Genomic DNA, 121896 nt, shown 5'->3' on the forward strand with positions numbered 1-121896 from the left:
ATCCTGTGCAGGGAGGAACACCAGGATCCTGTGCAGGGAGGAACACCAGGATCCTGTGCAGGGGGGAAAACCAGGATCCTGTGCAGGGAGGAACACCAGGATCCTGCGCAGGGAGGAACACCAGGATCCTGTGCAGGGGGCTGAGGGCCAAGGGAGTCACGGAAGGGAATGAAATGAAGGATTTAACCATGCATGGGATGAGCTGCATCCATCTCCACACCACAGCCCAGGGAGGTTTTCTGCCCAGCTCTTAGCAAAGAGGAGCTGTAGGAATTGGGGTCAGGAGAGGAGAAAGGGCACCAGGATTCTGTGCAGGGAGCTGTGGGCAAGGGAATCAGGAAAGGGAGGGAAATGGAGAATTTAACCATGCATGGAACAAGTGGTTTGCTTTTGGAAGGTTTCCTGCCCAGCTCTAGGGATTGGGGGCCAGGTCTGCAGGATGGGGTACAGGATCCTGTGCAGGAGGGGGACACCAGGATCCTGCACAGGGGCAAAGGGACTCAGGGAAGGCAGTGAAATGAGGAATATTCCTGCTCTTGCTCACAGAAACAACACATGAAAGGGCAGGGCAGCGAGAACAGGGAGGGGGACAGAGCGGGGAAGGGATTTGGAGAGGGGAGAGCTGCCAGCCTGTCCCTGGGGAAGAGAGGACTCTACTTGCTTGTGAACATGGCGTGGAAGTAGGGGCTGCAGGACGCCAGCACCACCTTGTGGGCCTTGATCTCCTTGGTGGCCACGTGCAGGACGATGTCGCAGAGCAGCCCCCGCTGCCGCATGCGGTTCATGCACACGAAGGCGTCGTGGTAGTGGCGCTTGGAGTTGTGCGAGATGCTGTGCCCGTCGCGGTTCAGGAGCTGCACTCCCCCCTCCATGGCTGCGGCGGGCAGGGCAGGGGGGAGTCCCCTCCCACCGCCTCTGCCGGGGGAAACAAAGGGTTAACCTGGTGCCTCAAGAGGTGACCTGGAACACAGGCTGGGCAGGGTTACAGGAATAACGTGGGGGTTTATTCAAAGGCCTTCCAAGGAGTCACCTGGGGCAGTGCAAGAGCCTGGCTGAGGCTGCACCCAAGGTGGACACAAGATGGACCCAGGATAGATCCAAGACGGATCCAAGATGGATCCAAGACAGATCCAAGATGGATCCAATATGGATCCAAGATGAATCCAAGACAGATCCAACATGGACCCAAGATGGACACAAGATGGACCCAAGATGGATCCAAGATGGATCCAAGACAGATCCAAGATGGATCCAAGACAGATCCAAGACAGATCCAAGATGGACCCAAAATGGACCCAAGATGGATCCAAGATGGACCCAAGATGGACACAAGATGGACCCAAGATGGACACAAGATGGACCCAAGATGGATCCAAGAGGGACAGACCCAAGATGGATCCAAGATGGATTCAAGATGGACTCACGATGGATCCAAGATTGATCTAAGATGGACCCAAGATGGACCCAAGATGGATCCAAGACGGACCCAAGATGGACAGTAGGTCATGAGTTTTCACACTTTTACAAGTTTTGGTCCATTTCCATATTGGGGTTCATTGTCCAATTCCAGCTCCAGGTTGTGCAGTCCCATCCTCCCACTTTACTCTCCTGTTGTTTGCACTTTTTGGGGCTGAAGCTGCAGCGGTGTCCTTGGTTCTGGGGCTGGAAAAGGATTGTTTTGTGTGACTGAGCTGTGAGGAGAACTGCTGACACTTTAGATGGAGTTCAGAGTTACAAACCAATGCGGTACAGAATGTGGAAAATGTAAAAGCTAAAACTTAGGGCATCAATCCAGGCTTTAGCCCTGGGTGATCCCTGTGGGAGCCACCACAGCTCAAACACCCTGTGCTGACAGCGACCCTGACAGCTCTGACCAGGCCCTGCCAGGAAAATGTCATTTGGTTCAAACAAAGAGGGGAAATTCAGGTTCAATATGGGGAAGGAATTCTTCCCTGTGAGGGTGGGGAGGCCCTGGAATGGATTTCCCAGAGAAGCTGTGGCTGCCCCTGGATCCCAGGCCAGGCTGGATGGATCTCAGAGCACCCTGGGATAGTGAAAGGTGTCCCTGTCCACGGAACCAGATGATTTTTACACTCCCTTCCAACCCAAACCATTCTGTGCTTCTAGGAAAACAAAACCTGCCTGATCAAGGAACATTTATTCATGCAGAGACTTCCTCCCCCAGTGCTGTTTGCATCCAGGCTGCTCCAAAAGACCTTTGGCTGCCTCTGTGCCAGCAGCACCCCAGAGCTGGGGGGGCGAGGAGGGGATGAGTGAGCAGCCGGAGGTAGGACGGGGAGGCAGCAACAGGGAAAAAACAGCTTGAACCAAACCCGAGCCTGCGAGCTGCCCCCGCGTCCCTGCGGCGAGAGAATCCCCTCAGCCTCCGCTGCTCGCACACCTCCACATCAGCCCTGCTGAGCCTAAAAATAGCAACCCAGCATCCTGTGCCTGCTCAGCCACGGATGCAGCCCGCTCTTGCCTTTTTAAAGAGCAGTTGTAGCACGTACGAGAGTCTGGGGGAGGACAAAAAGATGAATAAACACATTTCCTGAGCGGGGAGAAGCCTGCAATGCCCTTTTCTATTGGCATCACGCGGGGTGCTACGAGATCCCTGCTCTCCCAGGCAGAGGCAGGGCCTGCTGGTGCCTTCCAGCAGGGACAGCAGGATGTCACCGTGCCCTCGGCAGCAGGGAAGAGCCCAGGAGTGTGGTCTTGTCCTCCCACATCCCATTTGGGAAGCTGCAGCATCCCTGGGACACCCCATCTCCTAATTCCCATCTGCTGGCTGAGATGCCCACAGAAAGGAGGTTTTTTGTTATCAACATCCCTACCTGGGCTCCAGAGGGGCAGGGTTAAGCTCCAGAGGTGCTTTCCCAGAGCTGCTTTAGGGCAGGGAGCAGACAGAGTTTCCCCACCTCTACCCCATCCCCAGCTGCAAGCCCAAGGGTTTTCCTGCTCTGCCTGGGCTGCTTTCTCTGTGTCATCCCTGCTGAGCACAGTTGTCCCCATCAGTATTTCAGTCATGTCCCTGCTCCTCGTCCCTCCAGGGGGCTGGCATGGGGGACGGAGCTTCTGGATTTGCAGCAGTGGCAGGGCTCAGAGGGGACAGGCAGGACACAGCTGGGAGAAGGTGGCATTGCTGCTCCTGGAGATTTGTGAGGAAGGGTTTGGCACCCTGGGGCAGCACCCAGAGGGCACAGCAGGCTGGGAGTGCTGCTGGAGGCTTTGTGGGGGGACTTCCAAAGAGTTGGAAGCGCTGGGCTCACTTCCAGCCCTGCCACGAGTCCTGTGTGGCCCTGGGCGAGTGACAAGGGTGACACTGGCCTGCGGGCACAGTGACCCCCACGGCCAGGAGGCAGAGCTCAGCGCCCTCTCCCTGCAGTCCCCAGGGCTGGCACAGGGCTGTGCCAGCCACCCTGAGCTGTGACACCACCACGGTGTCACCCAGCCTGTGACACGCCCCAGCAGGACAAGAGGGAGGTGCCACCCGAGCCACTGCACTGCCACTGGGCTCCACGGGTGTCCCCAAACCAGGGCACAGTCCTGGCATCCTGAGCCAGCTGTGCTTGGGGACTTTTTGGCTCCAGGCTCCCTGAGGAGCTGCTCACCCTCCCACCAGCCCCATGGGACAGTGTCACCCTCCTGGCATGGGGCTGGTTGGAGCCCTGCAGTGGGCACAGTCCCCACTGTCCCCTCCACCCCACAAGGATTTGTTCCCATCGAAGCTCTTCTGCTTTAACGGGTCAGAACAAAACCAGCGTGGGAGAAGGGGTGGAACAGCCCAGTGCTGCTCCCTGTGCCGAGCTCCCCACCTCGCTGGCAGCACTAAATATTCCTCATTTCCTTGGTAAAACTTCATTCCCAGGAAATGAGGGTCTGTGGGATGTAATTAATGGGGAACACTGCCTGCACCACAGGAGACAGTGCAGCAGTGTCCAGAGCTGCAGAGGGGGAAGAAAGCACAAGCCCACGTTTGTGGGCAGCAGCAGAACCGCACGTGTCCCCACGGGCTGGGACGGATGTGCTGCCTCCCTTGGAATAACTCTGAGGTTGTGGCACAAAAAAAAAAAAAAACCAACCAACCAAAAACAACAAAAAAAGGAGGCGTTTGTTTGGCTTCTCTGCGCCAGAGTGTGGCCATGCATAACAGCTCTGTTAATTAATGCAAATGATCCCTGCCCAAAGGGAGGCCTGTTCTCTCCGCACAAAAAACCATATTTTGCTGGGAGTGAAAAGAAGTGTGCTGAGCAATAAACAGGGAACAGAGGATCCTCCAGGGAGAAGTTCCGAGCCTGCCCTTTCCCCAGGAAGGCCCTGGAGAATAGCTTTTTGTTGACAGCCTGGATGGGGATTTTGTGTCTGGCAGGAGGGCTGGGAGGCAGCAGGGCCACATCCTGTGCAGCTGCTCAGATGGTGGGGACAGGGGATCAGGGGACAGCCCCCAGGCCCTCAGGCCTGACACGCAGTCAAGCTTCAATCCATCCCCTCCATGTGTCCCCATCCCTTTGTGCCACATCCCTGCGTGCCTCTCTGCTGGAAAATCAGCTGTTTGTGCACAGCTCTGCGGCTCGCACACGAGTGCTGCCTCTGGAGAAGGCACAAAGCCCTCACTGGCACTCAGCTCGAGCCCAGGGTGTCACAGCAGCACAAACCAGGTCTGCAAGGTGGCACCGTGGGGCCAGACCCCCTTCCAGGGCTGGAGCCAGGGCAATGCCCTCCAAAATGGCACAGCCGAATTCCTGGATCTCTGGGAAGGGAGAGGATCACAGTGGAGCAGCATTTTTTCATCAATAATCAAATGCCAGGGCTGTTTTCACAGCTACAGCTGATCTGCACTGCCCTTACCCCTCAAACTCAGATATCCCAAATTATTCCCACTTCCAGAGGGCTGATTACAAAATAAATTGCATTCCCACCTTTCCTGCTCCCTTCCCCACAATAAACACAAGCAGAGAGGATGGGAACCGTTCAGCTGTGCCTGTCCAGGAGCCAGATGCAAAGCAGGCACTAAATCCAGGCAGCTGTCCCCACCAGGATGTCACAGCAGTGCCACTGACACAGAAAATGAAACGCTCTGGGGTTCAGTCCTTTCTCAGCCTGCAGCCAGGGAGCTCCCACAGGCACTGACAGCGTGCAGCAGCTCCAGCTCACATCAGCTTCATTGTGAGCTCGGCCTGGGAGAGCTCAGCCTGGGAGAGCCAGCGCTGGCAAGGAGCAGAGGGAGGGAGCTGCTCCGGCAGCAGGGGGATGCTCTGAGCTGCAGGTCCTCAGCGCTCCCCACGGTGGAGTTTTGCACCTGTGCAGGGGTCAGGGCTGAGATTTTGGGTGGAAGTGCGGCAGCAAAGGAGCTGTCCCTCCTGGAACCAGCCCTGCCTTCGGGAGGGAGCAGGACTTGGGGAGCTGGCAGCGCCAGGGAAGCTGGAACCCCTCAGTGGGGACAGGAGAACACACAAATGGGGTGAGCAGCAGGGATCAGGAGCACGGCCCGGCCCTAAAAACCCCTCCAAACCTCCTCTCCTCCATTCCCTCTGCTGCTGCTGCTGCTCCTGCAGCTCCCTGGAATGGATCTGCTTGGAGGGAGCCTCAAGGCAGGGCAGGGCAGCGCAGGCAGCGCTGAGTCTGCAGGACTGAGAATCCCCAGCTCCCAGGAGGGCTGGGGCTTTTTTTATTTTTTATTTTTTTTAATGAATTAGGCATAACTGACACGCACTGAATCCTCCTGTCTAGACATCTGCAGAGAAGTGACAAGCTGCCAGGGAGGATGTGGAGCCTCGGCAAGGGGGTGGGGAGGACAGGGAAAAGCTGCACTCAGTTGCCAGCTCCAGGCACAGAGACAGTGCTGGCTCGGGGGCAAGAAGGGCACCCAGCACACTGACCTCGGCAGAGCCTCTCAGCCCCTCCCTGGGCTGTCATCAGTAGGCCCTGGTGCACACACCAGTCTCTCCTAATTAAAGCCTAGCTCCTCATTATTCCCTGGGGAGTTCTGTTTGGAAGCTCCAAGCCACTCTCAGTCACCCCAAAAAGTGAGAGGAGGGAGCACGAGGCACAGGCTCAATGCCCTGAGGCATTCTCATATCTCAGAGGGATGAAGGGCATCCTCATCATCCTCATCTCAGTGCCCAGAACCTCGTCCTCACCTCCCACAGGCAGCAGCTCTTCCTTCAGACACCTCCAAACTCAGCTTTTGTCTCCTGTGTTTTGCTGCTCCAAGCAGGACTCCATGCTTGAGGGATTCTGAGGCATCTGTGCCAATATTTGGGTCATTTTCAAGTAATTGGTCGTGAGGGTCAGGACTGGAGGAGGTTTGGGACTGCTGAACTCCCGGATTAGGGAGGAACAAGGAATGGAAATGGATTCTTGCCTTTGCATTCAGCAAAATGTGCAGGTCCCCAGCTGCGCTGGGGTTAGACTGCAGCTCCCGCAGTCCAGCACAAAGCACACCAAAAGCTGAAAAAAGGAGCCCTCTGGCTCTGAGAGGAGCTGGAAATGTGGGTCATGTCCTGATTCCCCTTCCCAGTGTCCCCAGCAGCCACGGCAGAGGAGCCTCTGTCGCATCCCGTGCTGCTTTATGGCACAGGCAGTGCCAACCCCGGCACGCACAGCAAGAGCCCTGCCCAGGCAGCAGTGCCAGGCCCAGCTCGGGTGCACCGCCCATCCTGTGACAGAATCTCTGTCCCCAGCTCGTTTTTCAGACAGATAAACACAAGGGGAGAGTGCTCAGGCAGCCTGAACTGGGCACAGCCACCCTCCTGGCTCCCAGACCTGCTCCCTCTCTGCAGCATCCTTGGTCCCGGGAGGGACTGTGTCCTTCACCTCCCTGCTGTGCCAGCTGCTCGGGGCTCCAGGGGACAGTGGGCCAGCTCAGAGCGGGTCATCACTGCCCAGCAGTGCCCTGGTGTCACAAGATAGGGATGAATTTGGGGAGACTCTGCAGGAGACACCACTTGGCTTCTAAAGGGAAGGATAACTCCATGACATGAGGCAGCAGCAGCAGGGGAAGCAGGAAAAAGCACTCTGATCTGCTGGCTGCAAACAGCCAGGGAGATCTTTTACAGATGGACAGGACACGAAATAATTCTGCTGCCTCTCCAAAGCAGGAGGTCACCAGTGGGCATTGCCTGGCTCAGCCCTCTCACACCACGTTCAGGGATGGTTCCCAAAGCCTCCTCTAGCCCCTCTCTGCCAACACAGACCAGCCCAGCTCTGCACCTCCTGCTCTCAACAAGCTCTGAGCTTCTGTGGAGCAGTGGGAAAGTCTTTCCAAGCCAGGAAACAAAGGATTCCCTCACATCTTCTGGCAAGGAGCAGCACAGGCCACAGCCCCAAACACTGAGCTATGAGGAGCATGTGACACCCTGGCCTTGAGATCACTGGCACAACGGGGGCCTGCCAAGGCCAGCAGGTCCCAGACCCTGGGAATTGCAGCTGGAGGAGCTCAAATTCCGGTCCCTGAGGAGCCACATCCTTTAGGGATGGTTTGCAGCAGGGCCAGGCAGAGCAGATGGAGCCTCTCAGGCCTCCCAAGCCCAGCCTGCCCCGGGCTCTGGAGGCAGGGCTCCAGCTCCTGAGGAGCTCCAGGAGGCACCACTGGGACTTGAGCAGGGCTGCTCGAGTTCTGGAGCTGCTGAGCCTGAAATGCAGCAAAGCAAGGACTCAGAGCAGGCTCCCCAGCAGACCTCCAGCCTTCAGAGGACGCCTGCTTTGATTTGCACTCCGTCTCCAGAGAGCCAGGCTGGCGCGAGGGAGCGGGGGCAGATGGCCGCAGTCTGTGCTGGCAGAACAAAGCCGTGCCATTGCCACCCCCACCGAGCTGCCCTCGGCTGGCAGGAGGCACAGGGACCATCCCAGCTCCCCGAGATGCTCAGGAGCAGCTCCGTTTGGATGCTGGGCTCCCAAGCCAAGGGAGCAGGTGCCTGTTCCGCCTGCCAGCTCCTGGTGTGCTCGGAATTAGCTGCTCTTTGCTGTGATTCATTAATCACTCAGTGCTCAGGAAGGAAACTCAGATCTCTACACCCAACATCTCCCCGAGTCTTACTCACTGCTGTGCTGAATAAAGGATTTCCAGCAGATGTTCACGGGTCAGGAGAGAAACTCGGGGTGCAGAGGGAAGGGATTGCAGAGTGGGGTTTGTTTTGGCTGCAGGGATGAAAACCAGAAGGCCACTGGACACTGAAGGGTCAGTGAGCCCCAAAACACCAGACCTGTAACAAACCAGCACCTCTTGGTGCTAAAGGCACCCAGAAACATCCACGTGTTGCTGAATCACTCCAGAATCACCTCCAGCAATGCAGAGCACCCCGGAATAACACTGTGGGACAGCAGGAAGTCACAGGAGAGCTGGCATCCTGCTCAGAGAGCCACCAAAGCAAGGCCACTGCTCCTGCGGGCTGGCACAGAAGGGACAGTGCAGGGACAGCCACCTTCTCCTTCCTTGCCGAGGTGCAGGGCTCTGTTCCCCGGAGAGGGAGGCGTTTGCTCAGCCAGCAGAACCAGCCCAGCTGCCAGCCTGGCCTGAGCTGCCGGGACCAGCTCCAGCTCCAGCAGCAGCAGCGATGCTGTGGCTCAAGGAGAGCCCTCTGTCCTGACAGCCACTGCAGAGGCCACAGAAAAGCTGCGTCCCACGGTCCCCACAAGTTTCCGGGAAAACGCTTCTCCCCGCGCCCTTCGGCTCGCCCGGCGCCGCCAGCACCGAGCCCCCGAGTGCGGCACCGAGGGCAGGGGACACGGCCGGGCCAGCCCCGCTCTGCGGCGGCTCCCGGGGCCCCGGGGCTGCGGATCTCCCCTTTTCCAACGGGATCCAGCCAGGACTTGGCAGAGGGCAGGGAAGGAGGGCACAGGGATGCTGCCGGCCCGGGGGTGATGCCGCGGTGCAGAGAGCGCGGCCACAGAGGCTGGGAAGGGCATCGGCTGTTCCAAACCTCCGCAAATATTTGGAAACGACACCAGTTGTGCCAAAACCTTTGGAAGCGGCGCCGGTGGTACCCCCGGACGTGCGGCGTGGTACCCCAAAAGCAAACTTGCTCTCCGAGGAGGGATGCGCAGGGACAGCGCCGGGAGTGATGGAGCGGCAGCTCCTCCGGGGGTCCCCCCATCATCCCCCGGTGACCCCTCCGCTGTGCCCCCATCCCCGGTGACCCCTCCGCTGTGCCCCCATCCCGTTACCCCTCCGCTCCCCCTTCTCCCGCGGGTCTGAGCGCCCCGGCCCTGCCGGGAAGAGGGACAGCGGGAGAGAGAGGAGGAAGAAGAGGAAGAGGCAGACGGAGAGGAAGAGAAGAGGAGGTGCGGGCGGCAGGGCCGTGCCCCGGCGGTACTCACGGCTCCGGGGCGGCCACGGCCCAAGCCGGGGGATGCTGCGGGTCGCCGCTACACCCGCACCGCTACGGCCGGCCCCGCGCCGGGGATTCGGGGCGGGCCGGGGGCGGGCAGGTGCGCGGCGGCGGCGGCGGCGGCTCCTGCTGGAGCCGGGGCGGCCCCGCGGCTGCGGCTTCCTCCGTCACCCGGAATAACCCCGAGGCGCGGCACGGGAGGCGCGGCCCGGCCCCGCACGTGTGTCCGTGTGCGGGCCCGGCGCACCGAACCGAGCGGCACCGGCCCCGCTGCGGGCCCGGCACCGGCACCGGCACCGGGGGCGGGGCCAGCGGGCGGGGGCGGGGCTAAACGGGAGAATGAGGCGGGGCTATGAGGACAGGCCCCGCCCCCGATGCCGCGCGCCGCACAAAGGGCGAGAGGGGCGGGGTTAATGGAGGGGCGTGGTCAGTGCCGGGTGGGCGTGGCCTGAAGGGGTGTCCCAAAATAATTTAGGCAGGGAAGAGGTTTGGGGTCATGGAAGCCAAGCTGGGGCCGATCAGCACCTTGTCACCACCCAAAGTGGCACTGAGTGCCACCTCCAGGAGCCCCTTGGGCACCTCCAGGGATGGGCGCTCCAACGCCTCGCTGTGCAGCCCCTGCCAAGGCCTAGCCACCCTTTCCACGGGGAAATTCCTCCTGATGTCCATCCTCAAACCATGCCTGGTGCACCTTAAAACTCCGTCCTCGTGTCCTGTCACTTGGGGCATGGACAAAGAGAGTGACCACCATCGTGTTACATGGACAAAGAGAGTGACCACTACCTGGCTACAGCCTCCTGTCAGGTTGGTGTGGAGGGTGAGAGGGTCCCCCCGAGCCTCCTTTTCTTCAGGCTCAGCTCCTTCAGCTGCTGCTCATAGGAGGTGTGGTGCAGAGCCTTCCCCAGCTCCATTCCCCTTCCTCGGACACACTGCAGCACCCCAGTGTCCTTCCAATGGACACACTGCACCCCAATGCCCTTCCAATGGACACACTGCACCCCAATACCCTTCCAGTGAACACACTGCAGCCCCTCAATGTCCTTCCAATGGACACACTGCACCCCAATACCCTTCCAGTGGACACACTGCAGCACCCCAGTGTCCTTCCAATGGACACACTGCACCCCAATACCCTTCCAGTGGACACACTGCAGCACCCCCAGTGTCCTTCCCGAACTGAGCGGCCCCGAAGCGGACAGGGCACTCGGGGCAGGGGCCCTGCAGGGCGGAGAACGAGGCAGTCCCTTCCCTGGGCGCGCTGGCCGCGCCAGCCCCGGCTCTGCCCGGGAATGGCCGGGACGGACGGATCGGCGCCCGGGGCGGGGCCAACGCGGCGGGGCGGAGCCAGTGCCGTTTGTGGGGCGTGGCTAAACATGAAAACAACTCAATTTACATAATTATGGGCGTTGTCTTGTCGCCCCGCCCCACCCGCGCTACACGCCGGGACCGGAAGCGGCGGCCGCGTGGCGGAGGCAACATGGCGGCCCCCGGGAGGAGGTGAGCGCCGCACCGGAGGAGATCCGGGAGGATCGCGGACACGCCGGGATGAGCCTTCCCCTCACACGCTCCTTTTCCCCCCTCAGGTGTTCCTTTTCCCCTCACACGCTCCTTTCCCCCCCTCAGGTGTTCCTTTTCCTCTCACACGTTCCTTTCCCCCCTCCCCACCTTTCTCCCCCTCACACGCTCCTTTCCCCCCCCTCTCCCCACGCTCCTTTCTCCCCTCCCACACGCTCCGTTCTCCCCTCAGGTGCTCCTGTTCCCCTCACACGCTCCTTTCTCCCCTCACACGCTCCTTTCTCCCCGCAGGAAGCTGGCGGAGCTGAGCGTGGACGAGTTCCTGGCTGCCGGCTCGGACTTGGAGCATGACGGCGGCTGGGAGGAGGAAGAGGAGGAGAAGGAGGAAGGCGGCCGGGCCCTTAACGGCGCTGCGAGGCGGAGGCGGCCGAGCGGGAAGGCGGCCCGGGGGCTGCAGGCACGGCTGGGCAGGTGAGGGGCGGCTCAGCATGGAGAAAATGAGCTTTTTTTTTGTTTCCACAACTCCCTGACGGGAGGGGACAGCCCCAGGTGGGGCTCTGCTCCTGGGGAGTGGCCTCAGTGTTACCAGGCTGTACATCAGGAGGAATTTCTCCATGGAAAGGGTGGTCAGGCGTGTCCCAGGGAGATGGTGCAGTCCCTGGAGCAGTTCTGAGGAACTGAGAAACAGATCTGTGATGGTTTTTCTAGGTGTTTTCATCTATCCCAGTGCAATCTGGCATCTTGCTATCAAGATTTCTTAATCCTTAACGAAGTGGTTTTGTCACAGCCTCAGCAGAACTTTGAGCAGTGAGTGAACAATGAATTCTCTCCCAGTAGGAAGAAGGGAAAGGCATCTGAGCACAAGGATCAGCTCTCCAGGCTGAAGGACAGAGACCCCGAGTTTTATAAGTTTCTGGAGGAGAACGATCGCAAGCTGCTGGACTTTGATGCCTCAGACAGCTCTGAGGAGGAGGAGGCTCTGCACAGACCCCCTGATACCCTCGAGGTACCTGGCTGGGATCAGTGAACTCAGTTCCACGGGCAGTGTTTGTGTTCCAGTGCCAGCCCTGAATCGTGGCATGATTTGGCTTGGAAAGGGCCTTAAAACTCACCCAGTTCCAACCCCAGGCTGCTCCAAGCCCTGTCCAGCCTGACCTTGGACACTGCCAGGGGTGGAGCAGCCCCAGCTCCCCGGTGCCACCCTCAGGGAGGAGTTTATTCCCAGTATCCCACCCTGCTTTGCACAGGGTGCTGGGAGCAGCATTAATGAATCAGCCCTGCCTGCCTCCCTCCTCATCTGTGCTCAGTAAAAGAGCTGGGGCCAGGCAGGGGTTGCAGAAACCTTTCCTCAGTCCCTCCTGCTGGTCTCTCTAGGAAGCCAGCGATGAGGATGAAGATGATGAAGACGAAGAACAAGAAAAAGTCAAAAGGAAGAAAGTTTCCTTCATCCACGTGAGCTTGAAGATGGTGGAGGAGTGGAAGAAAGCTGCCCAGGTGAGCAGGGGGTCGGAACACGCAGCACTGGAGAGTTCTCCTCCCTGCCCATAAAAGGGCCAACTTGGGATTTGTTCACCTGGCACAAGATTCATTTACTTATTTGTTCATCTGGCACAAAATTTATGTCCCAAGCCCCCAGAGCTCTTGTGCCTTCAGCATGACTTTGGGCTGCAAGATTCGAGTACTTCCATTCCATATGAGGGAGAAGCTGCAGAAATGTGGCTCAGAAGAGGCCAGAATTATCAAATTTGGATTTTTTTTACCCTCTGGCAGCTCCAGGAGCTTTCTTAGTCACATATTTAGTAGTGATGTGATAGCTGAGGGGGATGAAGCTCAAACTGGGAGTTGCTTGCAGCTGATTAATTCCTTCTCAAGCCTCAGCAATTAAAAGCCAGTTTTAGGGGAGGTGAAGGCCACTGAGTTTGTTAACCCTGCCCTGATGCTTGAGGCTGGAGCTCCTTTTGCCATCAAATTCCCAGTGAATTCCAGTACCCCTGTCCCAGCCAGGAGCTCCAGAGTTCCAGGAGATCCCTTGCTTCTCCTCCTCAGCAACCCCTTTTCTTCTTTCCCCAGAGGAATCTCACCCCAAAACTCTTCCATGAGATCACCCAAGCCTACAAGGCAGCTGTGGCCACCACCAGAGGTGACAGTGGTGGTGACCCCAGCAAGTTCCAGGTGACTGACACCGCAGGTGAGGGAAGGGAAATCATCTGGAGGGAGTTGAGCTGTGGGAGAGAGGGGAGATGAGCCCTGGGAGGAGTTAATTCACCCTTTCACTTCGTCAGGGAGCTTGTCTTGCTGTGCTGCTCTGGGATCTTTTCTTTCAAGGGTTCTTGGTGCTGTTTCCTTGGGGAGGTGGCCCCTGTGCCTTCCAGTCTTCAATAAAAAATTGAATATAAGGCAGACTTGGGGTGTCTAGAAGGAAATGCAGGAGCTGTGCCATGGAAATCACTGGCTCCAGTTCCTCAGGGACCTCTTTTCCCATTAGGAGAACCAGGAATACATGGAAAATCACTGACAAATGCTTTCCTGGCTTGTTTCACCCAGTGTTCAACGCCCTGGTGTCCTTCTGTATCCGGGACCTGTTCCACCACCTGCACAAGCTGCTGCTCCCCAAAGCCCCCAAGAACAAGCTCAAGTAAGTCTTGGGGGGGTTGGTTTGAGACCTTCAGGAAAGCTGCTGGGGATTTCCAGGGCTGCCTTTGGGCCTGGGAAAGGGGTGCCAGCTCTTCCCAAACACTGGGTGCCGGGTGATGCTCACAGGCTTCGTCTTTTCTTCCCCCTACTTCTGTCCCCTGCAGTATCAAACTCCAGGTGTTTGCAGAGGATGTGTGGCTTCAGGGAGGTCTGGAATTTCCTGTGCTTGCACTCAGGGGGCAGTTCAGGCACTGGGAATTCATTTTCAGAGGAAGGGACCAACCTTTCTGCAGTGTGTGACCCCAGCTCATGCTTTGCAGGCAGTTGTTGGTGCGGGGAATTGATCTCACTGCTCGTTTTGCTGCTGAAATCTGATTTATTTGGGTTTTTTTTTTTAAGCTAAACCCAACTCTTGCTCCTTTCCAGAGTGGTTCTCCCTTCCACCAGCCCCCTCTGGGGAAAGCTACGACTGGACATCAAAGTTTATCTTGGCTGTACCATACAAGTAAGAAACACCATCATTTTCTGTTTGTGGGGTCAGTCTGTGCCTTGCTGGGCTGTTCAGGATATTTTGGGGTGAGGCAGATGGGGTTTGCCCCTCTGAGATTTGTGTTCATTGTTTCCCTGTGTTGTTTTGGAATTATTTGGTCCAATTAACAATTTGGAGGTTCAGAGGATGCTTGGGTCAGAATAGGTAAGGCAGTAAAGAAGGGTTGAATTAACATTCTGGCAGCTCTCTCTGTTTTAATTTGTCTGGCAGATTAATATTTAATAGGCTTTAAAGGAGTTTGCAGTCTGTGTTCCTGCATTCTGCATCATTAATTCATTTTTTGGTGCTGTGATCTCTCCACTTGAGGCAAACACTGAGATGTTCTGTTGGTGACTTCACATGAGGCATCTCTGACTGATAAAGTTCCATCCCCTCCATGCAGAATTTCTGCTTTTTCAGAGATGATTTATGGATTATTTCTGAAGGAAACTCCTACCCCCACTTAATTTTGAGATTGCTTCGTTAGCATCCCCAGATTGGAATATTAAAACCAAACCAAAATCAATTCTGAATTCACTGATTCTTCCCTTGAGGGAAGGGGTACCAGGAGTGACAGCCCAGGAGCTGCTGTGCCTCAGCTGGGAGCTGGCACAATGACTTAGCAGAAAGAGCAATTTGATCAGGAGAGCTTTTTTTTTTTTCTCCCCTCAAGCTGTGCTGCCTGTCTCCAGCAGCAGAGCAGTGCAGACAAGGAAAAGCTGGGAATGCAGTCGCTGGGAGCAATCCCTGCTCCTGGGCTGGCTCCTGAGAGCCCTCAGTCCCAGCATTCACCACAGTGGGTTTTCTGGCACCATTTCTGAACAAAATCTTCTCCTTTTGGTGTCTGAGGGACTTGGCCAAGTCTGCTCAGTCCAGAATCCTTGCAGAACAAGGAGGACAGTGAGGAGGCAAATTAAATGTGGACAAAATGCCAGTGCTGCTTCCAGCAGCTGGGACTGCATCAGGCAGAGCCTCTCAGAGTTACCTGGAGCTCACCTTGCCTTCAGGTTGGAAACTGGGTTTGTCTGCAGTGAGCTGAGCCGGACAAGCTGCAGACTCAGAGATTTGGTTCTTCACATTTTGTCAGAGCCTTTCCTTGAGGGAGAGTTAACCCAAATACCCAAAGAATTCCAGCCTCCCACTCAGAAATCCTGGAGAGATCCAGTGTGCTGTCAGGCAGCTCAGGTGATGTTTCCTTGTGCAGGCTGAGGGTGAGTTTGACCATTTTGTTGTCCTGCACCGCAGACAAACGGAGATTTCGCAGCGTCCACGAGGGAGGTGCTGTGTGATGAGCTCGGGGCCATCAGCCATGCAGGGGCAGCAGCCTGAGTTCCCATTTCCAGGCTGAGGGACCTGCAGGGCAGCTCTTTAGCCTGCCTTGTGCCTGCTCCTCCCCTGATCAAGCTGTTGGGCTTTGTGTGAGCTCCTTCCTGACCGAGCAGGGTTTGGAAGCAGTGAAATGCAGCTGGCACAGGGAGGGTGATGAGCCCTGCCTACAAACTGGGGGTGTTTTGCTCTCCTCCACAGCTGCTGTCGTGCCTGACAGAGGCCTCAGTGGGAGCAGCAGTCCTGCAGCACGTGAACTGCACAGTCCCATATTACCTGTCCTTCCCAAAGCAGTGCCGGGCCCTGCTCAAGGTAAGGGTGTGTGCTGGGATGTGCCATTGGCATCTGAGATGCTTTTTCCCCTCCTTTCAGCTGGGCATTTATGGTGTTTGGGCTGGATCCCCTGGCAGTCATTCCCTTGTAGTGTTCCCTTGCTTTGCTGCTGTTCCTGGAGAGCATTCCTGCCTCTCTCCAGGTGCCACGAGGTGATGCCAGGCTGAGGTGAGTGTGTGGCTGGCTCTGTTTGTAGCTGCTGCTCCCCAGGGAGGTGTTTTGGGAAGCTGCTTCCTCCTCCCAGATGGAGGAATTGCTGCCAGGCCCTGGGAATGTCTGTGCTGCCTCTCCACTCGGGGAGCTGGGGGTGGAATATTTCTGTGGCAGCTCAGTCACAACTGCTGAGCGTGAGCAACAACACAGGAGGGGAGGGGAGACACTCAGGGCAGCAGGGTGGCATCTGAGTGGAAGCTGCAGCTCTGGAAGGAGGCAGGGAAGCCTTTGGTGGTGGAGATGACTGGAGTCATGCAGGGCTGGAGGCTGGCACACCTCACAGCTGCTGCAGGCATTTCTGAGAGGGCTTTTCCAGCCCTGCAGTGAGCCCTCTCTGTGCTGTGCATTTCACTGGTGCAGCTGAGCTGACTGGTTGTGGGGGGCACCAGGTGCTTCCTGCCAGGGCCAGGTGGACCTGGGGGAGCTGGAGTCACGCAGGAGAGTTCAAATGAGTGTTTAACCACACAAATAAAAGTTGTGTATTTTTTAGAGGTGCTGGTTGTGGACAGGTTCCTTTATTGATCATGGAAACATCAGCCTGAGCTGTTGTGAGGCTGTGAGGACAGAAGGGCTGCCAGTGACTGACTGACAGCACATTGTGTCACCTCTGTGTCACCTCTGTGTCACCTCTGTGTCACCTGCCTCCTTGGTGCCCTCTTGCTGGGAAGGAGGGAGGTTCAGGCCTGTCTGTGGCCAGCAAGGAGCTCCTTGTGCCTTTACTCACCTGTCTCTGTGGTTTATCCCAGCAAACCATCACTCTGTGGAGCACAGGGGAGGAGACAGTCAGGGTCCTGGCCTTCCTGGTGCTGAACAAGATCTGCAGGTACAAGAAGGAGGTTTACCTCAGCCCCCTGCTCAAGGTAAGCCTGGCTCTTGCTGAGACCTGCACCTTTTCTTCCTCGTGTTGTGTGCAAATACCTCAGAGCCTTGAGCTGCAGGGGAGCAGGTGCTGGAGGTGATGCTGGCAGCCTCCAGAAAACCAAACAGGGCAAAAATTCTGTCAGGTCAGGGTGATTCCTGCTTCCCACTGCTGCCCTTCCTGCTGGGGCCACAGAGACTGAGCAGGAGAGCTCTCTGGTGCCTGATGAATCTTCATCCCCCAGTTTCCTGAGTGCTGACATCCTCCTGAGCTGCTCTGACCTTTCAGCTGAGTCCCCAGGTGTATTTTCCTGCCACAGTGGCACCTGAGCAGGAGAGCTGTGCCCAGCCATCCCCACGTGTGGCTCAGCCCCTCCTGCAGCCTTGTCCTCTTGCTGCCAAGCAGTGGTGGGCACATCTCCAAGCTAAACACGCTCCAGTCTCCCCTGGAGAAGGAGCAGCCTGGGTTATTCTTTTCTGTGATCAAAGCAACACTTCAGCCCTGGTTTGGTGTTAAATATAAGTAAAACCTTACAGAAGAAAGGCCTTGTAAAACATAGTTTGGGCCTTAACATCTCTAGCTAAGAGAGTGAGTATTCTGATGGGAACTAAGCTAGCCTGATAAGTTTCCATAAGAATAAAATCCTATAACAGTGAAAATCTGCTTATTCTCCTGAGAAGGCATTCTAAGGCTGTAACTGTTAACAGCATTTGTAAAAACTATCCTGAATCATTAAAAGAAAAAATGCAAACAATATCTAAAAAGAGATACAAGCATGTGACCACCTCTAGTGAAGTAACCAAACAAGGTAACAACTAGTTGCCAACCAATTAGAATTAGGCACAATGCTTTCAGAAAACCCTATAAATCCAGGCTATAATCAATTCACTGCTTTATATTTATTATTTAAATTAAATAATAATATTTATATTCATATGCTAATTATTTGTAATTAATTCACTTCTTTCACTGCTTAAAGAAGAGTGTGCCTCATCAGTCTCTAAGGTGAGGTCACAGGGACAGTCTGGTCACACTGGGAGGGGCAGAGGAGTCCGAGAATGCTTTTTGCTCCGTTTTACATTGCTGCTTTCTCATCCTCTTCCCCTGGCAGCAAATGTACATTGCCTTTGTGAAGAACTCCAGGTTCACCTCTCCCAACGTGCTGCCCATGATCAACTTCATGCAGCGCACGCTGACGGAGATGCTGGCCCTGGACAGCCCCACCTCCTACCAGCACAGCTTCATCTACATCCGCCAGCTGGCCATCCACCTGCGCAGCGCCATGACCCTCAGGAAGAAGGTGGGCACCCTCCTCCTCCTCCTCAGGGGGCTCGTGGAACAGGGCTGGGTTGCAGGAGTGAAGTGGGGATCCGTTTATTTTGGACTGCTCCTTTTATAAGCTCTGATCCAGGTGCACTTGATTGGTTATTTAGTTAAAACATTTCACCTGGCTAATTAACCAGACGCCCTTCTTAAAAACAATCTTTGAGAGAAACAAGAAAGCAGAGAGCGGGAAGAACAACCCCTGCAGGGGCTGTAATAAGCTATCATTGTTTGTGGGAAGCCAGGACGTCCCTCTGGCTGCCCTGGCTGGCTCCAGACCCTGGCACCAAGTCAAAAACACCTGTGGCTTCCATTTTAGCCCGTGGAAAAAACTGCCAACTTTTTATGAGGAATTACAAGCCACAAGGGTTTGAGTAGTGTGGTAGTTGAATTAACACAGGGTGGAAAAGTGGAATTTTGGGCTTCAAGGAGACAAGATGGAGGGATTTGGGCGTGTCCTGACCTTCTTCTCCTTGCCCTCCATGTCTTGCTGTGATGGTGACACTTTTCTGTTGGTTTAAGGTAGAGACAATTGTTTATCCTCAAGTCCCTAGTCTCCCAGGCTGATTCTGGGAAAACTTACCTAGTTTTCTCACTCTCTGACCAGGCTGTCACATCCACAAGGCTCCACCCAAGATGGACTCCACGAGTTTTCACACTTTTATAAGTTTTGGTCCATTTCCATATGGGGGTTCATTGTCCAATTCCAGCTCCAGGTTGTGCAGTCCCATCCTCCCACTTTACTCTCCTGTTGTTTGCACTTTTTGGGGCTGAAGCTGCAGCGGTGTCCTTGGTTCTGGGGCTGGAAAAGGATTGTTTTGTGTGACTGAGCTGTGAGGAGAACTGCTGACACTTTAGATGGAGTTCAGGGTTACAAACCAATGCAGTACAGAATGTGGAAAATGTGAAAGCTGAATTTAAAGCATCACTCCTTAGTGGGGAAGGAGTTTTCTCCCTCCTAGGAGGAAGTGTGTGGAGAGGAGGAATTGCAGTGAGCACTTCACGCTTTGGTGGTGTCTGACCCATTCTTGGGGCTCCAGGGAGCACCTGAGATTTGTCTGTGCTGAAATTTCATCCAGGAAGGAAAAAAAAAAAAGGGAAGCTTTTGGGGTGAGCTCGTTGTGGCCTCAGAGGACCTGGAAGGAGCCTCTGAGAAAGGCTCTGTCCAGCTATTTCCAAGGGCCTGCAGTGGCAGGATGAGGGGGAATGGATTCTCACTGACTCGAGGGTTAGATTGGATACCAGGAGAAAATACTTCCTTCTCTGAGAGTGGGGAGGCCCTGGAATGGATTTCCCAGAGCAGCTGTGGCTGCCCCTGGATCCCTGGAAGTGTCCAAGGGCAGGCTGGATGGAGCTCAGAGCCTGGGATGGTGGAAGCTGTCCCTGCCTGTGGATGATCTTTGAGGTCCCTTTGAACCCAAACCCTCCTGCAGGCTGCGAGTTGCTTTTCTCTCCACACTTGCAAGAGTTTGTGCTGCACTTTCCATCTTGGACACCCTTTTCCCCTCTGAGGCTGCTGTTTGCAGCCTCTGTTACAAAACCTGCAGGTAAAGCAGCTTAGGAGCCACCCTGGGGTGTTGCAGCTCCCCAGCAGAGCCCGTGCTGTTTAAAGGACTTAACAAAGCAGCTCAGACCTCTGGGTAGCAGCCCTGCTTTCAGCCACCTCCAGTCTGACCTGGGAAATCTGAGTCAGATTGCTAATCCTGGATTTAGTACTGTTTAGCAAAACAGACCCCACAGATTAATTGTTGAGCTGCCCCCAAACAGGGCAGGGTTGGTGCCCAGCTAAATCTCCTGGCTGGTCAGACATGGGGATAAATAAGCAGAGATAAATGAAGTCTGGGCTGCAGATCCCCTAATTGGATTGCACTGGCTCCTTACACCCTCGGTGTGGCCCAGACAAGGAGTAAATCCACTTGATTTCACAGCTGGGGAGGCTCGTGGCACTTGAGATGGGCATGGCACCACCAAAATGTCCCAATGCAAGCACTAAGCCTGTCTGAATGGAGCAGTGGATGGTGGTGAGGGCGATTACCAGAGCAGATTGCTCGTCTGTTCTGTGCAGGAGAAGCTGAGAAAAGCTTCCTGGTACATCTCAGTGACCCGGGGAGGGCTGGCACAGCCCTGCCATGTCCAGCTGTGCCTTGGCTTAAGGCCCTGCTGCAAGGTTTTGGCCCAGTGGCTGCAGTTCAGGGATTCTGTGCCTGTCTCAGGACTTGTGCATCCTGCTTTTCCATGCAGGAGAGATGAGCTGGGCCTTGGAAGTCTGGAAAAAACCACAAGTGGGGGCTGAGGCACCTTGTGAGTGCAGTCTGCTGTGGTTTTGGGCAACACCTGCAGAGCTACAGAATTTTAGGGAAGGGTTTCCTTCAGGAACTCCTGCTCCAGCTGGTCTTTTATTCACTGTGGCACGAAGAGTTGGTGCAGCACCTGCCCAGAGTATTGAAAACCATGTCCTGGTCTGGTGCAAGCCTTGGGCCACTCCTGGCCATGCTGCTGAGCCAGGCTGGGTCACTGTCACTGCTGTCACCATGTCCTGCTGGCCTGCTGCAGTGGTTCTGCTGCTAAGCAGAGCTGCAGCTTTGCTCTCTGCTCTGCTGCCTGGCACTTCTGCCCTGCAGTTACAAAAAATGAAGCTGTCCTGGGTGGTGTCTTCCCCAAAAGTGCTGGGCTGATCGTTTGCCCCCGTGGTCAGCTGAGGATTCCCTGTCCCTGGCCACATCCCAGTGCCCGCTGTGAGGCTGGGAGCTCATCCTTCTCAGAGCAGCCACACTTGAGCCCAGCAGCCTGGTTTTATTCACTTTATTTCCTGCAGGCACTGACTGGTACCAGAGAACTTGCTGCCCTGGGAATGGCAGCTCCAGTGTTGTTATTCCTCCCTGGGCATTGCAGTGTCCTGGATGAAATGAGCCTGGGCAGGAAGCGGTGAGCACCTATCAAATGCCACATTTTCACTTTTCTGCCTTTATTTTTTTAACCCTTTCCTGCAGGAGAACTTCCAGTCAGTCTATAACTGGCAGTACATCCACTGCCTGTACTTCTGGTGTCGAGTTCTAAGCACCATCCACCCCAGTGAGGTCATGGAGCCCCTCATCTACCCCTTGACACAGGTCATTATTGGCTGTATCAAGTGAGTGGAATTCCTAATTCTTTTTATTTTGCAGTTCTGTGATTTGGATTTAACCATGAATGGTCTCAAAGCTGCTTTTAATTGAAATTTTCCAGCCCAAGATGTGTGTGAGCAGCTGTTTAGGGGGGTGGCAGAGTTGTGGTGTGGGTTATTCTTTCCACTTTGTACAAGAAAAGTCTCAGTCTGAATAACCTGGGCAGATTATCCTTGTAACTGCAAGGAAAATGATCTGCCTTGCTTCAGAAAATCCTCATCTGCAGCTCTGTAAATGCACTTAGAAGCTGCATTTTTGGTGCCTGTTTGTTGGGATTGGAAGAAGTGGGACACAGTTGTTACTTTCAGGATGTCTGCTGAGAATTCCCTCCTCACATCAGTTTATATGGATGAAATGTTTGCGCTCTGGGATGAAATGTTTGCGCTCTGAGGTGCCTGTTAACAAGGAGCATTGAGGGAATTTTGGGATCTCTGCTGATCTCCCAAATCCTGTTAGCTCTGTTAACCAGAATCTCAGCTTTAAAGCCCGGGTCTGGAAGAAGTCCCCAGCGGTGAGGGAGATAAGCAGATTTAAACGATCAGATAAGAGGATGCAAACATCCCTCCTGCCATCCCCCACTGCTCTGGGGATGGATCCAGACACCTTCCTACCTGTCCAGCAGACAAATCAGGGTGTGGGGCCAAGGAGAGGGGAATGGGGTGAGGCCCAGCAGGTTTTTTAGCAGCTGGGCATGAGCTGCAGGTCCTGCCTGGCGAGGCTTTGGAGATTTGGGACCCCCCCAGGTGGGTTTGGGATGACCTCACTGTGGCCTTCCAGGAGCTGAACGAGCTGCAAGAAAGATGGAGAGAGGATTTCCAAAGGATGGAGGGTCAGGACAGAGGGTGTGGCTTCAAACTGAGAGAGGGTGGCTTCAGATGAGATAGCAGGAGAAAATTCCTCCTCCTAAGGGTAGGGAGGCCCTGGAATAGATTTCCCAGAGCAGCTGTGGCTGCCCCTGGATCCCTGGAAGTGTCCAAGGCCAGGCTGGTCAGGACTTGGAGCAGCCTGGCACAGTGGAGGGTGTCCCTGCCCATGGCACTGGATGAGCTTTAAGTCCCTTCCAACACAAAGCATTCCATGATTCTGTGATTCCAGCGTTGGGAAAGTACAATCAGATCCCACCTGGATCCCCCCGAGCCAGGCTGGTGGCTGGGGTGGCAAGGAGGCAGATGGCAGGTGTGGGGATGCTGTGGCTCCGTGGGACAGGGCACTGTGTGACCTCTGCAATCCCTTCTTTGTGCTGCTGTGGGATTTCTCCCGAGGGATGGATGGGAGGAGAATCCCATTCCCTGCTGTCCCCGTGCCGGGAGGTGGCGCCTGGCTCCAGCACAAGGACAGTGTCCCCACGTCCCTGGGACCTGCTCCCTCCTCCCTGAGCTGCTTTAACCCCTGTGCCGGCCCCTGTCCACGATGATGCTTGAACAGCAGAAGCTCCTCTTCTGGTTTCCCTTTTTCCCATCAACTTTTCCTGGCCTTGTCTGCTGGGATCTGTGCCCTGCTCCCAGTCTGAGCAGCAAACATGAAGCCGTTCCCTGGTGTGTGTGGTTAAATGGGGATTTTTGGTGCCTGTGGCATTCCAGCCTCTCGGCAGGAGCAGGGAAGACAGCAGGGCCAGCCTGGGTGACCTGGAGCTGAGGAGATGGCTCTGTCCCCTCTGTCACCAGGGCTGTGATAGGATGGGCTGTGCCAAATCAAACCAAGCCTTGGGGCTGTTCCCGACCCTGGAACAGGACAGGAGCCATCCCAAGTGATGGCAAGGCACTGGGGACTCTGCTCTGAGGTGGAAAGAGTCACCTGGGAGGGAGCTGGAGCTGCCTGAGCAGAGCTGGTCCCAGCTGTGTTTGGCTTTCCTGGGGATCCAGCCCTGGGATGTGGAGCAGGCACAGCCACACGCTCTGAAATGAATGGGTTTGGCTTACAGTAAATCCATACACTTAACAGCTTTATTCCTCCATCAATTAATTCCTGACAATGGCTTTCGTCATCTCCAGAGGTGCCAGAGCAGGGGTGCAAAGTAGATTTATTTCTGTAATGGGTCCAGTGGTAATTATTTCACTATTTGGAAGGGGGATGCAGCTGATTTATGGTGCCTGGTCAAACATTTTTATTTTGTGGGCTCTCCTGGATTGCTCAGCAAGTCCTTTGGGGAGGGAGGGGTTCATTTATCAGCTTGGCTCTGTCATCTGTGAGCTGTGGTTTAAAAACATAAAATTTTTAATGCTGGAGGCTTCTGTGACTTCAGGTGCAGGTCATTGGGTGAGAGGCTTGAGAGTGGGACAGAAATGAGTTTTAGGGGTTCCTCTCCATTCTCTCCCTGCTCCTGGGGGAGCTGATTCTGATCAGTCCCAACCTGACATAGAGTGGGCTCAACTTTTGTCTTAATTACCTTAATTATTTGAAATATGGGTGCAAGTCAGTCAGGGCTCTTCTTCTCCTTTCTATGGGAATTTTATTTCCAGCTATGGGGTGGGTTCAGCAGCCCAGCCTGCTTTCCTGTGTCACTGAAGGCTGCAGGTGCAGTTCCTCTGTAAATTTGGCCTGATATTATTTGGTTTTATTTGGTTTTATTTATGTTTATTATTTTTTTTTCCTGCCCAGGCTGGTACCAACATCTCGGTTCTACCCCCTGCGCATGCACTGCATCCGTGCCCTCACCCTGCTGTCCCAGAGCACCAGGACCTTCATCCCTGTGCTGCCCTTCATCCTGGAGGTGGGTTGGTCCCTGCTGGCACCTTCTCCCGGCTAAACACACTCACTGCCCCCACCAGCAGCTCCTGGGGGTTCCCACTTTGCTCACTCCCTAAAATCCCTGGCAAACAGCACCAGGCTTGCTGAGAAAATGGGATTCAACTTCTATTATCTGTGAGCTGTACCTGAGACCAGCTGGGTGCAGAATGCATTGCCAGGGGCTTGGACTGATGCAGCTGGAGCAGGCAAAGGGCTTGCCAGGGGAATTCAGAGCTGCAGGAATTCCCCAAGCTCCATCCTGCTGCTGTGGTCATCTCTTGGTGAAGACAGAGTGGTTCCTGACTGCAGACAATGGGAAATGGAAGGAAAACAAAAACACTTCAAGAATTATAAAAACTTCTTTAGGAAGATATCTGTGAGGCCTTGAGTTTAGCATGAGGCTGGCCACTGAGGAGGAGAGACACGCTGCTGGGATAAGGGCCTGACTCAGCCAGGCTCACTCCTAATCAAGTTCTCTTGAAGCAAAGCCTTTTGTGGTTTGGGCTTGTTGTAAAGGTCCCTTGTAAACCACATCCTCAGCCTGTGGAATGTTCATAATCCTCCTGCTCCCTGGCCTGGGTGGCTTTGCCATTCCCCTGCTTCCTTCCTCTTGCTCCTGGGTGTCTGAAACCCTGCCAGCCAGATTCTGGGACAGAGGCATCTCCCCTCTGGGGTCATGGTGCCCGGGGGGAGGATTCCTTTTGCTTTTTAGTGCTGTAAGAGACAAAACTCAGAGCTTTCCCCACTCTTTGCATTCTGGCCCTGACACCTTGTCCCTAACCTGGGTGGCAGGCCCCAGCCAGGTGCTGCCATTCTGCACCCTGATCACCCTCAGGTGTTCCCACCCAGCCCCCTGATCACCCTCAGGTGTTCCCACTAAGGCACATGAGCACCCTCGGGTGTCCCCCTGATCACTCTCAGGTGTTCCCACTAAGGCACATCAACACCCTCAGGTGTCCCCCTGATCACCCTCAGGTGTTCCCACTAAAGCACATGAGCACCCTCAGGTGTCCCCCTGATCACCCTCAGGTGTTCCCACTAAGGCACATGAGCACCCTCTTTGTCCCCCTGATCACTCTCAGGTGTTCCCACTAAAGCACATGAGCACCCTCAGGTGTTCCCCTGATCACCCTCAGGTGTTCTCACTCAGCCACATGGTTGCCCTCAGGTGTTCTCACTCAGCCACATGGTTGCCCTCAGGTGTTCTCACTCAGCCACTTGGTTGCCCTCAGGTGTCCCCATCCCTGAGCTCCCTCAGCAGCTGTATTCCAGGTGTGGGAAGTGACCTGCCCTGGGTCCCCAGGTGGCTGTGGTGGTGCTGGGAGGAGGATCAGCATTCTGGTGCCCAGCCACAGTCCTTGCACGCTGAACCAACTCCCAAATTCAGCAGTGATTTCTCTGTAGACACTAATCCCATAATACACCTTGCCCGGGACCAAAATCCGTTTGGAGCCCCTTGCCCAAACCATCCCAGAGGGTGTCTGGGCAGGGTGTTGGTACGAGCAGGGCATGGTTTGGGGCTGGAGGGGGGGATGAAGGATCCCAGGACAGGGTGGGCTCCACTGCTCTGTTCCAGCTGACTCCGAGTGCAGGGAAGGAGCAGCTGTGGAGTTTGTGACCCTGTTCTGGGCAGGTTTTGGAGTGTGGGTTCCGTGGAGCTGCTGGGGGAAGGAGTGCCTGAAGCTCTGCATTTCCCTCCTGCACCAAGCAGGCTCAGCCCCGTAGCTGCTGCTCGTTCAGGAGACCCAGATGAGTGCATTCCCAGATCTGTGCATTCCCAGAGGCACAGAATTGCCCCCATGCAAGTGGAAGTGAGAGCTGCATGGGCTGAGGAGGGGTGCACAGCTGCTCTGCACTCTGGCAGTGGGAGCTGTGTGTCCCAGCTCCCTTCCTGCTCCCCACGTGGGAGCTGGGAGCTTGGGAGTGCCAAAAATCCCCAAATGCCTCTCCTTCCTGCCTGCACTGCCCTGTCCTTCCCTCTGTCTGCCCGTGGTTTTCCCCTCAGCCACACTGCTGCCTGGTGACGTTTTGTGGCCCCCTGGTCCCTCATTATCCCCTTCCCAGCCTGCCCCAAGGATTCCTAGACACCAGTGAGGCCGTGCCCCAGGCTGGCTGTCAGCCCTCGGCATGGGAACCACACTTCCTTCCTTCCCAGAGGCCCTGCCCAGCTCCCTGCCACCTCCTGGGCCCCTTCCAGAGCCTCTGGCTGCCCTTCCCTGCCTGCCTGGAGCCTGGGAGGATCCCAGGGAGCCCCGTGCCTTCAGTGTGTCTGACCTGGGGGATCAATAGCTCTGTTTGGGCCAAAGAAATAACTGTGCATAACGAGGTTTATGGCATCGATTCCCCAGGCAAGGGCTCTTTGTTTGCACAAGCCCCCACACTTGTCCCTCCGTTCCAAATAACCTGGATTGACAAATAAAATGTAAGAAATCAATAACAGCCTCCTGCTTCTGTGGCCTGGGGGCACTGCTGTGACCTGAGCAGCCTCTCCCTCCTGCTCCACTCAGCCTCCCCTGTGCTGCATCCCCACCATGGGGGCTGCTGATGGATGTGCTGCTGCTGCACGCAGGGAAGAGAAGTGATTTCCTGCTCTGGAGGGCAATCCCAAAGTGTTTGGGCACAGGGAGAGAGGAGCTGGGGCTGCTGCAGAGTGTGGGTGAGCAGGACGTGCTCCTCACCCCTCTGTGGGTGCCACCAGATGCGCAGATGTCATCAACTGGTGGCTTTTTTGTTGCTTAAATGAGATGGAAGCCTCCTTGATTGCCACATGGGATCTTCTCGTGGGATCTGCCTCAGACCCAGTGTTTTGAGCAGGTGTCCCTGGGACAGTTATTTCAGTGACAGTAGTGAATTTGGTGTGAACATCACTTAGTCTTGCTTTGAAACTCTTCTCACCTTCAGGGACAGCTCCAAAACCCGCTCCAGCTTTGGGGTACAACCTCTGACTGTGAGAAAGCTGGGGCTGAGGAGCAAACCTCAGCTTCTTATGCTCTTGCTTGTGTTGGTTTCCTCTTCTCACCACAGCACCTTGCACACCACAGTTTCAGGTGTGGTTGGAGTTTGCTCCCTCCCTGTCCCTGGCTGGGATATTTGGGAAAGCCATGGGGCAGTGATCAGGAATTAGGGTTTCTGGGTTGTCTTCTTGGCTCTGCCACCACCAGCATGCCCTTGGCTGAGTCGTGTGCTGGTTGCTGTGTGCTCTGATCACATTTACACGCATTTTGTTCTTCTCTTCCAGGTTTTCCAACAAGTGGATTTCAACAAGAAGCCAGGACGGATGAGTTCCAAGCCCATCAACTTCGCCGTGATCCTGAAGCTCTCCAATGCCAACCTGCAGGAAAAGGCCTTCAGGGTAAGTGGGACCCCAGCAGTGCCTGGGTTCCCTGTGACAAGGAATGTGCTCCATGTCCCTGTCCCCAAAGGCAGGACACGCCTTTCCCAGACTGGAAATCCACAGGGTTTAAGTGCTGTAGGAAATCTGTGGGGTTTAGGTCGTAGCCAGTCTCTTGATTTGTGTTTCTCCTGCTCAGGATGGGCTCATTGACCAGCTCTATGACCTGTTGCTGGAATATCTCCATGGCCAAGCCCACAGCATTGGCTTCCCGGAGCTGGTTCTCCCCACTGTCATCCAGGTAAGGGGGCAGGCACTTCTGGTGGTGCCATGAATGTGCACAGAGCAGGATGAAGTCATGTAAACTAGCAGTGACCTCAGGATGGCCCTCAAAATGAGGGGAGAGCCATTTACCTCTGCTTAATTTTAATTTTTATCTGTGTTTTGGGAGGAACAGAGGCATCACATCTAATTAGGCTGGAGGTAAGGGAAAGTGGCTCTGGAGTTTGCCATCTGTTGGGAGCCAAAGTGGAGCAGAGGCTGCAGAACTGCTCTGGGATGGGGTTGGAGTGGTGAACTCAGGTGAGTTCTTGGAGGATTCAGAGCTGCTGTGGGGTCTTGGACCAGAACCTGTGCTCTGAGCCCCAGCTTTTCCTTGTCCTCAGCCTCCCCGAGGCGCTCTCCACAAGATGGCAATCTTCCTTCCCAGTCTTTCCTCCCAGTCTTCCCTTCCCAATCCTCCCTTCCCCAATCTTTCTTCCCCAGTCTTCCCTCCCTTCTCAGGCTCCATCACCTGGAGCTGCAGACAGCACAACTCAGCGTGGAAGTGTTGGAAGTGTTCCCTCATTCCCAGCCCTCTGCTTTTAACTCAGGAGTGGCTGCTGTCACATCCTCTGTGGGGACACAAACTCTGCTTTGTCCTGGTGTGTGCCACGCGCCCCTGCACACCTTGGGCCGCTGAGGGGGCACTGGCTGTGCCCCCCAGGCTGTTTGGGATGTCTCTGGCTGCTGGGGCTGTGCCCCCTAGACTGTTTGGGATGTCTCTGGCTGCTGGGGCTGTGCCCCACAGGCTGTTTGGGAAGCAGAGCTCCATGTCCCTGCCAGGGGCTGGCATCTGCCAGGGGCTGGCATCTGCCAGGCACACGGCTCTTGGCTGTGTCCCCCGGGCTGGCACAGGGGCTGCCTTGGCTAACGGGAGCTGGCAGCCCCTGTGTGAGCAGGCAGAGCAGCTCCTGTGCCTGTGCCTGTCCCTGCTCCCCGCTGCTGGCAGCCAGCAGCTGAGGGAGCCGATGTTCGGCTGCACCGGGAGCTGCTGACGGCCCCGTGCCTTGCACAGGCAGGGACCAGGCTGGAGCTCTGCAGAGGATGGATGGATTCCTGCTTGGCTGCCTCTGCCCGCAGCCTCGTGGCGTCTGCCGGGCTGGGGGCTGGCCTTGGCTTCCCAAAATCTGCGTGGGGAGAGGCTTTTCTCCTGGAGAGCTTCCAGCCCACTGTGCAGATCCATCTGTGCCCAGCCTCCCTTCCCTCCCTGCTGGGCTCACGCCTCTCCCAGCGCCGGGGCAGGGCCGGCCCAGCTGCCAGGGGCTGTGTCCCTCCTCCTCCTCCTCCTCCTCCTCCTGCTTTGGTCAGCAGCTCTGGGGGAAGCTGGGCTGAGCTTCCCAGCCTCAGCTTCCCAAATTCTCTCTGCCTGGAAGGCAGGAAGCACCGGCAGATGAAAGGCAAGGAGAAGCAGTGGGGATGGGAGACACTTCAAAGCTGCTGCTGCTGCCCCAGGGCTGACCCGTGGGACTGCCCTCCATCAGGGGCTGGGAGGGTAGAGCCCCTTCCCTCCCCAGAGCCCAGGCAGGCAGCACAGAGCAGAAGTGGGAGGTTGGATGGGGAAAGCTGGCAATGAGGCAGGAGCTGGCAGGAGCCAGGCTGGGCTTGCAGCGAGCCAGAAGAGCAGGAGGTGCTGCCTTGCCTTGCCTTGCCCTGCCAGCAGCACTCCTGCTGCTGCTCCCCCTGTCCCCAGGGAATGTTCCTGGTGTGAGCAGGACTCTGGGCAGGGTTTGGCTTCCCTGCATCACTTCCAGTAAGAGGAGCTGGGGTTTTGCTCTGTGGGCTCTGCTGGGAGCAGCCTTTGGTGTTGCAGGCTGGCAGTGGGACAGAATCAACCCCAGTAATGACAGGGCTGGGATGTGAGGCCTCAATGCCATATCCACAGACACATGTTGCTGTTCTGATTGCTTTTACTCTGCTAAGATCCCATTGTTCCATTTGGCAGAGTAGGGAAAAGCACACACAGACCCTGTTTTTTTCCCCTCTCTGTCCTTTATCTTCTTTTACCTCCCTGGTTGTGTCCCTGCCTCTCCACACAGGGCTGAGCTCTCATTAGGTTTCATTAATATCTGTGGCAGCTAGGGCTGGGACTGTGAGGGGAGCAGGAATGGAGCAGGGCTGTGTGAGGGAGCACCCAGCTCCAAACTGCACTGACAGAGCCCAGGATTTTGCAGGATTTCTGGTGACACTTCTGCAAGGGAAGAAAAATGATAATGGATGTGGCAGCGGATGGAATGGATCTGGGGCTGCAGCTGTGGGGATCAAGTGAGATAAATCGAATGACAAATGCATCTCTCAGTGGAGATAAATATGCAGCACCTATAAAAAATAAATATTTTAGGAGGGGGGGGATGAGGGCAGGACAGGCTCCAGCAGCGGAAGAATTGTTGTGCTGATGGTTTCTTTGTGCTTTGGGGGAAGCAGGGAAGGTCTGGGTCTGAATTCCCATTTTTCTGAGCTGGTGCTGTGATGGCAGCTGGGATGTGCTGGAGGGAGAGGGACGAGGGAAGCCCCTGCTGCTCCTGAATGGGGAGCTCTGCAGCAAACACCCCTCAGAGAGCAGTGTCCAGCAGGGATGGGCTGGCTGGCACTGCCACCTCTGGATGGACAGTCACACCTCCCCATCTGGCGCTGACAGGAGGGACACATCTCCTTCCTTCCCCCAGCTCTGTCCCCCGAGGCAGAACCTTGGGAGCCATGGGTGGAGGAGGCACTTATGGATTTGCTGCCTGGAAACCTTTTGTCTCCCTCCTGATAGCATCTCCTGGTCCCACTGAGAGGAAGGTTCCATCGTGGTTAACCATTTCCTCCTGCCTCCTTGGGCCTCTTTCTCTAAATCGAATGTCTGTGCAGTGTTTGTGTGTTTATTTATGGCTCCAGCAAAGAGCTGGGCCTGCAGGATTCACACAGCACTGCTGGAGCTGGGGAGAGCTGTCAGCAGGCAGGGGAGCCACTGGAATTCCAGCCAGGAGCCTACCTGGACACCCCCATCTTCCTTCTGTCACCAAGAGCATCCAGGGCTGCCTCAGCTCTTGGTTTGGAGCTGTCACAGCAGGGTGCTGGTGGCTGGAGAACTCCCATTTTGTCATTTTTGGTTGGGGTTTGAGCCCTGGGAAGGTCGGGGTGCCAGCTGGAGCTGGGTTTGAGCCCTGGGAAGGTCGGGGTGCCAGCTGTTGGTCCCTGAGGGTGGGAGATGCCTTTTCACCAACGGGATGTTTATGGGAACCCTGACATGGCTTTCATTCTTCTTCTCTTCCTCCTGGCAGCTGAAATCCTTCCTGAAGGAGTGCAAGGTGGCCAACTACTGCAGGTCCATGCGGCAGCTGCTGGAGAAGCTGCAGGAGAACTCAGCCCACATCTGCAGCAGGAGGCAGCGAGTGGCCTTCGGCGTGGCCAGCACTGCAGCCGTGGTGAGCCCGGGGACATGGGACAGCCTGGGGACAGCCATGGGGACAGCCTGGGGACATGGGGCATGGGACAGCCTGGGGACAGCCATGGGGACAGCCTGGGGACATGGGGACAGCCATGGGGACATGGGACATGGGACAGCCATGGGGACAGCCTGGGGACATGGGGCATGGGACAGCCATGGGGACAGCCTGGGGACATGGGGACAGCCATGGGGACGTGGGACACAGGGACAGCCTGGGGACAGCCATGGGGACAGCCTGGGGACATGGGGCATGGGACAGCCATGGGGACAGCCTGGGGACATGGGGCATGGGACAGCCTGGGGACAGCCATGGGGACAGCCTGGGGACATGGGGACAGCCATGGGGACGTGGGACACAGGGACAGCCTGGGGACATGGGGCATGGGGACATGGGACATGGGACAGCCATGGGGACATGGGACATGGGACAGCCTGGGGACATGGGGCACCTTTGGCACCACAGGATTGCATTTTCCCGTTTCCACTTCAGCTTTTGGCTCCCTCTGTGTTCCCTGCAGTGCCCAGGCTCTGCTTGGCCTGGGGAGAATTCTCAGTCCCACCACTCCTGACTCAGCAGCTGCTTAAATAACTGAGGCTAAATTCATTTAGTCCTGCTTGCCTCTGAGCTGTGGCTGCCAATTTCTGCCCAGGAGCTGGGAAAATGTGGTTTGGGAAAGGGTCTTCACCTTGTGCCCTTGACTGCCTGTGTTTATTGGAAAAGTGCCTGGAAAACCTTGAAATTTGTACCCCTTTCTCCACAGGAGCAGTGGGAGAAGCAGGTGAAGGAGGAGGGGACACCCCTGAGCAAGTATTACACTCAGTGGAAGAAGCTGAGGGAGAAGGAGATCCAGCTGGAAATCAGTGGCAAGGAAAGGGTGAGAACCAAATCCTGAATGTGGGGACACCAGAGCCACGTCCTGGTGACAGCCAGGGTGGCGCTGGCACTTTGGCCATAAATGGGGACAGGGGCACAGCCAGGGAATGGGGACAGGGGCTGGGGGACAGGGGGACAGCCCAGAGTGGGGCCAAGCTCCTGCCCCAGACTGGCCCTGCTGCTGTGGTGAGACATTGCCCTGCTGCTGGAGCAGCTCTCTGCAGAGAGGGGCAGATTTGGGGTTTTTTCTGTACAGAGAGGCAGATTTGGGGTTTTCTCTCAGCAGAGAGAGGCAGATTTGGGGTTTGTTCTGTTCAGAGAGAAGCAGATTTGGGATTTGCAATTCAGAGAGGCAGATTTGGGGTTTTCTCTCAGCAGAGAAAGGCAGATTTGGGGTTTGTTCTGTACAGAGAGAGGCACATTTGGGGTTTGCTCTGAGCACAGAGAGGCACATTTGGGGTTTGCTGTCCTAGAGGCTGCCTGGCAGCTCTGCTGGTGAATGGGGCTGTTGTGTGGCTCGGTGGGGACTGGTGGCTTAATGATGCAGCTTTGTGAGCCCCAGCAGGAGAGGGAACACCATGAGGCCCATTAGGGCTGGGAAAATCCATGTCCCATTAGCAGTCATTGGGGGGGAAAAAAGGTAATAACAGGGGAAAAAAAGAAAGCCAGCCTGGCTGGGAGCTGCAGCTTGCCTTAGACAACAGCTCTGACCCTTTCTGCCCATTCCATTTGCTTTTCCCAATGGTTTTTAATGGGATGGGGACTAATCAGCTTGCTGAGACTCTGCAGATAGGAGCCCTCTAGCTGGGGATTAAAAGGCTGGCCCCCAAATTAGCTAATTAGTGCTTGCGTGTGATGAACACAGGGGCTGTGGGCTGTGCCAGTGCAAATCTCAGTCCTTTGGGGTCACCCCACAGCAAGTTGGGGTTTATTTTGAGGTGGCCATCCTGAGGGTCCTGTGGGGTCTCAGAAGGGTGGGGGTGGCACAGCTCATCCAGCACCAGGTCCTGTTTGATGTGCTCAGCTTGTGCTGATGTCACCCAGAGCTGCCTTTGGAGATGGGGATTTTTCCTGGGCTCTGTGGGAATGTGGAACCCCTGGTGCCAGGACAGGAGCCTGCCTTGTCCCCCAAAAATGGTGGGAATTATGGAAAATGCTTCCACCCCTCTGATCACCCCGTGGTGGGGCTGGAGCATAACCAGGCTGTGGCTGCCCCATCCCTGGGAGTGCTGCAGGCTGGAAGAGGCTCTGAGCAGTGGAAGGGGTCCCTGCCATGGAACTGGAGGAGATTTGGGGTCCTTTCCTACCCAAACCATTCTGGGACCCTATAACCAGCCTGGGATAGGTGCCAGCCATGGGGCCAGCTGAGGGCAGCAGCTTGGCAGTGCCCCTGCTGCATTTTGCTTCCCAAATCTCTTCCCTGGCACCTCTGGGCTGTTCTCTAAAGCCAGCCCTGTGCTGCTCGCCAGCACAGACAGGGAGGAGCAGAGGCCTCTCCCTCCCTGTGGCAGAAAGAGCAGTGGGAAGGTGAGGATTTAAAATGAGGCCCCTGCAAATGGTGCTGGGTGATTTGTTCCCCTCTGCCCTTCCCTGCCCATCCCAGGTGACTGCTGGGAAGTGCTCAGCTCCAGGATCGATATGGCCCAGCTGGGGAACATAACCCTGGAACAGGCTGGGAGAAATTGCTGGAATTGGCTGCAGGAGCAAACCCACAGCTCCATCTCCTGCTCCTCAGCCCCATCCTGGCTCTGTGTCTGTGCTTTCCCACTCAGGCTGTTCCTGGCTGCTGGGAGGATGGCTGTGCTCAGACAGGAGAGCGTTTTGGGGTGGTCTGAGGGGTGGCAGGGAGAGCAGATGAGTGATGAGCCCGGGCTGAGTGTTTCCAAGCAAGCCCTAATGTGTGCTAATGCCTGAGTGCTTCCCAGGAGGGGTGTGCAGCCAGGCAGGGCAGGGGCAGCTGATCTCAGAGAGCACTTGGGATTTCATTTGCATTCTGATTATCTTTGCCCTGCTGGCCTGAGCCCTTGCAAGTAAATCCTCCCCCTAATCCCCCTCCGGAGAGGTGTAAAGAGCACTGGGGTGGTGTCAATTGAGAGGCCTTTAATGGCATTGATATTGGCTGCCTGCTCCAGGGGCTCTTGGCCCATTGATCTCCATCAGGGCAGGGGATGGATGCAGACCTTGAGCATCCTCAGCACCTGAAACCCTGAAATCTGCACCCAAAACCAGGGAACTGCTGCTCCAGAGATGCCCAGCCCACCTGCAGAGCTCCCACAGGCAGCCTCCCTTGGATATCCTGCATCTTTGTGTGCTCCATTAGCAAAAGCAGTTTATCAGGGGAAGATCAATGCAGCAGCAGAGCTCTGTGTGCCTCACTCACCCCTGGGACCCTCACAAATCTGTGGCTGGCAGCAGACAGCCCCAGCTGCTCTGGGCAGGCTGGGCAAAGCCAAGTTCCTGCCTTTAAACACAGCCTTTGACATTTAAAAGCACAAATGAGGGCTGCTCTTACCCTGGGGTTTGTTTTCTTTCCAGCTTGAAGACTTGAACTTCCCAGAAATCAAACGCAGGAAGCAGGATGAGAGGAAGGAGGAGGATAAGAAGGAATTCAAGGATCTCTTTGAGCTGGACAGTGATTCTGAGGAGGAGAATGGTGGATTCTCTGTGAAAGGTACAGGGCTGGGCCTGGGCTTGCCTTCTCCTTGTCCACAGTCCCATTCTCCTTGTCCACAGTCCCATTCTCCTTGTCCACAGTCACCTTTTCCCTGTCCAGAATTCCATGTTTTGGGGGTCAGTTTGGCCCTGCCCTAAGGGAGTTTCATGTTGGGTTCAGAAGACTCCCTGATAAGGGGGGAGGAGAGCACAGGATGAAGTGGCACTGAAGGTGTTTGGGACACTTTTATCTTTCTCTCCCCCCCCCAATCCAGCTCTTTTTAAAGCCTCAGCCCTGTGTTTCTTTTCCTGGGCATGCCCCACACTCTTGGCACCTTCCTTTTTGTCACCCACGTCGTCAGAGCCCAAAAACCAGGGGATGAACAGAGCCCTGTGCAGGTTCTGTCCATGGCAGGGGCTGTCACCAGCATGGGGACCTTTGATCCTGTCCTTGCTGCACTTCTGATTATTTTATTTTATTTTTTTTAAATTTATATTATTAATTTTATCCTGACTTGATGTTCCAAGTGTTCTCAAGAAGCCCAGAAATCCCGGAGAGCAGGGGGTGATGTCACCTGGGCTGTGACCACGAGAGGGCCACAGTAAATTGTGCAGCCTGCCTGGGAAGTTCTCCACAGAGTCTGGGGCTAAATCTGGGTGTTCCTGCTGGGATTTGGAATGTTTGGGATGTCCTGGCTGTGTGCAGCAGGGAGGGAGGGGAATCTGCAGCCCCTTCTTGGTGCTGTGGATCCAGGGGAGATTCCTGCTCCTGGTGCAGGAATTCCAGCAGGATCACACCCCCAGAATCCCCCAGGGCAGCAGGAAAGGTGCTGGATTGCAGGCAATTCCATCAGATCAGGAGGAGCTTTCCCCTGGAACGGGAAATGTTTGTCAGGCAGGAAAGAATCCCGGGCTGGGGTCTCTGCAAGGGCTGAAGAGGGGAGAGGATCCAGTCTGGGAATCTCTGAGCAGGAAAGAGCCTGGAGCTGGGGAGGTTCCTGCTCTCCTGTGTTTTCCAGCTGGATTTCTGGCAGAAAGGAAAAGCCGGGAATTAGGATTGCCTCAGGAAGAGGTGCTGGGCCTCTGGAGCAAAGGGAAATGGCTTTTGAGAGGATATCAGTGAGAAATGAGGAGAAATTTCCCCTTCACTCCTGAGCTCTCTGCCCCTCGCCTGGGCTGCTGTTCATGTTCCACTCACACCCTGAAAACCCCTCCAGGGAAAGGCAGAGCCAGGCAGGCCTCAGATGACAGCTCAGAAGCCAGCAGCAAGGAGTTTGGGGAGGAGGACGATGATGAAGAAGGAAATTACGAAGTGGAGGAGGACGAGGAAGAACCGGAAGAGGACAGCGAGTCAGAGGGTGAGTGGGGAATTCCTGACAGCACCGGGGCTTTTTTGTCTTGTCAGGGTGTCAGGAGGGGCTCCACAGACCCTGGAGGGAGAGCTGGCAGCCCTGAGCTGCAGAGAGCAAAGGGTTAAGGTGTTCCCAGGCTCTCACACCCCCCCAGCCCCTTTCATCTCTTCTCAGAGCTCTCCTGCAGCCAGGCTCAGCCTGCTCAGCCCAGTGGGTTCAGGAGCCCTGCCTGGAGCACACAGACCTGCAGGTGCCACTCCCAGGGTGCCCTCACCCTTCACCTGAGCCCTGCCTGGGGCACGGTGACCCTTTCCTTGCTGGAGAGCTGCCAAGCCCTGCATCTGGGGTCTCACATGTGCCCAGACCCTGCTGGAATGGAAGCACTGCCTGGCCCGTGCCCCCAAATTTCACTTGGTGTCCCAGCCTCAGTGGGGCAGTTTGGGCTCTGTCCCACCCTCAGAGGGGCAGTTTGGGCTCTGTCCCACCCTCAGAGGGGCAGTTTGGGCTCTGTCCCAGCCTCAGAGGGGCAGTTTGGGCTCTGTCCCAGCCTCAGAGGGGCAGTTTGGGCTCTGTCCCACCCTCAGTGGGGCAGTTTGGGCTCTGTCCCACCCTCAGAGGGGCAGTTTGGGCTCTGTCCCAGCCTCAGAGGGGCAGTTTGGGCTCCTGTGCCCCCCCAGGCACCGCTGTTGTGCCCAGCCCTGCAGGGCTGTCCGGGATGAATTAATGAGCGTCTGGATTAATTAGTCAGGAGCTGCCTGAGTCCCCTCGCAGGCAGGCAGGCAGGATCACTGACAGCTCTCCCTCTCCCCCTGCAGAGGAAGGAGCCCAGGATTCCCGGGATTCCCAGGAGAGGAGGAGCTGCCCCCGGGGGCTATCCCGCTCCGACCTGGAGCAGCTGGCACGGGGCGGGGATGACGTGGTGCAGGACCTGGAGTTTTCTGATGAGGACTGAGCACCTCCAGCCCCTCTCCAGCACCTGGAGCTGCAGTCAGAGCCAGGAACACAGGTGGGACCAGCCCCAGGTGCCACCCAGGACCCGCTCAGTGACACAACTTGGACTTCTCCAGCTTTTCCTCCCAGTTCTGGTTTTGGTACCAATAAAACCCGAGGCCAAAGTCAAGGCCAGTAAGAACTGCTCAGCAGAGGGAATAAAAGCCCCTCATTAAAATCTGCTGCTTTCAATAGCACAGGGTTCACTTCCAGCTCCTGCTAAGTGAGCAGAGCAAGGGCAGGGCGAGGTTTTTGTCCAAGCTTCCTCCTCTCTGCCCCAGCAGCCACCCCAGATTTAGCTCTGGGGCCCTCACCAAACCTTCCCTGGTGCCCAGAAGGCCTGAAGGACTGCAGAGACTCTGCCAGAGCTTTGTAGCCTCCCTGGAAGCCTTGATCAGTTCAAGCTGCTCTAAGTGTGCTGCAGAAGGAAACTTTTTAATTTAAAGTTTGTTGGGTTGGGGATGTGCAGGTAGGAAACAGTGCCCAGGTGAGAACTGCACCACTTTAACTGTAAAGAAAAAGATTTTCACTTTGGATAAGACTTTAACTTACCTGTTCTTCCCAAAGAGAAAGGAATTCCCTTTTTGTCCTGGCTCTAACTTAGCTGGGCAAAGTGCTGGCTGCCTTCTGCCAGCTGGGAGCCAAGCCTGGACTGGATTCCAGGCAGGAAGGTGGCAGCTCTGCTGCACCCGGGTGGGCACCAGGAAAGGAAGGACACAGACTGCTTGGGTAAAGCCAGGTACCATTTGTAAATTAAGTGTTTTTCTTTTTTATTTAAATTGATTGCTGGAAAGCATTTTTATCGTGATGTGATGGATAATGAATTTTTTTCCCTTTTTTTTTTTTTTACAATATAAAGAAGCTAAAGTACCACCAAAGCTATTCTGTAAGAAAAACGGCAGCACGTGCAACGTTTAAACAAAAAACAAACCCAAACATAAAAGGGGGATGGGGGGGTGGAGGGGAGAGAGAGAGAGAGAGAGAGAAAAGTACCACATGTGATTGTTGCTCACAACTGTACAAGTCACAGGAGGTCACCCCCAGGAGTTCCCAGCTCATTCACAGTAGTAAAAACTCTGCCCATTGTTTCAGCCTGGGCCCCCTGCCCTGCTGCCAGGGCTGGCCCAGGGCTGTCTGTGGGGCCCAGGATGTGCAGAACATCCACCTCTGGAACAAGGCTTCAAAAACCCCCCCAGCCCAGCTGCACGGCTGAGCCTGGGCCCCCTCCTCCCCCGGAGCAAACCAAACATCCCAGGGGAAAATCCACCTCTGCAGGGCTGGAGCACGGGCACAGTCCCCTCTCCTGGGCGCTGCCAGGCCCCTGTGCCAGGGCAGGGTGGCTCTGTACCATCTGCACCAAGTAAACATGGACGGGAACTTGCCTTTTTTTTTTTTTTTTTTTTTGTCTTTTTATCCTTTTTGTCTGTCTTTGGTATTGTTTTCAAAGTTGCTAGAGATGCATAGAACACCTGAATGAGGAACTGAGCCCAGTTTGCAGGGAGGAGGAGAGGTTGGCTGGGGTGGGTGTGGATGGGTTTTTTTTTTTGCTCGAAGTACCGTTGGGAGGAACAGAGCCCCTTCCCTTCCCTGTGGAGTCCCAGCCCGGAGTTCCTGAAGGCCAAGAGCAGCCTGTCCATTATTCCCTGTGCAGGGCTCTCCAGCTCCACTGAGGAGTGTGGAAGGGAACGGGAATGCTGCCTCCATCCTCCAGCATCCTTCTCTTCACTTGGCGTCATCCCACGACAACATCTTTGGATCATTTTCCTTCCTTCCCTTTCATTCTTTTTCTTTTTTTTTTTTTTTTTTTTTGACAGTTCAGAAATCTCCGTGGTTCTTTTTTTAGTTTCCCCAAACAAACAAAAGAAAAATAAAAAAAAGCAAATGCATCCAAAAAAAAAAAAAAAAAAAAAAAAGAAGAGAAAGCCCTCCCTTCCTCCCGTGCTGCTGGGGGAGGCTGCGCTGTGCCGGGTCCCCGCTCCCGGGTCAGCACGGGGCTTTGGTGCTGTCGCTGAGCAGGGCAGGGTTCCCGTTCTCCTGCTTCGGGGAGCCGCGGCTGGCCGGGACGGCGCTGCCGAAGGGCGAGGCCACGCTGCCGGTGGAGGCCGGGCGAAGCTCGCCCGGGGCCACCTCCCGCTCCGGGGGCCGCAGCCCCGGCGGCTGCAGCGGCAGCGCCACCGGGAAGCCGGCCATGTACAGCACCCGGCCCAGCCTCTTGGCCACCTGCGGGAAAAGGGGGGGAAAAAAAACCAGCTGAGGGATGGGTGAGGGCAGGAGAGGGGGGAATGTGAGAGGAGAAGCGCCCAGGGTTTGTGCAGAATGCCGGGTTTGTGCCTGGTCCTAAGGGCTGCTGGCACAAGAGGTTCTCCCAGCCCTGGGTGTGTTCAAAGCCAGCCTGGACACAGCTTGGAGCACCTGGGATAGTGGAAGGTGTCCCTGCCCATGGCACGGGGTGGCACTGGATGGGCTAAGGTCCCATCCACCCCTAAGTGTTCTATGGAACATCACTGGAACTAAACCAACCCCTTCCCATGCACCTGAAAAGCAGAGCAGGGACGTTCCCTCCTCTCGTTTCCTCAAGGATTTTGTCCTGCAGTCCTGCTCCTGTTCCTGGGCACGGCTGGAGCCCCAGGTCTGCCCTGGATCCCCCTGTCCCAGCTCCAGGTGTGCTGGGACACCCCAGCTGAGGTGGCTGGCTCATTCCTGCCCTTTCACCCATGGACACTTGAACAGGACTCTGCTCTCCCTCTGCTGAGGGCACAGCACTGCCTGCCCACTTTGGAACAGCAGGAACTGCTCTTCAAAAGGCCAAGGCAGGGAGGGAAAATAAAACTCCTGAACCTCTCCCTCCTGCAGCAGCTCCTGCCTCCCAGCACGGGCCAAAGGCCCCACAGCCTCCCAGCACCTCCACAGCTGCTTCCCATTTGAGCTTAAACAAAACCAGGGGCTGCTGCTGGACCCGGACAAGTGGGACATTATTCAGGGAGCAGCATCAGGGCTCTGCTCCCCCCCATCCAACCCCCAGCCCTGCCTTGTTATACAGCTTTAAACACTATTGATGGAATTGAAGGAATTTTTCAAGTTCATATCTCACATTCCCCCTGCCCCAAGCTCCATCTCTGAGCTGTTCAGGGCTCTCTTGTTTTTTAAGGAACATAAGAGTTTTATTTCCTCCTGAATTGACCCACGGGGAACAATTGCCCACAGACCCTTTTTATGAGCCCCCTCATAAACAGGGAGGGCTGCAGGGAAAGCAGTAAAGCCTCTTATTGTTCCAACACAGCACGAGCAGCGTGGGCTTGGGGACCTGTGCCAGAGCTGGCACTGTCCCTGGGCCCAGGGAGGTGCAGTGACAGCCACAGCCCCTCCAGGACACAACTGCCCAGGGCACTCAGCACAGCCTGGCCTCTCCACGCGTCAGGAGGGATTTTCCCAGCACTCAGTGGGCAAGAATCCAGCAGAAATGTTCTGGGATGAGTCCCACTGAGGGGAGGAGGAATGGGACTGCTGTGGCTGGAACCAGCCCATTTTAAGAGCTTCCCACTGCATCCCTGTTATTCCCTCCCACCACTCATCCTGGACTATTTATTTCTGCCCCTGGGCACTGAATTCTGTCAGTGGTTTCTCCCTGAAACAGCTGTGACAGCTTTCAGGTGAGGATTTCTCCCTGAAACAGCTGTGACAGCTTTCAGGTGAGGCTATGGCACATTTTCAAGGAGAAAAAAATGCGTTCTTGAAACAGAATTGCAACTAAATTATTGCTTAATAAGTGATATTCCATAAACCAGTGATATTCCATAAACCATGTTTCTGGACACCCCCAGGGACAGCTTTAGATGGTGTCACCTGTTCTGAGAGAGGAGATTGTCCTACCTGTGACCTGATCTTCAGGGCAGGTCCCAGCTTGAGCCCCATGTTGTTCAGTAAGTGCTCTTCTGTCAGGAGGGGCAGGGTCTCCCCGTCGATGGCCTGCTCTCGGAATACCTGAGGGGACACACACAGGGCCAGGCTCAGGGACACACCTGAGCCACCTGTGCTGCCCTGGCACCGTGGAAAAAGAGAACTCAAAAAACCTCAGCCTGTATTTACCCACCAGGCCTGTTTCCAGTGCTGTATCCACAGCCTGGAGCCATCCCTCTGGAGCCAAGTGCATTTTTATTGCAAAGAGCTGCTGCAAAGACCCAGCACAACTCACTGCACCCATTCCCTTCCCCGCCTCTGCAGGAGCCAAAACCCTCCCTAAAAACACTCCACAAGAAACCTGGGCTTGGGGAAAGCATCCCCTGGGGTGTCCCCCAGCTCTAGGGCAGAGACAAAGCTGAACCCTGGCCAGGCCGGGGCAACTCTGAGCTGTGCGGAAGGTCCCTGGTTTGCCTGAGCCGTGGTTCTGGATGCATTCCAGGGAATTCTGCAGGGCTTTCCTGGTTCTGGAACCACAGCATTCCAGGGAATTCTGCAGGAGTCTCCTGGTTCTGGAACCACAGCATTCCAGGGAATTCTGCAGGGCTTTCCTGGTTCTGGAACCACAGCATTCCAGGGAATTCTGCAGGAGTCTCCTGGTTCTGGAACCACAGCATTCCAGGGAATTCTGCAGGGCTTTCCTGGTTCTGGAACCACAGCATTCCAGGGAATTCTGCAGGGCTCTCCTGGATGTGGAATCACAGCATTCCAGGGAATTCTGCAGGGCTTTCCTGGTTCTGGAACCACAGCATTCCAGGGAATTCTGCAGGAGTCTCCTGGTTCTGGAATCACAGCATTCCAGGGAATTCTGCAGGGCTCTCCTGGATGTGGAATCACAGCATTCCAGGGAATTCTGCAGGATTCTCCTGGTTCTGGAATCACAGCATTCCAGGGAATTCTGCAGGGCTCTCCTGGATGTGGAATCACAGCATTCCAGCCAGGCTTGCAGGACTCTCCTGGTTCTGGATGTGGACCATTCCAGGGAAGCTTGCAGGGCCCATCCCACACCTTGGCTGGCAGCAAGTTCAGCAATCCACGAGGGAAAAAACCCAGGAGGGCCCTGCAGGGCTCTGAGATGCAGCTTCCAGGAGGGAATGGGGCTCCCAGGGAATGGGGATGCTCCTCCCAGGACCTTGTGGGGCTGCTGGGATTTACCTGAGTGTACTCAGTGCAGCCAGACAAGTTGGACACGAAGCTGCAGACGTCCTCCACTGTCCATTTGCTGATGTCTTCCAGCGCCGGGCTCTCCTCCCCATCCAGAAACAGACCTCCCATGGTGCCTGGATTGTTTGGAGCCAGGGGGGTGGGAAGGAGGGGAGGAGAAAGGAACATAAATCATTAAAATCCCACACGGACAACAACCAGCCTGCAATCTGAATATTTTTCTCTAGCCACACATTCATCTTTAATGACCTGTCAATTAAAGAGCTGGGCAGGGTCAATTCATAGGCCTCTTCCTCCTGGAGGTCCCCGGCTGGGGGAGGGCAGGAAAAATCCCAGCTAATGCATTTCATGTGTTTAATGCTCTTCAGCTGCGGGGGAAGCAGGGGGAGGGGAGGCTGCAGGACTTTCTGCACACACACCACGGAGCAGGGAGCTCTGCCTGCCCCGTGGGCTCCCCGGCCAGCCCCGCTCCTGGAACGTGCCGGGAATGACAACGGCGTGCCCGGGGAGCTGGGGAGCTCCTGCTGCTGCTTCCCGGGGCTCCCTTTCCAGCCGGAGCTGCTGGGAATTGTGTTGGGAGTGTTGTGTGCTTGGAGCAGCTGTGGCAGTGCCAGCTGGGCAGCGCCCAGGCAGAAAAGGACCTGGGGCACTGGTGGACAGCCGGCTGAACAGGAGCCAGCAGTGTGCCCTGGTGGCCAAGAGGGCCAGTGGCTCCTGGCCTGGCTCAGGAATGGTGTGGCCAGCAGGAGCAGGGATGAGGTGGGGCTGGATGGAGCTGTCAGCTCCCCGGAACGCAAGAGCGGCTCGGTGCCAGCCCTGCCGCTGTCACACGGGGGGTGACAGGCTCCCAGGGCTGGGGGAGCCCCCCCGGCTCCCAGAAATCCCAGGGAGAGGCACAGGGGATGGAAATGGGGAGAGGAACACCTCAGGTAACTCGGAGCTGCTGTGGGGAAAGAGCGAGGACACAGAACAAACCAAATCCCACAGAACACACCAAATCCCACAGAACACACCAAATCCCACAGAACACCTCTTTAGGGTGGGGGGAAGCCACTATTAACCCCTGGGACTGGTGCTTGGACCAGGAGAGCACAAGGACATCTACAGGGATGAGAACACCCAGGATTCTCAGGTGGGGAAAGAGTTTATGAGGGCTATGAGCTGCTCTGCTCAGGGCATGGAGAATGGAATTGCCAGGAGAAAAATATTGCTCCCAGGAGCCTGTCATGACAAAATCATCTGTCCTGTGGGGCTTGGGGCTTTTCCCTGGCGGATTTGATGGATATAACCCTTGCTCCTGCCCACAGCAGCTGGGACAGCACATGGACTGGCAAAGGAAAAATGGATAAAACAAAACCACGGTGGGGAGCACAGGCCGAGAGGCCAGGGAGCAGCCAATTCCCTGGGGAATAGCCCAGGGCTGAGGGAACAGGCAGGGAAAGGAGCAGAGCCACACAGCAGGGCCCCACACGCTCCCTACAAAGCCTCCAGCACATCCAGGGAGTCAGGAGAAGCTCGGGATCTGCACGGGAAGTTACCGTGCCAAGGAGATGCTTTAAAGCAGCAGAGCCTGCACAGGGAGCAGGCAGAGGCTCTGCCATCATTTCCACACATTTCCCTTCCCCATCTCCTGTTCCCCTGGCTGTCCCTGCAGCTGCACCCCTCAGTTTGGGCAGGGGGCAGCTCTGGCTGCTCAGCCACAGCCACAGCTGCAGAGCCCAGGGTGATCCCTGCCACAGCAAACGCAGGAGCGGCAGCCCCAGAGCCAGGAGGGCTTGGCTGCAGCTCTCCCAGGCTCCCCACAACCCAGAGGGGCCTCTCAGGAGATCCTGGAAGAGCGGCTGGACCAGAGGAGCTCCAGTGGTCCCTCCAACCCGACCCCTCCTGGGGCTCTGTGGCGGCTGCTGCCTCTGCCAGCTCTGCCCGTGCCTCTGGAGCAGGGACGGGGCTGCTCCTCTCTCCTCACACCTTTGGGGCCCTCCTTGCCAGCGCTTTATTCCCACCCAGACCCCTCAGGACACTCACCAGACCTTTCCCAGGTCCACCCTGGGTACCTTCAGCCAGGGTTGGTGTCCAGCTGTCCCCGCTGCCCCAGCCCAGCCCTGCCACCCCTCAGTGTGCCTGGAGCAGCCCCAGCACTGCCCACCCTGAGCTCCCTGGGGCAGAGGGGCTCCTACCCTCCCTCCCGAGCCCCCTTGGGAGGACAATGCTCAGTCTGGCGTCCCCCCCTGCTCTGGCAGCCGGGACAATGAGAACAAATAGGTGCCAGGCGGCTGCAGGGCCGCACCTTCCATCCCAATAATGACATGTCAGCTCTGCGAGGAGCCACAAAGGGCAGCAGCCATTCCCTGGCAGGCCTGCTCTGGCTGCCTGGCTGATAAATGATGGTCCAGCGGGCTGCTAATGGATTAGGGAGCCTTCCACCAGCTGGGGCCCGGCGCGCGGGGCTGGAAGGAATCCATCGTCCCAGGACAGGTGTCCCCAGCACAGCCCAGGCACCAGGCACAGCCCATTCATAATCCCCCCCTCCTCCGAGACCCAGCTGCTCCAGGAGGAGAAGCCAGAGGCTGGAGGGGCCATGGAGAGCAAAGCTCCCGGCGCTGCCAGGGCTGGGCTGCGGCAGGAGCGGCTCCGCGGCGCGGGCATGGCACAGCCCGAGCTCCTGGCACCACAGGGCACAGCTCGGGTGCCAGCTGGGCACGCAGTGCCACCCCTGGCAGCCAGCCCACCTCTGGGTCTGGGTCCCATCAGTTCTGTCCCCATTCCCATGTCCAGCCCCTTCCCCATTCCCCGAGCGCCCCTCCTGCCCCCCGGGCGAGGGCTGGGGTCAGGAGCAGCACAAGGCTGCGTTAATTGCTCTCCAGACTGCAATGAATAGGAGGATTTTAGCCTCCTGCACACTCCATCCTTCACCTTTTCCAAAGGACGGGGCTGCAGAGGGCGGTGGGAGGAGGAGGAGGAGGCTGAAACCTTGAGGAGATGAGGTCATCGAGCCACAGCCCCAGAAGGCAGCTCCGGGAATGGAGCCAGCTCCGGCAGGGACAGGGCAGGGACAGGGCAGGGATGGGACAGGGACAGGGCAGGGACAGGGCAGGGAGAGAGGAGGGACAGGGCAGGGACAGCAGCTCCTCCTCCTCCTCCAACTGCCCCAAACTCAGCGTCCTTCTCACCTGGATGCTTCTCCCCTCTGCTCTCCTCCCCATCACCTGCCTTGGCTGGGTGGTTATTCCAAAATTCCAGTCTCCAGGCCAGGGTCCAACCTCCCACCCCTCCTGAGGGAGCAGTCCCTGTGTAAAAAGGGGCTGCAGGAATTGTGTGGCACGGGGGGAGAGGTGGGTGCAGCCCTGCCTGCCTGCCCTCGGGCGCTTTGTGCTCCCCCAGAGCCACAGAACACATTTTTCACTCACCCCGGGATGGCTGCAGCCCTCGGATCGATACAACCCTCAATATTTCAGCTGCTGAACTCCCCCCACAACCCCTGGCGCTGCATCCTACATGCCTCCCTGTCCTGCCGAGGCTTTGCAGGTGGGAGGATTTGCTCTGGAGCAGCACAGTGGGACCCAAACCCACGGGGAGAGCTGTGTGAAACCAGCCAGAAGCCAAAGAGCCCTCGGGAAAAGACCTCCAGCCCTGGCACAGGCTGCACAACCCGGGAGAGGAGAGCGGGGAAACCCAGCCCGGAGCCGTGCCGGGGCCTCGAGATGTGCTGGGGATATAAATCCGAAGTGATAATAATAAATGGGCTATTACAGCAACTCGCACACTGCTGGGGCAGGGAGGGAGGGGAGCCAGCCCCAGCCCAGGCCTCCCCGCAGAGCCCTCACCAGCCACGAGCACCACGGAGCTCAGCCCGTCCCTCTTTAATGGCCGGGAGGAAAAGGCTCCTGCGAGGAAGGCTGGGCAGCCCAAGGCAGCAGGAACATTTATCATCCTGGCCACCTGCCTGTCGCTGAAAAATCGCTTCCTCCTTCCTGGCTGGGAGGCAGCTCTAATGAGGGATGGGCAGCCTGCTCACAGGCAGCTCCTCGCCTGGAGAGCAGCACAGCACAGCCCCCCCTGCTCCCTCCTGTGTGCCAGGAGTCCTGCCTCCTGCTAATTGCTCTGCCAGGTAATTAGCTGGGGCAGATTTGGGTTCTTGGCTGGGTTTGAGACCCCATTTGTGCCATCCCCTGCTCCTGCAGTGAGAACAGAGAGCTGGCCGTGACCTCCCTGCCTGCCCGTCCCATCCAGCCCAGCTCTCCCAGTGCCTGCGGCACAGAAACGCACCAGCAAGAGCCCAGCTGCCCCTGCCCTGGAGCAGGGCACCTGGGAATCGGGCTGGAAAAGCCCTCCAAGGCCACCAAGTCCAACCTTTGACCAACGCCCACCTCGTCCCCAGCCCAGAGCACTGAGTGCCACGTCCATCCTCCCTTGGACACCTCCCAGGACGGTGACACCACCACCTCCCTGGGCAGCCCTTCCGACGCCTGACCACCCCCTCCATGCAGAAATTCTTCCTTTCAAAACAAGAGAACCTGACAAAGCGACCACAGCCACGAGCAGGGGGGAGAGCCCCCACTGCAGCCGTGCCAAACCCGTCCCACACCCCACCACAGCCCCCGGCGCCTCACCTGCATGGAAGTAGGGGCTCATGGTGTAGGGGAAGCCGAAGGGCAGCGGCTGGGGCGCGGGCAGGGAGGCTGGAGGGAGGTATTTCACCTCGGCCTTGCCGATGCCGGGCCCGAGCAGGTGGCTGGGGGACTCCGCGCTCGAGGAGCTGCAGGGCACGCTGGGCGCCGCGGCCGCCTCGCTCAGCTCCTTGGCCGCCTCGCACGCCTTGCCCGCGCCGTCCTTGCACTCCTTGAGCTCCGCTCCCGAGCCGCCCTCGGCCTTCGGCCCCTCGGCCTTGTCCTCGCCGGCCTCGGCGTCGCTCTCCGAGTCCTTCATCTCCTCGTCGTTACAGTCCTGGGCCCCGTCCCGCGCGCGCGGCTCCGCCGGCTCCCGCGCCTCGCCGGGGCCCTGCGTCTCCGCGCGGGGCTGCGAGGACTTGCGGCCGCCGCCGGCCCGCCGGGGCTGCTCCTTGGGCGGGGTGGCGGCGCCGGGGCCGCCGGGGGTGAGGGACAGCAGCGGGGCGTTGTTGTGCCGCAGCACCAGCATGGCGTTGCGCCGGGACAGCTCGTCCCGCAGCGCGTGGCCCTCGGGGACGTCGTGCACGCTGCGCAGCGCGGGGTGGTCCGGGGGCAGCCCCGGGTGCAGGCTCAGGGGGTCTCCGGCCAGCAGCCTCTGCCGGTGCAGGTTCTCCAGCTCCTTCTGGCGGATGAGCTCGGCCGACATCTCCAGCCTGGGTGGGGACAGGGAATTTTGGTGGGGGGTTGGGGGATCGTGCTCCCCCCTGAGCCTTGCAGGAGCCAGGTGGCGGCTCCACACCTGCACAGCCTTCCCACGGGCCCCACTCGGACCCGGCTGTGCCATCTGTGCCCAGCCCGCCCCACACCAGGACAAACGCAGCCCTTTCCACTCCTACCTGGCCAGGTTTTGCTTCCGTAGCATCTCCTGCTGCCGTGCAAACATCTCCGCCTGTGCCGGCTGGAGGAACCCGTAACCTGGGCAGGGAGAACACTGCGGGTTACTCTGTCAGCACTGACCCTCGGCTGCCTCAGGGCCAGCTCCCCAGAGGGAAAGAGGACACCTGAGTGCTGCTTTTTATTCCAGAGCTCAGCCACCCCTCACTGCCATGGCAGCGTGGCCAGAACACAGGGCCAGAAGAGCAGCCGAGGAATCTGCTCCTCTCGCTGCAGAACCAGGGGGAGGTCGGCACAGCAGTCGTGGGGAGGCACAGAAAACGCGGGTGGGCTGCTTGGCTGCAGGGCAGATTGTCACAGGCTGCACCTCTGCCCTGCCCTGCCTGCCCACAAGCGTCACCCGAGCGCTCACCTGGCGTCTGGCACAGCGCCGAAGGCACCCCGAGGAAGGGAGGTCTCAAGTGGGGCCCCAGGGCGATGTGGGGAGCGTTCTGGGGCGACAGCAGAGGCGGTGGGTGGGAAATCTCCCTGCAGGAATCACAAAATAAAGCCGTGTTGAAAACCCGGAGGCTCCAAAGGGCCCTGGCTCGGGAAGAACATCTTGGATGCAGATGAGCTGCATCCTGCCCCAGAGGCTGCTCTCTGCCTCTTCACCCTCATGCAGAGCTTCTAAAATGGAGAGAAAAAAACAAAAGCAGCAGAACCAAAAAGGGAAGAAAGCAGCCAGGACTCCACAGGTCCCACGCATTTCCCACCTTTGCTCCTGTGGCCTTTCAGCTGGGCTGTCCAAAGGATTTTCCCTGCCCGTGGCAGCTTAAAGGGGAAGGCTGAGGATGCTCGATCTGCCCCTCCCTCATCACATTTGGGTTTCTGCCTCGACTACCTCACACCTGAGAAGGAATTCTGTGCTTGGAGAGTGGGTTTGGGAAGATTTGAAGGCATCACTGGCTTGCCTTGCAAAAAAACCCTGTCCTAGCTGGGCTAAGGGATGACCTTTAATCGTGGAGAGGAAAGCTGGGAGAGAGGCAGAGAAAAATACAGGCAGGAGAGGGATGTGAGCAGGAAGGGCAATGGGGTCAGTGGGAAGGAATCCTGCTGGACAAGGGTGGGTGAAGCCAGGCAGAATGGGCAGAGCAGATGCCAGGGGCTGGGGAAACTCAGAGAGGCAGGACTGTGTGGTGGGAAGGGGACAATCCTGGAGAAGAGGCAGGGAGCACTTGCAGCAGCAGGGAAGGCAGGGGAAAAAAAAGGCAGGAAGGGAATAAGAGCCAAGGTCTCTTCCATTAGTCAAATCTGCCCTGGGAGCCTGCAAGCAAATCTGCTTTCCGGCTGCACATCTCTTAATTCCTTTTGATGGCCACTTACAACATTATTACCTTCTGCAGGGCATCCAGAGGCAGAGCCAAGTGCGGGGCCGTTTGTTTTAATTTTACAGTATCTCCCTGGAAAAATCTGCTCCGGGAGAGGCTGGAGGCCAAGGGAGAGGGAGGCAGAAGGTGCCTGTGACTTTGCAACAAACACAGCATGTGCAGAGGCATTGCAGTGGGGGGATAACAACGGGAGCATCCTGGCCATCCATGGATCAGCTCGTGGGCATGGATCAGCCCGTGGGCATGGATCAGCCCGTGGGCATGGATCAGCTCATGGCCATGGATCAGCTCATAGCCATGGATCAGCTCGTGGCCATGGATCAGCCCATGGACATGGATCAGCTCGTGGCCATGGATCAGCCCGTGGGCATGGATCAGCTCGTGGATATGGATCAGCTCGTGGCCATGGATCAGCTCGTGGCCATGGATCAGCTCGTGGCCATGGATCAGCTCGTGGCCATGGATCAGCCCATGGGCATGGATCAGCTCATGGAAAGCTAGACAAGGACTCCTGGGCATGAAGAGAGCCCTTCCCAGCACAGCTTTATCCCTGTTCTCTGCACCCACTACACAACTCTGACCCGGCTGCGCTTCCCCTTCAAAATTCCTCCTTTCGCCCAGCCCGTGCCCATCTGCCCATCCCCGCCTCCACTTCCCCGTCCGCCTGCCGTCCCCGTGGCTGTCTGCCGGCTCTCCCTCCCCTCCTCCCCGGCTGCCCTGGCTCTCCTCTAAACTAATTGCGGAGCCGGCGGTGTCTGGAGGCGCGGCGCGGATCGATCGGGGGCTGTTGAAATGTTAATGCCGCCCGTGCGCCGCGCCGCGCTCCGCTGGCAGCTCCAATTAATCTCAGGTAACGCCGCGCTCGACCTTCGGCTCCGAGCCGGGGCAGCAGCCAAGCGATGCTTATGTAATTACACCGTGAAGTGTGTAATCACCTGCCCTAATCCCCGAGGCCTCGCAATTAGCCGGGGCCGCGGTCGCCGGGCTGCCAAGTGCTGCTGCCACCCGGGCCGGCCCCGCGGATGAATAACGGACAATTAAAGCGGCGTGACGGGGGCTCCGAGGTGTCCGCTCGATCGTAATTAGCTGTAATCATGGGGAGACGAGCCTGGCAGACGTGCTGGTCGTTTTATAAGAAGCAATTTAGGAAATCAAGTCGCTGTTAACCATCGCGTGGCCTGCCCTCCTCCCCGCCTCGGGGATGCGCGGGAAGGGATGCTGCGGGAGATCCAGGCTGCCCGCGGAGAGCCCAAAAACAAAGGAGCGCCTTGATTTATGCCAGTCTGTGCCCAGGAAGCAGAGGGTGGGATGGGATCAGGGCTGGGCGCTGGAAAAGGAAAGGTTCTCCCTTCGGTGGCAGCCTAATGCTTATCCCAGGTTGTTTTTATGCTTTAGTGCTGTGCTACCGGGCACGACTTTGATCCCTGAGGAATTCACATCTGCTCCAGACTCTGCAGCTCATTCCCTCAGAGCTTCCCTGCCTTCCTGGGTCTGCTTTGGGCCAGCCAGAGCCCTGGGGAGCCCCTCAGCTGCGTGGCCACGAGGGACAGACCCTCTGTGCCACCCCACAGAGCCACCCTGCCGGGCACAGAACCTGTTGGAGCCTGCCCTGCTCCCTGCCAGCCCCATCCTTGGCACGGGGAGCTGGCACAGGAGGGAGGCAGCAGCACCAGGTCGTGCCCTGGCACAGGGCTGGGCAGCCCTCCCAGACTTGCCAGCCAGCTGGGAAAAGAACTGGCAAGCCCAGAGCAAAAAGCCCCCGAGAGACCTTAACAAAGGCTGCTGTGCTTTCAGACAGGTGTGCAGCAAACACTGAGCCCTGCATCCTCTCCCAGGTACGTGTCAGCCTCGAATCCCCCATCAAATTCCTTCCTCCTCTTCCTCCACGGCTCAGAGTCAGAAATGCAGTGCCCTGCTCTGAGGAGGTGAATTTAGCCCCTGGCAATTACATCTGATAAGCCTTGCCCTTCCCTCGAAGAGAGCAACTCTGTCTTGCTGCACATTCCTCCCCCTGCCCCCTTTTCCCTTTCCCCCCCTAAAATGCCAGCTGGAGGCTTGTGAGCAGGGTATTAGGGGATTTGCACTGCACGCTGCTAAATTTGATATGTCCTTTAACAGGAGACAAATGGTTCACAAGGCTTAAAAAGTATCGACTTTTCTTTAACAATAAGCACTAATGGCCTTCAAATAATCAATATTTAAAGTCATTATGGGGTTACACATTATACTGTTAAAACCAAGGCTTTCACTTTAACCCCATCATATCCTCCCAAGCCTGGAGCAGAGCTCCCCCCTGGCTGAAGCCAAGCTCTGGGGGAAGGCTGGGAGCACAGGCTGTGACTGGAGATGTGAGAGGGTCAGGAAATGCAGATTGAAACCGGCAAGGCATGGAAATAAATTTAGAACGGATGGGAGAAGAGGGGAAGGGGGGGGGGGGGGGGAGAATGCATGAAAGCTCTGCTTTCTTCTGCTCTGCATTTGATAGGAAGAGACACTTTAAACCCAAGGTAACAGGCAGGAGGCACAGAGCTCCTCGCTGCTCTGCCATCCCCAGACACTGCCAGCAAGGGAGAATAAATAAAACCAAAGGCCTTGCTAAAAATGCTGTTTGGGATTTCCAGGCAGGAAAAGAACACGTGCTGGCACTGGCCTGGCCAGGGAGAGGGGCTGGCTAGTGCTGCCCCCTCAAAATCCAAACTGCTGCTGAAACCAATCTGCTTAAACCAGGGCAAGCTCTTTGGCCTTTGCTCTGCAGCACATTCAGCCAGACGGGAACCAGGGAGGAGAGAGAGATCCTGCCAGGGCACAAATCAGAACATCAGAGCCTTCAGAGAGGACAGGGGGACACAGGGCTGGGCTGGGTAAGAGCAGGAGAGAGGTGGTGCCCAGAGGGGGCAGGAGCTGTGCCCAAGGAGCCAGCAGGGAAAAGGAAAACCTCCCCAAAGCAGGGAAAAGGAAAACCTCCCCAAAGCAGGGGGAAGGAAGAACAAACCGTAGCAACAGCAGATGGGAGGAAGGGAATCCAAAAACCCAGGCTGGGTATTTTGGGTACATCTCTGCTCAGAGGAAGCCTCTGGCTGGTGCACGGTGTCTGTCAGCTCCTGCAGGGGAGGCACTGGGTGCCTCTCTCAGGCTCCCACCCCCAGCTCACTCCTGCCAAGGGGCTGGGCTTCCCAGGACCCTGGGATGGGGGTGCTGCTGGCACCTCAGGCTGGCAGCATTCCGTGTTCCTGGCACTGCTGCTGCCTCTCCAGGACCCCGGGGGATGAGCTGTGCTCCCCCTGCCTGTTCAGGCAGCACAGAGCCACAGTGCTTGTACCAACACCTGCCTCAGCACCTGCCTGGCTCTGCCTTCTCCCCTGAGAGGGGCAGGACCCCCAGACCCCACACCTCACACTGCAGGCACAAAAACCGACTGCCAGCAACTCCCAGCACAGAACTGATGCACCAAAGCCAGCCAAGGAGCTCCACCCCAGGGACCACAGAGCCCAGCAGTTCACCCAGCCCTGCCCCAGCTCCTGTCCAAGCCCTTCTGTGTGCAGGGCATGAGAGATCTGCCCTCAAGAGGAAAACTTCCCCAGGCTCCACACAGAGAGAAGCAGGGATGAGCACCTGGGGGAGGAACACGGCAGGCTGAAGGACCCCAGCAGAACACTGCCAACAAATCTTGGAGACAGCAGCCATGGAGCAGCATCCAAGCAGCTCTGCAGGGTACAGCCACCTGCCAGCTCTGCAGGAGAGGCAGCAGTGTGGAGATGGGAAGAGCTCCAGGCTGGAGTGGTTACAGTGGCACCTTTCAGTTGTACCCTCCGCTCTTCCAAGTCTTTTTATAACACTGAACTCAACCATCTTCCCAAACAGACCACCAGGCCCTGGCACGCCAGCATCCCAGCTGAATCCATCTCCAAAGGATCTAGGAAACCAAAACCACGAAACCAAATGAATTCTTCAGACTGTGGCTTGAGTCTGCTTTTGGCAAGATGTCTCAGCTTCCCTGACTCCAGGGAGCAAAGAGACGAAGGGATCATTCTGCCACTACCAGGACCTCGTCCCAAGAAAATCCATATCCGTGTGTTTGTGTGTCTCATCCCCACAAAGCCAACCTCCCAGCCTGTTTCTGAGCAGCGAAGTCACAATAATTACTTAATTAATGACACCCCTGGGTTTCTCTGGACCCCCCCATGCTCAGCCCGCCCCTCCTGCCAGCAGCACCTCCCCGTGAGCAGCCTCCACCCTTCCGTGGATGCTTTTCCAGGCAGCCCTGGGGCCGGCCTGGCTCCTCTCCAGCCCACACAGCGCTGGGGAAACGTTCCTGAGAGCGGCTGCAGGAGGCTCCTCCATCCCTGCATTCCTCCCAGGTCTGCTCAGGAGCTGGGATTTATGGGGTGGGTTAGCCAAAGTACACGCTGTGGGAGAGAGGCTTCCAGAGCTGCCCGGCCCCTCCACAGTGCAAAGGTGTTGCTGGGAGAGGAGGAAAACCAGACAGGATCTCCAAGGCTAATAAATGGGGGGCAAACTCTGGGCTCAGCACATCCATGCACACACCACAGAGCCGATAGTGCAGCCTGCTCTGCCTCCACCCCGACACAAAAGCCAAGAGAAGTGTAAATAGCAGAGCCTTTCACTGCTCATCCCGTGACATCCAAAGCCTTTGCAACCCCACATCCCCCTCCTGTCCCCTCCATCCCTGTCAGGAACGCACGCAGCTTTAATTTAATTTCCCTCTGAAGTTCTTGATTGCAGAGGGAATGGCTCGTGGCACAGAGCAAGATAAATGAGCTAGAATTTCCTGGGGGTGGGGGGATATCAGCTTTCCGGCACTCCTAGCAGGGGGAGAGGCAAGCTGAGGCTCTTTTCCTCAACAAAGAAAAAACTTCTCTTTCTGTTCCATCTCAGAGCATTTCTCCTCCCTCATTATCCGGGGATGCTGCAAAATGCAAACTTCAACACCTTAATTTGCCCTGTGCCTACAAACAGGTGAGAGTGGCACCTCCAACACAGGTTTGGGATCATTCCAGCCTGGCAGTTGCTCCCCTGGATGTGGATGCAGATCAGCACAGGCACAGATTCCCCCCCGTCCATACAGACACCCCAGAGTGGGGCAGGAGCATCCCCAGCACCTGCACAGCCCCCACAGGAGACGGTCACACCTTGCCCAGGCAAATCAGCTCTGCCCAGCGCCGGGCACTGCTGCCCTCTCCCACGGAATGACACAATCCCAAAGGTTGGAAAAGCCCTCTAAAATCACCGAGTCCAGCCATTACCCCGACACTGCCGTGCTCACCACCAAACCACGTCCCCAGTGCCACATCCACACGCTTTCTGAACCCTTCCAAGGGACGGCGACTCCCCAGCTGCCCATCCCATCCCATCCCATCCCATCCCATCCCATCCCATCCCATCCCATCCCATCCCATCCCATCCCATCCCATCCCATCCCATCCCATCCCATCCCACGCCTGACCCAGTCGCTCCCCCCTTCCCACACCCCACCCCACCCGTGCCATCCCTCCCGGCCGGTGCGAGCCCCCCGCCCCCGGGCAAACCCCGCCCCGGGGCCGTGCCCGGTACCTGTCGGGGAAGTGGCTGTCCCTGTGCTGGGGGAGGCCCTGCTTCCTGCGCTGGCTGGACGAGTTGCTGGCCGAGGGGATGTGCGCTTCCATCGCGCCCGGGGTCCGCGCCGCCGCCGCCGCCGCCACCTCCTGCCGCGCCCGGAGCAGATCTGGGGACAGCAGGGGAGCGATGAGGAGCTGGAGCTGGAGCTGCTGCCCGGCCCCGCTCCCCCAGCCCGGCCCCGCTCGGACACACGGACACACTCACGGACACACAGAGCCGGGGCTGCTCGCGGCTCCCCGCGGGCGACAGCGCTGCCCCGGGGCCGCTCCCGGCCGTGCCCGCAGCCCCCGGGCGACAGCGGCTCCGCTGTCCCCCCCTCCCCGCGGCCACCCCGCCGCTCGGGGCGGCTCTCGGGCGCCGGGGCGGCGGCGGAGCCCGGCGGGGAGCGGCGGCCCCGGCACTCACCCGGCCGAGCGGCTCCGGGCGCGATCCGCCCCCGCCGCCCAGGGAGTTTGGCAGCGGAGGAAATTGTGCAACTACGGCAGGGGGGTGGATTTGCTGTTTAATTGCCTTCCTGCCGGAGGGAGGGAGCGAGGCAAGGAGCGGAAAAAAAGGGAGGGAAGGATGGAAGGAGAGATGGATGGAAGCGAGGAGAGCAGGAGGAGAGGGAGGCATTCCCCTAACTCCCTCTCCCGGTGGGTCCCGAGCGGAGCCGCGCTGGCACCTGCCCCGCTGCCGCCGTGTCCCCTGCGGCCCCGCCGGGGTCACCGGGGCTCTCTGTGCCCGGGACCCCCGTGGGGGGCTCTGCAGGGCTGAACCTGCCCAGGACAGGGAAGGGCTGGGCCCCGGAGCAGCTGAGGATGGGGTACAGAAGGGGAACCCCCTCCCAGCCCGAGCACAGCGCTGCCTGGAGACAGCTGCAGGTGAGAAGGAAACGCAGCCCTCGTTCAGCCTGCACTGCCCTGGCACCGCGGCAGGACCTGTCCCGCCTGTGTCACCGTGCCTGTCACGCCTGTGCAGTGACACCTGCACAGCCCCTTCAGGGGTCAGGGCAGCCCACACAGTGCCCTGGGACGGACAGAGCAGGCAAGGCCAGATCCACACAAGCCCACGCCAAGGAGCCCCCGGGAGGGGCAGGTGATGCAGGTACAGCCCATGTGCCCTGGCCTGGCCTCGGGGAACAACAAGTGACACGGACACCTGTGCCAGGCACACCGAGGCTTTCTCAGGGGGCTGCTCTCTGCCAGTGGAGCATCAGGAGTCCTTCAGCCCCGGTATCTGTGTGAAATCCCCCTGCACACAGCTCACATCCCACCCCAGAGCCTCTGCTGCCGTTCACGTGGTGCACAGGAAACATCCCCGCAGAGGAAACCTCCCTCACACCATCGCCCTGCCAAAGGAGACCAAAACACAGCTGGGGAGAGGAGCAGAGGCAGATTCACCCCCCTGAGCACACCCTGGGCAGGATCACCTCGGACACTGACCCTGCAAAGCCCTCACACGCAGCAGCACACCCACCCCTTCCCACAGCTGCTTTGGAGAGCTCCTACGTTGCCGTAGGAGCATTGCACAACCCTGGCAATGCCACATTTTCCATCTCCGTGTCTCCCTTTTCCCCACCAGGCTCTGTTCCCTCGGTTCTGGAAATCCCAGCCACCCCTACTGGCACCAAGATGTGCCCAGCCCAGCCTGAGCTCCATCAATCACAGCATCAAACATTTTGCTGATGGCCAGGGCTGGAGCCCCGTGCTGGGGCGAGAACGTTCCCACAGCTGCTGTTTCTGCTGGCAGGAAGGGGGACAGCAGTGCCCAAATTTCTGGCCGCATTCCTGCCCCTGTCCCCACGCTCCCAGCCGAGGGGACAAACACCGAAACGACAATTCCGAACTGCGCAAGTACGCAAGGAACAGCCAAACGCCATCAGATCACAGAAAAAACCCAGAGAATTCACCGAGCCAGGGAGACCGTGCAACCTTGCAATGTTTATAAATTAATTATCTGAAAAACCCAGGTCACTCCTGATTGCCACGGCGGCTGTAATTTAGAAGGCTGGCGTGCAGCCAGCTCCAGGAGCCGCATTGATCCTGAGTGACCGCAACAACCCCCCGCTCACACCCCCTCTCCTCTCCCCTTCCCCCCTTCCCTGCTGCCCAGGCCCCCCCGAGGATCTGTTATTTACAATCCCGCACTCTGACAGTTGGGAAATCAGATTGATTGACAGTGGGACGCTGGCGGATGGAGGTTCCAGGCACGGAGACAGACTGAATTCAGAATGTGGGATGAATGCCACTGGGAGAACGGGGGCGGAGGAGGGGGGCTGAAAAGCAATTAAAAAAAAAAGATTTCTAAATTATTAACATTTTTTAAATTATTAATGTTATTGGTGCCTCCGTGTGAGCCCGCAGATAAACTGCGCTTTGTACTGGCACTAATAATTTATAGCCCAACCAGAGCCCTGTGGTGTGGAGACAATCCAAAAATACACCAAGTTTTGTCTTGTCAGTGTTCCCCGAGCGAGTCTGGCTGTGCAGGCTCCTTCTCCCCCCCTGCCCACCCCAAAACCCCAGCGTGACCCCCCAGCAAATGCTGATGAGGGAATTTAATCATCACCACAAAACCACGTCAGGCTCTCAAGGTAACGAGCTCCTCTCATTAATTTGGGGGCAGGGGACGATCCAGCTGTCTCCCAGCACACGGCGGTGGGATGGACACGTCCCTGTGGCCAGCAGCCACCCAGGGCCAGTGTCTGTCACAACCCTGGTCACACCCCACGCTCTGTGCCGTGTCCAAGCTCTGCCCGGCTCCAGTCATGGCTGAATATTCAGTGCCGCCCTTTTGTCACACCCTGTCCCTCCACGTGCCATCCCAGCCCTGTGGCACACGGCTCCCCAGACTGGAGCTGAGTTTGCAGGGGCTCTGCAGTGCCTGGCACAGCCCAGCACCAGCCCCAGCTGGTGCCACCTCCCCACGGGGCCGGGGCAGGTTTGTGCCCGGCCTTTGCTGATAAGCAAATCCTTCTTCCACAGCAATCCCTTCCTGCCCCCAGAGAAGCCAATCAAACCAAACAGAGTGGAAAAGAAGACAGCCTCTTCATTAACCTAACAAGGAGCCCTGGGGATTCACACTCCGGAGCAGAATCCTCCTGCAGCTCCTGCTGACGCTCTGCTGAGCACTGCTCGTGCCAGCCCTGCCCACCTCGGGCAGGGAGCAGCACAGGGCAGATCCTGGCACGGCTCTGCCCTGCACACATGCCCCAGCCCCTGAACAGCACCACCTCTGCCACGTCCCTGGCTCTGCCTGATGCAGCTGAGTTATCTCCCTCCCCTGTGGGACAGGGCACGGCTTTGCTGGGGCAAACTGGGCCAGTGCCAGCAGGCTCTGCTCAGCCGAGGGCAGGTGAGGAGCACGCACCTTGTGGAGGGATGCTCGTGATCCTGCAACCGCCTGGTGCCCCCTTTAGGCACAGCCCAGGACATGCTGGATGCAGCCAGCTCTCTCCAAAACCCTGGGAAAAGCTTCCAGCAGCCCCTCAGTCCCTGTGGGACTCATCCCGGGACTGCTGGACCTCCTGACACTGCTCCAGCCCCAGGAGGAGACAGCAACACCATCTCACCATTCCCATCCCGAAATGCCAGGGGTGGCTGGCACTGCCAACATCTCACCCCCTTTGCTCCACACCACAATCCAAATCTCTTACTCCAGAGATTCCCAATATTCAGATGGACACAAACTCCTGAAACAACAGAAGGACCCCCCTCACCTGCCCTGCAAAACACAGAGCACTGCAGCTGCTGGCCCTCTCCAGCCAGGAAAAGCACATCCCCACGGATGGCCACAGAAGGAGCCAGCATTTACAGCCAGCCACGGGCAGACTCCTCCACAAAGACGGAGAAAGGCTCTGCAGGACCCCCTTCAGCACCACCAGGGCATGACAAACACCCAGCACTGCAGCCCATCCACCCCTCAGTGCACACAGGGCTCAGTGACATCCCCCAGGCCCATCCCAAAGGAGTCCAGGGCTCGGGGACTTCTCCCAAATGAGACCAGGGCTCAGGGACCCATCCCAAAGGAGTCCAGGGCTCAGAACATCACCCAGACCCATCCCAAAGGAGTCCAGGGCTCAGGAACATCTCCTAGACCCATCCCAAATGAATCCAGCGCTCAGGAACATCTTCCAGACCCATCCCAAATGAGTCCAGGGCTCAGGGACATCTCACAAATGAGACCAGGACTCAAGGACCCATCCCAAACGAGTCCAGAGCTCAGTAACATCTCCCAAGTTTATCCCAAAGGAGTCCAGGGCTCAGAAGCATCTCCCAAACCCATCCAGGGCTCAGGAACATCTCCCACACCCATCCCAAAGGAATCCAGGGCTCAGGAACATCTCCCAGAGCCATCCAGGGCTCAGGAACATCTCCCACACCCATCCTACAGGAATCCAGAGTTCAGGAACATCTCCCACACCCGTCCCAAACAACTGCAGGGCTCGGGGCCATCCCCCAGCCCACCCCCCGTGGCAGCAGAGCCCGCCGCCCCCGTGGGCAGCCCTACCTCCATGGCTGGGCACTGCCATGCTGTTGGCCAGCTGGTAGAGGCGCTGCTGCTGCTGCTCCTCGAAGGTGCCGTGCTCGTTGAGGGCCGACATCATGCGCCTGTAGTGCTCCTCCGGGGTCATCTGCGCCACCTCCTCCAGCAGCGGCGTCTGCGACGTCTCTGGGGAGCACAGACACGTGCCTTGCTGCCATAAAGCAGGTGTGTGGATGTTCTCAGACCAGTCAGGGAGAAAAGGAGGAAGATTTCTGCCAGGCTAAGCCTGGGGAAAAGTCCGAGAGGAATGTAAACTATCGATTATCTCTCTCTCTGTTCATATTGTTCATGGATGTGCTCTGCCACCGTGTGCTAGTCACACTGCACCAATGGTGTGAGATGTTTTCACTTTGAGACCACTGGAATTAAGTCTTCACGATGTTCTCTATAAAAGAGCAGTGCATTTTGAATAAACGTTCACTCTCTGCCTTCTGAACTTGGGGTCTCGTTATTCCCGTCCCTGCCTCAACAGCAACACACGAGGGACTCGGGTTCTCCCTGCAGAAAAGCTGGGTCTTTATTCACACTTAGTTTGTGTTTATAGGGAATGTCAGAAGGGGCTGCGTTACGCTGCGCCAAGGGAAATGCAGATTGGATATTAGGGAGAAGTTTTTTATGGAAAGGGTTTTGATGAAGTTCTGGAATGTTCTGCCCAGGGAGGTGGTGGAGTCACCACCCCTGGTGTGTTTAACAAAGCCTGGATGTGGCACTGGGGGCCAGGGTTGAGTTGAGGTGCTGGGGCTGGGATGGACCCGATGGTCCTGAGGGTCTCTTCCAACCGAGGGATTCTGGGATGCTGTGCTAAACTGAACTGGTGAGCAACGCAGTGAAACCCAGCTCACTGGCTGCCAAGGGCAGTGGAGTATGTCTGTCACATCTTCTCTCTCGAGGTAAGTTCACGCATTTTCTCCACTGACTTTTATTGGACAGAATTCTTGTTTTTGCAGGTGTAGACTGCTTTTCTCTACAAGAAGAGTTTGTTGAATGTTTTTCATTCCACTAATTTTTCCTTGTAAGAACTTATAAAGCCTGTTGGGAATTCAGAATTCAGCAGAGCAAGGCCTGACAGTCCTGCCACAGCCCAGGGACAGTGCTGCCAACCATCCCGGGGACAGAGCTGCCACCCACACCGGGGACACTGCTGTAACACCCTATAGGGACACTGCTGTCACACCCTAAAGGGACAGAGCTGCCACCCACCCAGGGGACAGAGCTGCCACACCCTAAAGGGACAGTGCTGCCACACCCTAAAGGGACAGTGCTGCCACCCACCCCGGGGACAGAGCTGCCACCCACCCAGGGGACAGTGCTGTCACACCCTAAAGGGACAGAGCTGCCACCCATCCCAGGGACAGAGCTGTCACCCACCCAGGGGACACTGCTGTCACACCCCCAAGGGACAGTGCTGCCACACCCTAAAGGGACAGAGCTGTCACACCCCCAAGGGACAGTGCTGCCACACCCTAAAGGGACAGTGCTGCCACCCATCCCGGGGACAGAGCTGTCACACCCTAAAGGGACAGAGCTGCCACACCCTAAAGGGACAGAGCTTTCACACCCTAAAGGGACAGAGCTGTCACTCCCTAAAGGGAGAGAGCTGTCACACCCCCAAGGGACAGAGCTGTCACACCCTAAATGGACAGAGCTGTCACACCCTAAAGGGACAGTGCTGTCACACCCTAAATGGACAGAGCTGTCACACCCTAAATGGACAGAGCTGCCACACCCTAAAGGGACAGTGCTGCCACACCCTAAAGGGACAGAGCTGTCACACCCTAAAGGGACAGAGCTGTCACACCCTAAAGGGACAGTGCTGCCACACCCTAAATGGACAGAGCTGTCACACCCTAAAGGGACAGAGCTGTCACACCCTAAAGGGACAGTGCTGCCACACCCTAAATGGACAGAGCTGTCACACCCTAAAGGGACAGAGCTGTCACACCCTAAAGGGACAGTGCTGCCACACCCTAAATGGACAGAGCTGTCACACCCTAAATGGACAGAGCTGTCACACCCTATAGAGACAGAGCTGTCACACCCTAAAGGGACAGTGCTGTCACACCCTAAAGGGACAGTGCTGCCACACCCCCAAGGGACAGTGCTGTCACACCCTAAAGGGACAGTGCTGTCACACCCTAAAGGGACAGTGCTGTCACACCCTAAAGGGACAGTGCTGCCACACCCTAAATGGACAGAGCTGCCACACCCTAAAGGGACAGTGCTGCCACACCCTAAAGGGACAGTGCTGCCACCCACCCCAGGGACAGTGCTGTCACACCCTAAAGGGACAGTGCTGCCACACCCTAAATGGACAGAGCTGCCACACCCTAAAGGGACAGTGCTGCCACACCCTAAATGGACAGAGCTGCCACACCCTAAAGGGACAGTGCTGCCACACCCTAAAGGGACAGTGCTGCCACCCACCCCAGGGACAGTGCTGTCACACCCTAAAGGGACAGAGCTGTCACACCCTAAAGGGACAGTGCTGTCACACCCTAAATGGACAGTGCTGCCACACCCTAAATGGACAGAGCTGCCACACCCTAAAGGGACAGTGCTGTCACACCCTAAAGGGACAGTGCTGCCACACCCTAAAGGGACAGTGCTGCCACCCACCCCAGGGACAGTGCTGTCACACCCTAAAGGGACAGAGCTGTCACACCCTACATGGACAGAGCTGCCACACCCTAAAGGGACAGTGCTGCCACACCCTAAAGGGACAGAGGTGTCACACCCCCAAGGGACAGAGCTGCCACACCCTAAAGGGACAGTGCTGCCACACCCTAAAGGGACAGTGCTGCCACCCACCCCAGGGACAGAGCTGCCACCCACCTGCCCAGCCCTCAGAGGGACATCTCAGAGCAGGTCGTTTCCCCTCTGGGCCGTGCCCGAGCACCCTGGGGCCACCCAGACACCCCCCTCCCTCCCTCTGCACGCACCCCAAGGAGCGCAGGATCCCAGCCTGGCAGGGAGGGAGGGAGGGAAAGCCACAGGGGTTTGTGTTTACTGTAAGCACAGCTCTCAGTAATTACTGCTCTCCGCCTTGGCTGCTCCAACACTATTTTATCTCGGATCTTTCCCACAGGCAAAGCCTTTTCATTACTCAGAGAGGAACTCCCAGGCACAACGTGGGCAGGCACGGGGAAGGGGGGTGACAGGGCTGGCAGTCACAGGGGGTGACAGGGCCACCCTCCCGTGCGTGCCCCAATTCCTGCTGCTCCTTCAGCCTCCTCCTGTGCAGGGCAGCTGAGGCTGCTGCAGGACTGGCCCCAAAGCCACGGGGGTGGCACTTGTCACAGCACGGGCACTGAAATGCTGCTGGGGGGGCTGTGGGTGTCTGCCACAGGTGAGAGAAGGGCTCCCATCAGGAAAGGTGAGTGTGGGGCAGCCAGAAACAGCCCAGGAGACGCCAGGGCTGGGGAATGAGGCAGCTCAGGGACTGGTGCTGCCTTTGTGTGACACCCAACCCATGGGGCTCGGCCTTTGGGGGATGAAACTTTCCACTGGCTGTAGTGAAACCACCCCCTCCCCAAAATATGGGAGGGAAACATCATCACCATCATCATCTCATCATCATCCCAATAATAATAAAATATAACAATAATAAAACATAAAAATAAATAACAATGAATAATGAGTAATGATAATAACAATGATAGTAATTATACTGATTGCAACAACAATAATAGTAATAATAACGATAATGATAATGATAATAATAATAATAATAATAAAGTAAGAGAGTCTGAGCTGCACAACATTTCAACACCAAGGGCTGCATCCCTGGCTCCCCCAAGTGCAAAAGGGGAATTATTTCAGCTCAGCTCAGCCCTCCAGCACGGCGAGGGCTCTCCCTCAGCACAGCACTGAGCAGCCTCAGCTGGTGCCCCAGTGACACACATCTGCACCCTGCTGCCCCCCGGGCACATCCCAGCTTCAGAGGCTGCTCCCGGCCCCGCTGGGATGGGGGGCTGGGTTCCCGAACTGCCCTGGGTCCCCCAGCCCCAAAAACCAGACCCCAAAGGCCGGGGCTGCTCTGGGAACAGCCGTGCTCTGCCTGCACCCTCAATCCCACCCCAAACCTGCAGGGCACCCCTGGAAGCAGCAGGGGAGGGAGGAGAGGGCAGAATTCCCTTCCAGGTCTCCTTCCCACCAGGGAGGATTCCCTCCTGCTCCTCCTCCCCCAGGGATGCAGAAGCTCACTGTTTCAGTTCCCTCCTGATGCTCTTACCCAAAGGTCTCAGGAGCAAAGCCACAGACCTGATTTAGAAAAACACTGATTTTTCCCCCCCTCACAGCTGTGTCATTAGAGCAAAAAAAGGGAGGGGGGAGGGGATTTAATAACACTTAATTACCATAAACTCTATCGGATCAGCCGCAGAGCAGATTTCAGGTGCAAGGAGGGGAGGGAGAATGGGGGTGGTGAGGGGAGGCTAAGAGGAAGGAGGAATCCAGGGAAAGGCTGGATTTCCATGCTTAAAACTTGGAAGATTTCACATGACTCAGCCAGCAGTAATTCCAGCTTTGCTGGAGCTTTGCTGTCTGCTTTTGTCATTACCAGGGGTAATGCGGGAGACTGATCTCGCCAAATCTCCTGCAGCCGCCAGGTGTGAAATGGACTCTGGCACAGCCCTGGGAAGGCAGAGCCAAGCCAGGCATCTGCTGGGCCCTCTGCAGACCCAGCACATCCCCTTGAGCAGCCCAGCCCAGCCCTCCCATCTCCCACCCTCTGCCAGGGCCCTGCTGGCACAGCCACGGGAGCTCGGGCTCCTGGGCACTCAGGCTCTGCAGACCCAAGGACGTTTCACCGCTGCACGGCCTCTCCAGGACATTTTCTCAGGCTCGTCCTCCCCAGGCAATCCCAGACAAGACAGGAGCACCCAGCCTGTCCATCCTCTCCTCCTGCCCTACAACAAACCCATGACAGGCCAAGGCTCCCTTTATTCAAGCCCAATCCCAACTCAAGGACCTGCAGCAAAGCCATCTCACCCCAGACCCCAGGCCAGGGCTTGGCCAGCAGCTTCAGGGGCTTTTCTTGCCTGTGCCCACCCTTGTTCAGCAGCCTGGCTTTGGGGGACAGTGATGCTGTCAGCAAGAACGGGGCCAAAACCTCCTTTCTTCCCCTGGGATAACTGGACAGCTGCCAAAGCCACCAGCATGTGGATGTCCCCCCAAAGCAGAGGGACAGACGGACAGAGGCTGGATCTGAACTGCTCAGCTGCAGCTCAGCTCTGGTTCTGGGCTCCTCCGTTAACCAGAGCTCTTGTTTGGGTTTAAATGGTCCCCAAGAGCACGGCGAGGGGATGGCAGCAGCAGCGGCCTGTGAGCTCATCCCCACCCCAGGGGGCGAGCCCGAGAGCGTGTTTTCCAGCACTCCATCCAGCCTGCTCTCCACCCTCCCCGAGGCTCCTACCAGACGGATTTCTCAGCTGCTCCGAAGGGAACCGGAACGCTCTTCCCGATTTTCCCTCTCCCCATCCTCCAGCCGCGCTCCAGGCTCCAGGCGCTGGGGAAGGCAGGAGCTCTGCAGCCACGCAGGAGGAGGGTGTCACTGGGGAACCGTGTCCCCCGGAGTGCCCTGCCAGCACAGCCCTGGCTCCCGGGCGCTCCCGCTTCCACAGAACGTTCTGCTCCGCTTGACAGCGGCGGCGCGGGCCCGCTCCCCCGAGACAGGGCTCCCTTTTGATCTCCAGAGCGAGCTCTGCGGAGGGGGCTGGGCAGGGATGGAGGCTGCTTCCCTCTGGAAGGGTTTCCAGCCCTACAGGTGTTTTTTCGCTCAGCCAGGGAGCGGCAGTGATTTCCTTGGCCGCCTCTGCTCCCCTCGCCCCGCCAGGAGCGGCCACGGCAGCGCGAGCGGAGCCACGGGGTCACTGCTCCTCTTCCAAAGGCTTCTCTTCCAAAGGCTCCTCTTCCAAAGGCTCCTCTTCCAAAGGCTCCTCTTCCAGAGCCAGCCCAGCTGTGCTCGAGCCAGAGCTGCTCCCACGGTCAAGTCTGGGATGGAGAGGGGCAGATCCTGCCCTGGATCTTTGGGATGGAGAGGGGCAGATCCTGCCTGGAGCCCATCACCACCCCAGGGATGCAGGAGGTGCAGGAGCAGCACCTCCACGAGGCATGGGACCACCAGGCTGCAGGAAAAGGGGTCCCAGGAGACGCTGCAGCCCTGGCTCCTCCAGCAGCACACGTGGAGCTGATGGGATCCTGAATTCCAGCCAGCCCTTGCTTCCCTTCCCACTCCCAAATCCCAAAGTGCGCTCTGGGTCCCAGCCAAAGCCCCACACTGCGCAGCAGCACCCCACAGCAGCAGCTCCCAAATCCCAGGGCAGTATCCCTTAGGGCCCATCCCATTTGGGAATGGTTTGCCACGCGAGGTGGATCCTTGTTCCACAAACAGAGCTGGGAACACAGGGGCTGTGTTTTCCCCATGGCATCCACGGCACAGGGATGCTGCTGGAATCACAGCAGGATGGGAGCTCTGCCACTGCTGGGGGCTAGGACACAAACCTTGGGGGTAGCCCCTCCTGTCACCCCCTTCTCACAGCAGAAAACAGCCCCAAAGCACAGAAACCTCAGCTCCTCACTATTCCAATGGAATTCCAGCATCAGCACAGCCTGGGCTAGAATTCCTGCACAGCTCTGGAGGGAACAGGGGCTCCCCAAGGATTTCATAAAAAACGGGGAGATCAGCAAAAGCCCCAGCTCTGAATTTCCATTCTGTCTCACCTCAAAGTGGGAGTAGAAAACAAAACTTTGCTTTATTCAGGGCTTCCTGCGAACCCCTCTGTTAAAAAGCTGGGAGAATCCCTGCAACTCCAGGAGCCAAGGAGCAGGATTCAGATGCTGAGTGCTTCCTGCAAAGCCAAGGGCTCTTCACCCTGCCCTCAGCCCACAAAAAAAAAAAAAAAAAAAAAAAAAAAAGGTGGGAAGGCCAAAGGAAAGGAACAGAATGAGATCACTTGACCCCATGCCAAAAACATCCACCTGTGCCAGCTCAGGCACTTTTTTAGGATGAATCCAAAGGCAATCCCTTGGTTTCACATGGCTTGGTTAAAGTTCAGCCCATTCCCAGCCAGGCCCCACAGGTTCTGCTCCCTGTGCTCAGTTCTCAGCCACAAACTTGGAAACACGAGGGGCACAACCTCAGCAGGGACAGCAAAGGAGAAAATGTGTCCCAGGGGCCTCACGTCTGATGGAACAGATCTGTTTATGAACCTGTGGAAGCATCACCTGGAACTCACCTGACACCAGAAACATTTCAGGCATAACACAAATAGAGCAGATGGGGAAAAAAAAATCAAGAAAAGCATAAAGAGGAGCAGTTTAAAGAGTTCCCAGTAAAATCTGAGGCATTTCTGCTGTTATGAAAGAGTTAATGGGCAGGAGAGGGTTACATAAAAGAGAGGATTTAGTATATTCTATAGAGTGACACCAGCACTCAGCGTCCTCTCAGAGAATTCTGCCTTCAGAGCATCATTTGGACACCAGGAGGGAAGAAAGAGGAACATTCTGTACAATCAGGATGCAGGACAGGTCCCCACAGTGGATCTCTAGACAGCAGAATATGAAGTGTGGGTTTAAGAAGGCTCCAGCACAAACTGCTGCAAGAAGTGCCCTCTGAGATTCCCTGGATGGGTCACTGGGAATCCACCCCTGGCAGAGGCTCAGCTGGACTGCAAGCCCATGGGGCAGGATCCAGCCTCACACAGCTGCTCTGCTTTGGGTTTTCAGTGGCCAGAGAGCGCAGCTTTAGGCACAGGGATGGAGGTGGGTATTACTGACAGCTAATTAGTCTGATATTAACAACAAAGCCTTTAAGTAAACGGCCTGCAAAACCTCATTTACTCAACCTGGAGACCAACTCATTAACTGCAGGCTCCATTACCCAGCCCACTTTGCCAGTCGTAAAGAAAGTTTAAAAATCCTCTTTATAGGGAAGAACTGGAAGGAAAATCAAGAGATTAAAAAAAAAAAAAATCAACAAACCAAACCCTAAATAGAGAAACCTTCTGCAGATTCCATCTCTATAGGAACGGTGCCATAAATGCATAAGAGAAAACTCAGCAGCCCCATTCTCCCTGACAGGCTCCTTTTTTCCCTTTAAAGGAGCAGATGCCAGCACGATAAGCCCGTGTGTACCTCTCACATTAAACATGTCATCAAGACATTCTGCCTGAAAAAGTAGCAACACCCCTAAATCCACCTCGAAGGCTGCAGCCTGCTTTTTTTTAATCATCAAGCAATTACAGTAATTAAGAGGCAATCCCTCTCTCGCCCTGCAAGGCTCCCTCCGAGGAGATAAAGGAAAACCAGAGCCCTGCTCGCCTCCTCCTGCACCCCCAGTGCCAGACACAGCTCCCACCCCACAGCCCTCCCTCCTTAATTTCAATTAAGTTCCACTCAGGGGAAAGGAGAAGAAAGGGGAAGGGGATGGGGGAGGGAGAAGCAGCACTTACCCTTTGGGGACTCACTCCGGGCTTTCTTGCTCTCTAAAGGACACTCACTGCTGCTGTTGGGAGAACATACTCTTCTCTTGCCTAAAATTTCATCTGGGAGAGAGATGAGAGAGCTGAGTGTCAGAGAAGGCTGCACTTTCCTCTTTGCAGGAGCGACCAGAGAGACTTTGGTATTTTGCTGCTCTCTCTCACACACACAGACACACACACACACACTCTGATATTGCAAGCAGAGAGAGAAAAAAATGAAAGTAAGAAAAATCATCATCTTGAGAGCCTTGATCTGCTTTCCTAATCACGCAGCCCAAAAGCACATAATGACTATTCATACACTGATCAATGCAACGTTTTCCAGCCATAAATTCTGAATCCAGTTGATTTCCTTACTGAGTTTCATCATTTGCTCTGGTGCCTTTTGTCCCCCCGGTGTTTCCACTCCTTTCATGCCCTGATGCAAAGCAACTGGGGGAGAGGAAGGGGAGGAAAAAAACAACACAGGGAAAAAAAAAAAAAAGGAAAAAAAAAAAAAAAAGCAAAAGCACAACAGATCTCTGAATCTTCCTACCACAGTATCTGTCTCTCTCTCTCTCTCTGTCTCTCTCTCTCAGCCTCTCCCCCTCCCTCCCCCCTCCTCCTTCAAAACCTCAAGGTCCTCAGCAATCTTCCCCCTCTGGATTGCACGGAAACACTCAAGCCTTTTGCATTACTGCAGCCCTCCGAAGCAACACCAAATCTCTAATACACAATTACAGCGTCCCCGAGCAGATTTCGAATCAATATCCTCCCCTAATAACGCTGGGGAAACTGAAAGCATGATGGTGCATATGGGCAGGAAGGAAGAGCCTGTTTGTCACTGCAAGCATCAAATTCTCATCTATCAAGGGCTTGTTAAAGATGCAGCATCTTAAAAGAAACAAACAAAAAAAAATTAAAAATCTCACAAACAAGCAGCACATTTGAGTGAGAATGGATTGGATCTGCCTGCGAGCCCAAGCACTGCCAGGCTGCTGCAATCTGCCCGGAACGTGGGGGTTAAGGAAGGTTACAAACCCCCTCGGTCCTATTTATAACAACAACAACATTATCGCTGTTCCAGGGGACATTTCCAGCCAAGCAACTGTCCCCTGCACTCAGGATCACTCCCCATCACTTGGAATGCAGCCGAGCAGCCCAGGTTGCTGCCGTGGCAGGGATTTATCGGGGGATCAGAGCACAGGGCTGAGCAGAGCAGCCCCAGCAGGTGCCTCTGCCCAAGGAGCTCCAAGTGGCATTGCAAGGCTTTCAGGAGCACAGGCTGCCTGCAAACTCAGCTTGCCATGACCCTGTCACCAAATCCCTCGACAGAACTGGCGCCGAGGGACGATGCAGAGGCTCGTGACCGTGCAGAACCCAAAGCCAAGGAGGCACAGCAGCACAGAGGGAACCGGGAAGAGCCAGGGAAGGACAGAAGCACCACTGACAGCGCTGGAGTTCTCTCAGCACTCCACATCCCAGCTGCCGGCTCAGCCTGTCCACACAATCGGAATTTTCTCACTCCTCCTGCCTCAGTTTACCCCTCACATAACTCCTCCACAGCCACAGCTTCCCAAGCTGGGGGTGCCTGGCCGGGGAGCACACCCAGAGCCCCCAGCTCCCTCCCCCTGGAACGCTCCATCCCTCACGCTGATTTTCCTGGAAGCTTTACCCTGATACTGCGAACCCTCAGTGCTGGAGGCCAAGATCACATATCCTGCCCCTCCTCAGGACCGCTCTCAGCCAGGATTTGTGGCTTTGGAACAACTCGAGTCCCGCTGCTGCGCTCGCCCCTCCCAGCCCGGGCTGGAGGCAGAGGAGTCTCCATGGAAAAGAGCTGGTGACAGAAGCACGGGGTCCATGTGACAGCAGTTGGAATGTGAGCAGTGAAGATTCCTTGGTTTCACAGCTCTGCCAAGGCACCTCGTTCCCCCCATCCCTGCTTCCCTCCCGCTGTTCCTCTCCCACCCCCGGGCCCATCTGCCGGCAGACACTGCTCTAGGCCCTGCTATTCCCAGATATTCCCAGCCATTCCCAGACATTCCCAGATATTCCCTGCTATTCCCAGCCATTCCCTGCTATTCCCAGATATTCCCAGCCATTCCCAGATATTCCCTGCCATTTCCATATATTCCCAGTCATTCCCAGATATTCCCAGCCATTCCCAGATATTCCCTGCTATTCCTAGATATTCCCAGCCATTCCCAGATATTCCCTGCCATTTCCATATATTCCCAGTCATTCCCAGATATTCCCAGCCATTCCCAGATATTCCCTGCTATTCCTAGATATTCCCAGCCATTCCCAGATATTCCCAGATATTCCCTGCCATTTCCATATATTCCCAGTCATTCCCAGATATTCCCAGCCATTCCCAGATATTCCCTGCTATTCCTAGATATTCCCAGCCATTCCCAGATATTCCCAGCCATTCCCAGATATTCCCTGCTATTCCTAGATATTCCCAGCCATTCCCAGATATTCCCTGCCATTCCCAGATATTCCCTGCCATTTCCATATATTCCCAGCCATTTCCAGACACTCTCATACCATTCCCACACCATTCCCAGCCACTCCCAGCAGCCCCATCTCCCTCCCAGCCGGCTGCAGGGGCAGGCAGGACCAGGATCCCGCAGGAACTCTGGACTGCCCCCGGCTCCTGTGCCCCAGCAGCCCCCGGAGCCCCCGGGTGAGCAGCCAGGTGTGACACCTGGCAGGGGCACGGAGAGGGCTCCTGCAGCCCCGACTCCCTGCACAGGGATCCCACATTTATCCCCAGGGGATCCTCCCAGCCTCTCAGCTTCACCGAGCCCCACGCGCCGAGGCCGCATTTGGGCTGCTCCCCCCCCCCTGCAGTTCTTCTGTGACATCTCAGAATTTCCTCTTTTTTATTTATTTCTTCAGTTAAGGCAAAGCCCTGCAGTGTGGCGGAGACGCCTCCGGCCCCAGAAGCGTGGGGGCTAAATCAACAAGAGACACAGTGAGCAAGGAAAAGGGAATAAAGATCAGCATAAAGACCATCACAAAGACGTAACAACCAACCCCAAAGGCACTGAGCCAGGAGCAGAGCACAGGACTGAACTCCAGTTTTCTGAGTCCCAGCTCAGTGTTTCAAGGAGTCAAACCCCATCTTTGCTTCCTGAGCTGCAGAGGCAGGTCCCAGTTGCTCTAATGACTCAATTAACTGCCAGCTCCCAGGGTACAACCTCACAGCGAGGCGTTGGTGCCCCAGCACCCATCCTCTCCTCCTCACCACCTCAGCCCTGCCACCCCACCTCCACCTGCCCAGCCCCTCCACAGGACCCTGCACTCCCAATCCAGCCCTGCAGCTCCACCTGGCACCCACCCAAGCCCTCTGTGCCCTGACACAGAAAGCCAGGGCCACCGGCCATCTCCCCCTGACTTTGCAGCAGCAGCAGCAAAACCAAATATGTTTTGCAAATGAGCTGGCAGAGCAGCTCCTGGATGTCTCACCAGCCTCCCAGAGACAGGCTGTGCATTTAGTGCCTTGCTGCTCATCGACCACAAAGCCCCGAGACAGATTTTGCTCAGCCCATGCACCTACAGAAGGCAACATCCACCTGAAAGGATGGGGAGGGATGGCTGGGGTTTTGTTCCCCAAATCCCTGCTTTTGCCTCCTCTCCCCTGCCTTCTTACAAAGCACCGCAGCTGAAAGGAAGCCAAATCAGGGCAGTTTTTAATATTACAGCTGAAAATGAAAAACATTATCAGTAGAACTGTAGGGTTATGAAGCCAGGCCAGGCAATAACAGCAGGGAGGGGGGCTGGGGGAAGCCCCAGGCAAACTGAGCACCCACTGCCACCAGTTCAGCACAGCCCTGAGCACAGAACCCCTCAGCCAGGCCTCCCACACAGGTCCCCAGATCCCACATCACATCCCAGGCTCCTGCTGGCCTGCCAAGGCAGCACAGCAAGTGACCCAGAGGGAGGATTTGGAGACAAAAGTCGAACACTTCCCCCGAAGCTGCAGAAATCGGAGTGGACTTTTTTCCTCCCCTCTCTCATGGGAGGCCCAGCACTCACCTGCTGCACTCCTGCAGCGGGCAGGGAGACAGGGCTGGGCAGCAGCTGGAGCAGGACAGCCCCTCTGTGCCCTGCTCAGGGATCACCCAGGCTCTGCAGCAGCAGGAGAAAGGATGTGGGCACGGCCCCATGAGCCAGCTGGTGTGGCAGCCAGCCTGGGGGGTTATTCTGTCTCCTGCCCTGCTCTAATCCTCAGCCTCCCCGAACTCAGCAGAGCTGCCTGGCTTAAGAGTCATCCTCACCAACACATCTAAGAACCCCAAGCCTCCTGATCAGCTTTCAGGAGAGGACTTGGGAGCCTAAGTCTGGGGAGATTAGAAAACCTATCCCTAGCCTTCCCCAAAGACTTTATCCCACTCTTCACAGGGAATCTGCACCAAGGACACTCGTGGGCAGAGCTGAGCAAGGGGGGTCACCTGGAGAAGGGAAATCAAGGAGGTTTTTGCTGAAGGGGCTACAGAGGGTCTCCGTTTCGGCCCAGGGACTGCACCAAATTCCTCTGCACTGTGCTCCTGCTCCAGCACAATGGGAAGGGATCGAGACCTATCTCACGCTCCCCATCACAGCACTGGGGCTGCTCTGAAAGCTTCTTGGACCACGAAGTCCTGAGTAAACAGAGAATGGAGCCAACTTCCACGGGAAACCACCCAGGCTGGGCCAGCCAACATCCAACGAGACCAGAGCCCCTCTCCCATCTCCCTTCTCATTATTTTAAGAGAGGGAAAAACATCCTCCCTGGCTCTTAACTCCAGCCCTGAGGATGACAATCCCCACTGGGCAGTCTGAGATGCCTTGGCAGCCTCTCCCCGTGTTCCTTTGGCAGGGACAGCTCCCACCAGCGGAGCCCAGCCCGGAGCTCCATCCCAGCCACTCCTCCTGTCCCCGTGTCCAACACAGCTCTGGGGACTCCCATTCCCAGCCACGGGCTTTTGTGAGGAGCTGAGCTGGGGCTCAGCAGCCCCAGAGCTGCTCCCAACAAAAGCTGGGAGAGGGGGATCCGTGCATCAGCACCGGCCCTGGGCAGCAGGAATCCACGGAACAAAGGCAGGGGAAGCACAAGGTCATGGGAAGAAAGGGCCGTAATTTAACTGGGGGCAACAAGAACAGGGGAGAAAAATTACTGGGGAAGCTGGGGGCAGGGAAACAGTCAGCTTCTGGGATTTGGGATCCTGGAACAATACCAGAACAGGGCAGCTCCCGGGGCAGGGAGAGCTCCAGCAAGGAAGGAGGGCACAGGGAATACTGCTGGGTCTCTGCACAGGGAATGCCAAACCAGCTGCAAAATAAGGACAGCAAACCCCTGCCAGAGGTCAGTTAATGGTGCTGGGACATGGCAGGAGCAGCTCCAGCCTCAGTTACTGCCCCGGGTCATCTCCTCGTGGCCCCACACCTTTATCTGCTTGGGGATGCCATTCAGATCCAGCAGGAGCAGCCTGGCAGCAGGGCACTGCTGCCTCAGGACTGCCCCAGCACAGCCAGGCTCTCTGTGAGCCCTCCCTCAGCACCACCCTTCCAGCTCCCGGCCCCAAGAGACTCCTGGAAACAGCAAGGAAAGCAGGGAACAAAGGGGAGGGAGGGATGGGACACGGGCACGGCTCTTTGCAAAGCAAGGACGACGCACTGCTGAATGATCCGAGGGGTTTCTCCTTCTGCCTGGCTTTTGGAGGACTTTGGCTCAGCCCAGCAGCGCAGGAGGGCTGCAAGGAGAGCCAGAGACCAGCACTCTGGCCTCAGTGCATCTCACAGCAGCACCCCAAAGGCTGGCTCGGGCTCCCCGACCCCTCCCCAAAAGCCAGTTAAGCAGAGCTCACAGGAAAGAGGGGGCTGAGCAGGATTCCCAGGGGATACCACACCAAGCAGCCTTCCCTGGGCACGGGAAGCAGCCTGGATCCCCTTCCTCAGCTCCACAGGACCATCTGCCTCTCCTCCCACCATCCTCAGGATCCTGCTGCCTCCCACCCCCTCACACTCCATCTCCCCAGCTGCAGCAAAGCACCTGAAGGGAATGTCCAACATTTCAGGGGCCAAGGAGTGAAACAGAGGGAGGTGCAGGTGATGCTGGAGCCTTCCTGCTGCCTGCCTGGAACGAGGCTGTTTATTAGGGAAGGTGCTCCAGCATCCCCCTGGCTCCCAGGTTCTTACAAAATTCATTTTTACAGCGTGCACCAAAGCCACAGAAAGGTGGTAAATATTCATAGTATGAAAAACGCTCATGGAAAGGATATACTGCACTTAAGAGAGAGATCTGAATTAATTTTATATGCTGCAGAGAGGCTTTTTAGCAATCACAAACTTGTGAATCTCAACTTTCTTTTAGAAAAGATTTAAAGAACGCAGCTGGGAGAGTGGGCTGCAAGTCCAGGCCTTTTGGAGGCTCATCTTCCTGCCTGGAAAGGAGCAGGTTCCAGTGGCTACCGCAGGAGGAGAGAGAGTCTGAGAAATCAGAGACCTGGGCACAGAGAGATTGTGAATTCCCCAAGGCCAGGCTGGACAGGGCTTGGAGCAGCCCGGGGCAGTGCAAGGTGCTCCTGCCACGGCAGGGGAGGCACTGGATGGGATTTCATTCCCTTCCCATCACTCTGGGATACTGTGAGCACAAACCTCTCGGGCAAAGCTTGTTTGGCCCCATGGCCCTCAGCCCTGGGGATGTCACCTGTCACCAGGGAGGCAGGGACAGCGTCCCCGGTGGCTCAGAAGCCTGGGGTGGCCTCGGGAGCCAGCAGAGACTCCCTGGCTGCTCCTTCCAGAGCGTTTCCTCAGCACAGGCAAGGCCGAGGCCAGCGATCCCCAGCAGAGCTGCTGGTGGTGCTGGACCCCCTTAGCACCATTTAAATGTCCAATTGCACTCATTCAGCCCCTGAAAAAAAACGCTGCTCCTCCAGCCCGTGACAGCTTTGACAGCCAGACTCCTTAATTCCTTTTTCTTATTCCCTTAATCTGTCATCTTTATCAGGCTGGGGAAGTGCCAGGCAGCAAGCAGGAGCCCCGGCCCCGATCAATCTCCACATTACAGCTGACAGAATGGTGCTAATAACTTATTGATCTCATGTTTGCCAAGCCCCAGTGGGGCTGAAAGGCTCCCATTGATTGGCTTGAGGGAAGGAGCCTCTCAGCTGAGAGCAGAGCGGAAAACCTTCAAATTGTCTTCTTCCCCAGGAGCTGGGAGAGGGAGGGAGCTGGGCAAGGGAGGGCAGGGACCAGGACAAGGAATCGGGGAGGAGGAGGAATGGAAAGGAAGAAGGATGTGTGTGTGAGATGGGGATTAAGAATGGAAAAGGAAGTGGGGGGAAAAAGGGTTTGAGAAGAAAGAAATGCGAGGAGGAGGGGAAAGAGCAGGGAAGGGGAAAGAAGCAAAAGGAAGAAAAGGAATTGGGAACAAAAAGATTGTGCAGAGCTGAAAAATGAATGAAATCGGCAGCTGAGCCTCTTGTTGCTCACAGCAAATCATTAATAAAATTCTTCCCCTGCCCAGCCCTCCATCCTTAAATAACTCTTCCCAAGTCTGCTCGTGTCTGGCACAAAGCACTGCTCACTCCCTGGGCACTGTGGAACCACGAGCTTTACCTGGGGACAGGGCAGCAGCAGGACAGTCCCCACACTGACAGATCCACAATTTAACCCTGGAAAATCCCCACCCAGCTCCTCCATCTGCACTGAAGAGTCCAAGAACCACCAGGAGTCACCAGAGATGCTGAGCCCTGCCCAGGCTGGCCTCGATGATCTCAGAGGTCTTTTCCAACCTTAAATGAACTCCAACAACAGGGCCCTAAACTGCCTCAGCTCCTTCTCCTCCAGCAGTGGCCAAGCCAAGAATAAAACCTGAGCACTCACACCAGCAAAATCCCTGCACTGACCTGTGCTGGCACCGCCGAAGGAAACGCTTCCATGTTGGCTTTTCCCACTTTCCCCTCACTTCCCAAGACCTCTGCTCGTATTACAAAAGGCTGTTGGTTACATCCCACTCCTGCAAGGCTTCAGGAGATGTAAAAACAAACTTAAGTAGAGCCCAGAGAGGGGACAGTGCTCCAGCTCCAAGCCCAGGCGATGCAGAGCAGTGACAGAGCCTCGACCCTCACGTTGCCAAGGTAAACAATTGTCCTTCACGGGAAAACACGTCAACAACAGGGCCTGGGCTCCCAGCTCCTGGATGCCCATTTGGTGCTGATTTTCTGCTCAATTTAAGGCAGCAGTCCAATAAAGGCTGCTGCTTTTTTTCCCCTGTTGTTTGGCTTAGTTAAATGAAAACATGTCTGCAGCCCAGCTCATTACCCCGCGCCCCCAGAGCAGCCTGTGCTGGGATCCTGTCTCTAACCATTAGCAGCAACATCCCTGATCCCAATTCCTTTTCAGACCCAATATTAACCCCTCCTTAGCATATGAAAGCTCCGGGTCTCAGTGCAAAGGCAAACGGGGTCACTGCAAGGCCTCCGTGGCCATGGCAGGGACACAGAACCCAGGGTTAGGCCTGTGCAGTCAGCTCTGGATCCACACTGGGAGTTACAGGCACTGCCTTGTGAATAAAACCCCCGAATTCTTACATTTCAATCTCTTCACAGCCCAAAAATTCCTCCTTCTCCCTTGCTTAGTCAACAGGGCACCACATGGAAAGATGGGAGCAGAGCACAGAACAAATCCTCTCACAGAGACGGCTCAGCTCCGTGATGTTTTTGAGACATGTGGGGGAACTCTGCTCTTCCAGGGCTGCAGAAGCACCGGGAACACAGGGCCTCCAAGGGAGCAGGGCTCCTGGAGGGGCACACAGCTGTCACACTGTCCCCAGCACGTGGGATGCCCACAGGAATCGCTGCAGCTGCGCCAGACACCCCTGCTCCCACGGGGCCAAGGCTCTCAGGGCTCCTCATTCCCATCACACGGACCAAAAACCCCCTGGAAAAGCCTCTCTGGGAGCTCTGCCCCACAGGAAAGCTGCCCTGCTGCTGCTTCCCACACCACAGCCAGGGCAGCCTCAGTCCCAAATGCTTTGTGCAGAACCACAGTGAATTTCTCCCTGCGTGGGGCAGGACCTGAGGCTCTGTCTCCACTCCGTGCCCTCTCAGACCACCTCCAGCCACCACACCAAGCCCCTGAGGCACGAGGGGCAGAAGGAAGAGAGGGAAGAGCTACCCACCTTCCTCTAGCATGAGGGAGCCTGAATCCTCCACTTCTATCCATGCAAATAGTCCTACTGCAACTGGAAACCCATGAAATCTGGCACTGCAGAACAGAGGGTGTTTGAGGAGAGAAAGAGGAGAAATTAACAGGATTTTTTTTTTTTTTTTTTGCAGGACAGGAATGAATTAGAGCCTCGGGACCAGGACTCTGGTGCAAAACGCTGGTTCAGGCCCTAAAGCAGCGTGCAAAGCACAGCAGCACGGGGGAGGCTCTCTGAGGCTGCTCCCAAGGCTGCACAGACCCCGTTCCATGCACTTTTCCTCTCTTCCTTCCCTTCCATCCCCGGCTGCAGTTTAATTAGCACCAAGGAGAGCACTCCCCAGTGCAGAACCACCACGGGAGGAGGGCCAGGTGAGGGGGGACCAGCCGTGGTTTGTAGGGGAACTGCTCCGGGGGCTCTGGGAACCACCAAAGCTGCTTTTCCAGGGGGCTCTCCCTGCCCCCTGGGCAGGCTGGCAGTGCCAAGGGCTGGCTCACCCCTCCTCCCTGCACAACCTCACCCCCAGCCCCAGGCAGCTCTGGCCTGAGCCCTTTCCCACCTTCCTGAAGTCAGAACAGCCCCAGGACCGCACACAATTATTTTTCATTCGTTTCAGCCCCTTTCTGCATGTCAAAGATCCAGTGGTATTGCTGATTTCCCAGCCCATGCTGCTTGAAACTACAGCACTGCCTCTAATCCTGGTTGTAACAACAAGTGAAGGAATTCCCTCACAGAATTAATCACAAACCAGCCAACCCTGCCAGCTTCAGCCTTTTTGCTGCCCCCACGGGCTGGCAATAAGCAAATCTCTGCCATTTGTGCTGTCCTTGTTCCCACTGCTCTGCTGAAGCTCAGGCAGGGAGGAGCAGGCACTGCTGAGTCCTGCTCTAGCAGCACTCTGAGCTCCGTGGGGAGCACAGGAATCTCCAGAGAGCTCCTCCTGCCCATCCCTGGGACCAAACCCCACCCAAAAACCAGCACCAGGAACATTTCAGAGCAGATCCCAGCAGCCCAGGACAGCCCCTGCAGCTCCCAGCCAGGAGTGATGCAGGACTTTCTGAACCTAATGGCCCCAGCATCATTTATTCAGCATTGTTTATCTCCAGGTGCCTTCATGAGGGGGAGATTCTCATAACCCAACACACAGAGCTGTTCTACAGGGCAGAGAGCTCGGGCAAAGCTCCTCTCCCCTTCTTGTCGGATCAAAATGGTTTCAACAACAACCAGTCCTTCAGAACGAGCCAGCACCACCTGTGAAAATTCTGTAACAAATTCACATTGCCCAGCTTCCCTCCCAGCAAAACCAGCCCCAGCAGTGCTCAGCCCCAAAGCCCAGAGTGGAACTGGCCCTGGGGAGAGGTGACAAAGCCCCCTGTCCCCTCAGACACCCCCTCTGCCCATCTGGCTCCTCTCAACACCCCAAGCCTGTCGTGTCCCTGAGCTTTGTCACTGGCTTGGTGGCCTCCTGAGTGCCTGAGCCTCTTCTTTTTCACTCAGGAATATTTCACAGGATCAGTAAGGTTGGAAAAGACCTCCAAGATCACCCAGCCCAAGCATTAACCCAGCACCACCAACCCACATCCGCAGGTGACCTGAACACCTCCAGGGCTGGTGACTCCACCACTGCCCTGGGCAGCCTCTTCCAAAGCCTTCCCCCAAGAAATGGTTCCTAATATTGAACCCAAACCTCCCCTGGCACAACTTGAGGCCATTTCCTACAGTTTCTTAAGTCAAGAAACAAACCGGAGCACCTCAAAGACCAGTTAAGAAACAGGAATCAGAGCTTCTACACCTCATCTTTTCTCCTGGTGGGCACGAGAAGAACCCTTTGCATTTCTGGAATGCCACAGGTCTCACAGAATTCCAGCAATGCTGATCAAGCCCAGCAGTTTCTCTGCAAAGCAAACAATACTGAAACCCATTCTGACATCCAGGGTCAGCTGAGCCACACAGACTCCAGCAGGGTCATAGGTAAAAATGGATTTATGGCCAGTTTGGCTTTTGGAGTTGCGCAGGGAAAGGGGCTTTGGGAAATTGTCAGTGATGAGACTGGAGATTCAGCTGTGAAAGCAAAGTCTGGGAGCTGCCACGGCTGATTTACAGACACACCACAAATCCCTCCTGGGCACATCTGGGACTGAAGATGTGATTTAAGTTTTCACCCCCCAAAGACATTCCCAAAGGGAGTCAGGTGTGGGGCTCCCTCTGGATTTGGGGTTCACTCACACACTCAACAGAATGACTGACAAAATGTATGAACAACTCCACAACCAGACAGAATTTCTGAAAAGGCCTAAAATAACACACAGATCCAGCTCTGATTTGGAAGGGCAGGGATCACTCCGTATAAAAACTGGCAGAAACCCCAGTTTTCCCTCAACTTTTATTTCTAATTGAAGGATCCTGCAATCAACAAGCAGATCTTGGTTTATTTATTCCAGACTCTCACTGGTTGACTTCTGCACATTTGCCACCAGACCATCCTTCCCCACTCCTGACATGCAGGGAGTCCCAGGGCAGGGATCCCACAGGAGCATTTCTTGTTCCACACTGGGTAGAGCTGAAACCAGGGGAACAACCCAAAAATTGCTGTAGCTTTCAGAACTCCTTTCTGTAGCCCCAGAAACCCAAGCAATCCTGCTCCCAGAGGAGCTGGCAGGCCCAGCAGCAGCGTGGGGAACCTCAGATTAATGAAATTACAAATCAAATCATGCTCTCTGCAAGGCCTTTCTGCTTCACTTGGCACCAGCCCTGGGGACGTTTCAGTCCCGTGCTGCCACAAGCTCCTTTAACACAGACCACTGGAGCTGAGAACACAGGGCTGGGACCTCCAAAGGGCTCCACCACCACCATGAAATCCTCTCCACGTTTAGCCACAACACCACAAGATTCCTACAGCTGAAGTGCAGCACTGAAAAAACCAACAGGAAAATGAACGGGCTGGGGGGCAAAAGGGAGAGGAGGGGAAGGGAGAGGAGGGAAAACACAAGCCCAGGGCAGCAGGAGGTGCCCCAGCCCTCACCTGCTGCTGCCAGCCCCACGTCCAGGGGGTTCCTCTTGAACTCACAGCGGCTCTGGGTCTCTGGCATAACGAGCTGGCGGCTCTGGTGCAGGTTGGAGATGATGGTGGAGAGGTCGCTGTCGCGGCTGCGGCAGAGCACAAAAACCCCACGTTAAGGAAATCCCATCCGCTCCCCCCCCACCCAGCACTGATTTTTTTTCTGCCCCGTGTGAGCACATCTGGGAGAGGCTTTTGTGTGCTCCAGCACTTCTGGATTGCAGGAGAGGTCCCCCCTTCCCTCCCTCCCTCCCTCCCACGGGTGCCTCCGTAACCTCTCCTCGATTTTGGGGAGTGCAAAGCCCTTCCCGAGCTTCCCTCTCATTTCCCATCAAGGACCCTGCAGCTGCCAGAGCTCCTGATTCCAGCCCTGCCAGATATAACTTGCGTGGGCCAGGACTCACATCTAGGATGGAAAAACTGAAAGCGGAGGAATTGGCAGATCTGCTCCAGAATGAATAGGAAACTTGAACTGAAATAACTGATAGTTTTCTATCAGCTGCCACCCTTCTATTCTTAAAAACCTCAGTTTTTCCATTCCATCAGTGCTGGGACAAAAGGCTGTTTGATTTGATTGAGTAATAGTTTTTCTCCTCAGAGAGAAACCCACCACGAGCCCGGACAGCAGCGTTACCCAGAGCTGAGGGGACAGATTTATTTACAAAACCATTTTCAACTCCCCCTCCAACAGATCCTGAAACAATGCTCTTCCTTCTGGGAAAACAGACTGTGTTAGAGCAATTCAGCATGATTTTGCCTGTTCTCCTTGCATCACACTGCTGCTAACTAGGCTGGTTTAGTCCTATTTTTCTGATTTTTTCCCTCCTATGGAGAGGAAGAACACAACAACTAGTTTACTGCAGCAGATACTGCAGCTCAGTGGCGAATGATTTTGCTGGCAAACCACTCTCCAGTTGCAAAATATTCCTGAGCAGATGATCTACAAAAGAGTGAGGGAGAAGAACGAGGTGGAACCCATGGCAGGAGCTGGTGGTGCTGGAACATCCCCCCTTTGTTTGTTTGCAGGAGATGCTGAGCTCCCCATCCTCCCAGCACCAGGGGCTCACCCCCAGCTAAACGGGGCAGCTTTTCTTCCTGCCCTCCCTCTGAAGGGAAGATGACAGCCAGGAGAGCCAGAGACACTTGGCAAAAATGACACAAATTAGGAATACTGCCCTCCCTGCCCAGCCACAGCTCCCTCCCGTGCCAGCACAGCTCCCACCCAGGGGTGTCCTCACCTGGGCCCGGCAGGGCAGCCCGGAGGGTGCATTATCTGCAGAATTACCCAGCACTGATCTGCCTTAAATATCCCCCCAATCCCCCCAGTGCTGCTCCCCTGGCCCCGAGCAGATCCCGGTGCTCCCAGCCCAGCCCCGGGGCTGCAGCAGGGGCTAATCCGTGTCTAGCTCGCTGCTAATCAGATCAGTCCAGGACAGAAAGTCTTTAGGTACTTTCAGCGGGCGTCTGGCTGCAGATTTCCACGGGAGGCTGCAGACACAGACAGCCCCGTGATTCCCCCCGGGATGCCCCATCCCTCAGGGGGATCAGCAGGAGAAGGGATGCTGGGATCCCAAATCCTCTGAGCACCCATGGCCTCTCCCCCCTAAAGCACTTCAGAGTGCTCCTTATGCAAGCACGAGGCTCATTACTTAAGCAAGCCCACAGGTGAGTGGGAAGCCCATTTCTCCTGTGCCAAGCAGTTTTGGGTCTTATCCTCTTTTAGCTGCCACCTTTAAGATGCATTATGCAAATATTTTGGTGTCTTAAGTCATTTATGGGATTAATGTGAAGTGATTATCAGTTCTTTTTAATCATGCCAATCAATAAGTGGCTGTCAGGGACAGAGGACAAATGCAGATAAACGCTGCCATCAGCACAAGGCCCGGAAAGGGCGGAGGAGAGGAGCCAGGAGAGCAGGGAGTGGGAAGAGAAAAATGGGATAATTACATCTTTGCATTTGCAGTGCCTCACATCCCAATCGAGCCCAGAGCAGCGCTGGTGTGTAAACACGTGCAGCTACTGGGAGGGATTGGTTGATCCACCAGGAAAATGCAACCCTCTCTCCCTGGAGCAGCTCCTCAAAACCCAGAGAGGGCAGAACACCGGGACAGATCCAGCGAAAACAGAACCCAGGAGAAGAAATCATCCCCACACCAGCAGTGGTGCTCTCCCTCCCCCAGAATCTCCTGCTTTCAGGAGATTTTCCATGGGTTTAAAATAAAAACCATTGTGGTGTGCAAAGGTGCATCAGCAAATCCACGCTCAGGGAGCCACAGGAACACTCCAGGCTCTGAACTCGCCTCAGTTTACCCATGGAGTCAGGCAGAATCCGGTCCCCACTCTCCATCCCAGCCCTTTCTGAGCCAGCACACTGGGATGCAGGAACTTCAGGAGGGGATGAGATGAGCGGGCAGCCCCCAGGCCCTCGGCCCCTTTGGCTCCCGACCTGTGAGCCACAGTGGGCACAGAGGTGCTGGCAGATGTCCCCGAGGGTCGCACGCCACCCCCAGAGCCGGGGGAGGTGGCAGCTCCCAGTGCCTGCCCAGGCAGCCCCAGACTGGGAGCAACGCCTTCTAAATGTGTTTCATTTCCAGCCATTAGCAGCGAGTGCATCTCTAACGAGGAGAGGGATGAGCAGACTAATGGCTGGAGACAATTAACCGAAATATAAATCAGTGTCAGGGCTCTGCGGAGCACAGGCAGCCAGGCGCCCGCAGGCCCTGGTGGCTCTGCTCGGAGACTGCAGGGACTGACTGCAGAGCGGGGAAGGAGACGGTTTGGTCAAAATGGAAATAATTCTCACTACTGGCTGCCTTTCTTTTGCTGCAGCTCCCTCTCCCCCGAGTGAGGAGGTGACGGAGCAGGAGCTCGCTCCCCGTGCCCCATCCTCCTCACGGGGTGAGGCTGAAGGAGCCTGGCAGGCACATCCCACCCTGCTGGCACAGCCAGGTTTGCTCTGCCCTGAGCTCCAAGGTCACTCCAGAGAGCTCCCAGGCAGCAGAAGTGCAGTCCCTGTGCAGAGGAGGAGTTGCACCCAGCTGCAGCTCCCAGAAGGCTGCTCCAGTGGAAATGTGGAGCTCGGGCTGTCGCTGTTCTGCTCCGGGGCTCGCTGGGCTGTCGGGGAGGCAGCTCTGGGCTCTGCTCCTGGGGATGCACAGGAATGGGCAGCAGACAGCAGAGCCCACCTGGCCCTGCAGCCACAGGAGCTCCAGAGAGAGCTGGGATAAAACCACAGGGAGTCCTAAACCAGCAGGCACAAAATTCCACAGATCCAGAAACTGTGAGAGAGCTGAGGGAGTGGGGAACGGGTCCAGCACCACACCAGAGTGGGTAATTTCTAATAATGAAATCAAAGGAAAGCTGGGAAAACACAGTCAAAAATCTCTGAAGGAATGCAAAGCAGGAGACTGGAAGAGAAGAGAGACTCAGAAAGTAAAATGGGAAGGAAATAAAATGGAAAAGCATTTCTTTTAAAATACATTTCACTGGCTCTCCATCCCCTTAACGATCACCCAGTAAGTGCTGGGATTATATTAAATTTTACTGATCAATACAGCAGCCATGAAACTGTCCCGACCCTCTGCCCCTCCCTCCAATAAAGAAAGGAAAAATCCAATATGCAAAGGGAGGAATGTCAGACCTGCAGGGGAGAAGACACGAGGGCAGTGACCTGGCCAGGGCAGGGGGGGCTGGTTCAAGGATGCTTCACCTGGCTCAGGTGCCAGGCTCAGATCTTTCCCTCTGCAGGGATTTCCCCCCCTGACCCCTGTGCTCCCACCCTGCCTGGCCAGGCTGAGGCACCGGGAGTGGCAGAGAAGCTGCAAGGAGGTGAGAAAATCCCCAGAAGCTGCAGAAGCACGAGGGGTTTTTCCCTTGCTGGTCTCAGCAGCACAAAAAGCCAAGTTTCTGCTGTCAGGAGCAGTGTCCCCGCCAGAGCCACCGGCTGCTGGAGGAAACGGCCTCGAGTTGCACCAGGGGAGGTTTAGGTGGGATATCAGGGAACATTCCCCACCCAAAACAAGGGAATAAAGCCCTGGGCAGGCTGCCCAGGGCAGCGCTGGAGTGCCCAGCCCTGCAGGGCTCAGGAGCCCTGGGGAGGTGGCCCTGGGGACACGGGGCACTGCTGGCCCTGGCAGGGTTAGGGCTGGATCTGGTGACCCTGGAGGGCTTTTCCAGCCTGAGGGAGCCAGGATTTAGCAGAAGAGTGTGTGCCTCAGGGCTGCCCAAAGCCAGGGTCGGAGGGATGTAAATCAGGCAGGGACGGGGGGAGGGAATAATGAGCTTTTTATGGAAGCCATTAAAGGAGAACCCACGTTGGTCCATAAATGCTGCTGCATCATTACAGCCCCGAGAAACAACCTGATGTGACAGCACAACTGTGGGCTGGCAGGGCTGGTCCAGCATGGGCACTCAGGGGTGCTCAGATTTTCTAGCTAGCATTTAAAAAAAAAAAAAAAAACTAATAACTGATTTCTAAAGAAACATCAGCTCTCCAGTCCAGCCCCTGGGAAAAAAAATAAACAAAAAACAAACCTCTATTTGGTGAATCTGGGGGTTGTACAAAGACCTGGAAGAGCTGCAAGAGCAATTCCTGCTGCAGCCCCCACATAAAACACCACCAATATCACTGCTTTTCCCTCAGCCTGCAGTGTCCAGCCTCCGTGGGCCATTTAATCACAGACTCATTGATTTCCAAGCCCCAGAAGGGACTGCTCTATCTCCCTGCTCTGACCTCCTGCACAGAACCTGTCAGAAAATCAGCCCCTGGTGCTCCCAGTTAATGGTGGCAGCTCAGAGTGGAAAATATGTGTGAGCTGTGTCTCTGCTGTGTAGGAACAGAGACTCCCCATCCCGGCCCTGACCACGCCAAATCCAGTGCTCTGGGAATAAAATCGCGTTTATTCCCAAGAACTGATGAATCCCCTCGGCATCTTCCTTACTAAAACACAACACTTCCTAAACAAATTTAAAAAAAAACCCCATTTCACAAGCTCTGAGTCCCCCCCTGCACACAGGGCACCACATGAGTGAGGGATTAGCCACCCTGCAGCCCCGCAGAGGCAGGAGTCACCCCGGGACAGGGAATTCTGAGGAATAACTTTCCCTCAGCCCGCCTGGCTGTGCCCTGGCGTGGCCTCTGCGGCAAGGTCAGCGTCCCTGCCCCCAGCAGTAAAGCCAGGGTCACTGAGTCAGCAGGAGAGGCAGGGATGTGGATCAGGGAAAGCCTCAGCTCAGCCCCTCCCGGCGCTGGTCACCTTGGCCAGAGCTCCAAAGCCCATCCCCGCCGGGCAGCCAGGGCTGGGCACGGCGGGATTGGGGTCAAGGGCACAGGGCAGGGCTGGGGCAGCAGGAGGAGGCAGCCAGGAGGAGCAGCCAGGGCTGGGCACGGCGCGATTGGGGTCAAGGGCACAGGGCAGGGCTGGGGGCAGCAGGAGGAGCAGCCAGGGCTGGGCACGGAGCGATTGGGGTCAAGGGCACAGGGCAGGGCTGGGGGCAGCAGGAGGAGCAGCCAGGGCTGGGCACGGCGCGATTGGGGTCAAGGGCACAGGGCAGGGCTGGGGGCAGCAGGAGGAGCAGCCAGGGCTGGGCACGGAGCGATTGGGGTCAAGGGCACAGGGCAGGGCTGGGGGCAGCAGGAGGAGCAGCCAGGGCTGGGCACGGAGCGATTGGGGTCAAGGGCACAGGGCAGGGCTGGGGGCAGCAGGAGGAGCAGCCAGGGCTGGGCACGGCGCGATTGGGGTCAAGGGCACAGGGCAGGGCTGGGGCAGCAGGAGGAGCAGCCAGGAGGAGGCAGCCAGGGCTGGGCACGGCGCGATTGGGGTCAAGGGCACAGGGCAGGGCTGGGGCAGCAGGAGGAGCAGCCAGGGCTGGGCACGGAGCGATTGGGGTCAAGGGCACAGGGCAGGGCTGGGGCAGCAGGAGGAGGCAGCCAGGGCTGGGCACGGAGCGATTGGGGTCAAGGGCACAGGGCAGGGCTGGGGCAGCAGGAGGAGCAGCCAGGGCTGGGCACGGCGCGATTGGGGTCAAGGGCACAGGGCAGGGCTGGGGGCAGCAGGAGGAGCAGCCAGGAGGAGGCAGCCAGGGCTGGGCATGGTGCGATTGGGGTCAAGGGCACAGGGCAGGGCTGGGGCAGCAGGAGGAGCAGCCAGGGCTGGGCACGGAGCGATTGGGGTCAAGGGCACAGGGCAGGGCTGGGGGCAGCAGGAGGAGCAGCCAGGGCTGGGCACGGCAGGACTGGGGTCAAGGGCACAGGGCAGGGCTGGGGGCAGCAGGAGGAGCAGCCAGGAGGAGCAGCCAGGGCTGGGCACGGCAGGATTGGGGTCAAGGGCACAGGGCAGGGCTGGGGGCAGCAGGAGGAGCAGCCAGGAGGAGGCAGCCAGGGCTGGGCACGGCGCGATTGGGGTCAAGGGCACAGGGCAGGGCTGGGGCAGCAGGAGGAGCAGCCAGGGCTGGGCATGGTGCGATTGGGGTCAAGGGCACAGGGCAGGGCTGGGGCAGCAGGAGGAGCACACCAAGAGATGTTTTGCTCAGCACAGGAGCAGCCTGAGCTCTCCTGCCAGCGCTGCCACCTCCCCGGCACAGCCAGGCCGGGAAATTCCCCCTGCCACGGGAGCAAGGTGCTCCCCATGGGAATTCTGAGCTCTGGGACAGAACCCAGCAGGCAAAGCTCAGCGAAAGCCACCACTTGGCCGCCTCTTATCATTATTTTTATTTGTAAAACTGTATTTCTAGATATTCACTATATAACATAATTTATATTTACATTTTTATATTACATTGTATGTAATTATGTATTCTATTGTGTTGTTATATATTATTATACTGTATTATATACTGTATATTGTTGTATTATGTATTTGATTATATTATCTATATGTATTATACTATGCATATGTATTATACTATGCATATCTATGTTTTATGATATTATGTTGTACATTGTACAAATATATTGTATAAATAAATAGAAATAAATTTATTGTATATTGTATAAAATGTATTGTATAAAATGTATTGTAACATAAAATGTATACTGTATGTTATACTGTTAATTATTTATTTGTATATTCTGTTATTAAATATTTGGATTATATGCTATTATTAGATATGATTTAGTTGTATATTATAATATTAAATATTTGTATTATATGCTATTATTAGATATGATTTAGTTGTATATTCTGTTATTAAATAGTTGTATTATATGCTATTATTAGATATGATTTAGTTGTATATTATAATAATAAATATTTGTATTATATGTTGATGTTATATATGATTTAGTTGTATATTGTAATATTAAATATTTGTATTATCTGTTGTTATTATTAGATATTATTTAGTTGTATATTATAATATTAAATATTTGTATTATATGCTATTATTATATATGATTTAGTTGTATATTATAATATTAAATATTTGTATTATATGTTGCTATTATTAGATATTATTTAGTTGTATATTATTAAATATTTGTATTATATGTTGCTATTATTATATATTATATTGGATTTATATTATATTTTTATTCCCTGGCCTTTTTGGTAACTTTTCAAACGTCACCACTGGTAAAAAGCCCTCTGGGTCACTCTCTGTCCTTCTCAGACATGAACTGGACAGACAACAATTCACCAGCATCCCACCTCTGGCTCCCAGGGATCTCCAGCTCCTGAGATGTCACCCACCAGGCACAGCAACAAGGCAGGGAAAGGGGGAAATGAGGGAAAGGAAAAGAGGAGGGAGGGATAAATGAGTTTTCCCAGCTGGAGGGAGCACAGAGGCCTGAAAATCCCAACCCTACCCAAGGGCAGCACAGCCCTAAATCTCCCTGCAGACTGAGCCTGAAAAAACAAATTAATCATCCTGCAACGTCCCGAGCAAAATGCCCATAAAATTTCATTAATGCTCATGACAGTTCATAAAAATGATCAGTAGGGCTGGCAACTCCAAAATAAGGTGGAAATAAGTATGAAGATGTTTTTACTGTAAGCCTGCTTTGTCATTCAGCTCTCTGCAAGCTCATAAATTAAAAAACAAAAAAAAAAAAAGATGGAATTACACCACCCTGAGAGATGGGGAGGAGAGAGATCCCTCAAGTGTGGGACCTGTCAGGGACACACCAAGAGATGTTCTGCTCAGCCAGTGACAGGGATGTGTGGCTGGCACAGCTGATGGGGCTGAGGGCTCTCTGAACACCCCGAATTCCCTCGTTTTCTCCACTCGCCACGTGCAGCTGATGAAATATTAAAAATTCCTCGGCTGAGCAGCTTTAATGGGTGCTGGGGCAGGAGGGGAGGGAGGATCCACAGGAGTGGACACTCCAAACCATCCCAGTCCCACAGAGGGTTTGTTCCTTGTGGATTTGGTTCTTCCTTTGAGGATTATGTGAGCTGGAAGGTATCAGGAATTCTTCCCAAGGCTCAGCAATACACACAGGCCTTCAGATGCTCAGTTGATCCCAAATCCTTTAGGATACCCTACAAAAAGGTCTGTTACCCCCTCCCATGACAGGTGCACCAGAGGTGACAGCACACTGAGGATAAACATGGCCAGAATTACTCTCAATACACTTTCCCCTTTTCTTGCAGGAATCTAAACACTCTTCTCACCTTTATTTGAAATGCAATTTTAGCTTTAAATGCAAGTTAAAGCTGGTAGAGCAGCTCCCATTCCCCTTTAGCATTTGAATCTCTGCTAGTCCATAAATGGTCTCCTTTCCCTACCCCATCCCTGTAGCCAGATAAATCTTCCTGGGAATGAGTGCAAGAGCAGAAAGTGCTGCTAATGAAATGATGATGACATCATTAATTCAGATTAAGTCATTCTTTTCATCACTCCAAATTTTCTCCTTGTTTGGCCTTATCCCCCCAGGAAAGGGAAAAGCCACTCAGGTACCTCTGCTGTGCCTGATTCCTGAAGGCCCAGGATGAGGACAAGCATTTCCCTGAGCAGCCCATTGTCCAAACCCAGGGCAGGAATGACCTGGATGGGCTGAATTCAGTCTGATATTAAATAAATGTCCTTTTCCTGCCAGTGCCAGCCACGGTTGACACATCTGTGGTGCCTCACTGGGGACTTCTAAAGTCTTCCATGGAGTCAAGAACCAAAGTATCCCCCAGAGTCCCCAGGAGTTGTGGGAACAGCTCTGCAGGTCCCACACAGCTGGGATCTCCCCAGTCTCCTCTTCCCTGACTTCATCTGATGGGCAAAACTCAGCTTGTTCAGCTCAGCACCAGCCTTCCCAGCTGGGGAGCAATCGGGGCGGCCAGAGGGGACAGGCAGGTCCCTGTTTGGGGACACTGCTCCCCCTGGCCCTGCCTGGCCTCCCTGCTGGAGCTCCAGGGCTCTCAGCTGGCAGAGCCCAGCCCTGCAGCAGCACCTGCTCAGGGCTCACCTTCAGCCTCCAGCTGCTGGAAACTCCCTCTGACCTTTCAGCCCCCCTTTCAGGTCTAAGAGATTAGAAAGGAAAAGCTTACTAGGGTTAAAAAAAAAAAAAAAAAAGATAAAACCAGGCAGCCCCAGAGGCCCCCTCTGACAGTGCTGGGAGGGCAGGGCAGAGCAGCAGTGCTGTGGCACTGATATCGTCACCTGTGTCACTCAGCAGAGCTCTGCTGAGTCAGGAGCAGCCTCGACACCTCCACCAACAGCTGCTTTCCAATCCTCCCCTGCTCTCCTTTCCCCTCTCTGCTCTCCTTTCCAAAGGAAGGAGCTAAATCACTGCATTTCCCATTTTCTTTGCTTCTCCCATCTCGTTTCCCAGGTATTTTTCACCTTCTCCTTCCCCTCAGCCTTATTTATGTCCCTCTTCCTCTCGCCTGCCCTGTTCCATTCCCCTTTAGCAGCTGCCCCACAAACACCAACCTGCACACCCAGCAGGGCAGGTCACTGAGAGCCAAAGAGCTGAACCCTTCTGCCAGCCCATGCTGGAACTGAGATCTGGCTTGCAGGGCTGTGTGCTGGCAATTTGGGCCACTCAGATACAGAAAAGCCCTTCTCTCCTGCCATTTAAGCACAAAATCCTTCCTCTGCCACACAGCATAACCAGGCTTTTTTTTTCCCCTTCTAAATGGGCTGGATGGGCAGCTTTTGACAGCTGGACTCCTCAGGAAAAGCAAAACTTCTGTTCCCAAGGGGAATTACTGAGGTTTCTTCCAGGACAGAGCTAAACTGAAGGGAACAGTCAAGTTGAGGAAGACCAGCAAATGTATCTGACATAAAAATCACACCATTATTTTATTCCACGCACTGCAAGCTCGGAATTATTTTTTTAAGACTGGGATTCTAATTTCCAAAGGTGTTGGCACCCTCAGCTGCCATTGTGCAGAATCATTGCTCACAGGGCCATTAATTAAGGCACTGTCAGCACTTCCATCCCAAACCTCTGCCTTTTAGGAGTTTATAACAGCCATAAAACTCTGCTCTGGGCTGAAATTTAGCATGAAAGGCTCTGCCTGGAAGGAATCCATCCTTTTGTATTTGAGAGTCCCAAAAGCTTGGAGCAGCTAACCAGGGGTTTTATTCTCAGGCTGCCTTTCCAAAACCTGTTTTTATGGGTGCTGAGCTGCTGCACTGGCTCATTGTGCTCACTGTGGGGTGGGGTTTGTGCTCTTAGCACTGGAAAATTTAGGAACGATGGGGGTTTGTGGTTCAGAGCCACAGTCTTTGCTGAGTTAAATACCAGAGAATTCCTCTGCCCTCACTGCTCCCTGTTGGAGGTCGAGTCCACGTGGATTTCCCACCTTCATTCCCATGGCCAAGGTTTAATTCCCTCTCCAGTGGTCAGTTAAAGACAGGGACACTGTCCTCTGCTCCACCTGTGGTACTATTTTCCCTTTTTTCCACCTCTAACTGAACAGGTTCACACAAAACATCAAAAAACCCTTTTAGGAAAACTCCAATTTCTCCCTGGGCTGCTCTTTGCCAGCGGATCCCACGGAGCAGATCCTGATTTTCCCAGAACCCCAGACCCTCACCCTGCCCTCAGCTGCCTCCTCCTGGTCTGTTTTCTCCTCCCTGAGAGGTTTCCCAGCTGCTCAGATTTATTGTTCTCGTTCTAAAAACTGAGCAGTTTTCTACAACTCTGGGTTTTCCTGACCTGGAAATCCAGAATAAAAGAGACCTTTCAAAATCCCAGGTTTTAGTGGAAATTTCTGGACTTTTAAAGGATTAGAAGAGTTTGTGACTGCTGGCAGCACATGAAGATAATGCACCACACCCAGGATATCAGGGGCCACAGAGGAACATTCATGTTTGCAACTAGAGATCTTCAATTTATGAATTTCCACCTTCTTGGGACCATAGTAAACACAGCAAAATTGGGCTTTCTTCAGAAGTCTCATCAATTCTCTCTTCCAATGTAAAAGGGATTAGTTATCCCCACAACTTCCCCCAAAATAAAAACAAGAGAAGAGGGTGTGTGGGAAGGGGAGGATGAGGAACAAAGGGAGGAAGAAAAAATAAAACCCAGAACTGACAGAAATGCTCATTCACATCCATCAGCACCCAGCAACAAATCAGGAACTCTCAGCCTACCATACAGAGAGGTGCCCAAAAATGGTACCTGCAAGAGGTCTCTCGGAAGGAGATGTTCAGATCCCAGTGGGTGTGAATCCTGTAACAAACAAACAAAAAAGGGAGGTCAGAGGCACGGGCTGAGCGCTCATCTCCTGCCCCTGAAACCCTGCTCCGCCCTGGGGACCCCACAGCCCCTCAGCCCCAGCTCCTGCCTCATCCAGCCCCAATTCCTGCATTTCCCAGCCCCAATTCCTGCATTTCCCAGCCCCAATTCCTGCCTTTCCCAGCCCCAATTCCTGCATTTCCCAGCCCCAATTCCTGCCTTTCCCAGCCCCAATTCCTGCCTTTCCCAGCCCCAATTCCTGCATTTCCCAGCCCCAATTCCTGCCTTTCCCAGCCCCAATTCCTGCCTCCTCCAGCCCCAATTCCTGCATTTCCCAGCCCCAGCTCCTGCCTCGTCCAACCCCAATTCCTGCCTCGTCCAACCCCAATTCCTGCCTCCTCCAGCCCCACTTTGGAGCTCTGTGTCCACAGCAGGACCCAGGAGCTGCTCAGCACTGGGAAATCCTCTCCTGCTTCATCCTGACCTTGTACTGCTGCATCCTGACCTTCTCCTCCCTCCTGACCTTCTGCTCCCTCCTGACCCTCCCTGCTCCCTCCTGAGCCCCTCCTTGCTGCATCCAGACCCTGTCCCTGCCTCAGCCCCTGTCCCTGAGAGCTGCAGGTGCTGTCTCAGCCCCCAGGCCCGTTCAGAGCAGGCAGAAGGAGCTCAGTGCTGATGCTCTGTGCAGAAGCCCCAGAGGAGTCTGTGCCCTGCTCCCTCCCCAGCTGGAAATGAGTTATCAGCCATTTCCCACCTCAGGAAGGAGCCTGGTGTGCTCTGTCACTCTGCCTGTCACAGGCAGGAGCAGCAGCTTTAGGATGAACAAGATCCCAAATGAAGGCAGAGCAGCCAGGGGGGCCGGGGTTTCTGGTGGGGTTTTTCTGGTTGGATGGGCAGAGCTGGAGCCCCCCTGCTCCTCCCAGTTATCCCAGCCTCAGCTTCCACAGACCCCCAGGATCCACGCCAGGCTGGCTCCAGCACTCAGAAGGCTGAGCAGGGAGTGAACAGGGATTCAGGGAATCCCATCCATGGCTCCTGGAAGAGCAGCCTGACAGCTGCTGCAGGACACGGGCACTTGGGGCACCTGGAATTGCTGCTGCAAGGGTCAGACCCAAGGAGATGAGGAGCTGTGAGCCACGGGGAGAGGGGCAGAGCTGCCCAGGGCACTCGTGGGGCAAGACCTCCTCTCCTTTCCCTTTCCTTTTTCCTTCCCTTTCCCTTCCTTTCTCCTTTCCTTTTCTTTTTCCTTTCCTTTTTCATTTTTCCTTTCCTTTTTGCTTCCCTTTCCTTTTCCTTCCCTTTTTTTTATTTTCCTTTCCTTCTTACTCTCCACCTTTTTAGCTGCTCTCACATCTCATTCCTGGCCAAGAAGGGAATTTGAGCTGTTTGGGGCATTTTACCCTGCAGCATCCCTGGGAAGTCAGGGGCTGTTTCCCCTTTTTTTCCCCACATCCTCATGAGGTCAGTGACACCTTCCCAGCACTCTGAGCAGGTGTTGGAGCCTTCCTCTCATCCTTCACCCCATCCCACTGCTGGGGACTCGGCCAAGGCTGTTCCTGACCCACCCTGCTCAATCCCAGATGCTGTCACTGCGTTTCTCCTCTCTCCCTCCCCTCCCACACCAGTCAAAGAGGCCACTCTTTAATAAAAACAGGAATTAAGTGCATCAAGCCACAAGACAATGCCGGGCTGAAATCCAGCAGCGTGTGAGGAGCTTGCTGTCAGAGCTGAGCCTTCCTCCCTGGCTCCCCTGGCTTCCATCTGCCTGCAGATTCCTGGGATAACATCCCTGGGATCCTGACAGGCACTCTGCACCTCGGGCTGGGCAGCTCCCAGGCTGAGCTCATGCATTTATCAGGGCTGGGTGGGATCTCCCTGCCAGGGGAGGGAAGTCAAAGCTTCCCAAACTGCTGCAGAGCAATGGAATCTGTGGAGTCTAAGTCAGAATTATGGAATCACTGAGGCTGGAAAAGCCCTCTAAGCTCACCCAGTCCAACTCGTAAGCCAGCCCTGCCACGTTCACACTGAAGCACGTCCCCAGTGCCACAGGCACACCTTCCTGGAGCGCTCCCAGGGATGCTGACTCCACCACTTCCCTCCTCTGGGGGCTGGGACAATCCAGAGGGCAGCAACAACAGCCAGGACTGGCCAAGGCTGAGGTGAGGGACCAGCCAAGAAACTTCCAACTCCAGCTCTAATCCCCAGACTCCTTCCTGCACCAGTGCCCAGCCCTCAAAGCAGCAGGAAACTGGGACCAGGAAAAAGAGGAAAAGGCCAAGTGCTGGAATCAGTAAGGAGGTGTTGGTAGTGCCAGGTGTGCAGGGGGCACATCCAGGGGTGCAGGAGCAAAACACAGGTTTGCTGAGGCCTGGCCTAGCTTCCCCATCCCAGTTTAACCTAGTTCTGCTCGCAGTGGGGGCCAGTAAAGCCCCAGCCTGGGGGGAGGACACAGCAGGTGAATTAAGGCAGGAGCAGATGGGGCACAGTCCCTGCAGGGCCCAGCTGTCGTGTCTGGGCTCTGGCGCCTTTCTGCTGCTGCTGCTGTCCCCAGAGCCCCCCCGGCCACCCCAGGGCCAGCAGGACAGGGTCAGGCTGTTCCTGACATCCCCAGAGCCACCCCAGGGCCAGCAGGACAGGGTCAGGCTGCTCCTGACATCCCCAGAGCCACCCCAGGGCCAGCAGGACAGGGTCAGGCTGCTCCTGACATCCCCAGAGCCACCCCAGGGCCAGCAGGACAGGGTCACTGCTCCTGATGTCCCCAGAGATACCCCAGGCACCCCAGGGCCAGGAGGAGGGGGTCACTGCTCCTGATGTCCCCTGAGCCACCCCAGGGCCAGCAGGACGGGGTCACTGCTCCTGACATCCCCAGAGCCACCCCAGGACCAGCAGGAGGGGGTCACTGCTCCTGACATCCCCAGAGCCACCCCAGGGCCAGCAGGAGGGGGTCACTGGTCCCCACTCGAGGCCCTGGAGCAGCTGAAGTGTCCAGTCTCCCCCTCATTGGGGCAGGAGGGCTGGGGACCCCTGTCTGAGGGATAAATGCTGGGGCTGGGAGCAGTAGAGGTTCCCTGGGCACTGAATTCCTGTTTTTCCCTTGCTCCTGCCCTCACAGGAATTCTGCCTGCCCCGTCAGCCCAGCTCTGCCCCCCACACTGCAGCACAGCTCGCAGGGAAAGGAAAAGAACAACTACACAAAAGCAGGGAGAGCTGAACCCAGCTGGGAGAATCCTGCTCTCCTCCAAGGAAATAAAGCTCAACCAAGAGACACAAAGTGCTGGAGAGCACAGCCACCGCAGGCTGGGGATCCCTGCCTGGGAGCTGCCAAACATTCTTCCTTCATTTCCTAATAAACAAGGCAAAGCAATTACAGTAATTAAAGATTTGAGATAAGGGCACTTTGTATTTGGGGGGCCCAGCATTATCAATTACAGTTATCATGTTGCTCTCCCTCCTAATGAGACAATCTAGCAGTGTAATTCTGCAGCATTAAAAGCATCATTAAAGGGGCAGGAGGAGCAGGGCAGCTCACCAAACCTGACTGCCAGGCTTCCCTGTGCTCGGTGGCTCCTGAGCAGCCCAGGTGCATCCCAGAACACCTCTCCATCTCCAGCAGGAGCACTGGGCAGCTGCAGTGAGAGACTTTAATTACAGGAGCGTTTATGGGAAGAGCTGGTTGCTCTTCTGTCTCCCTGCTCCGAGCCCTCAGCTGCTGGGGGTACCAGCATCTGTCTGAGGGAAGGGGAAGCAGCTTCTCTGCTGCCAGGCAAGGAGCACATAAAACACCAGAAAAGCAATTACAGCCCTTCAGCTCCCTCTGCTCTGTTTTTATAGGGCTTGTCTCAAGATCTGAGCCCTGCTGTGCATCACGGGGAGATGACAACCCAGCTGAGCCGCGGTGATCTGCACGGGGGGCTGAGGCACGCTGCCTCTGGGGGTGTGTTCTCCTGGGGAGATTACAGATCTTCTGAAATTCCTGCCTTTTCAGAGGGGTGCGAGGACCTGGAACTTTGCAGCTGAATATTGAGGGCACTGAGGCCTCCCAGGAGTGGCCAGGTGAGGGCTGCCAGTTACTCAAGACAATCCCCTCTCCTCTTCCTCTAGGACTGCACAATTCCAGGATGAATGCTCACGGCACTGAGAACAAGGATCAAAATCAAGCAGCTCCTCCTCTCTGCTGCAACTCCCATCACTGCTGCCCTGCTCCTAGAGGCTCTCAGGATGCTCTGACACTTGTCATCAAACACAAAGCCCCACACCTTGCTGCTTCCCAAACTCTGCTCCCCAGCACTGAACCCCCCAGCTTCAATTACACGAGAATCTGAGCACAACTGAAAGCAGAAGGCAGGATTTGGGGCCCCCACACCTCTGTATTTCAGACAGCTGAAGCCCACAGATGATTTCCTGGTCATGCAATTCCTTGGCCACAAAGCCACAGAGCCCTGGACAGAGAGTGATACCCAGCTGACAATCTGCAAGCCCAGAGTGCAAACTCCAAAGAGGAGTGAAGAATGCCCAGCAGCTGCCCTGTGTGAGCTGGAATGTGCCCTCTGCAGTGGGATTCCAGCCCCTGGAGGTGACTCCACGGGGCAGTGCTGGCTCCCCAGGGCTCTGCCCAGGTCTCTGTGCCTGTGCCCCACCCAGCACTGCCTGCAGGTACCTTCTTTTCATGATACTGATGTGCAGATCCTCCTCCTGCTTCACTTCGGGCTGCTGCCCATTGCTCTTGTCGCTCTCCTCGCTGTCCTCGCTGTGAGAGAAAATGGAGCTCAGCTCTTTCTTGGGGACCCTGGTGGGGGGCAGGGGGATGGTCCTCTTCTCTGCCAGGCGGCCCCGGTTCTGGGATGGGTTTGGAAAGAGAAGAAAACAAGGATTTGGTGAGGAATCTCGGTATTTCCACAAACACCAAACAAAAACCTGTTTACCTCTGTCGAAAAGCTCTTTTTGACAAGCCAAAGCTGTCACACACGGCTCACACTTTGTCACTTTGCAAAGGGCTTTCCAGCACAGGCACTCCTGTTTCTGATTTTTCCAGCTCTGACCCAGCCCTGCACTTCCAGCCTCTCCCACCCCTTCATGCCCAGCCTGCATCTCACCCTCATTGAGAGGAAAGAAGGAGGCAGCACAGTGAGGCACCAATCTCTGCCTCCAGAACCTTTCCCACCGAATATTTCCACGTCACCATTCAATTAAAGCTTTGCCAGCAGCCCAGGGAAGTCATGCTCCAGGTGATCCAGGGCTGGAAAGGGACACCTGCCAGCAGCAGGGAAACACCCTGGAAACCAGGGAGGCTGCAGTGCCACTGCCCCAGAGAATCTGTAATTTTAGGCAGTAAAATCGCGGAACTGGGACAGGAACCTCAGCGAGGGCAAGCGAGGCCACAGCTCTGTGCCCATTCTCTGGACAGGGAGAAAGGTGTGTGAACAGGGCCAGTAAATGCTCAGGACACCTAGAGAGCAACAGCTTCTCTGGAAAAAAACTGATTTCAACTTTCCAAATAAACCTGGCAAAAGGCAGAAGTCCTGGGAAAACCAGTCAGGCTCTCTGCAGGGGAGGAGCCCTGATATGAGAGCCCAGGTTTTTTTAATTAAACAAATTAAGAACTTTCCACAAATACCAAACAAAAACCTGTTTACCCCTGTCAATAAATTCCAGTTGTGGTCGTTAAGGGCAGCCCTAATCGCTGTGATAACGAGCTAAACCCATCTGGAAGGCATCACCCCAGGAGCCACAGTGGCTTTTCCCCCTGAGCTGCAGGTCCCAGCCAGGAACAGTCTGTGAGCAGCAGGCCAAAAATGGCATAAAACTGGGGAAACGTGGGGGAAACCACGCGCTTTATGAGCTGTGCATCTCTTGCCCTCAGACACTTTTTGGGTTCAAGGTGCTTTTCCAGTCCTGCCCCTCCCTGGGCACACAGGGGATGTGCCCCCAGGGCAGCCTCTGCCCAAAGCCACCTCAGGACCAGGAGCAAACTCAGCCAAAAGGGGAGAAGAACCAGGGCTGCTCCTTGTGAATTCCAGAATTTCGGCCCTAACAGCACAATTTTACAAGCCCTGTTTGCTTTGTGTGTTTACCCTCAGGTTTGGAGGGTGTTTTATTTATTTATTTATTTACTACGTCCCCAGAAAATTAAAACAGACGGAGCCAATCAATTTTGCCTTTTATACTCATCTATAGCCAGTTTGGAATCAATTGCACTTCCCTAATCTGCTTAGAGGAATCCACCAGCAGACACACATCACTTTCAAATTAGGCACAAACGTAGCCAGAAGCCTGGCCCAGAACCTGCTCCAAAATCAATTGTCTTGCCATTGCCTGGGAAGGGCTCTGGTCCGAGCTGCAAACACAAAATCCTCCCCAGAACATCCCCAGCGAGGAGCAGCTCTCCACACACACCTGGGAGGGAACGGGCAGGGCAGGTGTTGATGCAGAATTATGGCCCAGGAGCCCTGCAACAACCTCAGCAATGCCTGAGAGGAGCCAGAGGTGCTTCCCAACACTGGTTCAGCTCAGGGAACCTCCTGGAGGCTGTATCCTCCTCTCCCAGCCCTCGGATGGGGAGCAGAGCATCCCTTTTCCTCTCTTTAATTAATCATTCCTCTCCACAGTCCTCCAAAGCCCCTGCGAGGGCTGAGGGCACAGAAGAACAGCCTGGTCTCGATGCTCCCCTCCCTTCACACCTCGCTCAAGATGAATTTTGTGGGTTCTGGTTGCAGCTAACGAGGCACAGCTGGAGCTGGAGTCAGTAACCCCCCTTCCCCTCTGCTCCTGCCTCCCCACCCCATCCCACCAGGGTCTTCTGACACCATTAACTGCTCTCACTGCCTCTGAAGTATTGTCAGGGTGGAGGGTGGCTTTGTTTAAAAAAAAAAAAAATCACAATCACCAGGAATACTTCCTTTCCCCGGGAAAAATCAGATGGGTCCCAGCACATTATTTAAGGTTACCCAAGTCCAGAGATGCAGCTGCAACTAAAAAAAAAAAAAAAAACAAAAAAACCCCACGAATTTGGGAACAGCAGCAGGGCCTGGGAGTGGAGCAGTCTGGAAGCCTGACCTTTCTGTCACGAGAGGAAAGGAGCATCAGCAAGGTGGGAAGCACTGGGGGGGTTTGCTCCCTTCTCTGCGGGGTCAGAGGAGTTACAAAACCAAACCCTGCTCCATCCAACCCCTCCCAGAGCTGGGGCCTCCCAGCCAAGAATCCCCAAACCCAAGGAGTTGCACAAGAGCCTTGGGGACAAGAGAAGGAGAAGGAGAAGGAGTTCCTGCCCTGGGAGCTGCTGCAGCAGGGCCGGATGGGATGGGATGGGATGGGATGGGATGGGATGGGCAGGGCCCTGGCCAGGACAGCCCCTGGTGAGAATTTAATTGATCCCAGCCACGGAAAGACCAAGATAGAGAGTGCTGCCAGGCAAAAAGAGCTCCACAGAACAAAATAAAAACAACAGTGCAGATGAAAGCAGAGGTTTGGCAGTCCAGTGAAAGCCTGGAGAGCTGATCCCAGTGGGAACTGACCCCGAGAGGAGCAGGTGCAGTCCCTGGGGACACAGGGCAGCCAAGCCAGGGCCACCAAAAAGGCACACAAATGCAAATGCCCCAAGAATTTGCTCCCACGTGAAAATATCAAAGCTGTTAGCAAGATGATTCACGTGCCTGTGATTCAACCCTCAAAAATAATTACTGCTGGATAAAAAAACCTGCAGGAGAAACCAGCCCATGCATTCCTCGTTCACAGGTAAGGCTGGGAAACACAGGGAGCAGACAGGGAATGCTGGGGGAGGTTTGGGAGCTGCCAGTGCTGGGAGCAGGAGAATTCTAAATCTCTTCCATATGTGAAGGAAATCCTCAAGCCCAGCCGGCATTTTCTCTCTCTTTTTATTGATAATAAAGATACGGGAAAGGAAAGGGGGAGGTTCAGAGAGCCTGGGATATTTTTCTTTTGCCTTTCCAAATAACAAACCTGGCGGAATGGCTTTAATTAGGGACATTACACAGCAGTGGGGACCACACATCCCCCTGCAGAATAACTGGCAGAGTTTGCATTTACCTTCAGCTGTGATTAGTGTAAACACCTCCGAGAGGGTCAGGTTGCCTTCCAGGATAATCCTGCCCTGTCCCCTGGGCCTTCATTAGCCCAGTGTGCTCCCAGCCCCGCTGTTCCAGTAGCAAATCCAGCCCTGGGCTCTCCAGGATCTGCATCCCAGCAGAGGTCACGGGCAGCCGGAGGTGGCCAGGCTCCCATCCCACCTCCTGGCCCAGCGTTTGGTGATGAGCACATGAATAAACAGGTCCCAAGGCATCCCCTCCCAGCCCTGTCACCTGGGCACTGACAGGTTTATCCTCCATCATCTCCTCCCAGTGCCACCAGTGCCACACTGGAACTGCTCCAGCACAGGAGGGAGGGCCCAAAGCAAGAGGGACCAGGAGGGGAACAGCCAGCAATTATTGAAGAGTAATTATTAAAGAGTGGCTTCTCTGAAGAAAAACCAGCTCAGCTCAACTTTCCAAACAAAGCGGGCAAGAGGCAGAATTCCTGGGAAGGCCGGTCAGGCTGTCTGCAGGGGAGAGCTGACGGAGGAGCCCGGTGGTCAGGCAATGGCCAGGCAGAACACGAAGGCAGGGCAGAGCAGGAGGACTCTCCCAGCTCTTGGGGACTGTGACATCCCTCACCAGTGCCATGGAAGGGCTTTACAGACCCTGGCAGTGACTGGAGGAGGACGAAAGCAGAGAAATGGGGCACAGGCAGACAGGCGCCACCGCTGGGACCAGGGGACAGCAGACCTTGGGGACAGCTGTCCCCAGCAGAGCCACCCTCAGTGAGGGCTGGGCTGCCAGCAGCTGGTTCAGAGAGCAGCTCAGCTCCAGCACAGAGCCCAGCTCGTGTTTGGGGCATTTCATCTCCAAGTGCACGAGAGAAGAAAATCACCCTTGACCACAATTTCCCTGAGTAATCCCCAGCAACGCCCTCGACCTCCTCGTGCTCAGGCTCCTGCCACAAAAGCCACCACCAACACATTCCCTGCCTTGTCCCCGTCCCTCGCCCTCTTCGTGGGCTTCATCCTGGTTCTCTGGGGCACAGGATGATGTGTGGAGGCAGAGAAACTGGGTCCCGCTGTAACTGAAGAAAACATGGAAGTTTTAACCCAAAAGAAAGTTGCCCAGAAGGGAAGCTGCAGCTCTTCCCATCAAAATTAACAACGTGGCTTTGTGAAGCCCTAAAGAAACAGATGAACAAGATCTGGGAACAGAGGGGAACATTTCCCATTTAGAATCTCTCAGTGAGTTATAAAGCCCAAAGGATAATCTGTTAATAGAGCGAGAGCCACGCTTTTCTGGGAAAAGCCAATTGGAATTTCCAGGCTTTGAAGGGAGGTAGGTCTAAGACAGAAAATCTATCAGGCCTTTGGAGCTACCTGTTTTCAAAACCTCTTTGGAAGGAGGCTGCAAAGTGTCCTGCTCTTTGTTTTCTGTGTCTGTTTCCACATCAAATGACTCTGTCCCTTTCAGCCTGAGGTTGCAAAGAAGGAAGCAGAGATGTGAAGCCAGGTCCTGAGGCAATGTAAGTCAGTTCTGACGGAGCAAAAGTCAACTTACACCAGCTGAGAGTGGAACACTGTTGCTGTCTCCTAAATAAAGGCAAAACTTACAGATTTTTCCCTTTTTGTCTTTCCTTGCCTGCTCCACCTCTCAGGTGAAGAGACAAGGAGCAAAGGGCATGGATGCTTTCAGACATTTCCCCTTCTCTTCCCACTTCTTGCTGCTGCACCTCTGGAGCAGCAGAAAAAGAGGAGAGCAGCTCTCAGGGCTGTCCCTGCCCCTGTCCCCCTGCTCCTCCATCCCCTCCCCACAGCACCTTCCTTGGTATCACACACTGAATGATGCAAAACCACCGAAAGAGGCCATTTCCCCCTCTCCCTGGTACCTCTCCCCCGACGGGCTGTGCCCTTTTCTGCAGTTTCACTCCTTTTCTCAGTCTCATGTCCCTCCCACCCCTCATTCCCCACACAAACCTCAGTCCCACATCCCTCCCACCCCTCATTCCCCACACAAACCTCAGTCCCACATCCCTCCCACCCCTCATTCCCCACACAAACCTCAGCCTCCATCCCTGCTCTGCGATTTGCCTGCCACACCTGGGGGATTTCCCAGCAAATTGTATTACTTTATTTGGTCAATTGGCCTACAAATTGATTTTCCTGTACAAATAATGAACATTTATGGTTATTTTCCCCATAGACTGCTTTATTTCACGTGTAACCAAGACTGATTTCCTGCAGGTTTCGAGACCTGAGCACATGAGCTGCAGTTCCTGTGACCCCTGGCTGATGGATGGCAAAGGGCTCCAAGCACAACTGGAGGGTTTGGGGTTTTTATTTTTACCCTGACCACAGAGGGAGGAGGCTGCTGGAAGCAAACATTGGTACCACACCAAGGCATTCTACAGAATAGTGGGAATAAGTTGTTTTAAAAGAGATTCCGTCCCGGGATCAGGCGGCCACAAGGCCAAGGAAACGCAGGTGAAGGAGCTGGGGACAGAGGGCAGGGCTGGAGTGGCTACTCACAGCCTTTGGAGACTGGCCAGGTCCCTGCTCATCACAGCCTTTGGGGACTGGCCACGTCCCTGCTCATCACAGCCTTTGGGGACTGGCCACGTCCCTGCTCATCACAGCCTTTGGGGACTGGCCACGTCCCTGCTCATCACAGCCTTTGGGGACACCCTCAAGGCCCTTTTTTCACCTGGATCCTGTTACTTGGCAGGGAAGAGGAGGAGGAGCCGGGGAGGCTTCCAGGAGAGCAGCTGGGCTGAGGTGCCCTGGTGTGATCTGTGGGCAGGAGCTGCAGGACTGCCACAGCAGCAGCCCCACACACACCTCACCCCCGCAGCAGGGAAGGACTTTGGGGCACAGCCTGGAGCCCGTTCTGGAGGTCACTGCAGGTGTGGGACTGCCCTGGGCTGGAGCAGGCTCCAGAGCGGAGTTATTCTGCTTTTTGTTTGTCTGCAGCGGGGGTTAACAGCCCCAGGGCTGAGGGGGGGCATCTTTAATTTGTTTAATTTGTTTAATTTAATTCCTCCTGACAGCTGAGCCCGTGAGGGCCAGAGAGGCAGAGCCGGGGAGGTTTCTCAGGTGAATCTGATGGAGGTGGCCACAGCACAGAAAGTCAATTATCTGCAGCCAGTCCCGGCTGCCTGTGGCTCCGGCCGGGGGTGGCTCGGGCCCACGAAGCCTGACTCAAATCCAATAAAAAATTAACTCGTTCTGAGCAACTGCTGGTACTGGAGCTGGAGCTCGTGCTCCCAGCTGAGGCACGGAGTGAATTCATGAGCGGGGAGAGGGGCTGGGGGTGTCAGGGAAACTCCAAATCCCTGCCTGGGCTGGTGCAGCCCCCCCGAGCTCCTGGCACTGCTCAGGACTGAGCTGCCCCCAGCCCCGGGGGATGCTGAGAGGAAGGTGGGGCACACCTGAGGGGACAGGTGCTGGGAGCCCCAGGAAGGTGGGGCACACCTGAGGTGCTGGAGCCCCAGGAAGGTGGGGCTCACCTGAGATGCTGGAGCCCCAGGAAGGTGGGGCTCACCTGAGGTGCTGGAGCCCCAGGAAGGTGGGGCTCACCTGAGGTGCTGGGAGCCCCAGGAAGGTGGGGCTCACCTGAGGGGACAGGGGCTGGGAGCCCCAGGAAGGTGGGGCACACCTGAGATGCTGGAGCCCCAGGAAGGTGGGGCACACCTGAGATGCTGGGAGCCCCAGGAAGGTGGGGCTCACCTGAGATGCTGGAGCCCCAGGAAGGTGGGGCACACCTGAGGTGCTGGAGCCCCGGGAAGGTGGGGCACACCTGAGATGCTGGAGCCCCAGGAAGTTGGGGCACACCTGAGATGCTGGAGCCCCAGGAAGGTGGGGCACACCTGAGGTGCTGGAGCCCCAGGAAGGTGGGGCACACCTGAGATGCTGGGAGCCCCAGGAAGGTGGGGCACACCTGAGGTGCTGGAGCCCCAGGAAGGTGGGGCACACCTGAGATGCAGGAGCCCCAGGAAGGTGGGGCTCACCTGAGATGCTGGAGCCCCAGGAAAGTGGGGCACACCTGAGGTGCTGGAGCCCCAGGAAGGTGGGGCACACCTGAGGTGCTGGAGCCCCAGGAAGGTGGGGCTCACCTGAGGTGCTGGAGCCCCAGGAAGGTGGGGCACACCTGAGGTGCTGGAGCCCCAGGAAGGTGGGGCACACCTGAGGTGCTGGAGCCCCAGGAAGGTGGGGCACACCTGAGGTGCTGGAGCCCCAGGAAGGTGGGGCTCACCTGAGATGCTGGGAGCCCCAGGAAGGTGGGGCACACCTGAGGTGCTGGAGCCCCAGGAAGGTGGGGCACACCTGAGGTGCTGGAGCCCCAGGAAGGTGGGGCACACCTGAGGGGACTCATCCTGGCCCCAGCACAACCCTGCCTGCTCTCAGGTGTGTTCTGCCAGCACCTGGGGTCACTCCCAGCACCAGAACCACAGATCCCTGACACTGTGAGCGCCAACAAACCCAAAGGATTAACCCCTGGACCCCCAGGAACACACACCCAGCTGCAAAGGATAAAGCCCCATACTCCAAAAATCACCAGGAACACACACCCAGCTGGCTCAGCACACTGGGAGCCCCACCAGGTGACACCACAGGGTTTTACAACATTTGAATTTATAAATAACACTGGGAAATGAATGACCAAGAATTACAGTGGCTCCCCAACGAGACGGGAGGATGCAGGAAGTGTTGGGAGCTGTGTGTTTTGAAGGTAAACACAAAGAGAATATTAAAAAAAGTAATACTAGAGAGGTAAATAATTCATCAAAAGAGTGAAAAACAAGAAGCTGGAAGGGAAGAAAGAAAAAGAAGCAATGCCAGAGGGAAGAGTTTTCTGAGAAGGCGAAAAAACCCCTAATCTCACATGGGAGTGAAAACCAGAACCAAAGTTAATTGGAGTAAAGCAGAGGGGAAGTTCTGAAGGTGGAACGTTTTATCTGGAAATGGCCTCTCCCCTCTGGGGCACTGAGGAATTCCCCAGGGGGGAAGCAGAGCTGGGCCAGGGCGGTCTGGCAGCAGCAGCACCGACACCATGGACAGAGCCTTGCAGCAGGGGCACGGCACAGCAAAGCTGGGGATTCCTGAAGGAATTCCAGCAGCTCCTTCCCCCAGAGCCCCCGGCCCTCATCTGCTGTACACAGACCCACACTGACACGCTGTGCCCTCAACTGTTTGGGAGTCTCGGAGATTTCCTTAATTTTCAAAACAGAACTTGCTGCAGAATTGGATTTTGCTGATGGCCATTCTGCAGCTGCCGTGCCCTGCTTTAAAAGCCAGCACATCTGCAGAAAGCCAAGTAAAACCACAGAGCTTTCCGAGTGAACACTCTGGGCTTGTCCTGCACGAGTCAATCACCCCAGGCTGGGGCTCCTTCCCTGCTGGAATGACGCTGAGCTGGGCTTGGCAAGTCCCTGGATGGAGTTCTACCTGGGCAAATTCAGGTACAACACACCTGTGCCGAGCCTGCTGAGGAGGGGAGCGGTGAGACCACAGGCACCACTCCTCCCCTCCTTCCTGCACAGCAAACCGAGCCCCAGTGTAATATTTACTTGCTGATTTTCCAGGCCTCTTAAAACACAAAACCCTGGCCAAACACAAGCTCTACCAATGACATTGCCAATCCTAATTCCCCCCCTGCAGCTGCAGCAGACACAGACTCCTCGGAGGCCTCCTGATCCTCTTGTGCTCTGCTAAGCAGCTCTGGGTCACCCCAGGAGCACCTGCACTGGAGGAGGCTGGCAAAGGGAAAGTGAAATCCCACCCTGGGCGTGTTTTCCATCACATCTTCCTCCTGCAGGAGTCACCACCTGCAGTTCACAGCTTTGGCTGTCCCCTGCCGACACCCAGTGCCAGGGTGACACCTGCTTCAAAGGCCAAGGAGGAATCCTGCTCCAGGAATTCCTGCCATGGACAGATCCTGCTCCAGGAATTCCTGTCCCCAGCTCAGGACAGCCCTGCCATGAAAAAAATCCTGCTCCAGGAATTCCTGCCATGGACAGATCCTGCTCCAGGAATTCTTGTCCCCAGCTCAGGACAGCCCTGCCATGAAAAAAATCCTGCTCCAGGAATTCCTGCCATGGACAGATCCTGCTCCAGGAATTCCTGTCCCCAGCTCAGGACAGCCCTGCCATGAAAAAATCCTGCTCCAGGAATCTTTCTCTGGATTTCCCTCACTCCAGCTCAAAGCAAAAGTAAAATACAAACGTCAGAGCACAGCACAACATCCCCTGAACTCCACAGGGTAATCTCTGCACAGGCAAAACCCAACTCAAACCCAAATTCTGATGGAGAAACAGCCAAAACAGGGGTTAAATCAAACTAGGGTCACACTCTTACACCCCTTAGTTCTGGAGACACCAGCTCAGGTCTGACAGACAGCTCCTGAGAAGTAAATGCCCCATTAAAATAAACAGGGATCAGAAGGACAAATCCCTGCAGAGCTTCCCAGAGGCTCAGCTGGATCTCCCTGTGCACGCTGCCGAGGCAGGTGAGCCCTTCCCAAACACAGCAGGAGCAAAGCAACACCAGGCACACAACTGGCTTTGTTTGGACACTGGGCGCCAGCTGGAACTCCAGAAAAATCCCCTCTGAAATCGCGTTTGAAGTGGGGAAGGTAAACAAAAGACAAGAGCAGCATCGTAAAAACCCGAGCGAAAGGAGCAATAACTGCGGATTCTTTCACTGAGGCAGCCAAGGTGGGATTTGGGCAGCAGGAAATTCAGCCCCCTGGGAGGGCACTCATCGCGGGCTGATCCCTGGGTGTCATTTACCCAGCCCAGGAGGGCAGCTGGCACAGGGACAAGGCAAGGGCACCAGGGGGGCTGCACCTGCCCCGGAGGACGGTCCCAGAGCTGAGTGCCAGGCACAGCCCTGGGCTGGCGCCCCTGCTGCCCTTCCCACCCCGGGAATGCTCTTTGGAGCCAGGAATGGGCACTGGCAGCTCCTGAGCTGCTGCCCCTCACCTGCTGTCTCCTGCTCAGAGCCAACACGTGGCTTTTCTCCCCTCTGCCTCAGCAGCTCCCAGAGAGGGAGAGCTCTGCAGGACAAGGCTGGGGCCACCTGAGCTGCTGAGGCTCCCTGTCCCTCACCTCTTCCCCTCCTTCCTCTTCCCACACAAACCTGGTTTTGTTTCTGCACTGGCAGAAAAAGCCAGCTCTGACACAGCCTGGACATGGAATACTTCTCATTCCAGCAGTGAATGAGGAGGTGTCCAAACAGAAACTTCCAAAATGATACGGGTTTAAATCAGCAAACTCGGGTACGTTGCTCTCAAAGACTTTCAGGATTCTCATTCAGGGAAGTTCCTGAGACACTTCACTCAGATTTTTAATGAGCCTCAGAACAATGAGGAAATACAAGGTAAATGGGAAAACACAGCACTGTGACTGTATTTTAAAAAGCTTAAGCAGAATAATCCAAGTAATTTTATAACCCCCAGGAGAAATAATGAAATAGAGGAAACAGAACAAGTAATAATAAATTAACAGAGGGTGATATAATTTATGCAAATTAAAGCTTGTTAATGGAAAATATGTTAAACCAATATATCTTTTTTTGCTGAGACAATAGTGCCAACATAATGTGCTTGGATTTCTGCGAGGTATTTGCTCTGACACCACACAACTTCCTGAATGTGGAATCAGGGCCCTGCAAGGGAGAATTCTGCCTGCCTGAATCCCCCAAACAGCCTGGGCTGGGGAAGGTGCCCCTGCCCAGGGGCTGGAATGAGATTTAAGGGGTTTGAGGTCCCTTCCAACCCAAACCATTCCAGGACCCTAAAAATGAGCACCTTGTCCTGTTCTCCTGCTGGTCAGGGTGGGGCTTTTCCCAGTGCAGATCAATTTGCCTTGAACACCCATTTCTCAGCCTCCTCTGTCCTTCCCTCTCTCTCACTTTGCTCCTTGTCAGTATTTCCTTATGATATGAGGGGGGAAAATGAGTTTTCTCTCCTGTTTCCAGAGGAAAAGCAGTGCAGGGGCTCGGAGGAGTCCCACCACACCACCAGAATGACCCTCAGGACAGAAGTTTTTCAGCTGAAGGAAAAGCACAGCAACTTGGAGCACATCATTTCAAATATCCTTTAAACACACTTTTTGCAGGTCCTACAGTGATTTAAAGACAACAGCAGACACATCAAAGGCAGAACTAAATCCTCCCAAAGCAAGGATGATTTCTGCCCTCTGCACACGCCAGGGGACAGAAATGGCCCCCAGCCTCACGGAATTACTCTTAAATGAACTTATGCCTGAGAAATCCATCACAGCAAGGTGAGACTTAAAAAAAAAAAAAAAAAAACCCAAAAAAAACCCACCCAGATCCACACTGCTGATACAAACGAGTCCAGATCCAGACCTGCATGAGCAGCTCATGAATTTACAGCCAAAGATGTTTTAAGAAATCACACTGCTAATGCAGGAATTGGAAAATGAATTGGATTTTAATTCAGAATTAAAAGCATTCTGCAGAGGAGCAGCCAGGCTCTGCTGTGAGACTGTGAACTGTCCACTGTGCCTGCAATACCCTCAAGCAGGGGTGTCTGGAGCTGCACCACAAAAAAAAAATAAAAAACCTCTCTGAATAAATCAACCCTCTGCTCTGGAAGGGCCAACACAGCCTGATAGAAACCAGAGCTGCCTGAGGGCCAGAACCCCAAATTCTCCATGCTCTGCCGGGTGTCCTGTGGGGCACAGCGGATCCCTGCCAGTCTGAGGATGAAAAGGAAGCCAGGGGTTAGCCCGGTGGAAATCCTGCCTGCCTGTGATCAGAGGGCACCCTGCACTCACGTTTCAACCCACATTTCAACCCACTTCCACTGGAGATGTGACCACGATGTTATCAGTCCCTCTGCAGCCAGCAGGAACAGGCATGGATGAGGCCCCAGAGTTGGGACACACAAGGAACAAAAAACTGCCCAGCCATTCATGGCACATTTTCATGTATTTTCATTTTCTCTCTTCAACTCTAAAACATTACAATAGCTAAGAGTAATGGTGTGCAGTGTTTAAGTAACCCCAGAGCTGTAAATTCCAGTGCACTGAATCATCCCTGAAGGACCCTGCAGTGCCTTCCTCTGCAAGGGTACTTTAGGGTTAAGTGGGTGAATCACAAGGGGGAAATAAAAGAGGAATTGATATTATTGTCCCTTCTGGGAGAAGAAAAAAAAATAAATTTAAAAAAGGCAGGATTGTGTGGTTCACCCCATGCCACAGAAAAAGAGATCTCAAGAATCACAGCTGTGACAAGCAGTGGGGAAAGTTATTGATCTAAAAGAATTCATTTTTATTATAAGGGCTGGTACTTTTACTTATTTAATAAAGGTCTGGCGTCAAATCACTGAGAATTTCAGGATTATCTAATTCCATCTAATCTCATTCAATCACTGATGCTCCAGACTGTAGCAGAAAGGAATGTTTGCCCTTTCCTGTCTTCAGGGGCCATCTCTGGTTGCCCTGGCAACCCAGCAAAAGCAGCTCCCACAGCCAGTGGCACCTATCACATCCATCTCGGGATAAAAGGCAGGGCTGGGGTTACAGGGGAGCTCCCGAGGTTTGATGGGCAGAGCTGGGCAGGAGCAGCAGGAGCTGGGGTGGGATCCATCCCAGAGCTCTGATCGACACAAACCCCAGGCCAGGACGCTCCAGGCAGGGAACTCTGGCTCTTCAGAGGGAACAGCCAAGTTTCCTACCCAGGAGCTGTGCTGATTTAGAGGTGCTGGAGTCCTTTAAAATCCCTGAGCTGCTGTTGAAATCAATCCCAGCACTGAACTGGGCACCAGCTCCAAGAAACACAACTTTGCTGCAGTTCTGTCACCAGAAATCTTCCACGTTTTTCTCTATTTTCTGCCCTGTGGCTCTTCCATCACCAGAAGCTCTCAAGGTTTCCTGCATCCCAGTTCCCTGGAATCCCCGTTCTCAGCCCTGGCTGGTGCCTGTGGATGTCACCCCAAGGTGACACTGCCTCCAGTGACCGGGCAGTTTGCTGAGTGCTCCTGTGAGTTTCCTCCCAGCTGGAGATGTAGGAGACTAAAGAACCTGCTCTGCACAGGGATCGAAGCTTCCTGACATCTGAAAATGAGGGATTTGATGTGCAGCACCGTTTCTGTGCAGCTAATCCAAAAACAGGGCAAATTTGGGCTTGGTGGCCTTCCCAGATCCTGTGGCTTTGTATCCATGTGCAAAATAAAGAAAAAGCTACAATTTTCCCATGGGCTAGAGGCAAAATAAATGAGCAGGAACTTTTCAGTGCTTGGGAATTCCCTGCATTGATCCCTCCTCATCCTCAGACACTGTTACAAGAGAACCCCCTTCCAGACTGTATTTCTGACCCAGGGGAATGTGTGATTTCCTCCCTGTCCTCACTGCTCTGGCTAAAACAAGAGCCAAAAACAACAGGAAGGAAACGCAGTGCCCTGGCAGAGCAGGGGTGTGGACAAAGACACCTCCACTGCCCCAGCAGAGCTGCTCTGGTTTATTTTCAGGCTGCACCTGATGCTGCAGCACTCGTGAACCCTTCAGAGGATTTCCCGGCCCTCAGCTGGAAAACACCAGTTTGGGACAGAGGGGCTGCAGTGACATCTGCCCGGGGAGGGAGCTGAGCGTGTCCTAACAGGAAAAAGCAGCCCTGAAATGGGGAGGGCGGTGGATTCTTCAGCTGGGGAGGTGAAGATGATGCGTTTCCATAGAGGGGAGAAGGGAGGGAAGATGCCGAACAGGACTCCTGAGGAGCAAAATATTTTCCAGATCAAGGAAAAACTGGGCACAGGAGAAACAGGGCAGGACAAGGCAGGAGGGGGGAGGAGGGAAGGAAAAGCAAACAAACAAACAAACCCCACAAAAGCAAACAAACGAGGTAAAAACAGAAAAAAAAAAGAGCAAACAAAGTGATTTTTTAAGCGTAGTATTTTGGCAAAGCAGTAATTAAATAAAAACAGAGGGGATTTCTTTTCCAAAGTCCAAGGCCAATCATAAAACCCCAGACTGGTTTGGCTTGGGAGGAACCTTAAATTGCACCCCTGGCATGGCAGGGACACCTTCCACTATCCCAGGCTGCTCCAAGCCCTGTCCCACCTGGCCCTGGACACCTCCAGCAGGTTCCCAGCAGGAATCTGCTCTCTGCTCTCCCTGTCCCATAACTGAACCAGAACGAGCACTCTGGAAAGTTCATCATCCCTGCATGATTGATAGTTTTAAATTAACGAAGTTTATGAGGGAGTTCATCCTGCTCCTGGCCACCCTTTGCCTTCCAGCTCCCAGTTCACTGAAGGCTTTTGCCACCAGCACCGCTCCCTTTGAGCCAGGCCAGCGAGTTTGGACACAGAGCAGTGCAAATTAAAACCAGGTGTCTGTGCCCTGAAGCACCAGAGACAGCCCTGAGCAGTTTAATGACATCTCTAAATAATTTTGACAGCAAAATTACTTCTCCTGTGTCACCTTTACACTGCCCTTGACACGGCACTAACGAGATGATGCTGCTTCCCCTGCTCCTCTGCATTTATTTGTCTTTCTGCCCAGGCTTCACTTTCTTTTCCTCAGAGGAGGAGAATTCCAGCACCAGGCAGCAGTGCTGGCTGCAGCTGCCAATTTCCTGGGTCAGACTGAGGGCTCAGAAATTGCCTTTTCCTGCAGCAGAGCCCAGGACGCTTCAGGGAATCAACCCCGTGCTGGTTGTGGGGTGAGGAATCCCCTGTGCAGCCTTAGAGCACCCCGGGAGAAGGTCTGCTCCCTCCACACAGAACCCTCCCACACCAAGCTCAGCAGGGATTTTCTTTCCCTCTCTTCCCTGGCCTGGTTTCCACAAGCAGCACTGACCTCACACCCGGCTCCTCCTCTGCCCTTCCATCACACCAGACCTTTCGCCCCCATTGTCTCCTCACTGCTCCCTGGAAGAGCAGAGATCTTCACCCCAGCTCCTGCACCAGGGCAAACCTCTCCCCCCCCGGAGCTCCTCAAAGCCTCCTGTAAGATAAAATTATTTTCCTAAGCCAGAGCTGCTTCTACATCTCCGTTGTTCACTCACAAGCCTGCAATCCAATTAATATTTTCCTTTCCAGAGGGTATTTAATAATCCACAAAATGAAATCCTTCAGCATTGTGCTGGCACTCTCAGTGCCATTGATCTGGGTTTGTTTTGCCTCTGTACGGAGCAGCAACTGCTCCTTTTCCTGGTGCAGCCCCCTGACAGTGGCGGCGTGGCGTGCCCTGCCCAGGAGCAGAGCTGGGACCATCAGCAGTAACTCCCACCACACAGAGCATTTCAGAGCTCCTCTCCCAGCCACGCTGAGTCCCATTTCCAGCTGTCTGCCCCTGAAAATCCCCTTTGGGAAGCGCTCTCTGAGCCCAGAGCAGTGGGTTTTAGGGACCTTTGTGTGACAGCAGCAGCACAGAGGCTCCCACTGCCCTCAGAGCAGGAGCCCTGTGAGCTGGAGCCAAACTCAGCACCCCTGCCCAGCACTGGATGGGCTCTGCGAGTCCCTCACCCCACTTCAGAGCAGGATTCACCTATCTCCAGCTCCTCCATAAAGCTGAAATCTGACAGAGTTTCAATCAACTTAAGAATTCAACTTGAACTTGCAAGTCTGCAGTGCAACACAGGTTAAAATCCACCTGGGCCAAGTCCTTTAAAAAAACAAAACAGAACAAAAAAAAAAAAACCCTCCAAACAAACAAAAAAAAAAAGCCCATCTATCTCCAAAACCTCCAACAAACACTAACCTGAACTAAAATGTGCTGGATTAAAAGCAACAAGCCAAATCAGCATGAAACCACAAATAAAAATCAACAGACTGTGCCAAAGACCTTGGGGGGATTTGGAGGTTTATAAGTCTGCTTTACAGAGGGGCTTTTTCCACATTCATGAGGCAGCCCTGAGGGACACAAAGGCAAAGTTATGAAAACAGTCCCCTGCACACAAACCCCAACACTCTCCAGCTCCCATCCCTAAGCCCGTGGCAGCCCAGAAAGGAACCCAAATCTCATCTATTCAGTTAACAGTGAAATTTCAGAATTAATCCTGCTTCTGCAGACAGCCAAGGAAATTCTCCAGCAGGCGAAGTCCTCTTACCATAGGAAAGTTCTCCTGGAAGAGTCGTGCCCGGTGCGGGAGATTCCCCTTTTGGTGGAAGCCACTGAATTTGGATCCCACCACGCTCAGTAACCCAGGGATCTCCCTTCCTTGCCCAGGAGCTGCTCTGCTCCTGGCTCTCCAAGGAAACTGTGGAGCAGCCAGGAGGGGAACACCAGGGAAGGACAGAAAGGAGCCCAGCACCACGAGTGACACAAAGCCCCTCTTTGGGGTCACACGGAGCTGCCTTCCACCCAAAACAGGGACCAGGAGAAGGCTCAGAAACCTCAGGGCCAAACAACAGATTTTGCTCATTACTGGCATTTTTGAAGTTAGCAGCAGATAGTTCCTCTTTCCATCCCTGACAAAGTCTTGGACTGACGCCTGAACCACAGGGCAGCAAAGGAAAACAACAACCACGATGACGAAAAGCAAAAAGCAGCAAATAAAAGGAATCGCATATAAATCAAACCAAGAGCAAAACACAGCCCCAGCAAGCAATGAATTGCCATTGTCAGTGCCCCAGCCGTGCACACCCACCCCGTGTCTCTGCGTGTGATGGACATGGACACAAACATCACTTATCGCTCTTTTTGTTTTGGTTTGTTTGAAGGTGGCCGTGTCACAACAGCTTTGGGGAAATGGGTCTTTCCTTCTCTACCTGTGCCCCAAACCCTGAACCCCATAAGGGCCACCTTTCAAACAGACACCCTCTCCAAGAAACCATGGGAAAAGAGGATGAGGAGCAGCCAGCCTCCAGCCCTAACTCCCTTTCAGAGGCAGCACCACGAGAATGGAAAACACAGCAAGAGCCACGCTCTGATAAGGGAAACAATCCAGTGCTCAGGTATGTCCTTCCACTGCTATCCTGTGATGCTGTGCTTCACAAATCTGAGGTATTTTGGTTCATCAATAAGGATTTCAGAGCTGTTCTCCCCTCCCTCTGGCTGTAGGAGCCCAGTGCCCCTTCCAGCCCTGGCTGCGGGCTGGAAGCAGAGATGGAGAGAATGCAGGGGAGGGTTTGGAGCAGAGGGAACCCTGGAGGGAATGGGTTTCACCAGAGCAGCCTGCAATCCATCCAGGGCTCCAAGATGAACTGTGCCTGCCCCAAACTGACAAGTACAAATGTGGGGGGAGAGCCCTGTCCACATCTGGCAGCTCACTCTGGGAAGGTCTGGCATCCTGTGCCTCCCCAAACTGAAGGGACCTGTGCCATTCTGCCGTCCAGATGGCAAAAACCTCTGAGGGCACAAAGGCCAGGGGCAGACCCTGCTTCCCCACGGCTGTGCCTGCACCTCGGCCCTGGGAAAGGCACTGAGCCCTTCCTGCATCCCAGCGTGCAGGGGAGGGAGGGAGGGAGGGATGGACGGATGGAGGAATGTGGATGAAAGGATGGAGGGAGGGATAGAAGGATGGATGGATGAAGGGATAGAGGGATGGATGGATGGATGGATGGATGGAGCGATGGATGGAGCGATGGAGCAATGGTGGGAGGGAGGGGAGATGGATAAAGGGATAGAGGGAGGGAGGGAGGGAGGGAGGGATGGATGGATGGATGGATGGATGGATGGATGGATGGAGGAATGTGGATGGAGGGAGGGATAGAGCAGTGGATGGATGGATGCAGGGAGGATAGATAAAGGGATAGAGGGAGGGATAGAGGGATGGATGGATGAAGGGATGGATGGAGCGATGGAGCGAGGGAGGGAGGGAGGGGAGATGGATAAAGGGATAGAGGGAGGGATAGAGGGAGGGAGGGAGGGAGGGAGGGATGGATGGAGGGATGGATGGATGGATGGATGGATGGATGGATGGATGGATGGAGGCGCGGGGGCGGCCCGGGGGAGAAGGCGCCGGCGGGGCCGCTCCCCCCGAGCCGCGCAGGAAACCGGCGGTCGGTGGCGGAGCGGGGCCCGGCGCCGGCCCCGTCTGCAGCTGCAGCAAACGAGCAGCGCGGGCGGCGGGGGGCGGGCGCCGAGCCCCGGCCCCTCCGGGTCACGGGCGGGGGACGCGGCGCCAGCGGCGGCCGGGGGGCACCGGGGGGCAGCGGGGCTCGGAGCCCTGCGGGGAGCGGGGAGGGCTCAGCCCGGCCCGGGGGCGCTGCCAGCCCGGGGGCCGCGGCTCGCTGCAATTTCCTCTCCAGACCGACCCCTCCTCTCTCCCCCCGACCGCGGGCGGGACCCGGGCAGGGCTCGGAGCCGCCGGCGCTGCCGCCGGGCTGCTCGGGGCTGCCACGGGACACGCTGGGGTCACCGCTCCCGCAGCGACAGCCGGGCTCAGCCCTGGAGCGCTGCCTGTGCGGAGCAGATGCACAGAGGCGCAGACCCCTAAAGGCGGCTGCCTTGCCCCCTGCCAGAGGCACTGCTCGAGTTTCCCTGGCCTGTTCCCGCTGTCCGAGGGCTGATTTCAGAGCAGTGGAACCAGCTGCAGACAGGATCAGCTCCCCATCTCCACACCCCCACCGGATCACTCAAGGACCAGGCACTGCAAGTCTCTATCAGCTGCACTATAAAATATAAAGCATTTCTACTTTTGGGGAGAATCAACCCTTGGATCTCAGCTCAGCTTGGTGCTCGAGCGGGCAATCACTAAATGGGGAAATATAAACCATGCCCAATTCCTAGTCCTCCTCCTTGTGTGACTGTTCTGGATGTGCAGTGGATGTAGCTACCACAAACACTACCAAAAGACTGCAGGTCCAAAATGTGGAACTGCCCTTTGGTCGGGGACATGTGCTAAGTACAGCACAGAAAGTGCAGGGAGCATTGAGAAACAGCTCTGACAGAACTCCTCACTGGGCTCTGGCCTTGCTGTGCAAATTCTGATATCCAAAACCCCTTTCCCAGCTGGGGAAGCAGTGGGAGGCAAGTCCAGAAAGATTCATTTCTCCTTGCCCAAAACTGCACCAACCTCTTTTTCCCCTCTATCTGTGCTTTCCAAACCCAGTTCTCAAAGGCTGTGCCAGACACTGGTTTCATGCACAGCTGTCTTCCCATCTGGAAACCCACCTAGCCCTGCACAACTCCTGAAAATGCCGCTGCTAGGAAAGTGCAGCATGACCTTTTGGCTACTGCTAGCCCAGAAAATGTCCAGCAGACAGCATCACCTGGCCAGGCACTTCTCAGCATCCCCACAACAGCAGCACATCCCTGTCACCGGCAGATTTTTGGCTCTGAGCCACACAACTGACAACACAGACAAAACTGCCGGCTGGAGAAAGCTGCTTACACCACCTCACACACTGTCCCACCAACTCCAGGAGCTGGCAAGAGCCAGGTTTCAGCACACCTGGGGTCAAATGCCAGGCAATGCTGTGGGGTGGCTGCTGCCACACCACACAGGCAGGACACATCTCCCCACTCGTTTCTGGAGCTGTTGGTTATTGCTCCAGCCCCTCCACGTGGGAATGTGGGAATCTGTAACACAGCCACACACGCACAGAGACACCACGCAGGAAGGACTGGAACTCCCAGCTCTGTCATTTCCAGTCACGGAGACACTGCATCTGAACACAGACTGTCCACTCAAGCATAAGCAAGCAACAAAATCAAAAATGGTTGCTTTCCAGTGGATAAAATCACATAAATTTCCACCTGTATTTGTTTCCACAGTGCTACTGGCAATGTTTTAAGTCGTTGTTCTTTCAGACCAAGAGCGGCTTCAGTTCCCCAAACCAACAGCTCTGCCTTCCCAGTTAGATGTTACTGTACTTCATGGTTATTTTTACACACAATGAACTGTTTTAAGGCCTTACTTTACTACGATTTCAGTCACCTTTTATTTATACCGTCAACATCTTTCCCACGAAAATGCTGATGAGAGATTTTGGAAGTCTCAGGATAAAAGCAAGGAACCCAAAAGCTGGGAAAGGAAAGCTCTATAAAAGCCATAACTGATCTATGCCATGAGCAATGCTCATGGCATAGATCAGCATTTGAGTTGTTCCTCAAGCAGTTCACCTAGCCGATGGTTTATAAACCGTGCCTGCTCTGACTCTAACACGTGGGCGCAATTACATTTCCCTTCTGCTTTATTTAGCCACGTTCACACCTGTGCACAATGCACAGAAAAACCAAGGGGTGGGAACACGGAAGAGGCTCCTCCACGATTTGCCTCTGCGCACACACAGCTCCCCCTGAAAACCAAAAATTCCCACCGAGTGCTGCTTCCTCCAGGTCAAACACTGCTCTTCCCGTCTGCTCTGCTTCCAGGCTCCTCTCTAACGCTGCTGGAACCCTCACAGAGCAGGCAGGGCTCTGGCAGCCTCCATGACCCTCACAGATCACGGTTCCACGAGCACAGAAGCAAAGGGATTTTTTTTTTTTTTTTTTTAAGGTTAGGAGGCAGAGGAGAGGGAAGATGTCTTAACTAAAGCACATAGTTTAACAATAATCTTACCACTGGAGACGAAATTCGACACCCAGGGCAATCACAGATTGGAGGATGTACCTGTAAGATTCCTTTGGACATAAGAGTCTTCAAACTTTTCCCTATATGCAGAGGAGAAGAAAAAGCAGAAGAAGAAGAAGAAGAAAAAGAATCAGCACGTTTATAAAAGGAAAGTATTTAGGGAAGGGGGGAGGGGGAGGCACGCGTCTGCTTCCATACAAACAGCCCTCCCCTCGCCTGCCTACCAGCACCCATCCCCGCCTGCCCCTGCAGCCAAGTTTCTCCCCCGCAGGTCCCCGCGGAGGGGAGCCGGGCACAGCCCCCGCAGCCCCGCCGGGCTCGGTGCCGGTGCCGCCGCTGCCGCAGCCCCGGGGAGCCGCGGCCGGAGGCGCTCCCGCAGCCCCCGCACCGGGCACGGCCCCGGGCACCTCCCGCTGCTCCTCCCGTCCGCTCCTCCTGACTCACCCCAGAGCAACTGAGGCTTCCCGACGGCAGCAGGAGCCCAGCCATAAAAGAAACGGGCGCGACGCGCGAGGCGGCGACAAATTAGCGCGGCCCCGGAGCGCTGCCCCCGCTCTCTGGCGATCAATAAGCGAGGCGAGGTGTCAGTCACCTCCTAATCGCTCCTCAGCCCCCCGGGCTGCCACCTCCAGCTCTCAGCTCATTACGTGCCGCCCGGGCTCTGCCCGCCCGCCCCCGCCGCTCCCCCCCGGCCCCGCTCTCCACCTGCCGCCCGCAGCAGCAGCTCCGCCGCGGAGCCGCGACTGCGGCGCCGGCTCGGGCGGGGAGGGGAGGGAGGCAGGGCAGGCGCCCGTCAGCAGCCGCCGGCGCCGCGGAGGTCCCGCACCACCCAGCTGCGAGGGGAACACCCCCTCCGCCCCGCCCGCCGCCCCGCCGGTGCCTGGCCGGCCGCGCTGCCGCTCCCCGCGGCGCCGGCTCCGCCACCGCCACCGCCGGCGGCTCGCAGGGGCGGCGTGTGGGCGACCACCCCGAGCCCCGGGGCCCGCACCCCGCCAGCCGCCCGCTGTTCAGGTCTCCGCCCGCGCCACATGAAACTTCTCCCCGGCGGAGAGGAGCCCCCCAAATCTTACCCCCCCCCCATTCCCAAAAATCCTCCCCCTCTCCCCCTCCCCAACCAAAAGCAACCGTTCCCAAACCGCTCGGGAAAGTTCGGCGGTACCGGGGCGCGGGGATCCGGCAGAGAGCGGCCGGGGGTGCGCGGGGGAGGGAGCACGGCCGCAGGGGATGGGGGCTCGGCTCTCCCCGCGAACGCTCCCCGGCGCTGGGCTCCCCGCGGGTGCCGCTGCCCGAGCACGGGGGCGAGAGGGAGGATGTGAGGAGGAGCGGGGCGGCGCGGGGACCCCGCACACGGCGAGCGCTGCCTTTACCTTTGTGCCTGATGCTGCGCTTCCAGTCCTTGGCCGTCTCTCTGCCGCTGACGAACTGGAACTCGTTGGGGGTGAGCCACTCTCCCCGGTACCGGATAGAGGGTCCTTTGCTCCCTTGGCACAACTTATTGATGTAGAGCAGCGCCTTGTTCTCCCCGCACTCCACCTCGATGCAAGGCTCTCCGTTGTCAAAGAAGGGCTGGAAATCCGGGATGGAGGAAAACCTCTCCAGCATCAGGTCCTCGGGGAGGTGGTGGGGGTGGTGCGGGTGGGGGTGGTGGGGCTCGTGGAAGCCCAGGTACGCGCGGTGGGCAAAGATCTGGTCGTAAGCCGGCGGGTGCGGGGTGACCACCGGAATGGCAGCGGCGGCCAGAGGCGCGAGGTAGTCAGGTAAGGTTTCCATGGGCTGGTTAAAAGCTGCCAGGGCCATCTCTTCCCTGTCAAGTCGCTCCTTCTTGATAGCAGGCATGGTGCCGGCGCGCTCCCCGTGCGCCCTCGTCTCTCCAAAGCACAGCGGCTCCAATGTCTCCGGTTCAACTTGCCCTCGCTCTGGCTGGAGTTTGGATGAAATGCGCCAGCAGCAGCAGCAGCAGCAGCACAAGCACCTTTGGCGCTCGGGTGCCGGAGGTGGCTGGTATCCCCCGGAGCAGCCCGCTAACAAATCTCCTGGGCTGGCTCCCCAGCAGAGCTGTCTGGGATCCCTCTCCCACGGAGAGCCTAATGTACCGTAGACCCGGGAGCTGCTGTGTGGCTCGCAGATCTGCCCCTCCGGACTAATACCTGACATCTCGGAGAGGTCTCTGCTGCCGTAGACATTATTTTGGTTTAAGGAAAAAAAAAAAAAAAAAAAAAAAAAAAAGCTTATTGATTCCCCTAGATCAACCCACCTTCTCGCCAGGCTGGAGGGTTCCCCGCCGCCCAGCCAGCCCCTTTTCACCCTGCCCCCCTGCTTCCTTTAAACTGACACCTGGTTTATTTATTTATATGCAATAATTAAAATTAAACGCTGCGCCCCCGCCGCCGCTCCGCGACCCCTCCCCGCCCCGCCGGCGCCCGCCGGAGGACGGAGCCCCGGCCGGTGCCGGCTCTGCCCGCGGGGCTCCAGACACCCGGGCGGCGGCGAACTTTCCCCGGGGCCGCCCACCTTCACCTGCGCGCTGCAGACTCGCCCCGCTCCCACCGAAGCCTTTCTGATCCCCGCCAGTTGAGTTTTAATCCCCACTCCTGCAGGAAATTTTAAGAAACGCGGTGTTACGCTCCTTATACCCTCTGTGTATATATATATATCTATAAATATAAGCACATCTACACACGCACAGACACACGGACATCTACAGTGCCATCCCCGCCAGCTCTGCGCTCCCCACGCCGCCGCCCGCAGCCCCCGAGCGCCGCGCCGGGCTGGGCTGGGCCCCCGAGCCGGGACAGACACGTATTGATCGGTGCTCAGAAGTCACCGCACAGTTCGGAGACTCCGACCAAACAAGATTTCCCTCCGCCGCCGCCGCCGCCGCTTCTCTAACTTGGCCCATTTAAACAGCGGAGGCGCTGGGAAGCGCCGCGCCGGCGGCGGCGAGGGGGTGAGCGACGGACGGCGGGGCCAGCGCCGGCTGCCGCCTGCCCGGGGGACCGGGGGGGACCCAGCCCCGCTGCTGCCCACCCGACGCTCGCAATCCCTGGCAGCTGGGACCTGGCTCCAGCCTTCCCTTTTCCATGGAGGGAGGGAGGGAGGGAGGGAGGGATGGATGGATGGATGGATGGATGGATGGATGGATGGATGGATGGATGGATGGATGGAGGCTTAGGACACACGGGTGAATTTGTTTTCTGTCCCAAGCTGTGGCAGACACGGCACGAGGTCCGTGTGGAAGTGCCCCAAGAGGGCGAGGTGGCCCAAAATGAAGTTGTGTGGTTGGTACAGGGATGTGTCACCTCAGCAAGATGGAGTTCCCTGCCTTTGGATGCCAAAACGGGATCGACTGGGCAGGAAGAATCCTACCCAGGAGAGGAACAAAAGTAAATTCTTCCCCTAAACATGGGACAAGAAATGTGGCCCACGGGTCTCTACCAGGTGGCAGAACGGTGCGAGTTTTGTGTGAGCTCTGCCTCAGAGCTCCCAGAACAACACAAAGTTCCCAGCTTTGTCCCACGCCGTGTCCCCTGACTTGCCTTCTTGCAGGGCGAGCTGGGGGCAGATTGACCTTGCCTTCCAGACAGGGAGAAGTGGCTTTGCTGTGTGACATCAGCCACTGGCAGAGCTGGCAGGGTCATTTCTGAGCTACCTGACCACAGTCCTTGTTTCTTGCCATTTTATTCTCAAGGAACTCCAGCTCTGGGATCCATCTTTGCTTCTGGCTCTAATGAAGGAGGCAGATCCACAGACCCATCAAACCCTCTCATTTAGGCTTTCAGGCTTAGGCTCTTATTCTTAATGCTTCTGATTGCTCAAGATGACAGGGGAAAAATCACTTTCTATTATCACCTAATGATCCAAGGAAAATGCTTGGAAGAGGCTGTGGGAGACACAGACATTTCTGTGGCAGTCAGAGGATTCTGGATGGAGGGCAGAGGGGCCCCCATGAAACCTTTCTTAGCTCCCAGAAACCTTCATTCCTGGCACATGCAACTTCTCTGGGTTCTTGAGAGCCTTGGGTCCTTCTTCAGACTTCCCTTGACTCCATCTTCTTTGGAACTTGACTTCCTGGCCTGATTTCCTTTCACTTTTTATAAGGGAGTGGGGATTTTTTTCTCAAAGCTTCCTCCCTTTACAGCCATCAGGGTTATTACTCTTCCACCTCCGTTCCTACGGGCAGCTCCACCTCCAAGTGCAGGGACGGCTTGGCCACAGCCTTCTCCAAGGGAAGGCTCCATGTTTCCTCCAGGAGAGGTCACAGGAGAGCAGGACAGGAGTGGCCTCGATCCTGCAGGAACCTTTCTCACACAGGGAAGATGCTCCGGCAGATCTCGGGGAAGTTTGGGGGGGTGCAAGAGGCACAGACTGAGACTGATCCCAGCAGCCTCTTCCAAGCACTGGAGTCACTAAGGAGTCCTGCCTGCAGTGAAGAGCGAGAGCCCTGGCTGGCTGAGCCCAGCAGCAGAGCCTGGAGTTGTTCAGCTCCAGCCTCTTTAATAGCAGAGCTTTTGGGATTAGTGTAAACAGATTCACCACTGGAGAGCAGATCAGAGAGCACTACGCAAATCCATGCACATGTGGCTAGAGGGGGAGCCAGGTATGCTCTGCAAACTCCCCACGGAGCAATTGGAACAGGTTTCCCAGTCTGGGGGCAGGAATCTCCGTGGCTTTTTGTTGTGTGTTTCCAGGGCGCTCGGCAAAGTGAAAGCATGATTCTTAATTTGCTCACAGAGGCTCTGCCACAGCAAACAGAGGAAATAGTGATCATTTTTCAACACTCAGTTCCCCACCTCTGGGATACATCACCTCGGATTGAAACAAAACCTTTCTCTCAGGTCAAATGTATCAACAACTGCCAAGAGTTACCTGTGCCAGAAAGTGTTTTCTAAGTGGAGATAATGCTTCAAGCACAGCTCTTAAACTTAAGAGAGAAAGATTTTTCTCCACATCCTATCACCTGTTTCAGGGACAAATTACTTATCCTGGATATTCCTCCACTATTCAACC

The 121896-nt window shown here is 55.8% G+C and overlaps 3 protein-coding genes across 7 annotated transcripts in view; 1 reads left to right on the forward strand and 2 right to left on the reverse strand.

Annotated features, from left to right (window-relative positions):
• The window catches only part of KLHL17 (kelch like family member 17), an 18011-nt gene extending 8621 nt beyond the window's left edge, over positions 1–9390 (reverse strand). For 2 of the 3 annotated variants that reach the window (XM_068171795.1, XM_068171793.1), the window contains exons 1-2: positions 9319–9390; positions 662–915 (exon numbers count right to left, since the gene is read on the reverse strand). In XM_068171795.1, the coding sequence (XP_068027896.1) occupies positions 662–872 (211 nt within the window). In that variant the 5' untranslated portion in view covers positions 873–915; positions 9319–9390. Of the gene's footprint in view, positions 1–661; positions 916–9318 lie in introns of those variants that run through there. The other variant, XM_068171794.1, reaches the window with a different exon arrangement.
• A 1401-nt stretch (positions 9391–10791) lies between these two features.
• Positions 10792–37838, forward strand: NOC2L (NOC2 like nucleolar associated transcriptional repressor). Of its 3 annotated transcripts, none has more exons than XM_068171489.1 (19): positions 10792–10826; positions 11136–11315; positions 11679–11850; positions 12219–12338; positions 12915–13032; positions 13389–13479; positions 13905–13983; positions 15535–15645; positions 16626–16739; positions 17850–18038; positions 21052–21191; positions 23824–23935; positions 27191–27304; positions 27483–27584; positions 30868–31011; positions 31796–31909; positions 34444–34579; positions 35778–35918; positions 36728–37838. In XM_068171489.1, exons 1-19 carry the CDS (start codon positions 10807–10809, stop codon positions 36862–36864), a joined length of 2334 nt encoding a protein of 777 aa, XP_068027590.1. In that variant the 5' UTR covers positions 10792–10806; the 3' UTR covers positions 36865–37838. The 3 variants fall into 3 exon arrangements, with proteins under 3 accessions (XP_068027590.1, XP_068027591.1, XP_068027592.1); XM_068171490.1 differs by having other exon boundaries at positions 11682–11850; XM_068171491.1 differs by having other exon boundaries at positions 10806–10912.
• A 1047-nt stretch (positions 37839–38885) lies between these two features.
• Positions 38886–119056, reverse strand: SAMD11 (sterile alpha motif domain containing 11). The gene is made up of 14 exons (XM_068212789.1): positions 118257–119056; positions 116929–116969; positions 96031–96209; positions 91317–91367; positions 79718–79842; positions 67488–67580; positions 59002–59163; positions 54466–54616; positions 47937–48052; positions 47527–47605; positions 46634–47343; positions 42015–42139; positions 40773–40883; positions 38886–39122 (listed from the first exon to the last, which is right to left on the reverse strand). Exons 1-14 carry the CDS (start codon positions 119041–119043, stop codon positions 38886–38888), a joined length of 2967 nt encoding a protein of 988 aa, XP_068068890.1. The 5' UTR covers positions 119044–119056.
• Positions 119057–121896: the final 2840 nt, after the last annotated feature.

Source organism: Anomalospiza imberbis, chromosome 23, assembly GCF_031753505.1.
Source record: "Anomalospiza imberbis isolate Cuckoo-Finch-1a 21T00152 chromosome 23, ASM3175350v1, whole genome shotgun sequence".
Classification (NCBI taxonomy): Eukaryota; Metazoa; Chordata; class Aves; order Passeriformes; family Viduidae; genus Anomalospiza; species Anomalospiza imberbis.

Bases quoted from the DNA above. Each gene is read 5' to 3' on its own strand.
- NOC2L (XM_068171491.1), top strand. From the start codon at position 10,875: ATGAGCCTTCCCCTCACACGCTCCTTTTCCCCCCTCAG. The intron at 12,339-12,914 runs GTGAGCAGGGGG...TTCTTTCCCCAG, and splicing joins AGTGGAAGAAAGCTGCCCAG to AGGAATCTCACCCCAAAACT. The intron at 21,192-23,823 runs GTGAGTGGAATT...TTTCCTGCCCAG, and splicing joins GTCATTATTGGCTGTATCAA to GCTGGTACCAACATCTCGGT.
- SAMD11 (XM_068212789.1), bottom strand. From the start codon at position 119,043: ATGTCAGGTATTAGTCCGGAGGGGCAGATCTGCGAGCCACACAGCAGC. The intron at 47,606-47,936 runs GTGAGCGCTCGG...CTCCCTGCCCAG, and splicing joins GGCGCTGTGCCAGACGCCAG to GTTACGGGTTCCTCCAGCCG. The intron at 40,884-42,014 runs GTAAATCCCAGC...GTGTCCCCTCAG, and splicing joins GCTGCACTGAGTACACTCAG to GTATTCCGAGAGCAGGCCAT.